This window comes from Lycorma delicatula, chromosome 3, assembly GCF_047948215.1.
Source record: "Lycorma delicatula isolate Av1 chromosome 3, ASM4794821v1, whole genome shotgun sequence".
Taxonomy (NCBI): Eukaryota; Metazoa; Arthropoda; class Insecta; order Hemiptera; family Fulgoridae; genus Lycorma; species Lycorma delicatula.
In genome coordinates this window covers 204170851-204315029 of record NC_134457.1, presented here as the reverse complement: position 1 = coordinate 204315029, position 144179 = coordinate 204170851, and the positions used below count along the sequence as shown (strand labels likewise).

General features: G+C 28.8%; 1 protein-coding gene across 2 annotated transcripts; it reads right to left on the bottom strand.

Moving 5' to 3' along the window:
* Positions 1-48289: 48289 nt before the first annotated feature.
* On the bottom strand, positions 48290-117875 carry LOC142322380 (growth arrest-specific protein 1-like). 2 transcript variants are annotated; one of them, XM_075361398.1, is made up of 5 exons: positions 117814-117875; positions 104284-104355; positions 59040-59294; positions 56095-56588; positions 48290-50760 (listed from the first exon to the last, which is right to left on the bottom strand). In XM_075361398.1, the coding sequence occupies exons 3-4, from the start codon at positions 59289-59291 to the stop codon at positions 56100-56102; spliced, it is 741 nt and encodes a 246-aa protein (XP_075217513.1). In that variant the 5' UTR covers positions 59292-59294; positions 104284-104355; positions 117814-117875; the 3' UTR covers positions 48290-50760; positions 56095-56099. The 2 variants fall into 2 exon arrangements, with proteins under 2 accessions (XP_075217513.1, XP_075217514.1); XM_075361399.1 differs by having other exon boundaries at positions 117694-117847.
* Positions 117876-144179: the final 26304 nt, after the last annotated feature.

Here is a 144179-nt window from a genome sequence, read left to right as displayed (position 1 = left end):
ATATCACTTCATCTACATAATCAGTAATTTTACAATTATATACCGTCTTAATTCTCTTCTTTTTTTTTTTTTTGAAGAACAAAAAAATATATATGTGTACAAATTCATTTCGACGTAATTTTGGTCGACGTAAAAGTGGCATACCGAGTTAAAATTTACTTCAATTATGATACCTAAACATTCTACAGTAATAGAGCTGCTCTATTACTATACTCTTATATAACCGAAAAAAAATCGGCATAATTAACTTTTCAAATAAGATAAATAATATTTTGTGTAACATTAAAAGGTAAACAATACATCAGGCTAGAATTTTTTTTTAAATATATAATTTTATTACTCCTACCTCAAATTTTGTTTGTAACTTGTAAAAAAAATCAGTATAATTTTATAAGTTAAATTTCCATTCGAAAGGGTCATTAAAGGACCCGAAAACTACATATTTCTTTAATATTAATCGTGGTATATGGAATATTCTCTTAGAACAAGTAGATCAATTAATTTGAAGTTTTTTAAACGTCCCCATATCTGCAGCTAAACTTTACAATAAAGATATGTAAAATAAGTGTTATAGTAGACGTTTTTTTCTATGAAATTACTTCTGAATTATTAAATTATCAATAATAAATATTATTTAAATAAATTTACAAAGGTTTAGATATAAATTTTGATTTATTCTGCATTCGTAAATAGAGACTTTACTTGAACAGTTTTTTTTTTTAAAGGATAGCTTAATATTGCCAAAACGAAAAAAAATTTCGTTGTTAGTTTCAATGATAATGCTCCTCTAATGTGAGAAATCTGATCGTTTTAGATTGAGCCCCAACCTAATAAATTTTATAAGTTGAATTTGTTTATTGAATTCCTAAATTATAAGTCGCTATTCCTTCTGGAATTTTCCTATTATTTCTTTTTATTTTTTGATGATTTACTTTAGATTATCTTTTTTAATATTTCTTACTTATAATCTCTTCTCATCATACTAAAAACCCGAGTTCCAGAAAAATTATTTCTCATGTTTAAAAAGAAACTTTACATTTAATATTAAATGTTCATTCTTCATTATCTATCTCAAAATCTGTGATTTTTTTAATGTATTCCACCTCTAAATAAATTATTTAAACGTTAGTTTACTTTTTATTTTTTTCCATATCTAAATTTTTAAATAAATTACAATTTGCCACAACCCGAAAAAGTAGCGTGATTTAAATTCATAATCATATAAGATGTATTGCTTTAGTACTTATGTTTGCTAAAAATTCATTGTTGTTCAAGAATTACAATGAATGAAGCTAAAAAATAATAATAAAAGGAATCGAGTTAAATGGGCTTTTAAATCTTTTAGTCCTTAAAAACTATCAGATTTAAATTATTAATTTCAAATTATTTAGAAAAATATATACTTTTACATTAAAAAATTTTTTTTTCACTTTTCGAGATCTGCTGCTAATGTAAAATTTTTTTTTATTCGGTTGAAAGATAAATAAAGGAAACTCAATTGCCAAAAATAAATCAACTTTGTTCTACATTTATACATATACATTCACCAGTAATTAAAAATAATTTTTATGACTTGCATTACAAAAAAAAATCCCTTTCGGCTCGCCAGAAGGCGGAGCTAAATTTCACCGGTGCTAAGTAAGGGATAAACAAACCCACCGATTTGGTCTAGTGGTGAACGCGTCTTCCCAAATCAGCTGATTTGGAAGTCGAGAGTTCCACTGTTCAAGTCCTAGTAAAGCCAGTTATTTTTACACGGATTTGAATACTAGATCGTGGATATCGGTGTTCTTTGGTGGTTGGGTTTCAATTAACCACACATCTCAGGAATGGTCGAACTGAGAATGTACAAGACTACACTTCATTTACACTCATACATATCATCCTCATTCATCCTCTGAAGAATTATCTAAACGGTAGTTACCGGAGGCTAAACAGGAAAAAGAAAGAAAGTAAGGGATAAACAAGATTTCCACCTTAAAGTTAATTAATTCTTCAAATTTACTCAATACGACCATGATTGCATGTGAAAAATAGTTTCACATGTTTAACATACGACAATCCCCATCTTCTTACAATTCCAGCAATATTTTAGTCATCCGTTTCGGTAAGGGTTGGTCACATCAAAGCTTGTTTCATACAAAAGTTTTAGGTAATGTTTGAAGAACTAACGACCACTTTAAACCGAATCGATACTGTACCTACTAAGGGAGGTATGATTTTTTTGTCTTCGAAACCCTATTTTTTCCACCCCTTGGGCCAATGTTTGGTGATATCAAAACATTTTTCTTAGATAAGTTTTAGGTCCTTATCCAAAAAATAGTAGGAACTTTAAACATCGATATTTTACTTAATAAGAAAGTTATAGTTATATTTTGATTTTTCGAAAAAGCCCTCCCCCTATTTCCACCCCATGGTCCGATTTTTGCCGTACAAACTCGACCGAGGTTTTGAGACGCGTTATTTTTAAGAAGCAATTTGAAAATGATTGGCGTAAAACGGCAGATATCGTGTCCACAAGAAAGTGAAATATATATATATATATATATACTTTTTAGCTGATGGTAGTTTTGGGGTCTGGAGGATGTGAAACGCGAAGATATGTCGAAATTTTCCGGAAGTCGAATCATGGTACCCATTACAATAGGTAGGTTTCTTATGAAATCAACCTAAAAAAAAAATTTATATTTTTAATGAAATGTTTAAAATATATTAATTCAAATAATGCTTTCAAACATTGATACATTTTATTTAATAATTTAGTGATATATAGGTATATATAGATCACATGCTGATAAAGATTACAGACTGGAATTGGGTAACCAGTTACAAACACGAATACTAGCTTTAAACCGTAGTCGGTAGCACCTACGCTGGCGTCGTTATAAATAAAAATAACTCAGGTCTGCATTTTGCAATTATAATTATTTTGCTACATTTTGCAATTATACTTTTTACCCTCTTCTGATGTATAAATTCTAAATTTTTTATTTCATAAAATAGAACAAATAATACCGGGTTTTCAGGAAATTTTAATTTAAAAAATACCTCGAACAAGATGTTATAATGATTTTAAATTAATAGGTGTGCCGGTTGTTGTCAGTTATTTACGCAATGAATATTAGACTACTGAACTACATAAAAGAAAAAACAGTATTTCACGAAGAAAAAATGCAGAAGTTATGACCAGAGAAAGCAACCGATAGTACTTTAGTAATAACAACACGATCAACAGTTGAACAATCAGTCGATTTATGTCAATCTGAGAATGGAAAATAGTAGCTACTGATTTGTAACTTTAATAGGATAGTATAATTTTAAAACAGGTAAGTAAAAGGCCCAAATGACCGTAATTATTTTTCAAAGCCCCCGCTACTACAGTTCGGAGGCTTCGAGAAACGATTACGGTCATTTCTAGGCGTTTTCACTCCTGATAATGTTGTCCAGAAGATGCTACAAGATGAGAGGACTTGGAATTCCATCTCCAGTGTGGTGGGTAGCATTATCTGCTGTAAGAGATCAGAGGCGTAGGACAGTGGAATCACCTGTGCGCGGCACCGGGGCGATAAGAGTGGATGGGGAAGAGATAGCTTGGGCAGGGAGTGAGTTGGGGGCCCCTAAGGGTCGCCGCTGCTGGTGAGGTGCCCAAGACTCCTTAACCCATCTTGAAAAGGTCCTAAACGAGAGAAGGAAACGACAATAGTTGAAAGACAACACAAGGAACCACAAAACAAGCCCGCAGATGAAACAACAAGCCGTGAGTTGTGCTGAAAGGCGGGTATCCGGCTGCTGTTTAAGGGGGGAAGGTATTTTAGCCGATGAAAGCCCGACACTATCGTCTTGCGCGGGTAGACTGTGGCTGGCAGAGCTATTTTTCCTCCTCCTAAGAGAAAAGAAAAAAAGTATATATCTATTTATCAAATATTTTCCATCCGATTTGAATATTCTTCAAGAATATTAATGTACTGAACTTATTACTGTTGACTAAACGTTTAGAAAACTTCGTAATTAGAAACTACTTGTTTAGTGAGTACAAACCACTTGCATTTCTACAATTTTCATAAATATATTATCAAAAGATGTTTTTTAAGTTATAACCTTCTTTGTCAGTGGAAGTAAGAAGTACTCGAAGTATAGTAATTGGTAATCATTTTTGTATTCAAACAACATCAATCTTTACATTATTAACAGAAAAAAATCTGAAAAATATTTTCTGTAAGCGTACTTTCTTAGATTTAAAGGTTTTTTTAATACAAGAATTTATTGCTAAAAATTTTTTTATTACATTTAATGGAATACAATTAATAAAAACTCGAGATCTTTTGTTAAAAAATTGTAAACTTATTATGTTATTAACGTCATTAAGGGTTTAAAAATTCTCCAAGTAAATAACTTCACTGCCGAATGCCCAGTTTAAAATGAATACTTACTGATATCCGAGAAAGTTAAAAGAAATAGATTATTATTATTAAACCAAAACAAGAGTAGCAATAAAAAAAATCTGAGTTTTCTAATGGAAGAGGAAAAACTCACATTATTTAATGAGATAACGGGCTAATCGACTTAATACAAAAAAGGGACTGTATAATGAGCCGATTTATAAGGATAATTAAACTAGTAAATGAATTTTATTATTAAAAAAATTGGGTAAAAAATTCAATTATAAAAGAAATTAAAATCCGTATTCACAAAATATACAGAGTTTTAAAATACATACATATATATGTATATAACGCTGCCTGGGGGCTGCAGCGCCTCCATAACAGCTTATAACCGTAAAACTAAAACACTAATCTAAGAACCTGCTCTGAGATGATATTTATTTTTTATCGCATCTTAACATCATATTCACATCCAACTGTTGATATAAACAACCAAAGAAAAATAAAAACAATCAACAAAAAATGTTCGTACATTGCTTGTTGATTGATTAATTTGTTTATTTTAAAAGTCTATAGATATCTAGCGCAGCTTTCTTAATTCAGGACTAGTAGATAGCTGCGTCACTTGTTCGTATAATGTGTGTAGATTTATGTTACAATAATTTGTCTTTATCTTACGTTAATAGTTAAATTTGGGAGTTATTAAAAGTGAAAACGGATTTGAATGTAAACGAATCAGTCTATCAATAATTGACCAAAAAATACAACATGATCCTTTTTTTGTATTTCATCCTCAGTTCTTTGACAAAGGAATTTCATAAATTTTGGCCAATATTATTCTTCATTTCAAAGTCATGATTGATTTTGAAGAAGAATAATTTTGTTGGTGAAAATGAGAAATTGAATATCAAGAAAGAGTTATTGATACCCAAAAAGTTAAAAACTTATAATGTAAAAGAGTAAACAAACATTCTGTGAATATTAATAAAATTCCTTCCACTATTATAAAAAAAAGTCATAGATACTATTATTGTTCGTATTAGATGTTTAGTTAACGATGCTTTCACTAATGAAATATTTCCCAGTTGTCATAAATTCTGTTTTTATTCTTCTCTCTAAGAATGGTTTGAAACTTAAATTACAGAATTATAGACTAGCAATGTTGTTATCTGTATTTTGTAAAATATTTCAGAAAATTATGAAAAATAGCCTTTAAAATTTCTTGAAAACCATAAGATATAAACCTTCAGCATGGTTTTGGGGAAATATATTTTACTGTTACAGACATTTTCCAGTTTTTTAGAAAATATTTTTAATATCACAGATAACAAAAATATTTCCTTTTCAATTTTTCCGATTTCATTAAGACATTAGATTTAAATCCGTATTTCTTAACTGATAAAAAAATTTGTTATTTTGGTATCAGAGTAGTTATTCCCTACTAATTATCCACACGTTAATAATTGCAAGCAGCCAGATGACTTTTCATCTTTCAATAAGAATACAAATATACAAGTGATAAAATTAAAAATTTTAAAACCCACGAAGCCGTTTTGAAAAAACATATCTACTGTAGCGCTCCTAACCAGCTTATAACCGTAAAACTAATCTAAGAACCTGCTCTGACATGATATTTATGTAATGCAATGAGGTGATATCTATGTAATGCAAAAAAACCGCATCTAAATCGGTCCAGTAGTTTTTGAGGAAAAAGATAATGCACACACACAAACACAACCTCATACCCCAAACGCATCTACCGTCTCCGTGCCACCGTGGGTAAAAATCAAACTCCTTACTTCAAGATGAAGGTTGAAAAAAGTGCCCCAGGAAGTATCCTCAACTCCTTTCTCTTATTTATTATCTGTTTCAAAATCTTGAACCATTCAATATTACCCTCTTTGAAGTTGTCACAACTATCCAAAGAAAGTTACTTAAAAATATTAGAAAATTCTACTTAAAACTTTAACAAATAATTCATTTTGTGAATTATAATTAATTACCTTCAAATAGAAATAAAACTATTGTACAGAGCTTCCCAGAAAACATAACATTACTTACGTTGTAGAATTCCCATTAACCCAAAATTTCAAAAGCTTCTTGATAAAATTAAAGAGAAAGTTAAAAAATATTTTGTAAGACTGAATAAACAAATAAATATAATAAAAGAAACTTTTGCTCAGTTCTGCGCAAGAAAACCGATTTTTTATTATTTTATTTTGTTTCTTTTTGCCCCGCTCACACACATACCCAGTCATCATGCCCCTCAAAGTACGTAATGCTACTTGAATACGCTGAATAATATTGCTAACGATAGATACCGTAGATAAAGAAACGTCGACGTTCCAACTTGCAGCATCATAACCAACCACGCTTCTAACTTTCTCGCCTAAATTTTTTCAACCCTTAAATTTAGCGTAACTGAAGAACAAGTCAACAGATCTTCATCAAATTTCCACATGCACTACTACTTAGTTTACACTACTACAGCATATCAAAATTTCAGTGAAATTGATGTAGTAGTTTTGGAGATTTTCGAACCATAAAATTTTGTACATAGGCCTATAAGGAAATCCTAATTTAAGTAAACGGTATTTTTATTCTCTTCATACCTAAAAAAATAGAGTAAATTCATTTCCACCCCTTTCACACTCGCTATGTGACCAAAATCAATGCTGTACTTTTCTTCAAAAAGTCAGTAAGAACTAAGTTTATCATCACAGTTACAATTATTTGTTTGAAATGTAATATCAATTCTTGGTGGTCCCCCAAAAAATTAGAATGTCTTTTCAAAAGAATTTATTATATATTTACATGTATTTATATTTTAAATTATTAACATGGACTTTAACCACTTATATATTTTCATAATTAGTTACGTCGCTTTTATCAAGTTTATGCTATGGTTTCTTGTGTTCCATTCAGGGAAATGTTTGGTTCGTATTTATCCTTGGAGTAGGATAATTATCCATTCCTCACGTGATTTACATAACGTATTAATTTGTATAGAGCGAATTATATTTGTTATTTATTCTTTTACTGTGAAGACTACAAGTACAACTATTTCTTGTACAAGAAAAGCAGCTGCCAACGAATCGATAAATCTACAATAGATACCTGCGGACTTCCATAATATCTTAGGAATAAATCAATCAAAAATATTAATGCCAATTTTTATTTTATTAACCAAACATTTTGTGCATGATTTGCAGTAGTTGTGTTGATTGAATCCTCCTCTAACAACGGAACCAATTTTTAAAAAAGAATTATGAAAAACTATTTAACTCGCTTATGAAAGAGTGATACTAGGCGTATCATAATTATTTAAAACTAGCATCCCCGTCGCGGCTTTGCCCGCGCTATATGGTTACATGTGATTAATTGTATGTCGACCAATACTTTGTCGTTTTGGACAAATATTATCTAATTCGGACCATAAATACAATTTTTCGAAATATTTCGACCTCAGCGCCACCTAGCGGGTCAAACTAATCCACAAAACCTTCGCAAGCGTGCGCACAACTCCCAAACTTTTAATAAAATCTTGTTATCTTAATTATGAAACCGTATGTAAGTTTGTTAAACACTTTTTTTTTAGACTTTATTCGCAGTCCTTTTTCTGGCCACTTAAGAAAAAGTAACAGAGGTTAAATACTTTTGTCTGCAAGATCTTCATGTTTTTTTTCTTTTTTCTTACGTACTTTTTTACTTGCGAGATCTTCTGGACGAATTTAAAAAATGTAAAATTTTGTAATATGTATCTTGTCCGCACGGGTAATCTTCTGTCTTCTATATATATATAAGGAAGAAAATTTGTTTGTTTCGTAAGTATCTCGACACCGGCGCCATCTAGCATGTATAGTTTATGAAAAATTATCTCTTTTCACGTAACTAATACACATTCTGAATATGAGCCAAATCGGACCATAAAATACGATTTTTCATAATATCTCGATCCCAGCGCCACCTAGCGGGTCCAAACTAATTCAGAAACCTTCGCGGGCGTGCGCGCAACAATTAACCAAAATTTCATCGCAATCGGATCAACGAATTAGGAAGGCATAAGAAACATACAAACATTCATTTCTATATATATATATATAGATAGATAAAATGACTGATGATAGATAACATTTTATCCGATGTAAAAATTAAAATTAATTTGAACTCATCAAATAAAAGAATTTCTTTTTATCGTCGCAAAACCTTTATCATAGTATTTTATACCCTTTAAAACATATTAAAAACATATTTAAAAACATATTAATCTCTATTTCACTGATAAATATCAGCTTACGTGCTGATTTTAGAAATACTTATATATTATAGAACGAAATAAATTATGCAAGAATGTAAGTAAATTATGTCAAAATTAAATTAATGATAAGATTATTTCATTAATCAATATTTTAGCAGCCACAATCGCAACTGCTATTACTGATTTGACAGTCGCTCCCAAAAACGACATAGCTATTCTCAAGAATAACCATCATTCCATGCCAGGCTTACTAGAAAAAGTTAACAGCGAAGAGGTTTACAACAATAAATATAATATTATGAATTTAATAACACATAAATTGATGCACCTTGTTCAAGTTATGTTTTTATATCAGAAGTGCAATAACCGAATGCTTTTAAACGACACGATAAAATACATTAATCACTCCCAAAAATAATGTAAATTATGAATAACAAACATCAATTATCAGGCTTACTAGGAAAAGTGAAAAATTAAATAGTGTTTTTTACTTTCTGTGACGAGCTGAATATATTTTAGCACATCAGAATATCCAGCCCACCAAAACGTAGCTAATATTCAGTCATAGAAATAAACCTAATTCTTTCATTATAAGAACTTGCTGTGTAATAATAAATAAATATCATTATTCTTAGTGAGGCATTATCATTAATTTCTGGAATTTTACTCAGCCATAAACATAATAAATATTGAACTCTGAAAATATTTTAAACCTGTGTAAGATTTAGGAATGAAAATAAACTAAATTAATGAAAGTAAGTTTGTTTGTATATCGCTGAAAGAAAATGTTTTAGAGCAGTTAAAGACGTTCAAGAATTTGTATTGGAAGCTGTAAGATTGAAATAACATTCTTCCTAGAAAAGAAGAAAAAATTTGATTGAGATGCTCAAAAGCCCCAAAAAAATTAAATAAATTATTAGAACCGAGAAAATGAAGATATTTCATTTAAATTACGACCGAAGACAGATTCACGAAAAAAGAATGATACAAATGTTATAGGTATATGTGAATATATGAGGTATTCAAAATAGATTATATAAAATACTGAAGATATTTTAGAGGAACAGTTTAAAATATTTACTTGAAAGAAAATATAAGAGAAATAACAATATGTTATAAAATAAAGAAATGTTCTGTTTCTTTAACGTTGTTTTTTTTTTCATTTTTCAAATTTCAATTTCATGGATATTGTCAAACTCCTTGAATATAGCCAATGGGTAAATCTAGATTAAAAAAATCTAATATTAATGAAGACTGCAGAGATATCCGGGTTTACAAGATCCTACTTTTTGAAATCATACAAATTTCTTCTTTATTTTTCATTTCAAAACGTTATTCTAGGTAAATTTTTTGAAACTTTTTAATAAAAATATTAACTGTAATATGAAAGATTTTATGAAATTTGCTTTTTCTGCTAGTTTTTTTATATTCTACTTATTTTTAAGTAATCTTTTAAAATTAAATTTTTAAATTGTTTTATATTGTGTCGTTAAAACAAACTTTTGTTATAATTTATTACTTTTCTTGCTATGAGAATGTATGACAGGTATTTAAAATAGATTTAAATTAAATTACTGGGGATTTAAAGATTTATATGCTGTATGATAGTTACAATTAATTTCCTCTCAACAGTTCCATAATAAAATTAATAAAAAAAAGAATGAATTATAACTTCACACTTCCCAAACAACAGCATTCAATGCGCAGAAGTGAATTAGTTATATTTAAGTTTTTTTTTAATAATATTTGACGTTAAAATAATGTTAAATTAGGTTAACGTCAGTATTATTAAACAGTTAACAGTTAATAATTTTACTAATAATTTTCATATAACTACGAGCTATTAAGACAGTTAAGTCTTTCATTGCAAATGGAAATAAGTACACCACTACTAAGGTTTAAAATCTTATTCATTAAACTTTACAGAACAAAGAAAAGGTCACATTATACGTTTAACGTATGGACAATTCCTTTAAATTAAATTTCTTAAATTTAGTAGTAAATTTGTTTACTATTAAGTAGTATAATAATAGTTTAAAGTAGTATATTAATAGTAAGTAGCATAACTTTTAGTTTAAACTTAGTAGTCAACAGTATAGTATACTATTAATATTCAGTCATGACTGTATTCTCATTTTAATTTTTGGCTTATTATAATATTTTTAATCTCCTGATGATGATTTGAAAAACCGAAAGATCTTAATATTTTTTGCTGGTAAGGTGGTTAAAAAAATCTTTTAATTATTTTTTATTATCCTTTAAATTACTTCAAGATTTTTAATATGTTAGAGAGATATTGAATAATTGCTATATCTAAAGAAAAATTGCACTTTATAAAAATTTTATAAATGTGTTTTTTAACTTAACCGAAATATAGTAATATCATTAATACGAGGTGCGACAATAAACTAATGAGACTGATTTTTCTTTGCAAGATTTGGCAACCCTGCAGCTTGCGTAGGCACACCATCTTTGACCTTGGTCCATAAGCTATTTCTAATCCAAGCGGCACATTGATGCAACTGCTCAGTCGTGAGTTGTGCTGTAATAATTGAACACGTGTTTGTGTCTCTCGTTACAGAAATGAAACCGCAAAATATTGCGCAACGGTATGCCATTTCTTTTTGCGTTAAATCGGGTGAAAATGCGATGACAACTTACGGTAAGCTTCAGAAGGCTTTTGGAGAGGAGGTTGTATCAAGAGCTCAAGTTTTTCGGTGGCATAAAATTTTTAGTGAAGGCAGAACGAATGTTGAAGATGAAGACCGCAGTGGACGACCATCAACCTCACGGACAGATGTCAACTTCACCAGGGTGCATGAAATCGTACGATCTGATCGAAGATTATCCATGAAAATGATTGCAGAAGAACTCAACATCAATCGAGAAAAGGTTCGTCTAATATTAACTGAAGATCTTGGTATGAGAAAGATTTGTGCAAAAATGGTCCCCAAAAGTCTCACACAACAACAGCGAGAAACACGGAAAAATGTGGCAGCCGATCTGTTAGAGCAAACGGAAATCAATCCAGATTTGTTGAGCCGTGTTATCACTGGTTATGAAGGTTGGTCTTTTCAATACGATCCAGAGACAAAACGCCAAAGTTCGCAATGGTGCTGAAAGGGATCACCCAGACCAAAAAAAGCTCGCATGTCAAAGTCAAAAGTGAAATGCATGCTTGTGTGCTTCTTCGATTCCAAGGGAATTGTTCATAAAGAGTGGGTGCCTCCTGGACAAACAGTTAACCAATATTTCTACAAAGAAATTTTAGAAAGACTTCGTAAACGAGTTCTTCGTGTCCGTGCCAACACTGCTGATAATTGGATTCTGCATCAGGATAATGCGCCATCCCATACTGCTCTGTTAGTACAGCAATTGTTAACCTCAAAACAAATTTCAGTATTACCACAGCCACCTTATTCACCAGATATCGCTCCGTGCGACTTTTTTCTATTTCCAAGAGTCAAAATGGCGGTCAAGGGACACCATTTTCAAACAACACAAGATGTCCAAAGAGCTGTGACGAGGGTCTTAGAGGATATTACAGAAGATGAGTTCCAGAAATGTTACCATCAATGGCAGAAGCGCTGGAATAAGTGTGTGCAATCAGAGGAGATCTACTTTGAAGGAGACAGCACTAAACATGACTAAAACGGTAAGCAATATTTTTTTTACGTCAGTCTCATCACTTTATTGTCGCACCTCGTATACCCAATAACTATTTAGCACAGCTTTTTCTTTACAACAGAAATACTGGGAAAAATTTTACGATTGGATTTTTTTAATTATAATAAAAATTTGTAGTTTAATATTTTTTTTCAGAATGGATTGTTTTAAAACCTTCAATATTGATCTGTATCAACAGTTTATAATTTGTTCGGATTGTACCACGTGGAACGAAATACGGTGAATTGGCAAATACGGAAAATGGAAATACGGTGAATTCTCAAGTGGAATTTTACTTTTTTGTACTTAGTTGGTCATTACGAAATTAATGGTAACTTATATGTTGCTCCTGAGTAAAATTATCTGAGCAATTGTAAGCGGAATGGATGACGGCTTCTGGAAATGTCCTTCAAGCTATCCTCTGGGTAGGATTTCTTGTCTCTTGTTCCAATTCCTCTACGGATAGATTGTCCTTTCTCCCTGTCCAACACTTCTCCATATCTTTGATCGTTTTTCCTCACATTAATATTCGTTTTCCACATTTTAAGTTTTACAAGCATAAATTGGACTCTGCTAAATGTATGCAGATGAAGCGAGCAATTACAGAGTATACTCGGTGTAACGGGATTTTTGAGTGAACTCCCTGTGGACTAATTTGTGGATTGTTTCTGCTCGGTTACTGTATAATATAAACGGCTCAAATGCCTTTCGGATGAGACTGGACCTCCCAATTTCTCATAATATTGTTTTTATTTATCGCCTGAGAAATTTATATTTTTTTAATAAATGAATTTAATAAATAAAAACTAACACAGTTTTCAAATTCTTACCAAAAAGGATAATTACATTCGATCCCAAAAAAACTACATTTCTACAAATTTTAGCTGTTTTAAATTTGGATTTAAAACTTCTTTTCTTCTACATAAGTCGATGATGTGATTGCAATAGTTTCCAATAATTACCGCTGAGATGGAACCTATATATATATATATATCACTTCTTGTTCGTATTCTTTTATGGATAGGTTTCAATTAACCATACGTCTCAGAAATTGTTGACCTGATACTGAACAAGACTACACTTCATTTACATTCATGCATATCGTCATTCATCTTCTGTAGTAATACCTAACGTTGGTTTCACAGATAAACAGAAAAAGAAAGGACATATTTTTATCACGTTTAATTTTATTACGGTTGTATTAACGAGGTGGTCAAATTGCGAATCCCTCCTCTTAAAAAATAGATAATATTTCTTATTTATAATAATCTTACTATTCTTCTCGTGCATGTAATTTCAAAACGCCCTCCCAAGTTGTTATTATCTGAAAAACGTGTTTAAGTATTTACGCAGATTTCATGAGGTGTTTAATACGAAAAAAATAAAAACCGACTATATCTCTGATATCTTATCGTACTTTGTGTTCAGTGAAGTGTTTTCAACACTAACGACTCTGATGCTTATCTATTCTACTGGATAAACAGCTTATGAGCATAAGTGCGTACACCCCTATCGTGCTATAAAATCCATTGTTAAGATAAAATATAGTCAGCATCCGTTTAACGTAGAAAGATTTTAATTACCTGATATAAATTGATCATTAAAATACGTATAAAGTTCATAAATTATTATTTATATTATGATGTTTATCTAGTATTATTAACAGATAATGAACCCATTTTTAAGCTATTTTAGACTTCTTCTCGATTACATTTACAGCTTTATTACAGTTTCTGCAAGAAAAAATAAGAAAATATTTGTTTATGCTTATAAAGAAGTTTTTATCAGCGTCAGATACAATATATAAAAAAAGTTATAGCTTAAAAAAAATGTACTTTCAAAAAACTTTTAAGTATATTTTTAAAATGTTTGTCTTCCATTAATACTCTTTTGTAAAAAAGCAACTTCTTAAAAAGTATTATGCTCTTCATAAATAGGTATCTTTATCATTAGTGAGATGCAAATTTTCTTTCTCATATATGTCGTTTTGTTCTAATAAAATACATTTTTTAATTAATAAAATATCGTGAAATCCGCGTAATATCAATCAAAGAATAAACTTTTATAATTTACAGTTACAAACCTCAAAAAATTACTAAATCCACCTCCTTTTCAGTAAGGTAAGGAAGATATAAATTATACTTATTTTAACCGACAACCCGCATAATTTTTTTTTTTTTGAAATTAATCCTCATTGTTTTACCCAATATATCAGGTAAAATTAAAATATTTTTATTAAATGTGAAGCATAGTAATCGTTGTAATAAGTATAAATTGGTATTAACTCGATTCCATATTTGATCATTATTATTATTCCACAAGAATTTGTTGTAGATCTGATACCTAAAAATATGACAGAAATTACATCCTGTCGATTACTTTTTGGTCAAATTTTGTACTGAATCGGTAGAAGGAATAAAAAACCAGCCGGAAAAGAGTAAAAATTATTAATTATCAAGAAGGAAATGGGAGTTAAGTTTAGATTAGAATAAAAGAGAACAGAAGAATGATACAAGGGACGACCTAGAGCAGATAACCATATATGTTGAGAATTATTGTTATATATACAAAATTAAGCTATACGGCTATTGAAATAAATATTTTTAAAAATAAGAAAGCTCAAAAATTGTAAAAATGTTCCAATAAAAGTATTATTATTATTATTATTATAACATAATAAATGTACTCTATGATAAAAACGAAATACATTATCGATAATATCTAAAAATATATGGCCATTTTGGTTGGTAAACAATAATTATCAGTTGCTACAAAAAAATTAATATAAAAAAAACAAAAAACTTTAAACATATTAAAAAAAAATTAAAAAATTGAAATGCGAATAAAATAATAATAATAAAACAAAACACTACGAAAATATTTATATGTTACTGTATTCATAAAAAAATAAAAATAATTTTAATCAAAACAATTATAATTTGAGTGTTATATTCATGCAGTTAGGTATTTCTTAATTATTTTATCAATGATATTTTTTTCTTTTGGTTATATTATTAAGCAGTTTTTTTTTACTAATTGTTAATATTTACAGATAAGGATTTGGTTGTTAAATAAACAACCGAAATGGCTAATAAATCTTTAATTTTTTTTAATGTTATTAATTTGTTTTCATTCATTATAGTTTATAAATCATTTTTATTTATTTTAAAAATTATAAAATTCATTTTAGCATGACAAAAAGATTTAATTCATCAAAATATGGAAAAATTTTAAATTGAATTAAAACCTCTATTTAATTCCCGAAATACATCACAGTTTTTCTATCTATTGTTATACTTTTATCGTTGGTATTCTTCTTTTTCCTGTTTAACCTCCGGAAACTACCGTTTCAGAGGATGAATGAGGATGATATGTATGAGTGTAAATGAAGTGTTAGTCTTGTACATTCTCAGTTCGACCATTCCTGAGATGTGTGGTTAATTGAAACCCAACCACCAAAGAACACCGGTATCCACGATCTAGTATTCAAATCCATGTAAAAATATCTGGCTTTACTAGGACTTGAACGCTGTAACTTTCGACTTCCAAATCAGCTGATTTGGGAAGACGCGTTAACCACTAGACCAACCCGGTGGATTATCGTTGGTATTACCTATAACAATCCCAACCTAAATTCGGCGTACCATATCACATGATTAACTTGCAATAAGGAGTCAAATTTAGACATTTTCTGATATTCCATGTTTGAATTCTTTACTAAACACTAATTTTGTTAATAAATTATCTGCAAAATTTTTCATTTTCATACTAAAAAATAAGGATTTATTTAAACTTCTTAGTGATCTAAATCATATGCAACATGAATTTAAAATATTACGAATTTTTGCAAATAAAATTGATCAACAAGTTGATCAAAATTATTTTGTAAAGTTCATTTCCCTATTGATGCATTAATTTACTTTCTTTTTTTCTTATTGTATTGCTTCATTTACAATCAGTTTCCTGAACAATGAAACTATAATTAAATTGTATAGTGTAATAATGACGTGGAAGAGAAGTATCCGATACAATAAAAAGTACAACGAATAAAAATATAACTAAGGGTAACAAAGTACAAACTATTAAGAACAAAACAAAGTTAAATGGTAACATTACATAGGCATAGAGAACAATAAAATAAAATGGTTAACAAACAGATCAAGCAATTGAGTATAAAAAAAAATTGTCACAAGTCACATATGAGAAAAAAGAAAACATAACAAATTAACACTGGCCACATATAAGTTCGACAAACAACGTCATATTGGTAGGTCGTGTTTTTAAACGGCTCCGAACGATTATATATTTACGAGTATAATTACGAACGAATATATTTATAATATATTTACTCTTATTTGTACGGTATCAGTATTACTATTTGCGAATTTTGTTCTTTGCTTGTTAGTAAGGGTGAAACTGTTTGTTTGGCCATTATTGTGGGATATTATTTTCTGTGTAATTGGTTGTTTCGAATTTTTGTTGCTTTGATAGTCTTTAGTCTGTCTGGGCTATAAGCTAATTGGGCGGTTTAATTTATTAAGTCACACTTCTTGGTGGCTTTTCTTTTTATTTAGGTGTATTTTGTGATAAAACAAAGTTGGTTTAGCTGTTTTTTTTAAAATTTAATAAAATTCAAATAGATTTGTTAATTAATCAGTTGTGACTTTGTTTACAAAATCACAATGATTGGTTCTTTGTGATTGGTCGTTGTGTTTGGCAGCGGCCGCCACCTTGCAGTTTATACTGCCATCTGATTTATTGGACTTGTTATTGACAGTAAACGATTTTAAATTAATTTAATAGTCTTTGTTTGCTTTTATTCAATTAACATTGAGTATGTCTGATAAAGGGGTTAAGAAGGGTAAGGTCAGGCGGGCAAATGATGATCAGACCGCGGTCAGCGGCCTGATGATACCTCCTCATCAGGAGATGAATGAGCCAAAGGCTGGGATATCGGGTATCTCTATCCGAGTTAAAGATTTAACGCAGGATTTTGTTCAAGCGACAGGAGGTATCCCCACAAATCCGCTTGTGAGGGAATTTAATGAGCAATATGAAACTCTTATGCAGTTCTTAGAGAGTCCTAGGAACAATTTAGCTACGGTGCGCGAAAAGGTTATATCCTCAAAATGAGAGAATTTAAATCAGTTATTTCTGCCATCGTGGAAGGGTATGATAAGTTGGTTGAGAAGCCACCGGAGGTGCGTGAGGTTATTGTAAAGGAAAAGGTTTCTGTTCCAGTTTTGGTACTTCGATGTAAGCCTTATTCTCAAGTATTGAAGGATAAACGGAAGGCCAGTCTGTCTCAAAAGCAGCCTGAGGCTGTTTTCGTTAATTTAAAGTAAAGGGATATCGGCGAAATCTAGCTAGGAAATGGACGAATTTCAGGTAGTCCTTCGGCAGAAGAGGTCGAGCCTGAGAATTCGAAATATGTGTGAGACGAAGAAGGGGCTAGAAGAAGGGGCTTGTCTCTTTGTCGTCGTTACCGACGACAAAGAGACAATTAAAGTTATTTCTGACTCCCTCGAGGATGAGTAAACAACGTGAAAGTCGCGCCTGAAAGGAAGAGGCGTCCTAAGGTCATCGTGTATGATATTGATCGACGTTTATCTGAGAAGAAGGTAATGGCTCTCATACGGGAGCAGAACACTCAGATGGCTGAGGCAACCTTCAAGGCTGATTGTCGATTGTTATTCAAAATGGGTAGGCGCGAGACAAATTGTTATTACGATGTTTTCGAGGTGAGTCCTGAACTATTTAAAGGCTTTGTATCTGAGGGCAGGTTGTTTACTAACTTCTCTTCGTGTAAGGTCAAATAATACGTAGATGTTCAACGTTGTTTCAAGTGCTGCCAGTTTGGAAACACAGCTAAACTGTGTAAATATCTTGCGGATGTGAACGCTAAGTCACTTTTGTGGCATAGCAGCTTCACCGATGATGCGGTGAATTAATTGAGGACTCTTTAGTCCAATACGATCTGCAATTATATAATATACCTGGTGAGTTGTCCACATACGTAGGTAATGCAGACGGGCATCGGCTTTTTGGTGGAACGAACATCGACGTTACCGTTGGTAGGTTAATTCCTGCCAATGTTTGTAACTTGAAGGTGGTTGACGATAGCTCAGGCGATCATCGATTGATTGTGTATGAGATTACTAGTGGTTTGAGTGAGCGCAACCGATGACACGTTCCAGTTCAGCAGGGTCGTTTCCTGCGCAGACATACGGACTGGAAAATGTTTATTGATTTTCTTTCGGCCAGACTTCATGTTTTAATTCGGACTCTGGATGTTCTGGACTTGGAAGACCTGGTAGAAGGTTTGTCAGCGGCTTTCCTTAACGCCGCTGAGTGTTCAGTTTCTCATAGTTCCGGTCGACAGAGACTCCCTCCATGGTGGAGCAGGGAATTGACTAATATGAAACAGGCTGTCTGTCATTCGCGGAGACCATTTCAGCGTGAGAGTGATCCGGAACGGCGGGCGGCCCTTGTTGGCGATATTTCACAAATATTTCGATATTTTCACAAATTTCGAAGAGGAATTCCTGGCGTTCCTTTGTGCATGAACATGGAAACAAGAATCCCTGAGGAGTTGTGTGTAGGGTCTTGGGATACAAACGACGAAAGGACCTTCTTCTGTCCGCTCTCTCATCGGGCTCGGTGTAATTTCAGACACTTCTGAAATTTTGCAAGACTACTGACGATTTACTGCCTGATGATACTGAAGTAGGGAGATCGCATATCATCAGCGGGTAAAGCGTGAGGTTGCTCAGTTTCGCATGGGTGCTGTCTCCTTGAAGATTACTGAGGCCGAGGTGCGTCAAACTATCTGTAGTCTAGGTAAAGGTAAGACTTCTAGCTTTGATGAGATAACGGCGGAGCTTCTTGTTTGCTCGGTAAGGCTAAGTGTGAGAATTATTACATGGGTTTTTAATAAATTCTTGCTTGGATGATACGTCCCGGTGTATTGGAAGAAGGGGATTGTTAAATTATTGTTTAAAGGTGATGATAAGGACCTCGGTGTTAGTTCGTCATATAGGCCCTTGACGTTACTGCCGGATATTGATAAGGTCTTTGAAAAGTTTCTACACCTTCGTATAAATATTCGGTTTAACCGAATAAACAATAAAATTTCAATACAGATAATATTTTTTTAGTATTATTAGTTAAATAACTTAATAAAATGTCCGCTTAAAAACATTATAGTCCAATGGTGCCTAATTTAAATTTCTATGTTCACAGAAAAAAATGCGTAATTAGGTTTTACTAATTACCTTTTCCTTCGCCCTTCCAGCGTGTTTTTGGACAGATTTGGCAATCAAAGAGCGCTTTCTTTCCTCCATCTTCTGATCACTACTGAAAAAACAACTAAACCGCTTTCATATTCCTTCCACCGACTAAACTAGAAAAGGGAACGAACAAGGAACGTTCCATACACACGCGAACTAAAAAAAAACTACCTTCCACCAGTACGCCAGGGTCGACACTGCGAGAGCGACAGTGCTCTCTCTCCCTCGTAGTATCGCATGCAGCATCCTATGTGTGCATAGGCACAACATCCAAACACCACGCTGCTTGAACTGTGAAGCGCACAGTTCTTTACAAAGACTTTTGTATTTTTTTCATAAACTGGAAGATGGTTACTGACATTAAGGATTATATATTGTACAAGTATAAAGAAAGAATTAAAGAAAAAAGAGCTCATTATATTAAATATTATCGATAATATCAAGTGGAAATTGGGGTTGCTGCCGTTCCACAGTGCCTGTACGAGAGTCACCACTGCAATTTTACCATCAAATTTTCACATGCACAATTTCAAACTTCAGCTTCAGATACACTGCTACAGCAGATCTAAATTTCAATGAATTTATTTAGTAATTTTGGAGATTTTATAGCCTCAGATTTTGTACATAGGCGTATATATATATATATTCTTCGAAAAGTCGGTAAAATAAAATTAAATGTTATACAAACCTATTTTTCAGTATCTTCCTTTACAATTTTTTTTTTAATCTGAAACAGGGAATCCACCTTTATTCTCTTTCTTAAAAATATTCTTTCCCGTTTCTTGCTTATATTTATTTTTATACAAATTTGGGCAGAATTAATTTTCCTACAATTTCTTACAATATAAATATTTAAAATAAAACAAAAACAAACTGTTTATCATTCATTTTTATCTGAAATACTATCTTCATTTTCAGGTAAAAATCAGTTTTCTAAATATATTTCTAGTTTTTAATATTAGTTAATAAGTAACGATAAATATTGGCATTTAAACTATTAAAAAAAGTGTTTCCTCTTCGAAATGATACAAACGCATACAAAGTCGTATAGTAATTAATTAATATAGGGTAATAAAGCAAAAGAAAAATTAACTGTAAACGATTAAAATCATATGACACTATAAACTATATATTTTTCTACAGATTATTCATACATCTAAACTCAGAACTTCACAATTCAAATAAACTATTGTAAATTAATCAGAAAGTTCATAAACTTTTATTTGTACTTCAAATTTCTATTTATTTCCGTTTATGTAGTGGCCAGTTAGTAGTAACTAATACTGATAGTATTAGATTAACTAATTACGTTAACCTTTTGCTTCTTGCGCAACGACGCTGAGATCTGTGTACAGTAATAATAATTTATAATTTAATTAATATTTATCAATTTTATTTTGTTTTTGTCGTATTCTAAAAAATCTCGTACCAGCATATTTTTTTTTATATGCATTTCGTAATGGTTAAATTAGTAATTAAATTCCAAACATTGCACACTTCGTTTGGATCATAGTACTTTAAATAAAGTTTTGCGTCCACTTGCATCGTATATCTGAATTGTAAGTTTTTTTTAATAATGAAAATATTTCAATAGGGATTTTCTTTTACAAAGGACGATGAAGAATGAAATTTCCAATAAGAATATTAAAATTAACCGTTAAGTAACGCATCAGTTGATCTCCGCCTTCGTTATTCAACATTTCTTAACGCAACAATGAACCTTATCCTCTTCTACAAGTAAGATAGGTTTTTGTTTTGACCGAGCAAAACGAGCTCCTGTTTTAACTCGATTTTTTTGGCATTTAGTCTATTTGTTTTTGATTTTCTTAAGAAAAAATTAATTTACATTTTTTTTATGAAACTGTTGTAAATTTTTTGCAATTAGGGCGACTTGACATACGTATAAAGATTTTTCATAAAATTTCTTGTTTCAAAATGGCTGCCAGTGCTCCTATAGTCCTTATAGTTTCAAAGATAGCAGCTTAGCGAAAGAGTTGATTAAATTTTAAATATTTAAATACCGTATAAAAACATAAATTTTAAGATATTAACAATATCTTATGTTCATACCAGTTTCAACAATATTCATTTTCATACCAGCTTTTAATAATTTCCTTATTAGCATTGGTTTAATTGGATTAGACATTTTTACCGAAATAAAATGCTAGAATTTAGATTCTTCTGATCATCATTTATATATTAAGCGAAAACAGGGTTAACCCCTAACTATTTTATAAAATTACATTCTTCATTTTAATTTGTATGACAAATAAATTTTTTGTTAAAAATCTTATGTGGACACCACATGACTTCCACGTACGCCTATTAAATTACATATACACTATTTTTTTTTTTTTTAATAAAAAGTACATAAAATTTTATTTCATTAATGATTTCTGATATTTTTTTTATTGTTTTTATTGAATTATTATTTATTGTAAAACTTTTTTGCAATCAGAGGTTAATAATTATTAATAAATCAATATATTTAAATTTAAAAAAATTGAAAAAAAAGGAGTAAAGCCCGATTCGAACCGATGTGCATTCACCTTGTAAAATCCAAATATTTCATTAATTAAAATTTTACTTGGCTATAACTCTGGAACCAATGAAAATAAGTATTATTTATGATATATCGTTGAAAAGGTCTCAATGAGGGCTTATTACTGCAGTTAAGAAAAAGTCCAAAATCAAAACTTTTTGCATTTTGGGCTTTTTTAGACACTTTTGGTTCAGTCGATTGCAATCAAAAGAGGAGGTGCACAACTAGATGTTACAACAATCCTAAATTCAAAATTTCACATCCTACGGCTAATCGTTTTTGAGTTATGAGAGACAAATACGTATGTACAGATGTCACACCGAAACTAGTCAAAATGGATTCAGGGATGATCATAATGGATACTTTCGTTGAAATATAAAAACCGAAATTTTTTCGATCATATTACTTCCTTTACTTCGTAGAAGTAGTAATAAAAAATACTGCCGTGGCTGACCGATCTGAATTTGAAAAAACCTTTTATGATGAAAGACAAGGACGTACCACTCCACCACTGAGATGAGCTTAGTGCCAATCATTGATATAAAAATTGAAAATATATAAATTAAGAAATGATATAGAAATCAATTTAATAAATATAAATCAGTATAATTAAAATCAATTTAAAGCATTTCTATGTCTAATTTAGATATAAATGTAATGAGATGAAATAGTAATTTTGAAGCTTGTAAAAATGTCATTCCTAACCGGGATTTTTTTAATTTATCAACTTTAAGAAATTATTAATTTCTTCTATTACGGTCATGCCCAATTCTCATTTTGTTTCCAGAAATGAAATATACTGTTGCATATCATTACACCAAAGCTACGGAAATTATGTTTGTAAATAACCTTGAAAGTAACACCACTTTTATCATCACAAAGACTGGCAGTATAATTTAATTAATTTCGTAACTTTTAGGGAATCAACCCTGACTTTTATTAGTTAAACCTCAGGAATCTTTCATGAAACCGCTATAAAAAACATTAAAATAGTAAAATATATGAACTGAAAGAATAATTATCTCTTAATAATATTTCATTTTTGTGGAAAAGATCTATGCTAATGGGTCTCGATTCAAATGTGAAAATTAAATAAATTGTGCTTGGTGTGTATGTGCCTTTTATATTTGCTTTGTTGTCTGAATGTACGTGTGTGTGTGAATTCTTACCCTCTCCCCTTTTGAAGTAATGCTTTACCAGCTGTTCTCTGGAAGGGGGGGTCGTCAGGGGTGGAGGTTAGTCGGTATTGCGCAGGAATACATACGCCTTTTTTACTATCTTGCGGAAAAACTTTTTAGCGAGTCCGACACTAAATAAAAGGCTTACCTTTTGCCTAATTTCATTTTATTATATTACAAATTAACAAATTCTTTCCTATTATGAAGCAAAGTGTACATCTTCAAATCAGTAGGATACTTATATACTCTGATATAAATAAACTGCAGTCTTTATATACAAGAGTATTTAAATAAAAGCGTTTCATAAAAACGTGTATAAAATTAACACTTATTCTAAGAATAATTGTTATAATTAAGATAATATAGACTGTTTGTATATTTTACAATGTTGCGATATGTGATTAAGTACAATTTGTTACGATAATAATAATTAGGCTGTAATAATATTTCACTTTATCATTCAATTGATTAATTTTAAGAATTAACTTTTTTTACTAAAATTCCGAGTAAGAACTCAAGTTATTTGTTAAACATAAATATACTTCTGTGAGGTGTAGATAAAATTAAATTGTGTCTAAAAAATAAATGACATTTAGATTTACAATGAATTATCACAATATGGATAACATGTGACAGTTCTGGGTCATAACATCTTTGTGATAAAAGTGTTTTTTTTTTAAATATATACATAAAATGTGTTATTTTCATAGCAGTATTAGTCCAGTATTAGTCCATCAACAGCCGTTAATAAACCAGATTATTAAAATATAATTTAGCTTTTTAGTTGTGAGTTTAAAATCTGTTGAAGTGTTTTTATCGACGTTATAAAGATCATAAACGAGTCGGTTGAATAACGAATGATGAAAAAAACAGTCAGGCTGTAATTGATAGCTAAATTAATCTTAAGTTATTTTAATTAATTTATTTTTTCAGAGTTTTTTATTCATGTAAAAGTTTAATTTAGGTTTTAAAGAAATAGAGTAGCATTTTGTGAAAGCGCTTTTAAAAAAGCAAAGCAAAACATCAGATTGTAAGCAATAAAAAAAACCCAAAACTGTACTTCTATTATCCTCTGCACAAAAAATATTTAGGAATTTATTCGACGTACGATATTTAGTTTTACTTTGAAATTTTTACTTATTTTTAGTTACGAGTTTCAAATCTCTTTCTGAATGGTATTTAGTCGCTGAAGAAATATTCTTGCAGAAATTGAAAATATTTTCCACCAAAAAAAGTTGACTACAAAATTGTTATAATTTTCTAGCACTGACTATTTATTCTTATATAGTGGAAAAATAATGACACAGGAGAAATGTTTAAAAAATTCAAAATTCAATGTTTTTTTTTTCTCCTCCAACCCGAAAATCACCTTCCAAGAAATTTTTTTGATTTGTATTTTTTTACTATGTAGAAAAAACTAAAAAAAATCGACTGAAAAATGTAAAATCAAACAAAAGTTACCTAATATTTATTTTTTTGGGGGGTGAATTATGATGGCATTTTTTGTAATATTATTATTAAAAGTTTAAATAAACCAAAAGGTGATTTTTAATTCCAAAAATCGATATGTTTAAACTTTGATCGGCTACCCTATCCTAATTTGCTCCAAAAGTATTATTTTAGCGGGTGCTTGCATTAATGCTTACGAAGACAAAAAAATCGGTTAAAAAATAAGCAATAAATAAAAATATAATTTTTTTTAAATTTATTAGTAAGGGGAGAATTTGGAAACAATTTTTTTGGCAAGATAAGCTTTATGTATGTATTAAGCTAAATATAAATAGAGTTATGTTCGCAAACGTTTGAGTAAATTGACTCCAAAGAAACTATACTCTCCTCCCGCGAAAATATTTATCCCAAACCTTTACCTAAAAACTAACCCATATACATGAGTCTCTTTACCAAATTTCATAAAAATTGATTTATCCAGTCAAAAGTTATTATTAAACTTCAAATACGCCAGCAAACATACATATGTACGTACAAACATTACCCTCCATTTTTTTCGGGGGTACCTGGTCATGAAACGTTGAGAAATGCAAATAAACTCATACCACATTTTTTGGCATCATAACTCTAGAGCTTAGTTGTTAGGAAAGTAAAAATAACGTTTTTGAAATTTCAAATGAGGGATTAGGACTAGGTAGAGATTCGTTTTAGTAAAGATTTCAGAGACCAAGGATTTAAAAAAATTCATATTTGAGATAATGTTCTAAGTTTTTTTTTTTATTTTAACCGATACTTCCTTTTGATTTAATAGATAATTGTTGGTACCTGAAGGAACGCTAAGTATTTCAGTAATTATTGGTGCAATTGTTTTACATAAATATTTCAGTAAGTATTGTATACTTCTATATAAAATTATATTTGAATTTAAAAAAAAATAACCAATTTTATAAATGAAATTATCTTACATAAATAAAAGGAGTATATATATCTAATATACATCGAGGACTGCCTGCATCTATTTAACCTATCGATATCTAACCAGATTGAGAAAGTGCCAGCAACCTATTTAACAATTAGCTAATTAAAGTTAACATTCACTTTTACTTATTCTATTTTACTGGTAGTTATCGAAAGAACGTTCAGTAACCTTTACATCTAACTACATAATTATAAATAGGTCGAACTAGTTATTAGCATTACATAAAAACTACATTACTTAAGTAAGTTTATTTATAACTAATAGAAAATTGTAAAATAACAAAGTGAAAGAATATAAAAAAGTATTTCTCCGAAGATTATCCCATAAATTTTTATTGCAGAAAAGTACAAAAACTTTACAACCAAAGTAATAAATCGACTTTAGTCTGTATCAGTCTTCGATACTTATAAGTTTTAACTGTGACTAGAATATGTGCAGTATATATATATACTGATGCTGGTGTACTTTGAATTTTTTGTGAAATATTAAATCTTCTTGATCTTGCAATCTAGTTCTGTAAAATAAGCATTACTTTTTACTTTTCTGGCATCATAGCTGTAGAGCTACGCTGCAAGGAAAGTACGGTAATCAGTCAAAAAATCGGGTATGGGTTTTTTGCATTTCTCGACGTTTCATGACCCAGGTATCCCAAAACCAAAAAAAAGTGGAGGGAAAATGTACGAACATTACCACCATTAAGAACGTACAAACGTATGTATGTATATAATTTGTTAATTCAGTCAATATTTAATAAACTTCAAACATGCCAAAGCATGTTTTGGCATGTTTGAAGTTTAATAACTATTGACTGAATTAAAAAATTTTGATGAAATTTGGCTCAGAAACTCGTGTATACGTAGATAATTTGTAGGTAAATGTGTGAAGGTCAATATCTCCGGTGGAGGGCAGGTAGTTTATTTAGGGGTCAATTTTCTCAAAATTTTGAAAACATAACTCTACTTTATATCAAGCTTCGTTCATGTGTACATGCTTACTACTAAAAAAAAAATTTGCCCATAAATTCTCCCCATTCAACACAAAAATAAAAAAGCGAATATTTATTTATTGCATATTTTTTAACCGAAACTTTTTTATTCTTCCTAAGCGTAGTAGTAGTGTAAGTGGCCCAAATAAATAAATAAAATACCTTGGGGCATTATTGGGAGTGGGGGAGCCGATAAAATTTTTAAAATAATCGATTTTTTGAATTTTTAAAGATAATTTAATAATATTTCATCATAGTTCACCTCACCTCCAAAAAATGAAATCTTAGATAGCTTTTTATTGGTTGTAAATTTTCTGAGGATTTTTTGTTTCTTTCATTTAACAAAGTGAATGTAGAAAATCATAGCTTTTCTTGGAAGGTGATTTTGGGAGTTGGGTGCAGAAAAATGTAAAAGAAAATCGATTTCTTTTTTAATTTTTAACCTTTTTCATGTACCATTATTTTTTCACTATATAAGAATAAATAGCTAAGGATAACAACTTTGGTCAGTTTTTTTTTTTTTTTTTTTTTAAAGAAAGATTCAATATTTTTAATAATAAATGTTATTTAATATTCTTTAATTATTGTAAAAAAAACCAAATTCTCTTCTTTTCACTTTACTTCATAACACTGAAGCTTCAAACTCACTAATTTCTTAAACAGGATATAAACACGAACATCTTTACAAGTTTACAACGCTCTACTACTCTAGTTTTCTCTTTCATTTCCTACTTTTACTGAACTTGATTTTTTTAATTCGATTTTATTTAAATATTTTAAATAACGAATTTTAATAAGGAAAAACGTTCATACAAACATACGCGTACGTCCAAAATCACTTTGTTTTCGACTTACGTCTAACGAAAAATTTCACCCGGATTTCATTTCCTTCGGTGAAATGAGGTCATACTGAAATTTTTAAGATATTCTATAAGAGGGGTCAAATTGATGGTCCCTTATAGTTTTTAACCTGAAAAATCGAATAAAACAGATCCCAGAACTGTATATCCTAGTTTTCATGATATTCAACATAAAACAGAAAAATTCTGTTACAAAAACCCCTTTTTAGGTTTGAAGTACAATAACTTTGTTAAATGACCAATTAATGCGTGGATTTTATTACTTAAATTTGTAGAGATTTTATTTTTGAGAAAATGGAAATTGAACATATTCTATTTTAAATTATTTTATTAAAAAATTATTTAAGTACAAAAAAACTTTAATTTACATCTTAAGAAAATTACGGAAAGAAGTCGGTTCTTAAACTATTTACATATGTAAATTACGGAGCTCTATAACTCTGAAAAACCAATTTCGTAAAATATGTGCTAAATTTATTATGAAATTTAGTCTTTTATATTTACTTTCTGGTCGCTTTTGTGATTATTACTTCTGTGAAATCAGCGTTAAAGAAAATATATTACAAGATTAGAATATACTTTAATTATATATATATATATATATAATATACGGCAGGTGGACTAAATAGGCACTTGAATGGATACCTCTAGAATATTTAAACGCCCACGAAAAAACCAAGGGCTCGTTGGATATCAAGTACATTGGACTGATTTGGCAGAAAATCGCACAAGACCGTATTAGTTGAAAATCTCCTGAATAGGTCTTCATCCTGCAGTGGATCGATAATGGCTAAAATGTTCGTGATGATATATATATATATATATATATATATATATATATAGTATATGTTACATATAATAATATCTTTATGATGCAGGGTTGTTTATGAAATAAGAGTTTCTTATGATTTGAAAAAATGAAAGAAGAAGAAAGAAGTTTGCGCCACTCTTGTAAAAAAAAAGGTTTTATATTTATATATATATATATATATATATATATATATATATATATATATATATATATATATAGGTATGTAGACATAACTTAAGGCAGATAAGTTTATTAGTTGAATTATGTGTAGAGGTTTTAAGAACATAAAAGAAAGATTAAAATTACAACATATGAGAGGTTATAATTTATGTACAAACCTCATAATTATGTATTAAATGGTAATGATGTAGGATGCAGCAAATTTATTAAGATATTAGGTTGAACGAAAATAATGAAATACATCAAACCAGTCAGACAACGGGTGACAAAAAAAGAATGTATGTTTTATGATATATATATATATATATATATATATATATATATATATATATATAAAACTTGTACATCCTTCTTTTTACTTCTTTAATAACAGCTGTAAATCTTTTGCAAACCACTATTTGAATAAAAGTAAATTGTTAAATTAATTACGTTCTGATAAAATTTAATTCAGAAACAAAATTGAATGAAAGATTAAAATGAGCCGAACTGGAGTAAATTAATCTTAGTCCTAAATTTAAATTAATGCAAATAAAATCGGTAGTGGAATAATTAAATTGAATTACTGTAATTGAACTCGACTTTAATATTATCCATATTAATATAAATTTCCAGTGATTTTAATTAATTTATTTATATAAAATATCGTTGATCATAAATCAGAAATGAGATTGTTATACAGTTTAATTTCGTTTGTCTGATTAGATTAAGCCAAAACGTAAATTTAATACAAATATATACGTTATTCTTCTGTCTGTATCTATCTACTATCTGTATACAAAAGTACAAAAAAAATGAAAATTATAATTAAAAAAACTGTGAGAATTTAGATCGTAATAATAAAATTTTATACACGTAATCAAACAAAGGATTGACTTTAAACAATCATTAAAATTTATTTTACCGAACGGTACTGATGGAATATTAATTTTACCTTACACATTATTATTATTATAAGCTTTTCTACTTGTATATTTTTTATTCCGCTTTTGTCTTCTATCCTTTGGTAAAAAAAAAATAAAATAATATTTCTGATATCCTAAAAAAATAATAGGAACAAAAAATTCTTAATACATTTCCAATGAAAACGCAGAAATGGGAATTTAAAACATTTGGAAATTCTTTCAACTCAAGCTTATTTTGCGCTCTAACAAAATTAAAAATAAAACTTATGCCTATTTAAGGAATAAGAAGAGGATTCAATCTCTTTTAATTTAAATAAAATAAATAAACAAGACATTTGTTTAAAGTTGAAAAAAAATGATGCAAGAAAAACTTACTTTTCCCATTAAAACTTAATAAATTCACTTGACAATTTAACAAAGACCTAAAACCTTTCTCTTTGAAAGGTAACTAAATTAAATACATAAATAATTAATACATTAAATTCTTAACCAATGTTAACTTTTCCTTTAATTTTATTAAAATTTAGAACGTAAGTACGTTATAATTATATTTATAAATTTAATTTACGAGCGAATATATTTTTAAATTAATTTTATATTGAATAAATAGTTTAATTTAAATGAAAAAAATGTAAGTAATAATAAGAAATTAAAACTGAATGTAAGTAATAAGTAAATAAAATATGCAATAAAAATTTGCTAAAAAATTGACTGAAATGATTAGTGATTGAACATGAGTACCCAATCAGAAATCAAGAAGGTAAAGCTGCTTATCTTTGAACACTATAAAAAAAATTTGTACCGTATAAAATTGTATTGTATTAAAATTGAATTGTATTAAATTTGTACCGTATAAAATATTTTACTTTTCTGCATTTCTCATGAGAGTAACCTATTTATTTGAAGAAAAACTACAGGAATTTCAGCAAATAACAGTTAAAACATATTCTGTACTTCATTTTTTGTGATGGTGCAATTTTATGTTCCATAACTTTGTTAATGGACTTCATTTAAAAAAAAAAACCTTTGCGCAATTCTGCGCAAGAAGACTGATTCTTCATTTCCGACGCCTTCTCTATTTCGCAGTCAGAAAGGCACTGATTTTCAGAGTATAGAACACCATGAAATTCGATTAACCAGTTGACTCTACCCACAAGTAATAAGTTTAAAATCACTCACCACTGTGATTCATTGCATAAGCGCGTATGAAAAATAGACTAATACTAAATCAACATAACTCCAAATTGAGGTTATGTTGCCTGTTGTCGATCTTAAATTGAGCGTAACTGAAGAACGATTCAACCAATATACATCAAATTTTCACATACACAATTTCAAATGTACTACAACATTTCTAAATTTCAATGAAATTAATTTTATATTTTTGGATATTTTTGAGCCACAAAATTGTTATACAAAGGCCCTATATATATATATATATATATATATATATATAAGGAAATTACATTTTAACTGAATGGTATTTTCGTACTCCTCATACCTCAAAACATAAAGAAAATTCTATTTCACCCCCCAATCCTACCGTGTGACCGAAAGTAATACCGACTTCTTTTATCGAAAAGCCAGTAAAAAAATAATCTTTAAGTATTTTAAATATTTTGTAAGTAAAATACGAGTGTATATTTTACATTTTTTGTACTTTCAGTACCGCAGTCACTTAAAAATGTTATTTCTCTTCCTGATAAAGATAGAAAACGTTTTTTGCACTTTACTGAGTATTTTAACTCAATTTTTACAGTATGTACGTTATTTTAATCAAACATAGAAAAAAAATTGAGAATATAAAATTTTTTTTATTATGATTACTAAAAAACACTTTGCCTTCTACTAAAGTAGAAATATAGTCGTTTCACAGTTATGCACAGACAAACAGCTATACAGACAAATTCAAATCTTGTATTGTATTTCAAACTAACTTAAAGCGTCTGTACTTTTTCATGACAGTTGTCGAATGATCAAACATTTGTTTCCTTATTTAACCCTCTAGGATTAATCTCAAGTACAAAAAATTAAAGGACATATAGCTTTAAAAACTTTTGTTGGATAGTTTTATTTGTGGGTTTGGTATGTATAATTTTGATTAAGTGTCATTAATCAAAATTATATCGCTTTTAACATTTCTAATAAATCTTTTTGTGGGAATAATGCTTGCTACTTCTACACATACCTAATTTTAATACAGTACTTATATCCGGGTGAAGCCAGTTTACTTGCTTAAATAAAATACATATTTCATTATGGACATGTTTTATTTATAATACTAAATTCATTCTTGTCAAAATATAAATTAAATTATATTTTTATTTTATTAAAATATAACGTATAATGATAACTGTACTTTTGTATATTATATGATTTTCTTTTGGTTCTTTTCTTGAATATTCCTTTCTCTTTCTTACTTATTGTATAAAAAAATGATTGTTAAAAATATTACCCGGTAGTAAATAATAATATTTTAGGGGGAAAAAAAGGTACTGCTACTTAAATTCTTTCCTAATAAACCTTATAAAGGTTGGTAGGCTTTATACAGAAGTGAAAGTAAAAGTATAAGTAAAAGTAAAGTATACTAACAGTGAAGTTTTAGATGTAGATAAGGCTCTTGAGAAAATACATATGTATTTTTTTTATTTATTATTTTTTTTTTTATTTTGGCAAGAAGATGCTTTTAATGTAAGAATGACGATATTATATCATAAGACCATAATAATATGATCAGTTATAAGCTGTGATGACAACAAAGAAATATTGAAAACGTTTTGTTTACCTTACTCAATATTATTAACATTTCCCCGTTCTATGTTGTTGTAATTATGACTACATAAACTACAAAAACCAATAAAAAGAAGAAATAGCGCATAATACACTTAAAAATAAATAAATTACTAGTCTATTTCACTAATATTTTAATCAGTTTATTACTTATTTGAATCGTTGTTTACATCTAAATAAATAGTTTTTGTATTACATTGATAAGTAAGTAATAATCTAATGTCGAGTTTTTTTTATTAATTTATACCGAACTAAATGTTGATCGTGCTTGATTAATCCGAGTAAAGTTGATATCTAGACGCAGGAATCGCTTAAGATGTACGCTGAACAATCACAAGCAATTACTGTGTTCATTGACCGCAGAACGTGAAGGAAGGTCTGTAATTTCTTGTGTCAAATTTCTGAGAGCGGAGATGATAGAGACATTACCGGGTAATGAGGCAATGCGTCCTCCAACATTGCCCACCCACATTACCAAATACATTCAATTCTTAGATCTCAGACGGACTACTCATCAAAAAACATAAAATTCTAGATTCTAATCCATTAATTAGAGTGAATTATTTTACTTTTGAAATCTTAAAACGTATTCTTTTTTTCAATTTAAACACAAATTTAATTGTCTTAAATATTCTTTCTTAGGAATACTTTAACTTATATCGTATATTCAAATATATAATTTTGAAATAATCATTGAAACAATGTAATCTAATATTCATTAAAATACATGTTCTCTGCGTGCACGCGTACTACGACATCCAAAAATAAAATTACATTCTTCAAAAATTTATCAGTTATTTCCAATATTACCAATTTACTGGTAACGGTTAATTTATAAACGCGATAAAACATTTTAACGTGTAAGTCCTTTGTTAAGAATAGTATCTTCTAATATTGAAGAAATGGGATTTTTATATTGTAATAAAGACTGTAATGGGCTATGACACAGTAGAATTTTGTAATCGAGGAACACTTACGTTTTAGGTAGATTTGATAAGAAAGCTACCTATTGCAATAGGTACCATAATTCTACTTCCGGATAATTTCGACATATCTTCGCGTTTCACATCTCCCAGACCCTAAAATCACCGTCATTTCAAAAGTTTATATTTATATATATATATTTAACTTTCTTGTGGACACAATAACTGCCGTAATTTTGCGCCAATCACTTTCAAATTGATACATAAAATATAATGACCCAAAATCTCGGTCGAGTTCGTTAATGGGGAAAATTGGGCCGTGGGACTGGAAATGAGGGATTTTTTCGAAAAAAAACAAAATATCGCTCGCTATAACTCTCTTATTAAGTAAAATATCAACTTCGTTTAAAGTTCCTACTGATCTTTCAATAAGGGCCTAAAGTTATATAAGTAAAGTCATTTGATATCACCAACCATTTGCCCAGTGAATGGAAAAAATGGGGTTTTGAAGACAAAAAAAATTATATCTCCCTTAATAGACAAGTATCGAATCGGTTTAAAGTGGTCGCTAGTTCTCTAAACGTTAACTAAAACTTTTTTCTGTAACAATTTTTGATATTACCAACCCTTACGGCAAGGGATGACAAAAACAAAAATAAAACAGGAAAAATAGAATATTTTTATAACTTTCTTATTAAGTAAAATATCGAATTCGTTTAAAGTTCCTACTATTCTTTGGATAAGGGCCTAAAACCTATCTAAGTTAAATTCTTTGACATCACCAACCATTACCCAGGGGGTGGAAAAAATGGGGCTTCTAAGGCAAAAAAGATCATACCTCCCTTTTAGGGGCAGTATCGAATCGGTTTAAATTGATCATTAGTCCTCTAAACATTACCTAAAACTTTTGTCTGAAACAATCTTTATATGATCAATCCTTACGGCAAGGGATGACCAAAATGTTGCTGGAATTGTAAAAAGATGGGGGTTGTCGTATGCTACACATGCGAAACTTTTTTCTCATGCAACCTTCTCGTATTGTGTAAATTTGAAGTTTTAATTAACATTAGTTGGAAATCATTTAGCACTTAGCACCGGTGAAATCTACCTCCGCCTTCCGGCGTGCCGAAAGAGATTTTTTTATATAAAGAAGTTAGACTCAGCTTTATTTGATAAGCACCATACCGCACGTACACAGTTTCTGAATAAGAAACAGAACTCTTAACAGATCCATAAAGAACATCTCACCAAACACAGGTACCAGTAGCACAAAGAGACCCCCCTCATAATGTTAGGATTGATCATCCACGACAAAATTTAAGAAGCATCAGGAAGTAAGAGATGAAGGATAAAAAAGTGAATAGTAAATAAAAAAACAATCTACCCGCAGACTGTAGAGTAAGACAAATAATCTCCTCCACAGGATTGTTTCAAGACACCCTTTAATCAATACCATGTACTTATCTCGCACAATTCGTTGAGAAATTAAGGTACAAAGGTACCATGACGGTTAAAGACCCAAGATGATAACTGCACATTACTGATAAACAATATTTGAGCTCTCCTCAGAGTTATGCTGCTCAATGTGTGCTAGATTCCACTATTAATTTTTAGATATGCTTCACTTTATAATCATAAATCATTTCTGCACTTACCTTGTTACATTTAGCACAAATTCCTGACAGAATTTATGTCCATCACCCTATTAAAATTGACATTTTTCTGTAGCTTATCTAAATGATAAAACAACATATATTCTTTTTAACCCAATAATATTTTTAGGTGGAACGTTTAGCTTATTTTCTATTAAATTTTCAGCAAAAAATACAATTTTTTTAAAATATCAAAGATATAATCCATTTTGCAGAAAAAATGTTCCTTCCTGGTTTTTCTTTCCTGGTCTTCCAAAAGTTTTTCATTTTTTCGCTTTGTTTTTGTCTTTCTCTTATGACCAAACGCTGTTGGTATCTTTTTTTACCTTCTCTTGGAAATGTTACACTAAGCTTCAGAAATTTTCATTTTTTTAGGACTTTTTGAACCGCTGAGATTCATTGATTTCCGTTTCCTTATTTTTTGTTATTAATGTGAAGATTTCTTTTGTGAGCCTATAATCATTTATTTTCAAAACATGGCAAAACAATTTGGATCTTCTTTTTCTGATGGAATTAGACATTTTCTCAGTTTTATCGTATTTGTAAAGATCTTTATTACTTTTTCTTATTTAAATTACAGTAATTCTGTAGTTACATTTCTATAATTTCTGAATGGATCTGTAGGTAGGCAGCTCCATCATCATATCATATCATGGATGTAATAGTTTCCAGATCTCCACATCACAATGGGAGAATGCCAGAAATCAAAAAGAGAAGATAGGATCAAGAGAAAATAAAATCGATGTAAGGGTAAAAATCATTATACACTCACTTAGGACGCTGATCGCAATTAACAAATATCGCCTAAAAAATTTCTTCAAATCCTTCGCACAATGGGAACGACTCATTCATTCAGGTAACATGAGATTTTTTTCCAATATGGGATCAGCTCATATATAACACATTAAAGTTTTTATTCCAGTTTACAGCAAATTTCACATAATTACATATTGATATGTATGAAATAAAACCAATCTTTTTGTAGTATATCTATTTTTATGAAAAAACAACAATTCTTGGTAATGATTTGGAGCTATGACACCTATATAAATTGATGATCGTCATGGTATTCATAATGAGTAACAAGCAATAATAAATCATTGGTCAACAACGTGTTGCTTCCCTTCTGGATAATAAAATTTTTATCTCCTGAGCATCAATGGGTATAATAGATTTCCATTGTTTGAAAGGAGCTTTGGAGCAAACTTTTTCTTGAATTCTTTAACACACCTAACTTTTTTTTGAGGGTATATCAGTCGTTTCAGTGATAAGGTGTATTTCATTTTCCTTTATATCCCAGTACCAACCCTTTAATCATAACATACCTCCAATAGTTTGCACCCTCAGTTATTTATTTTATATGTACATTCTATTCTATCCAATTTATAAAGTTTAGAAAGAAATATGTAGGGTCTTTACCTTAAATGCTTTCTTCTAAAACCAAATTCGTTTACCCTGAAAAATGAAATTTAGTACCTGGCTCACTGCCTTCTTTTTTTTTATTATTAGATTCTATCAAACATTATTTCTTCTTCAATTCGTCTAAAAAACCTCTTCATTTCTTATCCTACCAACAAATTAATTTGCAATATTTTGTTACATCCCATTAAACAAGCCTATACATTTTTGTTTTTCTAACTTTTCCCGCTCCATTTTACTTAGATGTAAAAGGCTTCATTACTTATTTTAATACCTAATTTTTCAAAATGTTTAATACCTTAATCTGTGTTGATACTATTAGATCTCTTTTCTATGTAAAGCATCTTCTCACTTCTACTAGTTTGCTTTTGATAGCGTTTTTTTTACTTCTTTAGTCTATTGCAATTTTGCTATTAAATAACAAAATTCTATAGCTGTGCTTCTAAATTTTATAAATTTATATACCTATAATTAGACCTAGAAAAGGCATTCGATAACGTAGACTAGAATAAAATGTTCAGAATTTTTAAACAATTAATTTTTTATTAAATTTCAAGTAGAGAGATAGAAGAACAATTGCTAACATTTACAGGAACCAAACTTCTACAGCAAAAATTTTGAACATAAGAAAGAAGCCGTTTAGTATTACTAAGGATGGATGAAGCAGGAGCGATATGAAATGCCGAATAGCACAGGCGGAACGAGCCTTCAGTCATAAATATAAATTGTTCACATCAAAAATTAATTTAAACGTCATGAAAAGATTTTTGAAAGTATATGTTTGGAGTGTAGCTTTATATGGAAGTGAAACTTGGACGATCGGAGTACCTGAGAAGAAATGATTAGAAACTTTTGAAATGTGGTGCTGTAGGAGAATGTTAAAAATCAGATGGGTGGATAAAGTGACAAATGAAAAGGTATTGCGGCAAATAGATGAAGAAAGAAGCATTTGGAAAAATATAGTTAAAAGAAGAGACAGACTTATAGGCCACACATTAAGGTATCCTGGAATAGTCACTTTAATATTGGAGGAACAGGTAGAAGGGAAGAATTGTGCAGGCAGGCAACGTTTGGAGTATGTAAAACAAATTGTTGGGGATGTAAAATGTAGGAGGTATATTGAAATGAAATACTGGCACTAGAAAAGAAATATATACAATTATGACAAAACTTTGTCATGTCACATAATGTTATTTGAGAAAAAAAATTTATGTGACAGTCACGTAACTTTGGCTAGCTAGACCACATGGATTTCTATTTTGTTTTTATTATTGATTTTAATTTTGACTTTTTATTTTAATTTTATAAAATGACTTCATATATTTTATATAAAGCAATTTTTAATTTTAATTTTAAAAACGTTTTGGATTTAAAAATTTTAGTTTTAATTTCTGTTGTGTTTTTAATTTGATAAAGGATATTTTTAACAATTTTAAATCTTATGTATAGTATAGGATTTTTAACTTCAATTTTAATGTGGGAATTGGTAGGAATGATTTAGTAAATTATATAAAACAACTGATGATGCGAGGGACGCGCGAAAGCGCTCTTGCTTGAATATGGAATAAGGTAGGTGTATTCCTATTTTATTTTATTTTATTATTCTGTACTTAGGTTGATCGGATTAATATAACCTATAATTAAATACATAATATTTATAGAATATATATAATATTAATATACTCGTAAATTAATTTATATAATTTCTCTAAATTCTATATACTATGCTTCTTCACATTAACAGTTAGTTACATTGTCGTTATCCTATATACTCTCACATTTCCTTCCGTTTTATCCTTGTCTACTTTCAGTTTGAGCCAGGTATAATAGCTAAAAATATTATTCATTACTTTTAACTCATTCATAGTTTCAACCAAAATAAAATACCATCAATGAATTTTAACGTTTCCATATTCCTTACTTGGACTTACCCATTATTTTTCTATTAGTTTTTTACAGTTTCTCCTTAACTAAATTTAAAAAATAGATAACAATAATAAATCAATGGAAATTTTTTCTCTCTTTTCTGTACTGCAGCTTGCCTCTCTCCGTTTTCTACTTTTATGCTATCTGATTTTTGTATTAAATATAGTATTCTTTCTCCGAGTTTTAACCTATTTTCTTAATTAAATTTTCTTAAATTCAATCTAATTTGTCAAAAACTGAGAAATTATAAACATATTACTTTTAAAATATGCGGGGAAAATAATACAAAAAAAATTACAAAAATATTTGATTACATATAAAAAATTATTTTTTAATAAAGTTTTTATTTAACTAATATTAATATTAATATTAACAATAATAAAAAAGGAAACAAATTAGAAAACCCCTCTAAAAAGTAAAAAATAAGAATTAAATCAAATTGAGAATTTTAAACAAACAAAATATAATATATTAAGAAATATAAAAATGCACTGAAAATTAAAAAATAAATTATATAAATATCTAATAAATAACCAATAAATAAAAAAATAAATGTAATAATTACTAAATTTTAAAATTAAAAGTAATGAAAATATTTAGTTAAATAAAAGCGTGGCGCAGTTTTTATAATTTATTTAAAACAACAAAACATTTATTTTTACAACAATTAATCTTCATTTTCATTTTCAATAACGACGCGAGGAGGCGGAAAGGTCTACTCGAATCTCTCCAGTTGAGACTGACTAACTACAAGTAACAATTTGGGAGAATGCACCCACTCGCTTTCTTTGTACGTGTTCTCACATAGTAGAAGTTCATCTTTGAATTCTGCTTGTAATCTAAGCCAAATGCACGCACTCTTTCCGCTAAAAGCTTCATTTTAATTAATTATGAATTTTTATTTAATGAATTCATAATTACGATTACAATTATAGTAATAAAAATAATTAATAATTTTTCAGGTTACCGTCAAAATGTAATAACTTTGTGCAAGATTTGTCATCGAAGTTACATACGTGAATCAAATTTCATTGATTTTCATACGATAGTTCATGAAAAATAAAGATTTTCAGCAACATGCATGAATTTAGCGTAGTGGTATGACGTAGGAGGGTGGGGGTTGGTTCATATCCAAATTCTAGTATTGTATTGTCATCGAAGTTACATACGTGTACCAAATTTCATTTATTTTCATACGATACATCAAAAGATATGGCAGTGGCAAGATTTGATTATAACTAAAGCAAGTTAAATAAAAGCTTATAAAAAGATTGATCTATTTAGATAGGGTAGCACCCTTGCCATTCGTTCTGTTTATTTAAGTTTGCAATATAAAATAAATTTTAGTGGAATCAAATGTTCATAGAAAATAATTTTTTTTACTTGTACATTAGGTCAATTATTTTAAAAACTATTATTTCAGTAAGTTTTATTTCATAAAGCTATTTTATTTATTCATACATTACTAGCTATATACATAGCTAGTAATTTATTAATTTTTATGAAAAATAAAGGTGACAGCAAACATTTTTAATTATTCTGCAGAAAAATAAATAGATTTTAAGTAGAATTAACTTTTACTTTGAATTTTTTTCAAATACTTTTTTATTTATTTCTTGCTCATAACATCAATTTATTTATTCCTTAAAACAATCCCCTACATATCATCCTGGTGGCTATGTACTGCTTGTGTCGAAAGATAAACTTTTTTGAAATTTACATTTCTAACATTCCTGTACTTTAGAGATGAGAAATTCTTCAGTAGAGTAAAAACAATTGAATTTTAAATGCCAACCGTTTTATAATTTTTTTTATCTCGCTGATAGTATTATAATTTCTTCATTAACTTCATACCTTTCTAACGATTTAGATTTAATAAGGTATAATTTACACCCAGCAGGACTATTGTCTATTGTATTCAGGCCGCCGCGCCGATTCATTCTGTTATTTTCAAAGGATGGGTGACGACTGAATTCAGACCGTTCCGTCTCCAATCATTTGAAAACCATGAATAGAATCATAGTTTGACACAGCGGCAACAAACTCATGAATTAATGAAAGTACCCACTGATCATACTTTAGCATTTTTTTATCACAGTAAAACTGCCGAAGTAGTTCTTTAGCTTGATAAAAAATAAATTAGTTGAGTTATTAATTTAAAGTCAGAGTTGGCACTGAATTCTCGTCATAAAATAAATGCGTGTAGATAAGAAAAATTTTTTTATATATTTCAATACGATTATCTCGACAATCTACTGCTAGATTAGAATAACAAATTACTGAAAGAAAGCGTACGCAAAAATATCAATATAATTTGATTTAAGCTGGAGGAATGCAGAAGCTGTCAGGTAGAAAAAAATGATAAAACGGTTCAGGAATGAAAGCAAACTTAATCTCTAAACAGTATTCACATGCAGTAATCTCTTGCTTCTCCTTTCAGTGACCTTTCTGACAAAGTAATGATTGTATTTGTGAAACCGCTAGAACATATTCAAGACCCTGCACTTTTTGTGTCAATGGTTGTAGTATAACAAAATCTATTCAATTTTTGATCAGACAGCCTATAGCTGTGACTTGATCCTTATGTTACTTGTAAAAGATAATTTTGTACCTTTATACATATCAGAACGATTTATTATATTCAAATTCAATTTTAAACTTCTCTTCTGACGCATTTATTATTAAGTGTGATAACTTTAACATTTATAGCAGCGTTTTTCAATCTAGGGGTCGCGGTGATGTGAAAGAGAGAGCGATTAGCCTACAACTTTACATATAAACAATAATGAAATAATTTATGAGAAAAAAATCATTCATTATAAAAATTTAACTTACATTTATAAATACACATGTAAAGAAAATATATCAATGAGATAATTTCATTTGTTTTTCATTTAAAAGTTTCTTCATACGCGGATCTATGTTAGAAACACACAATAGCAATTTGTTTTCAAGTGATAAAAGACGAATCCTTTATTCAGGTTTTAGCGCAGTCATTGACAAAAAACCCTTTTCATAGAGGTAAGACGTGGCAAAAGGAATTAATATTTTCAATGCTTCTGTGACTAAATTTTCATATTCACTTTGACAAGCAAGCCTAAACGTATCTAAATCTTCAGATGTGAATTGTAGTTGTAACGTTTTATCGGCAGACTTTTCGATGAGGTGTTCGTGAATCTCAATTGATATCTTAGCAGCTCTAACAACTTTTTCACTAAATGGATTCAGTACCCATCTCTATGAGAAATCATTTTTATCTTCCGGAAAATACTCCGCCAATTGAATTTTTAACTCACGCAAATGCATCTTCATGCTATTCAAACTGTGGAGAATGATGTATTTTTCATCCTCAAAATCAAATAAAGAACTGTGGCTTTCCACTCAATGAGATAAAACTGTAATTTAAGTAACTGTCATTATAAAATCTTGTGTTTTTACTAACCAGTTCATTGGATATAGATAGCTCACTTTGTTTGTATACAAATTTATCCATTTTGCACAAGAATCTAATGGAAAAAAAACAGTTGCACCGTTTTACAGCATACTAAAAAACCGAAACCTCAATTATTATTTTCAATAAACTACACTTTTAAAAATTTAAATAAAGGCACCAGACGCAGGCTTCGCAATCTATACAACTTACGTTCTGCAATCCCTTACGCCTCTTTTATACTATTGAGAGTATTAGTATACTGCCTTAACGTATCATATGCATGTTCGAACATGACGATCTCACAGTTAATATTTATGCTAGTAGACCAAATTAAATTATATGTACGGGCTCTAGCACGTACATATCAAGCTGGAACCTGTAAATTGCTCATCTTTGTGCACTTCATACATGCATTTCATACCCGTTGCTATCAACGCGGGTAAATAGTTTTAGTTTTAACTAGGTTTCACTGGGTTGTGGTTGGGGGGTCCCGAAATATTCATTATATATATATATTTTTTTTAATTTTTGGGAATCGTGGAGGTAAAAAGTTTGAGAATCATTGATCTATAGAAAATCTGACCTGAGACATCATTCGTTCGCAAAATTAGGTAATTATTCTAAAGAATAAAAAGAGCTGAGTAAAATAGGCTATATTGTTGCATATAAAATACAGTATATTACATTGCATTGCATATAATGTTTACCCATTAAAGTACAAGTAATGACCCAACAATTAAACTTTTGCTTTTTTCATCACAGACAATTTTTGTAATGAGTAGTATTTCTATCAGAAAAAGTATATCTGATTAGTGTTGTTTGTATATCGATGCATTTCTAAATGCATGTTGTAACATTACATGTTACACCTGCCAAACTAAGATAGTATAAATTAACACTTCTTCTTTATAAAACAATTTACAATTTCTTGAATATTCCTTTCTATGAGAAATAATTTTATACCACCCTTTTGAAATGTAAACAATATTGCAATGTTAATTTTTTTTATTCTGTGTAATTCATTGTATAAAATAATCACTAAAGTTTTTTTTTTTTGTTCACCTTGATTTTCTTCGCCCCCGGAGCTGGAACAGCATCTAAGCATAACTCAGTTCCGTGGCGGAAGGGTGGGAGGTGCCTTTGCCTCAAACTACCTCGGCAGAACAGGTCTTGTTCAGGTAGCCGGGTCTCGGTCTTGCAGTACATGCCACCACTCTAATGAGAGGATCCCAAAGGGGTCCCCTCACCGGGACTACGGTCTTACATTCCCTCCCCCAGAGGTGCTGCAAAGGAGTCGCCGTCCAATCATTGATGGTGGGACACCGAGCCTCTTGCCAGCAGTCCTTCTGCAGATGACCGGCCTCACCTAAGGTAAAACAGTGGCTATTACGATCTGGCTCGGCACACTAATTAGCCCTGTGGCCTGGCTTCCAGCAGCGAAAACGAAGGTCGTCAAATGAACGTCTCATAACCCTACAAGCCATCCGTTCAATACGGATACGTCCATCAGCCAATAATTTATCCCCAAAGATGGGCGGCACAACCACAGTGACCACTGCATCGCACTATTGGCCGGTCGGATGGACATAACTTCGATCGACACTGACTCCCCCGTGATTTTCTGAAACTCTGTAATGAACTCATCCTGAGTGGTGAGTACATCCATATCCTTAATAAGGATGTGGATCGTCCTACCACCCTTCTCTGTCAGAGCCGTAGTGGTGCCCTCGACCTTTACAGAAATATCCTTGCTTACCCGTTCAGTAGCACCACTATCGTCCCGCACCCGGATGTGGAGGTTCTCATCCTGTCCCTTACGCGCGGTGAGAACCCCTACTTCACCTGGCGATACAGCTCCTTTCACTGAGCAGAGGAGGCAGTGTAAGCTTTCCTCTCCGCTTTGACTACCACTGTCGTATAGTCGGGCCTACCGGCCGTTTCCTGCCAACATCCAAAGTCTGAAAATGTTTTATTTTACGCTAACAGCGGTTTTATATGCGAATAAGCGGTTTAAATTGCAAAGCTTTACTTCTAATAATAAAATTCGCCTATGTACATTATTTTTCTGAAAAATATATGTTAGTTCTTTTAATAGATTCCAAAACCTGTAACTACAATGAGTAATAGAATTAAGCATTTTAATAACATATTATTTTATTAGATATTTTTTTTAATTTCACTCAATATAGAGTTCTACAAAAAACATATTTCTATGTCAATTGATTTTATTACATTTTAATTATACTAACTTCAGTTTTTATTGATCCGTGGTATTTTTTTATTAGATTATAGACTGTAGTATTATGTTTATAGCAACATGGTTATAATAAAAATGTTGGTTCAATCATTAAAATTTGGTTTTCTGTATATTTTGAATTTGCATTGAATTTTTTTATTATGGTAATTTATATTGCATAGATTTTTTTTTAAATTTATATGATAAATTTAAGAATGGGATATTCAGTGTAAAAGATTTTTTCTTCTGTTGTATATATATATATATATATTTTTTTTTTCAATTATAACGTGATAACTTCATCTGTACCATAATTGGATACAATGAAAGATGAGATTAGAATTTCGTACCTAATCAGCGTAAGTAGATAAATTATATTATACATACCTCATTTTAAAACTTCTTAAATCTAGTCCTCTTCAATAACCTTCTAAACAAAATTACCAGAAATCATTACAGATATTAAAAAATATTACCTGGTTTTTAGTTTATTTTCATGACCCTCGCCCATCGAACTATATAACAATAAAATTTACAATATGAAATATTGATCTTCAAAGGTGATGTTTTCTTAAATAAAGCTTTTTTCCGTCAAAGGGTTCAAAATTCTCAGCTGTTTAAAAATAAATATTCTGAATACTATTTTCTCTTTGAATTGTATTATTTTTCCCTGTATAGTTGGGTTAATTAATTCGATTCAATATATTATATGAAAATAACAGCCAAATGAGAAAACACTGTTCTGTACAAAAACCCATTCGGTCATGGGTGTTTTAAATTAATTTAAAATTATCATCAGTTAACTCAAACTGCTATTTTTATAGGATCAGAATGGTTTTCTGTAGTATTTTTTTAAAGTATTTTGAGAAAATTTAACGAAAAGCAGTACTATTTTTGTGTACAGCAACATGTATGTACTTGTGTAAAATATAATTGTATGTACTCATGTACATAAAGGTACGAGTGTAAAAAATTTAGTTCTTTCAGCTTTTGATAAGAGGTTCATCTGAACAATTTATATTTTACACACATGCTTTTACATTATAAAAAATCCTGCGGTAACATCATATTCTAGGAATTTTTTTCCACTTCTGATGAAAAAGCAATTTTTTTCACCCGCATTGATCAATAATCTACTACTCTCAATCGGGGTAAAAATGTCTCGATCTCCTCTTTCATACCCACATTGAAGCATAAAGTCTGGAAGAGGTTTTAAAGCTAATAAATTCGTTGGAATTTTTATTCCGTACTCCAATTTTTCCGTAGGTAGATCTCCCTTTCTGATTTACCATTTTGGGTTCTGTGGTTCATTCTTAGACTTATCTGCATCTTTGCTCCGTTCTGCAATAGTGTATCCTTGCTATGACTGTTGGGATCTGACAGCCTGTGGTCATATTTCGAATATCTATTACTAACCCGGTGGCTTAAATGCCTTTCGATTAACGCCAAATTTGCATCCTGAATTACAAATATTCCAGACCTGTTCGAACTATTATTTTCTTAATATTGAATATAGCACTATTAAGAAAATATTTGCCACACTAAATGGCAAAAAGAGTTAGGGAATTTTGGCTACGTTTGTAATAAAATTGTTTCAAATTGAACAATTTTTTTGTAAACAATCATGTTTTTTATAAATAAACAAATTTGTCAAAGAAATTAATGTTTCAAAAAGTTCTAATAAAAAATAATAATAAATAACAACGAATAATTAGGTTTTCAAGTAAAATATTTTTGTTCTATTTTATCGGTATGAAAAATCAATTTAAAGTAACCTGATCACCTGTAATTATTGGCAAAGTAACGAGTTCAAAAAACCACATTAACAAACATTTTTTATACATGTATTTGTAACTCTTTTATTAATATTTTATGTGTTTGCGCAATTTTAAATGTTTCAAAATAAATGGTTAATTAATCTTTTTTTCTTTTCCTCATTTGACTGATTATCTTTACGAAGGGACTCTGATGAAATAGCTATTTTAAAATATTCTGGAAATTATTGTTCGATTAGGTAAAAGCAACAAAAAGTAATACAGACGTTAACATTTAATAATCAAAAACCAAATAAAAAATACTTTTGTAACGTTATTGAATAGTTTATATTTTATATACATAGATTTAACACGACCGCAATTAGCTGATGGGATTAACGTAAAAATTGTTAATAAAAGTAATAAAATTTCTTATTTATGCAGCTCAAGCGTTTTCGCTTGTAACCATCCTCAGAAGAGATATATTTAAAGTATTAATTTAAAACAGATTTCTGTTGTCATTATCAAAGTTTTATTCTATATTAATCAAGATATTTAACATATATATTTTTTTAAATTATATTTACAAATTAGACTTGAACGTTTAAAAAAATATATACATCCTGACGACCGTTTAAAGTTGTATTTTTTATTTGTTCATAAAAATCTCATTTTTATTATCAATATATAATTATAAACATTTTATATTTTTACTGATAGAAATAAAAAAATATAACGCAATAATTTTCAAGAATCTTAGATGATCCGTTCTAAAAAAAAAGAATAGATACATTTTAAGTTGTAGTTAAAATTCATCATCTGTACAATAGACTTCATTCAAAATAAAAACGAATTTATACAAATAAAGCAAAAACTGAACTGTTATTTAAAAAGGAGGGATAGATAATTTCGAATTGAAAATTACAAACTGCAACATCTGTAAAGCCGAAAACTCATCATACTGCAAAAAGTCTGTTAAGAAATCAGCTGTCACCTTAGGAGGCGAGGAACACAAAATTAGAGGAGTGAATTAATGTTTATCTATTCGCTCATAGTAATTGTAGTAATTACAATTAAAACAATCTACCGTGGGTGGTCCAGGTCAATCTAACAAAGAAAAAATTTATTCTCTACATTTCTTTTATTTATTAAAAAAAAAAGAATCTTTTGTACATTTTAAATTTACATAAATATAAATATTTACATCATCTGATTAAATTATATTATTTTTGGCATATAAATAATATAATATACATAAAGCTTAAATTTATTGTATTTAATTAAGATCTACAATAAATATAACACTGTATTTATAAATTCATACATTTTTTTTCCATTTTTTTCTTCTCTTAATGTTGATTTGTACACTACAATATATTTATTAAATTAGCTGAAATAAATAGTATTTAATTGTATTACATAAATAATATATAAAACCTATTTTTAATTTATTATATATATATATATACGTAAATAATAACATAACAATATAATAATAATAATTTATAACATCATTCAGGAATGCCTACGCCATAACAGCTTTAAAAAAAGCTACTTATTTTTCTTTTTTTTAATGGTTAATTGAATCCTTATATCATATAAAGTAATATTTTCATAAATGTAATTTACTAAAAAATAAATTTATGTTTTAAAAACTTACAGGAAAGCGCTAGAAAATGCTAAAAAATAGATAATAATTTTTTTTTAATTTTAAATTCGTTTTTTTATCAAAATGAGATTTTCTTGATTTTTTTAAACCTATTTTAAAAAGATAAACAGAAATATTTCCATTGAATGAACTAAATTAAAAAGGAAACACTCTGACTTCTTTTTTTGTCATACCTGTGTGGCGAAATGTATGTATAGCAAGTAAACTCATACACACACACAAATGACTAAAAATAACTAGAGATATTATTAGCTTCAAATTGATTTGGGAAGTATTTCTTATCTAATCCTTTCTTTAATTTGTCTGTTTAGCGTCTAGGTTACTGTAAATCATCTACAGAGACCATTAAAAAGAACATACGCATTCCAGTTTGTAAACGACACCATTTTTTTTTTTAATAGAATTTTATTTTTAGTTAGATTTTTCCTTTCAATTAAAGCAATCCTCGTAGAACAGTTCTAAAGTTTACTCATCTATTTTACATTTTTGTCATTTTTTTATATTACAAGTTAGTTATTTAAAAAATATCAGTGTAAGTTTTTAAAAATATAGATTAAAAATACTTTGTTTTCTAGTTACGGGTATCAAAAGATAAAATAAATTATAGATTAAAATAAGAGCAGCGATTCAGATTTTGCAAACATATTTGGCCGTCTTTATAATCTTATGTTAAAGTCAATGACTATTATCAAAAATTTAGAAAATAATTCAGATAAGATGGTCCAGAAATTAAATAATATAAACAAACATATTTTCAATAAAAATTTATGTTTATTACTAAAACAGGTCTTTAAAAATCTCATTTTAATTTTTTATATTGAATAAGTGTAAAAAAAAAAACTTTTAAACACATTTACTTAAAAGTCAAAAAATTACAAAATAATAAATTACCTCAAATTTCCAATATTGATATAAAACTTATGTCAGTAAAGAGACTGAAATAAATGTTAACTACAAAAATAAATAAATTACTTTAGCATGTTAGGCATATATATATATATATATATATATACAGGTCTACTCATATCTTAGTTTCAAATAATAAATTCGTTTTTTTAAATTAAGCTTTTATTTACAACTACTTAACGGTTCGAAAACAAAGTATTTTTTAAATATATATTGTTTCTTTAATTTTATCAGTACAGCCCGTTTCTGAAATGTTTACGTTACTTTGAGATATACTTCGCATGCGCGCACAATTATATCTCTATGTCTGAGTGAGTAAAGCCCACCGGCAGATCTAGTGGTTAACTCGTTATCGCAAATCAGCTGATTTGAGAGTCGAGAGTTCTAAGGTTCAAATCCTAGTAAAGTCACTAAAGACCTAGTAAAGGTTCCTTTTATACGGATTTGAATACTATATCGTGGATACCGGTGTTCTTTGGTGGTTGGGTTTCAATTAACCACACATCTCAGGAATGGTCCTTCTTTTTCTGTTTAGCCTCCGGTTAAACAGAAAAAGAAGAAGTGTTAGTACGAGGGTTCTTTGTGTTTGTGTGTGTGCTGTGAGTTAATTGAATCATAAAGTTAAAAATTGTAGATATTCAATGTTTTCAGTTCTGAGAATTATCAGTTTGCCATAAACCAGTATACTTTGAAAAAAATATGTTTAAATTTCTTAAGCAGAATAATTACAAAGCATGACCTTACAGACCAGTACTGTATACTATATTAAAATTTAAAAATATAAAGATAAAATAATGTAGGTTGACAGAGTAATACCGTTTCAAACTGCCGTCAAACTCCTGCTACATTATAATGAGATATGTAAAGCAAAACGAAAAACATTAAAGTTAAAGAAACTATATCATACTACGAGTATAAACCAGTCCTTCTTTCAGTCAATGATATTTTTAGCATATTTTTACTAATGTCTTCAGTAAAAAACCTGCACCGCTGTACAAAAGTAGTGTCTTTAATCTCTGAGGAGATTTATCGCTACATCACATCGGCCAACCTAAATTAACCATACTGTATTCCTAATTACATAAAAAAACTATCATTAATAATAATTTTATTTCACATCTCATACAAAATTTAAAAAAACGTTTTCATTAATTTCATCTTGAAAAATAATTACTTAAATTAATAAATCAGGAAAAAATAGTTTCGAATATTTTTAAAAAAGCATTATGGCCAGGCAGAGTAATGTTTTATGTGCTTAAGAATATATATATATATTTGTGTGTGCCCGCGTGTGTGTGTTCTTTTTATTTGTTTGAATTAAAAAATAAGATCTCCATCTCAGATTTATAATAATTAGTTTAAGTAAAATAGTTTAAACAAATACCCAATAATATTTTATATTTTCAAACTTTACGAATGTAACCACTTTTTCTATACTAAAATTTGGTTAAAATTTCTATATATTTTTTTTTTTTATTATTTTTTTTATTTTTATTTTAGTTAAGATACATTACAGGTTTCGAAGTTACAGCTTAAACCGTTGTAAAGCTATTTTAATTTCAAATTTATAAATTATAGATCTCCCTTTTGGATCAGAAATTAAAATATATGAACAAAATCTTTGAAGTAGATACAAAATATTGTGGAATGTATGTACTTGAAATTCGAATATTTTTAAATTCGAACAACAAAATTCTGTACGATAATAAACAATATTATGTGAACAAAAAAAAAAGTTTAAGTTCAAACGAACAAAAACTACTTTTGTCCCAGAGAATTCAAAACCAAAAATTAATATTTTCATCTTCAATCAGTTTATTTAAAATCAACCAGAAATCAGAATAGTTTTTATATACATAAAAAAATGATCAAATATTTTTAAGCGTTCCATCATCTTCTGAAATATAGAACACCTTACTGGAATGTTACACCAACTAATATTTTTTATTTCACTACTAAGTTTTTTAATGGCTAACTTTAATGTTCAGAAAAAAATGAAGTCCTGTTTTATTTATTTTCAAACTATCATTCTCTTACTTAAAATATAAAACAATAAAATAAATAAATGTATAAATTATAAGGAACTATTCCTTGTAGAAATAGAATAGATTTAGTTTCTCTTAGAAGTTCTCTTACACCAATCAGTAATTTTATATAAACACATTAATACAATAACAGTAATAGTTCGACTGATTTGTATCTATTCTCGCTTGTGCAACAAATAACGATTCAATTACAACACTGAAGATTAAACATCGAATAAGATTAAATAAATAACATTAATGTCGAGAAAACTGGCCTCTTTCATTCATTACTGTGGTTGAAATTTTTCCTCTCAAATAAGCGAATCTCTTCTTTTTTTAATAATTGAGCACTGACAATTGACCGCTAGTAGGCCTGTAGTTGGTAACTATTTTAGCCGCAGGCAAATAATAAATATTATAATAAGTTATTTAATCGTTAATATATTTCTTTATTTGTTTGGTTCTGATAGGATTTGTTAAACGAATACTGTTTTCGGCATGTTGAGGTAGATCGCTATGAAGTTATATTTTTCCTTACATATAATTCCTGTTAAAAATAAAATTATTAAATTAAAATACATGACAAAAAAAGTTACATTTATGCAAAAAGAAATAAATAATATTTTTTATAAAAGAATCATTACGTTATTCAAATTATACAAAATTTATTTCTAAAGCGTTCAACACATTCTGCTCCTTCTGTTGTTAACTTCTATTCAAAATTGGAAACTTTTTGAATATATTTAAATAAAAAGTTAATAAAAATGCTTTCAGTTTTCAATAAAACTTTAGAATTAGTAGAGCAGGTTGTTGAACGCTTGGATGCGTTCAATATACTGGTGAAGAAAACATCGATTTGAGAGAAATAAAAATTCAAAAAAGGTTTTTGAAAGAATTATTTTTATACTTTAATAAAAGAAAAAATAAGGTACGAATAAATAAAGTTTTTTTTTAACCAGAATTAGTTTGGCTTCTCTAATTTACATTTACTTTTCACATAAAATTTATTCATGAAGTGAATATCTAATTAATAATCATAAAATAAAATAATTTATTAATTATTCCAATTTACTCTTTTGATAGTCATAATCTGCAAAGCACATCAAAGTAAAATAATCATTAAAAAAGTCATAAACGCATTAAAATAATCAAAATGTCGTTTCATATTAGGTAATTGTTTTCTAAATTGAAATTAAATTATATTTAATAAAATTAAGCCTAAACATTACAAAAAATATAACGTCTAGTTATTGAAACCGCTAACTAATTGATTAGCGGTTTCATTAATTCAATAAAACCGGTGTGAAAGTAACAAATTGATTCAATAATCTATTAATTTCTTATATTTTTAATCGCGTAGGAAATAGTGACAAATGAAAAGTGTAATTATATGTTATAGATTAAAATTCTGTCATCCGTAACAGATTTGCTTCAATTCATCCCCAAATTTACCTTAGGTACTGTTGATATGGTTACTATTAATATACCACCTCTTTTAATTCCCCTAAGATTAAGGATGTGTAGATTAAGGATTTGTAGAATATTTGAATAGTACTTAGTTGACTGTTATGTACTATGCAAATATTCAACTTCAAGATAATCAACTGCAGCTTTAGCGTGTGTGCAGGTTCAGTTATAAAGCTGTAGAATGACAGACTCGTTGTTTTACGATTGACTGGACAATTTTTGGATCAGTATGAACATACTATCTCCCACTTAAAAAAAAAAAAATTAATAATATGACTATGGGTGAATATTTTAACTCTCCTGTTCACATTTGAATTATTAGGGCTTAAAATTTATTGTCGAAGAATATAACCTCTTTGCCATTAAAAAAAATGTTTAATATAAAAGAAATATAGGTGTTAATATGGTTTTACTTTCTTCGCTAAATGAAAGATACGATCGAAGGCGGGGGTTGCTCCAATCGTAGCACGCGACGGAATGCTAGAAGAGTGGCAGACAAGATGGGACCAGAGTAGAACGGGAAAATGACATGGCGCCTGATAAGAGACCTGAGGACATGGTATCTGAGGAGACATGGGGAGGTTGATTACTTTCTGACTCAGCTCCTCACGGGCCGTGGTGAATTTGGTGCCTATTTGAACAAATTTAGGCTCAGAACGAACCCAGACTGTTACTACTGCGGCGAGTGTGGACACTGTCCACACAGTGTCACACTGTGTGAGTTTTAAATTAAAACGTGTGATGGACCTAACACATTACATTTGATTGCCCGAGATGGGAGCATGTGAGAGGCGTAGTGAGGAGGGACAACAACTTTTTTTGCAGTCTTACTCCAGAGAATATCATTAACTTTATGTTTGGAAGGGAGCTACAGTAGCAGGAAGTGAGGAGTATGGCCAAGAGTATAATTAGAAAGAAAGAAGAAGAGGCCAGAAAAAGAAAACATGAGATGGAAAAAAACCTGTGACCATTATGATGTTAATGACAATGATGACCTCGAGCGTGGTTCCGCGGTAGGGAAGGGCGGACGAGAAGGGAAGTGGTCTGCTTCGGCGGGTCACCCCTGTTGAGAAGCCCAGGACCCCGGGGAACCGTTGTCCCGATGGGATAGATTCAAGATTTAAAACTACATAAGAATCTAGAGTCTAGAACAATCTATGACTTGAACAATCTATCTATCTTGATCTTGACTTGAGGGAGTACACATATCGGGGCGACCCATGCCAGTAGGTTGGGTTGTGACCAGTTTTTCCTTCCTTTGGTAGAAACACCACTCGGGGCTGTGTTATATCTTATGGACAGGTCCAGCCCCTAGTGGGGAGGAAAAAAGGTTTAGTGGGTAGAACGCAGGTTACATATGCACTTTACAACACCTTGCGGAATCTGTAAGCGAGTCTGACACTTCGTTCGTAACTGGGATTCCTCCGGTCTCGGTAAAAAAAAAAATGAAGACGAACCAAGAATAAAAATCCAACAATTAGAAAAATATGTAAATAAATTGGTTTAAAAATCTCCTTTGAAAAGACAAAATGGTTTTCCAACAGTAAAAGTAATAAAAACAAAATAATCAATGTTTTAGAAAATAATATAATTAAAAGGACAAATAATTAAATATCTATGAGAAATAATAATACCAAATGTTTTGGGAAAAGAAGTAACGCAAACTAGAGTAGAAAAATGCAAGTGGCATTTCATTTAACAAAAAACTTATAGAAAAAAAAATCCCTTTCAAAAAAGGTGAAAAGTAGACATTACAAAAAATACATTTTACCAAAAACCCTATATGGCAGAATGTTTGAAAATTTTTTTTTCAAAAATTAACATAATTAAAACAGAGGACAAAATATTAAGAAAAATTCACGGCCTAAAAATCGTCAATGGAGAATATAGGCTTAAAGCTCAGAAGAAATTTACAGAAATTTGGAAATTATAGAAACTACAATAAGAAAAAGAAGACTTAAATTTTATGGACATCTAAACAGAATGGATGAGAGAACAGACTAACTAAGCGGTTATTTACATATTTAAAAACAGAAAAACAAATATTGCATAATTTAAAGAAGTTGACAAGGATTTAAAAATAATAAATATGCGTGAAAAATAAAACAATTTTGGAAAAGGAGAAAGAAGTCTAAATCTGTGCAACATGATTCAGATGGTCCAATTGAAAGAAAAAAGAAGAAATATAGAAAAGATTGTGAAAAAGAAAAGCAAAAATTAAAAAAATTAAATATTCAGTAAAAGTAATAAAATTAATATTAATACTACAAAAAATTCGATAAATTTCTAAAGATCTAAATTACCTATTAGTTTTTATTTACTTCCATTTCAATCTTTCTCTTTCTTTTCTCTCTTTCTCTTCGGCCACGAAAAATTTTGCGGTCGTCGCCTAATTCAATACTAATAATCGTATAAAAAGAATTTTTTTTTTTTGAAAACAAGTATTTTTCAGGTGACAAAAATTTAAGAACACAATGTTTATGATGTTAAAGAAATGTAAAATTATTTTATGATGCCACAATTAAAATTCTCTTAGTAGAAGACAAAATTTAAGAATCCAGACATTATTGATAGCACCAGAACATAAAGGAATGATTTCTAATAAAAATAGATCAAGCGAATCTTTTCCAATTTTTAAAAATGTAGCATACTGCCTTTAAGATATATCTATGTTTTTAGAGTCCTAAAAGTTTTTTATAAAAGTATGTATAGATTAATGCATTTATATGTCGAGTAATTTAGGTAGGAATTATCAGTCTATGATATTTTTACCAAGATTGGAACTGTATAGAGACATTTTTATTAATTTGTAGCTGCGAAGTTGTACAATTTGTTACCTAATAATATAAAGGAATCAAGAAACTTTAGAGAATACAATGCTGTGTTATTTGTATGGTTACTAGAAATAATGAAATTGAAAATTTATTATTCCAATTTAATTACTGAAATAATTGTAAAAATAAATTATTCTTTTAGCGTTATAATATTTATAAATTATTATTATTATTTTAAGTTTCTGGCGGTGTATCCCAGAATTTCTGTTTCATTTAATAAAATGTTATTGTGATAATAACCCTCCTCACGGATTTATTAACACTTTCACACAAGTTACACCTTTTGTTATATTGCAGAAATTGTTTTATGGATTCTCTTTTTATTAGTAATATTATTAAAAATAAAAGACGTTATTGTATTACTGTTTGTAATTATGTATGAAAGTAAGTAATAAATACATAAAATACTGGAAAAATTTCATAACAATAAGTGCAGCAGTTCTACAGTTGTAAGGAATTAATTATGATTAATCTAAATTAAAATCTTACCTCTAACTTAAGAAACTATTTACCGCTGTACTCGTGAGGAAAAACTGTTTGCTTGGCAATTACTGGGTCAGGATTCACTTTTATTTAAATAATTTAACATTAGAAAAAACTCGTTTTAAACATTCTTATTTTCTTTTTAAATGAAAATTGGGGTTCCCAAGCTCCTTCCAGAAGAAACTTCATCTTTATTTACTGTTTGTGGATTTAATTTGAAAAAAATAACATCTTTAACAACTATATATAAAATAATTTTGAAAATTTTAATCGGGTACATCACTTTCTCTTCTTCTTCAGGAAAACAGTGTTATTGTGATTTGCATTCGAAAAATAAATTTTATAAAACTTTCAAAGGATAAAATGAGGTAAAAGTTATTTTAATCACTTTTCCTTCGAAACTATTTTTATATTTCGACCAAAAATTTCTTCTTCTTTTCAGAGAAAAGGTTTTTAGTAAAACCTTTTCAAGGAATAAATAATAAAAGAGCATTTAAAAAAACTTTCAAACTAATTTATGATTTCAAGCGGTGCTCCTTTTCCCATTTGTAAAAAGCTTTTGTGGTTAGTCGATGAAAAATTTTAACAAAGTACTTTAGAGTGATACAAATTATTTAAAATAAAACGAATACATTTTTTTTTAAATAATTTTTTTGTAACTAAGTTTTCACTATAGGTCCCAGCACTCTGAATGATATATATTTAGCACTGATAAAAATGATATATTTAGAACTGAGTGGTAAATAACTAAGCAAATAATAAAGAGACGATCCAGATTTTGCCGTACTCATCTTCCCTTAAATTTTTAATTCACTGTCTCCTCAAAACCTACCTACTGTCACCTCAGAATTTTATAGCCTAATAAGCTCCGGTATTTGAAACCGTATAACAATTGAAACATTATTTCAGACGTGAGTACAAGCACGTAAACGTATGAAAACATGCAGGAAGATATCTTTTCTAAATAATTTTATGACTGTTCGATTAAAATGCAAACCGTAATATGAAGAACAATTGTAATTCAACTGTTTAAATAAAGACTACAAACTAAATGTGATCGAAATAAATTAAAAATATTATGATGCACAATTAATTACCTTTGTCACGTGGCGAGTGTCCGGCAGGCAAGAAGAGTTATGACAAGGAGAGTAAACGCAGGAAAAATAGAAGAGCTGCCAGCAACAGCGGAAGGATGAAGCTCATTAGAGTCAACATCTCCCGGTAAAGGTGGCATCGGTGGAGTTTCAGGTTCTTTATGAAAACATAATTTAGCCATGTTCGTACGTATCCTAGGACAGTCGTAATCTTCACGACCATCACACCAACACGTATCTAATTTTGCTGCTTTTTGTTGTCTTCGTAAAATAGATATACTGTTCTTACAACGGTAAGAACATTTGCGACCATCAAACATAGAACGACATAGTCTGTGATAGTATTCCAAGGCTGTATAACATTGTGTATCTGCTGCGCAGATTCCTTGGGCGACAACACAAGATACAACTGTTTCGTTATGCGCTCGTTCCACATAAGGTCGACAGACTTCTAACCTTGCTTTGGAATTTGTACAAAACTCATCTTTGCAGTCGCACTAAAAGTAAAAAGAACTCAGTTAAAATTATAATAATTCTTTATCTCATAAAAAACTTAGAATTAGAAATGTAGATAAAGATCGATTAATATTTTTTCCTTTGTAACCTTATCGTAAATAGATTACAAATACATGTTACGAAAAAAGATTTATTAAAATGTATAATTTTTAATTACAAAAAAAAACTGAAGTAATTTCTACAGCTAAAATAAAAGGATCTATACAAATTACTCATGATTTTTAACTTATAATTTTTTTTTTGTAAAAAATGTATTGGAAAAGTTATAAAAAGAAAAGAAAAAAATGGTTTATCGTTTTTTAAGTTAGACAAAGCAAAAAATTAGAAAGATTGTCATACCCCAAAACAAAAAACAAAGTCGTAGAAATGATCTAATAAAACGGATATAAAATCAGAAATAAAACCCAAAAAAGGAAACAGTAGTGAAGTTAAAAAAAATTTTTGATATACAAACATAAAAAAGGAAAATATTAAAAACCCTGTAAAGAAATACTACATAAAAAACACTCCAAGATAGACTAAAAAAAAAAACACATCACATGGAAAAATCCAAAGAAAGAGATAAATTACAAAATAAACCAAAAACAAACATTTACGTAATAAATAAACACACATGATATGAAAATGATTTTAAGGAAATGTAAAAGATTCCCATTCCAAAGAATAAATGAATTTCGGGCAATAAAAATTAAAATACCTAATAAGTGAAAAATAAAGAAAGGGTTAACTGATGGAAACGGAGATAAAGCTGCTGATTTGTTTAAAGTACTTTCCAAACGTTTTTTATTTTAATTTTTTTTTTTAAATAAAAGATAATACTATTCTAACTAATTAAGAACTACCTACTTTAAGTTTAGTAGTACAAAAAAAAAAAAAACAATAAAAGTGTTTTTAATAAAAAAGATTAGAAAAAATATTAAAATGATGCGCTAAAATTTAAAATTATATAACATACAAAAGGAAAAAATATTAATACATTTAATTTATTATTATATTTCTGTCACCATGGGAACTGAAATCGGTTATGGATTTTTCTCGTCAAAGATCTGTTCACTTTAGTTACCATAGTTACTACTATTCTGTCTTTTATAATTTAGTTTTATCAGGTTTATATAAAGCCTGAATACTTAATTGCTATTTATCAGTATTATTCTGATTATGAGGGTAACGAACAATGCGGGGGTTCAGAGGGAAAAGCCCTCTGGCTAGACGAGAATGGCGAGCAAAGCGTACCCTGAGACCCTGGACTCACTTAGGTCGATTTTGTGACCGGGAGGTCTGGCTAGACGGTTGGTTGAGCGTAGCGGGGGCTCCGTCTGGCTAGTAAATAAGTAAATAAATTATTAAGAAGTAATTTCGAATTAAAAAATTGAAAATTCTACATTAAAAATATTGTTATTTTTTCACGCTCAATGAATGTAATTGTTAATGGCCCTAAATAAAAATATATAATTTCTTTATTGTATCTTATATAAAAGTAATGTGTGTGTGTGTGTGTGTGTGTGTGTGTGTGTGTGTGTGTGTGTGTGTGTGTGTGTGTGTGTGTGTGTGTGTGTGTGTGTGTGTGTGTGTGTGTGTGTGTGTGTGTGTGTGAGAGTATGTTTTGAGTTCATTAAATAGTAGTACACCGATGCGAATGCCACGAATAACATTCCCATCAATGGCATCCTGGCCGAGGCGGACTGGAATATGTCAAACGCCGAGATTTCGAGGATGACCTCCAGTACCCATAAGGGCTCTGAACGGAGGGGTGGTGGCGGAGGGTGTCTTCCCCTACGGGGTCAGGATACGTGTGTGTGTGTGTGTGTGTGCAGTAATGTATTGATTTAAGTTTTTAATGTCTATCTTTAATATTACAAATTATGCACTAAAGATCTTCAGCGGGGGAATGCGAACATTTCACATGTACGCATGCTCAGACGAACGCTCTTAGCAACTCAATTGATTTGTACTATATGTTAGTTTTAGAGTAAATTTATAAGCGTGCTTTAATGGGATAATTTTATACCGATAAATATTGATGAGTACTGAAAACATACATACGTATGTAATTTACCTATCCGTAAGATTATTGCCGTTCCCTCTTTTTATATATACTTTATTCTCTAGCAAGGGCTTTAAAAATATTGCCCGTACTACTCATCAGACCCCGAACCATCTCTTCTAAGGCCAAATTTGTTCTTATATTTGATATGAAGGAACGAAAAGTAACATTAAAAAAAATCTATTAGAATGTTGTATTCGATTTGAAAAGCAAAACAGTAACATGAATCCGTTGTTTATTCTTATACAGTAACTAAAGTAGACTTATATAAGTTATAACTTATATAAGTTACTAAAGTTATAAGTTATTAGTTTAAAGTACACCTAAAAATTTTAATTAAGTCTTACAAAACTAAAAGTAAAATCAAAAGTTATTATTACAGTCTTACATTCATTAGTTGTTTTCCTTCATCGGTAGAAGTTAGTGTAATAAGAGCCAGCTGACATGCCTCTGGGCAGTGGGTCACAGGAGGTTCTGCATGAAGTACTGATGAACAATCTAGCATATAATTACGAAGGGCTGTACTACAGCCCACACGATATACACATTTCATACGTGCATCTTCACAGCTGGACGTCGCATCAACTTCCAACTGCACCCCCAAACTCATAGCTGCAGCTATCAGCACAAGGGGCAACATTACCTGAAAAAAATAAATAGAATATACTCGTTAATATTCTGTTTTAAATTATGTAATTACAAAAGAAATAAAGTATATAGATAAGAAATTAAAAACTTTTATGGATTATATAAATGCAGGATGTTATCGATTATAGATCGAACGCAATGATAAATCATTAAACCTTCTAAGAATAAATTCACCTTCTTATTTATTTAAAAATATATTACTTATAATTAATTTACAACAGGTTTAGCAAAGAGGTTGTTACAAGGACTGTCTAAAAGACTTAAGGAATAATATCTTGGTTTTACGCCACTACTTATTAAAATAAATACATTAACTAAAACATTTCAACAACGTCCAAAAGGTTTAATTACTTTCTTTTAAAAACACCTGCCACCCAATAATTATATCTTAATGGATATACTGTTTGTGTTGTTTTAATATCTAAACTATAATTTGGCTATTTACCAAAAAATACATGTCAATTTTATAAAATAATAACATTTCAATAAAGTATTAAAATAAAATTTGTCTCAAACAAGTTTTGAAATGTTCAACAAATCTCAGTATTAACATAATAAATAATTTACGATTTTTTTATCCATGGGCAACGAGAAAATCATTTTTTTTAAATATTAAATTTTAATGACAAACCGAAATATCTTTATTTAATTTTTTTTTGTTTAAAAAAAATTAATAAATTTTTCTAACGTTTTTGCTGCTTATCTTCAGTGACACCGAAGCTGTTTTTTAACTTTAACGTTTTATTTTTTTGACTTAGTTTAAAAGTGAGGTTTAGAAAGACAAATATAGAATATGGACTGTAACTGTATTAAATTCAAATTGTATGTGTCCATTTAATCAACCGTTGTTGAGGTATTTTTTTCTTTTTATTTTATAATATTGAAATGTAATTAAATACATCTTTTGTTCTTTAATTTGTATATGAAATTATATTTTTATTTTTTCGTTGTATCGTTTTCTGCTTGAATCTGCATTCTGTTTGTCCAATGTAGAACATTGTACTATCAACATAGTTTAGTTTACATATTCTAGTGGCATCATATTTGTTTGTAAATTGTGTTTTGTTTGTGATAGTAATTTTTGTTTTACCTGTCGGGAAGGCTATGTACCCTTAGTTTTCAAGCAACTTCTTTTCTTGCCATATATTTGTATAATAAATTTCCTCTTTTGGTTATTGTTTTTTTTTTTTTTTTTTATGTTTAATGTATGTAGTAATTATCCAATGATAGTGTTGTAAATTCATTTGAATGTACGAAATATTTTATAGCGCTGAGTTCTTAAAAAATGAATAATTGATAAGATATAACAAAAAAATATTTCTTAAACACAGAAATCATTAGTTTTAACCTTTACTGATTAGGAAATCTCTGTAATACTATTTTTGTCGGGATAAACTTAAAACTGTGTGATTTTTTTTCCAAGTATCAGGATTACGATGTAGAAAAAAGAATAGGGGAATCATTATTCCTATTTCAATGTTAAGTGTGAGTATATATATATATATATATATATATATATATATATATATATATATATATATATATATATGAATTTTAATTGCGTAGAATACTAACAAACAATAATTCTTTCAAATCATAAAACAGTAGAAGTAGTGTTATTCGAAACACTATATTTCTGTTTTGGCAAAGCTAAGTTTAAAAAAATTCGAGGACGCTGAAAATAAGTTTGTCTATAAATTTAATGACTATAATAAGTTAATGGGTGTTTTTAAGAGGTTTCATTAGAAATATTTTACTATTTGCTTTCCAGTCATACTGATTTTTTTGTGATTTACTCACAGACAATGTATTTTAGATAAGATCTAAGGAAACTAACTTTGTGATAACTTTAGTAAGAAACATTATTTGGAATCTTTATCGAGGATTCCCTTTCTTTAGTAAAAAAGAAAATCCGTTTATTTTAATAAATAAAAATGTTTTCCCAAAGGAAGGTCGATTCAACTATTCTAGTTAATAATAAATTTATTCTCTCAGTTTCGCATTTCGAAGGAAAGAAACTACCGTAAATAACGTATAAAACTCAAAAATTGGTTTTCTTTATTTACGTTAGTCTTTTTCTATAAGTCTATTAATTTATTCTGTATATATTTATCTCATAGTCTATTTCGTAAGTAATTTAACAATTTATAACCACAAAGTATAAAAAGAGACACAAAAAAATTTTTCTTATCCTTTTTTTACCCATACAATAACATTTGAAATTGAATATCTTTTGGATGAAACGTATTTTATCATATTTTAAAGTCAAAACTTTTAATAAAAGCGGTTATTTATCATATTCTCACTATTTTAGTGAAATGTGATAAAATTTTTCCGAAAAATTTATAATCATTCTTAAAAGCAACAAGCATCTCATGTAACGAATATGAATGTTGTGCGATTTCCTACTGCTAACAACTAATCAAATAAATCTTTTTCATATCAGGATGACAAGCCCATCGAAATGTAGGACGATATTTAGACCTACGAGTAATACCATCTCGTTTCTTCACCAAAGGAAATTCCTGCACAATAAACAACATTAATTTCAATGATAGCAGGTTGGTTAATATCTCTTTTACCACGGGTGCTTTAAGTGCCACGTGATCATAAAGAAGTCTGAGAAAAATAGTAAAATAATCAATTAATGTAAGCTTTTCTGACAATAAATAAATACATTAGATTTATGTGTTCTTCTAGATAAAGTAAAATTTCACGAGATAGAATTTAATTAAGAATTACAAATTTTACATTTTTATGGAAGAGAATACTTCTATGTAACAGTGATATAACAAAGCTATTGACAAAAGCTGAAATCAATATATCAAATAAGAAACAAATTTCTGTGTTAAAAATTATTTAATTAAATAATTTTTTATAATCTAAATAAAAGGAATATTTTAATTAAAAATGACAACTCATGGTATGATCACCTGGCTTGAATTTCAATCATAATAATATATTACGTCAATTATTCTTACATTCACAATATAAACGGACGGATAAAAAGTTTTTATTTTCACTTTTTTTAATAGTTCTGCATGTTATAAAAGTAGATTCTCAATATGGAAGTTGTGATAGAACCATTTTGAGTAATTTTTTTCAAATATTAACTTAGATAATATCATAAAAATTTATTCTTGATGTACTACAAAATTCAAAACCTATTCATGATTCAAAATAATAAATTTTTTAATAAAAAAAACTGCAAAAAAAATTATAGGTAGAAGAAATAACTTATTGTTTATTGCAATAGAATACTAATTCATTGAAAACAATTAAAAATCAATACATGACATGTATCATTAATAAAAGGAAATCTGATTACGTAGAATTCCTAATCTGTCTAATTAATTAAAACAAAACTGACATTAGTTTAACCAAAGTAAGGTAATTAATATAAATGTATCGTTTACATGATTGAAATAAATCCTTCTTTATTTGTTTAGTTTACGAAAACTTGCTTGCGGCTTTTAATAAAGACAACGCGTAAACCTATTAATATTCTACCACAACAAATCAGTTGCTACCTTTCTAATAATCCTCATTTCTGTTACAATAAATGTGATAATGAAAATAAATTTCACGTCCTTTTTTTTAAATATTTAAGTTTAAAAATACTGAATATTGTAACTAATTAACATCATTTATACTCACTCTCAAAATCACACCTTCTTCATACACATACACACAACGCTAGATGCATAAAAATAATTATTGATTGCTTAATTTTTCAACATAACTGAAAATTTATTAATACTGGACAACTTTAGTGTCTAGTATCAAGGATATCGTGGTATGACTGAAAACAGAGGCTATAATTTCTAAATATTGATACAAACCTACGTCTAAAACAATGAATAGATATGTAGATTCTAATAAATATCAAATCAATAATTAAATTGTTTCGTGAAATCAGTACATGACAGAAGCTTCCAACATATTTCAGAATTAATGAAGATTATCCATTTCGATAAAGATTATCCATTCGATGTGTGTCAAGGATTTCGGCCAGATGCGTAGATTTCGTTGATAAGTTTTGCATATTTTTTCTTTTGGTCACATAATTAATTACTTAAACTTATAACGGTGTTTTATTTAAGTTAATTTTTCTTATAAAAGATAAAAATTTACACGGCAACATAGGCAATTTGAAGTTATTTTCTTTTGAATGACGGCATCATTATTTAATATTGCATTATCAGAGGCAAAACTTCAAAAAATTGGAAAAAAAATTTCAGGTAAAAAGACCAAAATACTCAACATTCCAAAGAGCCTTAAATTAAACTCAATAGATAATCCAATTTCTTTGAATTCCTTCCCTGACTTTTATCAAGAAAGAATTCTCACGTTTTTCATTTCTTGCAAACCACATTTACTTTTTATACTTTAGGAACTATTTTGATTAACCCTATTTAAAATTGTTTCTTCTTTAATTTATATAAAATATCCTTAGAAAATAATACTGCATAATTTTTCTTTAACATTTAAATTAAATTAAGAATTACTAACCCTAATTTGACAATCTGAAATTTTTCATTTGTTCATTGTTTATTACTGAATTTTTAACATATAATCTTACATCATTCTGATATTCTAAGTATTTCTTTGTTAAAATTCATGAAAATTGGTTAAAACTCTGGGTAAATAGGTAATGCATATTCCCGTATTCTAAAGAGACAGCTCTCACACGGTATCATATCATTTTATGTCTCATAAAGTTTCTAGGCATCAACCTTTTTTTTTAGCTAAATCCAGGTTTATTTTAATAAAAAATTCTGTATTTAATAAAAAATGTGTTTGTTAAGAACATTTTATTTTTTTCGTGAATCCGGCAGTTTTTTTATAGGCTTACCAATAATGTGAGCTTATCTAAATTTGTATAAAATGTTAAATAAAAAAATAAATCTGAATTTTAAAAACATACTAAATAGTAAAAAATAATCATAATTTTTCAAAGATTTATTTCAAAAACAACATATTAATTTTTAATTTAATCTAATTTAATCGACTTAAAAAATTCGTAATTTAAAAAATATTATTTTTTACGTTTTAGTGATTTTTCTAAATCAGTTTTGTTTTTTAAGTTTCTATTTTATCTGAACAAATTTCATAATTTGATACTATTCTCCATTATTATTATACATTACTTCCTCAGTTTTCTATTCATAAATTAGTAACCTTTATCTTCATTTATTTACATTTTTATTTATCTACATATTCTTCCATCCTCCACCAAACGAGTTAAATCTTAATGTACAACTGACAAACCTTAGTTTTTTTTTTAACAAGAGTACATTACAAATTTCTCTCCTCTAATATTTTTAAATAAACTAATTAGTAGTAAATAAAAATATATAAATATAAATTTCCGTTATCAAATTGTTACTTCAATTTACATATATATATTTCATTATATTTATTAGCCTAAGTATTTCTTCTTACTACTACTTTTTATTTATTTCATTCATCTGAAATTAGTTTCCTACTTTTAATTTATCCAGGAAATTTGTATTTCTTTTATTTAAAATGAAGAAATAAAAAAAACAGAATGTTTCTAAGAAAATTATAATATTCTACATTATAAGTTGATTAAAAAAATCAGTCAGCCTATAATAGACATGTGATCCTAGTGAGTATATAAGTAGGCGTATGAATGAATCGAAGGACGTTTTTTATAGTTATACGAATAGCGTGCCCGTGATCATAGCGAGGTTATAGCCATGAGTGGAGTGTGCATGCAGGAAGAGTTAAAAGTTTATGACCAACAAGCACCCTGCATCTAAACGAGTCCATCGCTTTGGAACGCGGGAACCTCTTCATCGTCTCCGGTTCATAACATTCAAGTAACTCATTAATCGAGCGTACCATTTAAAAAAATTATACCCACAATATTATTTTTCTTAATGTTTTATCATTTATTTATGCCAACAACTGCTATTATTTAAAATAATAAAATATAATCAGTCTATTAAATATTTTGCTAATCTTTTTTAAGGAAAGAATAATCTAAAATAGTTGTTTATACTTGCTGGCGTCAGAGCGACTCCACTGAAATTCAAATAACGGAAAGAGTATTATAGTAATTAATTTATTTATCCGTTTCGTCATTATGACATACCAGTGTAATCTGTAATAAGATTACTAAATGAGAATAAACTACAAAAAAACAAAATACAGTATTAAAAATTAAATAAGAAAACTAATATGGAAAATATCCATTTTAATTTCAGATGAAATCACAGTACAACAATCGCATCAGTTGTTGATGAAACTGCTGTTTGATAATAGGTATCCTCGTGTACAAAACGTTAAAAAAACCTCTGCTGTATATAATACAAGCCGAACAACCACGACTGTATCCCCGGGGAATCGTCTTAGTTAAAACTTCAAATAATCTTTCATAAGAAATTGTCTCAAATTTTATTAGCTTTCTCATCTTTAAAATCGTTCAATAAAGTTCATTCACATCGAGCATATTGAAAATTCGTTATTATTTCACATTCACTTCTAAAAATACAAAAAAAACCGCTACGATATAACAAACTTTTCAGATAATCGTAATAAATAAATCATACGATCCCGAAATTGGAGAATACCAAAAAAGCCTTAAAAAAGGACGTTATGAGACGAAAAAATACTCAACTTCCAACTGGTAATGAATTAAAGCACTGGTAAGCATAAAGCACGAAAACAAAGAACTCCACACGACTTTTGTTGACTTTAAAAAGGCGTGTGATTCGATAGACAGAAGGCACGCTTTGATACACAAATAATACGACCAAAAGAAAATAAACCTAATCAGACTGACCCTAACAAACACAAGATCACCAAATAAAATTCACAGATAAATTCAGCAGACTCTTTCAAATCAAGACAGACCTGAGACAAGCAGACGGATTTTCCCCGATCCTATTCAACTGCATCCTAGACAAAGTGGTGAAAACTTTTGGGAAGAAAATTCATCACGCATAAAATTGAGCCTAAAAAGTACAAAATCTACTTCCCACGTCTAGTGTTCGCAGACAATATAGATTTATTAGGCTTTATTAGCCAAAACAAAAGGGGAAGCAATTAATCGATTGAAATATCTCAAAGATATAGCAGAAAAGATAGAAGTACACATATCATTCCAAAAGGAAGAAATAATTTCTAACAGTGTAGCCAGAAACAAAGCAAAAGAAATAGAAATAAAGTACGGCAAAATCAAAAACACAAAAAAGTTCTCGTACCTAGGAGAAAAAATAAGACAATAATCTTGTCAAAACACACTCCAAGATAGAAAGGTGAAGTTGGAAATACTAATGAACACAGTCAGAAACCTGTACAACAAGAAAAACCTTTTAAGAAACCCCAAACTGAAGCACTACACCACAGTCATCAGATCAGTAACACCCTATGGATCAGAAGCACTCTCATTAAATACAAAACCAAAAAATACCGTCAGAATATAGAAAAGAAGATACTAAGAATTATATATGAGCCGTTGAAAACAAAAGAAGGCTATTGAAGAATCCCACACAAAAAATATATGAACACAGAAAATATTTACTTGATTATGATGTACTCCAAAACCAATTACACCTTCACTAATACAATGAAAGAGCTACTAAACAAAAAAAAAAATCACGAATGAATTATGCAGCAATAGACCACAATACAGAAAACATCTGCACAACATCAAAGTCTTTGCAAGCGAAAGAAGACGCCAAGGAGGAGCCCAATGGTTGGATGAGAGAAAAAAGAACCTCTCAGAACAGATGAAAGTCTACTGGCAAAAGAGAAAAATGAAACCCAAAAACCCTCCACTTAATATTTGCGTAGTCCGTCTAGAAGGTTAGATTGAATGATAAAAAAAGTCATATATGCAAAAAAATAAACATTAACATTGAAATCGTAATTCAAAATATATTAAGCAATTTTATTTTTCAGTAGAAAGGGTTACATCAGTTTTTTTTTGCTTTCCATTATCTATCCTTATCTTTCTAATGGCTATGATCTTTCTGATGGTTATATAAAAGTTGCTTTAAAGAAATTACCCAATGTTTTTTTCGTTCAGCATGGTCAAAATTCAAAAAAATGTATACTTCATAAGAAAGTTATTCAAAATTTTATTTTAATTCAAGACCTCCTGAAATCATTTATCCGAGGGCACAAATCACAAAAAAAATTCCATGCAAAACGGAAGGAAGAGTCCAAGTTCAAAATTTTAAAAATAAAATTCTTGTCGTTTTGATATTCATTGCTTATTTTTTTTAAAATACATCCACAGCGACTAAATTTAAAAAAATTATATATATTAAAAGAAAAACGGGTTTAGTTTTTCATTTTATAACATTTTAGTGTTGAAAAGTGTGTCTTCGTCCTAAGCGACTAAAAGCTGAAATTTATATTTTTCAACGGACAGCCAATGGTAAATATTTCAAATTAAGAAGGAGCATAAATTTTAAAATATTTCAATCGCTCATATGTAGTTAAAATAAGTTCATTCTTTAATTTTGGATAAAAAAATAAATTATGTTGATAACAGGTAATCCCATATAAAAAATAATAAAACACAAATCGAGGTAGTCAAAAACTGAAATAAATATACCCCTTGAAGAAAAAGGTTTTTTCCTTTAACTTTGTATCGAACCTAGAGATAAGATAAGTGAATTGTGTCTTGGTAAATATTTACAGAAGTAACTTCAATTAATGACACAAACAGTATATTGATACAGCTTACTTAATAAAATTACTTCATTTACTTATCGATGAAAATTGCTGTAAAATAAATTTTTCTATTAGTGTAGATGTATCGATAAAACTTTAGCATATTTTGATAAACATAAAATAAAATTATATAACATGAAATAAAATTCAATCTATTTCCTAAATGATATTTACAGAAATCATACAATTATCAGTTATACAAAACGATTAATTTTATGATTTTAAATATTACTGTATGAAAACTGGCCCTGTAAAGTACCACATGCTCATGATAAAGCTTCATTGTTCCCCCAGTAATTGAGGTAACTGAATAAATTTACTTGTAAACCATCCTTAATAAACATCAATAAGTAATTTGTTTAATAAAACTTGTTTTAATTGGTAAAATAATCATTAAAATCAACTCAACATTTAAAATATATTTTTTTTTTTAATCAGACCAAAAAAAAAAGGCGTATTATACTTCTTTTCTAAATTTTTCATACTCTACTCAAAACGGTGAAAGAACTGCATTGAATTAAAATATGTTAAATGCTCTTTACAAATGAGGCAAAACTAAAACTAAAAATAAAACTTTCATTACTTTTTCAAATATAAATCATTTCATAGAGAAAAAACAGGGATAAAAGTAATAAAATATTATTAAAAATATAATTTGAAATATTAAACCTATACAGAGGCACGCTCAAAATATGTTACGTGATAGAACGTTTTTGATTACATTGTTTTGTTTTAGCATAAAAAAATTCGAATAGCCTTCATGAAACCGATTACGCTTACATATAATCCAATAAAAATAGGAAAATAAAAAAAACTAATAATCAATCTGCCGATGAAAATTTTCATTTTTAAATTCTTTTTTAAGAATCGATGAATTCAACCATTGGCACTTATACTTTTACTAGTGTAATTGCAAGACAAAAATTACTATCAGTAATTTTTGAAATACTATCCTTTTTGACCAACTTTTAAAAAAACTAATTCTAACTTTCTATTTTCGCAATTCATTAAAAAGATTCCATCTTCAAATTAAAAATACTATTATTTTGAAAAAAGTTGACATTTTAAGTTATATTTGATTTTTCCCCTGTCCATTTACGACAAAAAAACACCAAGTTATTGCTAAAAATTTACCACAAGTTTTATTGGTAATTGAACTTAAGAAATCTAAAATCGAAGTATGTAAAACCGAATGAGATTAAATTATATTTGTTATAAGAAGAAGTATTTATATTTGTAAAGCATTATATTTGTTTGTAGACATGTTTATTTTTGCAAAAGTGGTTTATAATATTTTACGTGGACTATTTAATATGTAAATATTTTTACCATAGAAAATAGATATTTTATTGAAACAAAAATTTAATCTGAAATAAACAATATTGCAGTGTATCATAGTAAAAAACTGTATCATAACAAATGTACTATTTTATTTTTGAATAATTTTATTAAAATTCACAAAATTATCTTCATCAACAATATTCAGGTTATTGAAATAAATTATGAAAAACAGTGTTTATTAAGTAACATTAATTTTATGCTTACTATAGAAAAACTTTAATATTGAATTAAATATTTATATTTATTCAACTCATAGATATAAATAATTAATAAGGATTAATTATTAATAAGAGAGTTAAATAATATTTGTTTTAGCATCTGCTTTGCTCCGAATGGACGGGAGGTAGGGTTTCGATTTCGAAATCAAACTCACTCCGATTTAGAATGATCAAGGGTGGTTTTATTTAATATATCATCTCTCATTTCTATTCATTCCATTTTTACAGTATCAGAAATAGCAAGTTGCAAAAATATTAGTCGACTTTAATTTAACTTTTTTTTTTAATTTTACAAAATATTCACTCAAACTGTATAATTTTTTTCTTAAATATTTGAAAATTACAAAATTTAAAAAAATTATAACTTAAGTGAAAATATAAATAACAATCAGAATTAAGTATGAATTTTGCGGATGAAAATTCCGCATTGCTTCTTAGTTTAAATAATTACTTGCTATTTTTGTAGGATTATTTCAAAAAAAGTTTTTGAAATAACAATAAAATATTTTTTTTTAAATAGAAATTTCAGTTTCATTTTAATGTGATAATGTGATAAGCCCAATGTTTTCCTTTTTTATCCCCAAAACATAAATATATTTTTAGATAAATCGTTCGTATCAAGAAACATAAAATCGTTCGAACGAATGAATCGTTCGTGCGCTGCCCGGCGCACCACTATTGGTCCGCTACGCTCCAATAGCAGCTAAAATAAAAATGGGAGTAGATAAGGCAACCCATGCACCTTCCTTTTTTATGGAGACTGTTAACTACTGTAATATTTTTTTCAATTGCAAAATAAAAAAAAGATTATTAAACAAATACATAAATAAATAATCTGTTATAAACAGATTTGTTCTCAATGATATTTTCTAGTTAAGAACTATCAGAAAGGTCATTTTATTTTTTATTGGGATGCCTTCTAAACTAGCTGCTTTATAAACAAATATTTTCATCAACAAAGATATTATGAATATTTTTGTGGTACGTTAATGGGACGGAACGTAAATAAAAGCTAACCTAAAAAGTTTTTAACTCACTGAATTATTACATAAGGTACTTTATTTTCGAGTGAATAGCGAAAATAGAGTATCAAAATTAGGGTTTTTAATAAGTACTCAAAAACGAGATTATTAGATGCTATTTTAATACACGTCGATGTTATTCAAAATAATGCATCTTAGTTACATTAGTTCCCCAATCCAAAAAAATTATATTAAAGGAAATGTTATTAGCTTTAAAAAGGCCTTTTCGCTTTTTATATAGAACTTTTAGTTTTGGAGATGTCTGTAAAATCCATAATCCAAAAAAACAACAGATTCCATTGATCACTAATTCCTAAACTTATTATTTTTTTTAAAGAATAATTAAAAATGAGTATCTATTTCAATTTTCATTACTTCACCACTTTTCCCTTCTTATTAAAAACATAGAGGCTATTACTGGAATAATAAACATTCGAATTCCACCATTCGAATTCTATATCTTCAGTCATACAAATCACTCCATTCCCTATTACATAAATATTGGGGCATCATTACTTTCAGAAAAAGGAAAATCTGATTATGCTTAATATATCTTTACCTGCTTTACAGCTATTACAAGATTAGATAAAATAATAATCCATATCAATAAGTCATTCTTTTGCCGTGAAACAATACATTTTAAGAAAACATACATCTATATATATATATATATATATATATATATATATATATATATATATCTTTTGTATAATTAACTGAATTAACTGCAACTATAAATCCATGTGCTATTGTTAGATCACTTTTGGTTAGTCTTTTTTTTTTAATATTTCAATTAAGAAATAAACAGTTAAAGTTGCAGTAATTCGAAAGTTTAGCCCAAATTTCTCAGTATTGTATGAAACTATCCATTATTATCAGAATCTTCAATTAAACTTTTCAGTTTAAAAAAATCTAGAAATTTCTATTAAGTATGAAATTCGAATCGTCTGACAATTATTGTAGATATACGGACTAAAAAATTCACAAATGATTTAGAAATGACCACGTAATGACAGAAATCGCTTAGCATGATTAGATATTAAACAATATTTGTCAATATAATGAATTAAATAAAAATACATTAAAATTCTTGAAAATGTTTAATTAATACCATTAGTTTTTTTATATAATTAAATAATTAACTACTAACAGTATCAGTAATTAGTTTATCTACAAAAAGTTACTTAAATCAAGTTCGCGTTTTTAAATTATCAAACCACACCTACAAACTTGTACATGAGTAACCCAACAAATGTATTTCAATCACGCAAATGTTACGTGAGTTAGTGAATACGTGCTTAAATTAAAGTATTTCTAAATATCTACTCAATCAATGTTGTCACGTTTATATTTGAACATAAATTGTTGAAGATAAAAACTGACAAATCATAAATCTTCAAGATTCAAGTTTTTAATATACATAAACAGTGTTTGAAGAATATTCTTTACCGACTTTGTAAAAAAATACAGAATAACCGACCGCACATATTTTTTTTTATATTCAAAGCTTACTTGTCACCAAACACAATGAATTCGATGTTATATTTTTTTGTTTTTGTTATTAAAGTTTCTTTGGTAGAAAAGAGAAAGGGAAAGCTTTTTAAACAAAAATCGCACGGCCTACAATTGAGAATTTTTTTTTTATCGCATCATTGTTTAATACAGGATTATTACAGTATAATGATGCTGTATAACTTGAAATCATTATGTTAATTTAGGATTTAGTAATTTGGTATTTAATGTTTAATTAGTATATAGTTAATTTAGTATTTTTAAGCAAAACTTCAATTAAATTAGTTGAACATTTGCGTTAGTTTCTCTACAGATAAAAAAAAAAACACACATTTTACTTAGTTTTTCTATTATTTTTGCAAAAAATTAAAAATTCTGATGTGGACACCACATGACTTTCTTGTACGCCTATTAAATTACATATACAAAATTTTTAAAATGAAAAATAAATAAAATTCAATTTCATTAATTATTTCTGATATTTTTTTCATATTTTCTCTTTTTATTGTTATTATTGAATTATTATTTATCGTAATTTTTTTTACAATCAGAGGATAACAATTATTAATAAATCAATATATTTAAATTTAAAAAAAGTTAAAAAAAACGATATGAAGTCTGATTCGAGCCGACTTGCCTTTCCCGGGTAAAATCCAAATATTTCATTAATTAAAATTTAATTTGTCATAACTCTGGAACCAACGAAAATATGTACCATTTATGATATAACGTTGAAAAGATCTTAATGAGAGTTTATTACTGCAGTTAAATAAAAAGTCCAAAATCTAAATTCTTTTGGATTTTGGGCTTTTTTGGACACTTTTGATTCAGTCGATTGCAATCAAAAGGGAAGGTGCACAACAGTCCTAAATCCAAAATTTCAACATTCTACGGCTAATCGTTTTTTAATTATGCGAGATACGTACGTACAGACGTCACGCCGAAACTAGTCAAAATGGATTCAAGGATGGTCAAAATGGATATTTCAGTTGAAATCTGAAAATCAAAATTTTTCGCGATCACAATACTTCCTTTATTTCGTACAAGGAAGTAAAAATGTAATGCGTATTCTTGTATTCTACTTAACTTGAACTCAAGATTACAAGTAATTTTTACTTCCTTCATACATCAAATTTTTGGGCATTTATCAACAGGTTGTTCGTGTTTTACGTTTTTTACAATTTAAATTTTTAAATACTATCAAAAAAAATTGATAAGGCTCCAATATTTTTAAATAAAACAAAAGTAGACTATTTAAAGTAGACTATTTTAAAAAATTTAAAAGGCAATTCTTAAATTTTGTTATTTGTATATGGCGGTGCATTAATTTCCTCTGTAGCACTTGTATTTCCAGTTTTAACTATACTTAGGTAAACTTACTACCAAGCAGCTACGTGTTTACGCTTTTTAAACTTCGGCGTATACTTTTTAACGAACTTCAAAAAAGAAAAGAAGAAAATTCTTTGTTCTACATGTTTTCTATATGTAAAAGGTATGTTAAATTCAAACTTTTCACAAAGTACACTGATTTTAGTATTTCATCTTTTACTTTCCCGCCTAGAGCTATAGCATTAGAAGGAAAACTATTGAAATCGGTCCAATTTGGGCAGATGCGGTTTTCACCGAATCTTTACGTTTTGACACCTAAGAAACCCAAAAAAACACAAGAACCGGATGAAAATGTTCGCATGTAAGTGTGTGTGGGTTCGGTGCTTCACAATTTATAACTCCAGAACTACTCGCCCGATTTAGACCAAACTTGGTCAAATTACTTCTATTTATGGAGTACTAAAGCCACTAAATTTTCAACTTAAAAGGTGGTGAGGCTGTAGAGCCAGGTCACCTTCACTGTCTCGTAATTTCGCCTAATTAAGGTCTTATTTTTCTTAGGCACATATGTTAACAATTAAAAAATAATATTTTCCAAAAATATTTTTGCAAAATCGCACCCCCACCCCGAAAAATTTTCTAAATAAACTAATGGCTAAGTGGTTATAGTGCGTCATTAATACCTCCTCTCACCACAAGGAGCGCTAGTGTAGTACTGCCGTACAGCTGCTGTCGTCGTCTCTCTCTTTTTTCTGTTTAGCCTCCGGAACCACCGTAATGTATTACTTCAGAGAATGAATTAGGATGATATGTAAATGAAGTGTAGTCTTGTAGTGTCTCAGGTCGACCATTCCTGAGACGTATGGTTAATTGAAACCCAACCACCAAAGAACGCCGGTATCCACGGTCTAATATTCAAATTCGTATAAAAGTAACTGCTTTACTAAGATTTGAACTTTAGTAAAGGTTCGAAATCAGCTGATTTGCGATGACGAGTTCACCACTAGACCAACGCGGTGGGATTGCTGTAATCTTCTGCTGTGTTGTAACGTCACAGCTGAGCGGTGGAATTAAATAAATGAATAATATTTAAAATGGAAAAAGTATTTAAAGTGGCCGCTAGAACCACCACACCCACTTAAATGAAATGCGTTATGCGCCTGCTCTAGTTATAATCATTGAATCAAATAAGCAAAAAATATTATATTTAATTAAAATGAAAAATATTTTAAATTAAGTTGTGTGTGTAAGCCGCGCATCACAAAAAAGACGCGTGACGGTAAAATACTACAACTGTATTGTTAATTTTTTTTTATTCTACCAAGTAAGTTTTGTATGCTCGCCTCTCTATGGAGCTTTTTTTCTAAATAATCTGAGTGAAAAGTTTCTAAAACGAAAAAATTACATTTGCCTACAGTGTATGAATAATTTGATGCTAAAATTTATATTTTTTATCGCCCTCTCTTAATATTAAGTTGTTACCGTGTAATGTTTACAGCCTGAAATATTCCAATATTTAAAGTAATTTCAAGAGAGAATTCAATAAAATTATTTGTAAAACTTAAGAAAATATACATTATTCCTGCATTCTAGAGAATCTTAGCTCAAGCTCAATATAACAATCTCTTCACTTCATTTCTTTGCATTTATTTTCTTCTTTTTATCAAGATATAGGATTCTCACAGTAGCGTTTCTTACCAACGTTTTGATTCTATCTAAGAGTTTTTATAGATCTATAAATAATATAATTTAAAAAATAACAAATCGTAAAATACTTTTTTCAGTTCTTCTTTAAATTTCAAATGTTTTTAAACAGGTGTCAAATTAAGTTGTTGGTAGTTGTTTTTAATCTCTTTCCGATGTCAAAAAGATGAGGAGAAACTTAAATTTAAAAATGTATTATTAGGTAGATTTCATAAAAAAGCTACCTATTGTAATGGGTACCATGATGTGACTTCAAGAAAATTTGTTAAAAAAAATTTAACTTCGCGTTTCACATCCGCCAGACCCCAAGACCACCGTCAGTTCAAAAGTTTATATATATATATATATATATATTTCACTTTCTTGTGGACACGATAACTGCTGTAATTTTCCACCAATCATTTTTAGATTGATACATAAAATATAGCGACTCAAAATCTCAATCGAATTTATCAATGGGCAAAATCAAACTATGGGGATGGAAATGGAGGGGTTTTTCGAAAAAACAAAATATCACTATAACTCTTATTAAGTAAAATATCGAATTCGTTTAAAATTCCTACTATTCTTTGGATGAAGGCCTAAAACTTATATAGGTAAAGTTTTTTGATATCACCAACCACTGGTCCAGGGGGTGGAAATAATGGAGTTTCGAAGACAAAAAACATCATTCCTTCCTTAATAGGCACAGTATCGAATCGGTTTAAATGGTAATTAGTCCTGTAAACATTACGTAAAACTTTCGTCTGAAACAATTTTTAATATGACCAAAACCAAAAAAAAAACCTGTAAAAACAAAATATCGCTATAACTTTCGTATTAAGTAAAATATCGAATTCGTTTAAAGTTCCTACTATTCATTGAATAACGGCCAAGGAGTGGAAAAAATGGGGTTTCAAGGACACAGAAATCATAGCTCCCTTAATAGGCGCAGAAATTATAAGGAAGTCTTGATAAATTTACCAATAGCTTGTAGTGTAATGAGAAAACGTAGTGTCTGTAAAACATGGAAAGTAATGTTTGATACGAGCTCGTACAATCCGAGTTCGCTCCGATAACATCTACCGCCGCCTTCCGGAGTGCGTAGAGGGATTTTTTTTTATTTAGTTTTATTTTTAGTGGGATTAATTTTTGTTAGCCTGAACTTTTTAAAGAAAAAACATTACTGTTTTTTTAATATTTGAAAAAAAATTTACACATATGTGTGTTTTTTTTCAATAACGAACCAAAGTTTGTTAAAAAATATTTAACCAAAAAACAAATCGTTTTTGATGGAAATATTATTTATCGATTTTTTCTTCTTATTCAGTTTTCTTTAAAAGTGTAGGTACATTTCTGTCCCGCATTATTTATCTTCATGATATACTTCATTTATTTAGGTCACGTATTCTATTTTATATTATAATATTCCCACAATAATAATAGTCCACAATAACGACCGTGAACTTTTAGTACAGGTACAGTCCATTAATCTCCTTGTTTATGGACAATTTTCAACATAAACTTACATTTTCATAAATTTTAAGTACGAATAACCGAAACTCTTGTTTACTAACTAACATAAATCTAACCCTGCATGCACATACTCTCTTATAATATTATATGTTAGTTCCTCTTCCTTTGTCTGTACCAAAGGGACTTCCCTAACAACACAGAAAATTGAAATTTATCAGACAAATTGCCCTTTGCTGAAACCTTTATTAAAATGTAAACGTAAAAAACGAATACATTAAAGGTATTTGAAGAACTCTTATTTAAAATATATTTAAACGTAAAAAATATTTTTTAAGCCATCAGAATAAAATAGTTTTAGTGACTGAAAATAAAAGTATGGTAAGATAATCGTTATAAATACACTTAGTAGAGTTCAACAAATACCATAAGAAATAATACACAAATTTGGTCCTTTAATTTAAAGAAGTGCATAATTAAAAGAAGTGCATAATTTTTTTTTCAAATATTTAAAATGAAACACTAACTTTGGCTTAACACTGTTGGCTTAAAACAATTTAAAAATGAACTGTACTAAAAAAAAAAAAAATAAATAAAAAATTATACCTTTTAAATCTTTCTATAAGTTTTATCTTTTTTATACTGAAACCAAATTAAAAACAACTCAATTTGACACGTTCTTAAAAAAATTGAAATTTAAAGAATTGAAAAATATATATTTTATTTTTTCAGTTAAAATATGTAAAGACCTATAAAAACAATTAAATAATAAGAAACGTATGAGAAATTGATTTCTATATTTTATCCGAAAAGAAAAAAGTTCTTGAACTTAAATAAAAGGTTTAAAAAAAATCATAAGATTTTTCAGTGAAACCTGAAAGTAAAGTTTTGAAAATTTTTAAATATTTAAAATGAAGTTAATTACATGTTCGATATGAAGTACTAAAATCTACTAAGGAACTCATTTTTAATTCCTTTAAATAGATAAGAAGAAATAATTTAATAAAATTTTAAAAAATTATATAAATTAAAAATTTAGATTTGTTTACTTAATCGAGTATATGCATCTTTTTTTGGCCTCAATATTCTTTGTACCTTAGAAAAGTTATCTAAAATTACAAAATTTTGTATTATAGCATCTTTACGTAACAATCTTCACTTTTAATTACAGTGATTTATTATTATATTTATTTATTTTATCTTTTAACTAGTTAAAAGATGACATGTCAATGGGGTACTACAAAAAGGGAATTTTTTTATCTTAAATTCATAGTTATTTTTCTGCTAGCCAATAAGTCATAAAATACCTTTGGATAACGTACTTTTGGAATATTTTTAAAAAAATAATAAACGTTTCCTCGCCACCAGAAATTTTATACTTATAAATGTCCTTACTAATGAATGAATCAATTTATTAATTTGAAATTTTTCTTTGTAAATGTATCGTTATTATCAAAGTGAAAACAACTTTTCAAATATTATCAAAGAATCATATGATAAATAAAAAATAAAATCTCCTCAAAAAATAAAATATTTTTGTTGTTTTTACCGTTACAACCTATAAAAATGAAAACTCTTTTATTATACTTTTCTTAATAAAAATATTTTTCAACATTTATATCAAAGATTCATTTTTATTTTATTTTTTTATAAAATATTGAAGATGAAATAAATTTGAATATGAGGTGTTTTTTTAAATTACGTTTTATGAAATCCTGAGATTAAGTTTCTAATCTGTAATAAATCTTTAGCTCTTTATTAATTAAACAATCATGTTTTCATTGCAATTTATTAGTTAAGAATATAACGTTTTATTAGTAAAGATGTAAGACTAATAAATGTATTTATTATTTCAACATTTGTTAGCTTCATTATATATTTCTATGATTTAAAAAAATATATATATTTAAAAAATGTTTTAATACTTATTTTAGAATATATTTTTTTAGAAAACACCAACTTTCCAGGATATCATGAAGACATTACATGAAAACTAATTTTATTATCCTTTAAATATAAAACAAAAAACTAAGTAACGTTACGTATATGACATATCGTGAGAATTATCTAAGTAGCTTTATAGAAAAATTATTAACAAATGACCCTTTTATCAATGAAATTGAACTTAGGAAACATTTTAATTGGTTAGATTAACAGACGGATAACGAGTCATTATAGAATAAATTATTGTTTATACAATAAGTAATTACAATAAATAAAGAATTACTAGTAGCAAATGGAAACGTAAAAAAAATAAAAAAATTCGTGATTTCATTTAATTCACAGAATAGAATTGATAAGAAAGTAGTTTAACGTATGAAATTTTATAATCCTTTTTTTAATCAAGGAAAAGGAAATAACTTTAAAAATTCCAAACAATAGAGAAGAATTAATTTAAAAGGTTTTAAAATTAAAATAATAAACAATAAAAATCATTGAGAATGACGCAGAATTAAATCAAAAATGTGTTAAAAAATGTAAAATAATAAAAAAATAACTTATTTAAAATTATATTTTATTAAAAAAATTTAATTAACTTTAATTATTTAGTATTTTTTTTAGAATAAATGAAATTAAGTAAACCATTATTTATTCGGTTTTAACTAATTAACAATAGTAAAAAAAATGTTGTAATTTACAAAAAAAATAACCCTTTTCTCCAGTATCGTTAAAACATGTAAAACATTTTAATTTAACACCTATGGTATATAATAATATAAGACACAGTATAATTTTAAAGATCTTTAATGTTTCCGGGTAACAGTAACTGCTGATAAGCTAGGATAGGCTTGTAATAAGCTAGAAAATTTAATAAATTTAACCGAATTAAGATGAAAAATAAAAATTGTCTTCACTTTATTTACATAAATTTAATATGATTAAATAAAATTTCATTTCTTTCGCTAGTACTTTTTTTAGTGGAAAAATCTCTCAATTATTCTTAAAAATTTTTTTATTCTATTTTCATAAAACCTCTCTTCCTTAATAAGGTGAGAAGGGGCCAAACCGATATTTCTACACAATAATTTTTGTAGCAGATTTACTTATAATTACTACAGAAATAATAAATAAGTTAAATTATGTAAAAAAAAAAAAAAAAAAAATGGTATATTCCATTTATTTAACGTCCTTTTAAAAGCAAGATATTTTTACAAATATTTTTGAATTTAAATATTGGATGAATTATAATTTAATTTATCTTTATGACAGAATTGTAGTATCCCAGTGTTTATCCAGAAGGTTTCGGGTTTGAATTCCAGTAAGGTATAACATTCTTCATTCACTAAAACGTTTCATATTTGATTCAAAAAGTAGGGCATTCAGTAGTAAAATATCGGATAAATTTTAGCGGTAAAAAAACTAAAATTGAGAAAGACTTTATCTTAAATGTTATATTGTTATAAAAATTGGATGACTAATCATGAAAATGAATATTTAATCAAGTTCTATAAGGAATGATAGTAATGGAAATACGATTTAAAATAATTATTTTTAAAATTGAAATGAAAAAACTTCTAAATAATGGACTTTAAAAAAGCAAGTGTTACTTCATAATTTCTAATCTCTTATAGCAAATGCGATCTAATGAGCAATTTAAATAATGTCTAACTTATTTTGATCTAAGAAGTAAAAAGTTAATGAGATAAAATATAAATTTAAGGTATTTTTAAGGTATTTGTTGTTTTTCTTTAGTTAAATATTAAATAATTGTTATATCTCAGAAATTATTAATCTAGAACACGCTGCTTGTTCTTCTTTTTTCTTAAAAAAAAAAAAAAAAAAATGTTTAAAAATATTAAAGAATAGTTTGTGTTTTACCTCTATATTTTCGAAGACGCAACACGAAAAGTGGAAAGTTTGTTTTTTTAATCTCTCTAGTAATGTTACATGATTACAAGTTTTTAAAATTTCTGGTATAGTGAATTATTTGAAAAGAAGAAACAAATCATGATATATTGAATCATTTATAAGTTAATATCTTATGACCATACATCTAAAATAAAATGATTTTTACAACCTAACCTGAACGAACCATTATACTTATATAAAAACAGAATGAAAGTTTTTCAAAACAACAGTCTGTTCGCTCTCTTGCTGAGAGCAAAACATCTGGCACACGTTGAATGCATTGCAAAGGAAGGTAGGAAAACGAAGAATATAAGGTAATCAAAAGTATGGTTATGAATGTTAAAGGTTTTTGTAAGAATTGCCAGAAGCAAACAGTACGTAACACCTTTGTTGTCTATCTATCTTGTCTGTGTATTTTATATATAGTGATGATTAAATCCATTTACATTTTTTATATATAAACTACAAAAAATGAATGGTTTTTGTGATTCTAAGAAAGAAGATTTTCTTTAATCAATTTTTCAAACGAATCAAAATTCTCCATCTTTATGTCGATAACACTTAAATTTGTTTACATCAAAAATTAATTTAAATGTCAGGAAAAGATTTTTGAAAGTATATGTTTGGAGTGTCGCTTTATATGGAATTGAAACTTGGACAATCAGAGTATCTGAGAAGAAAAGATTAGAAGCTTTTGAAATGTGGTGCTATAGGAGAATGTTAAAAATCAGATGGGTGGATAAAGTGACAAATGAAGAGGTATTGCGACAAATAGATGAAGAAAGAAGTATTTGGAAAAATATAGTTAAAAGAAGAGACAGACTTATAGGCCACATACTAAGGCATCCTGGAATAGTCGCTTTAATATTGGAAGGACAGGTAAAAGGAAAAAATTGTGTAGGCAGGCCACGTTTGGATGTAAAACAAATTGTTAGGGATGTAGGATGTAGAGGGTATACTGAAATGAAACGACTAGCACTAGATAGGGAATCTTGGAGAGCTGCATCAAACCAGTCAAATGACTGAAGACAAAAAAAAAACACTTAAACTGATAATTCTTGTTAAACTCTTACATAATAACAAAATCAACTCTTCCTTTATAAAAAATTAAGAGAAAATTTACAGTCAACATAAATTTTGAATGGCTTTCTACAAAACTACTTCTTTCTACAAATTATTTGTCCTTTCAATTAAAAAAAAAAATTTAAATCAACCACTTCACCGTTTTTAAGCTACACTGGCACATTTTAAACTAATTTTACGTGTTATATTTTTCCTAATTGAGTAAGAGATACTAAGGAATTATCTCCATTGCATACTCTCCATTAATGGAAAATCAGTCGAACATAGATTAAAATCGAAAATGGACAAAAAAAGGGACATGGGTAAGAAGGTTAACTAACTACACCTCCTAACAAACTGACGTTTCTTCTTCTACTTCTAGAACGTCTCAGTGTCATAAAAAATCATAAGATGTAGAATAGAATAAAATAGAATGACGAAAGCTAAATCCACGACTGGTAAACGGATTCCCTTAAATCACCAAGTTATATCCTGTTAGATTCGTTTTAGTGCTGGCATATTTATTAATAACTAGCCTACACAGCAATCACTTAAAATTAATAGGGCATTTTTATCAACCCATAAAAAATGTTAAGATTTGTTTTATCAAGATAAAACATTACAGCAATATATATATATATATGTGTGTGTGTGTGTGTGTGTGTGTGTGTGTGTGTGTGTGTGTGTGTGTGTGTGTGTGTGTGTGTGTGTGTGTGTGTGTGTGTGTGTGTGTGTGTATGTGCGTGTTCGTGCGCGCAAGCGCGTCTTCAGAATGGCAATTTAGTACCATTATAATAATGAAATTTATTTTAGGTAACTTAGTTTTTTATTAATATGTGTTTAATCAAGAAATACATCGTAAACAAAAAATAACAACATAAGTTTTTGAGTCTTTACGCTAAGTAAATCAATAGCAAAACAAAAAAAGACACGACAAGCAATTTATGTAAAACATTTTTTCTTGAATGATTTAAGAATTTTTATAATTTTTTTTATAACAAGTCTATCTATATCACATATGAATGCCCTAATACGTATGTCCTATCTATGATAATACAACACTTTTAGATTTCTCTCCAAAAAAATTCTTCAATTTTTATATTTAATTTTTTGCACGGTACAAAGTCGACAACTAAATGTTAAAAATTGAGAAATTTATTTTATTTATATATTTTTATTAATTTATTATTTAATGAATTTCTATTATTAAGGCATACCTTCTACTATACAACTTTTATTATAAATTTTATAATAATTAAGAGATAAATTTCTTCATCCACATAACGACATTTATTTTTCTCTTTGAGATCTCTTTAGTCACTTCTGTCCTATTACAAGAAAACAAAACCTTCAACGCCCACTAAAAACTAACTACTGAATTATTTTTTCTTAGGCCTCCCTCTTTCTAAGTTAATCTACTACTTATACCAGTGATTCCAAAACTATGCGCCGCGGCGCCCCGGAGAGCCGCGGTCTCTTCACAGGGGCGCCACGAAATATTGTAAAAACTTCATAATTAATTGAACCAAAACATTTATAATAATTAATTTAATGTTAATAAAGTAAAAAAATAATGAATATACACGAGTTTTATTTATTTTTATGTATTACTTACGAGTAGTCATACTTTGACTTAGGGTAAGGCGCCATGGATAATTTTTAATTGAAAAAGAGCGCCGCGACTCGGAAAAGTTTGGGAACTACTGATTTATACGGTTAATTTAAGTTTTTATAAGTCTTTTTAATATGAGTGATAGCGAGTGGTAGCGTCTCAACCTTTCATCCGGAGGTCCCGGGTTCAAATCCCGGTCAGACATGGCATTTTCACACACGCTACAAATCATTCATCTTATCCTCTGAAGCAATGCCTAACGGTGGTCCCAGAGGTTAAAAAAAGGAGTCTTTTTAATTTAATTTAACTGATAACAGATTTGTTAATTTTATCACTCATTTCTGTGAAAGCACATATTATCAAACTCCTTTTACAGACCTAACCGATTTAGAACAAGAGGTAAACGAGAAAACACTTTGAATGCTTTCTCTGAAAATAATGATGTTAAGATCATATTACCAACCACTGTCACAAAGAGATACAACAGATAATAAGGATTGAATATCGGCTGTATTTTGATGGAACTGGCATGCTTCAGTATTCAGAATATCAGGCTAAATGATAAGAAAGCAATAAAAAAAAAAACCAAATTAATTTCTCGGTAATTTTTTGGTTTCTCGATTATGAAATTATGGATTTTAAAATCTCTCTGAAACCTCATCAAAAGTAAATATACTTTAGATTTTGTTTTTTGGTTAGATTATCGAAAAAAAATTAAAAGAATAAAAGAATAAAAATATTTTTTGATTAATATTTTAATAAGTCTAGTCATTAAATTTTTATCTATTGATAAAATAATACTCAACAACGAGATTTGAAATATTGCAATCAAGTGGTGCATTTATGCATTTAGTTTGCATTTTTATCTACTCGGCATTTTACACGTGTCTTTATAATTAGAGAGTTTTCTTACGTAATTATTTTTATTTTATACACTCCTGATAAATACTGATAGAATACATTCTATTGTGTCATTATCATATAAAATTATATAATCTGAGAGAACCTATTACGGTGGATTAAAAGAACAATCACAAATTTCTAGTCATACTCTACTTTACAAACATTCATTTAAAATCACTTAAATTTACAAAATAATAATTCATAAACCCTTACTTTACCTTTATTAAACATTCCAATGAATATTTGGGTCCCAAATAAGTTTTTATTCAAATGAAAACCGTCTAATAACGTAATTGCACCTAAAAGCGTAATGTAGAAGAAAATATACATAACAATAAAAATCTTCTAAACGAATAATAAATAATCATAAAAATTTATTATCGAATACAAGAAAGTAGACTTTTAATTCTTAAAGATTGGCGTTATCAAGCCGTAATATCTTTAAAAATCTTTGAATAGGACTCTTACAAACTGATTTCGAAGTAACTTATTAAAAGAAATCTTTGAGTGCAGGTAAAAGTTATCCTGAAGAATCTACTTAAACCCACCGGGTTGGTCGTGAACGCGTCTTCCCAAATCAGCTGATTTGGAAGTCGAAAGTTCCAGCGTTCAAATCCTAGTAAAGCCAGTTACTTTTACACGGATTTGAATATTAGATCGTGGATAACGGTGTTCTTTGGCGGATGGGTTTCAATTAACCACACATCTCAGGAATGGTCGAACTGAGAATGTACAAGACTACACTTCATTTACACTCATTCATATCATCCTCATTCATCCTCTGAAGTATTATCTGAACGGTAGTTACTGGAGGCTAAACAGGAAAACGAAAGTTGAAAAAGTCGAAAATTTACCTAAATTTATCCTATATGACAAGGTAATGATTTTTTTGTTTAGTATAATCTTATATCTAACACTTTTTGTTATTTACTTAATACAATATTAGCTTAATAAAAGCCCATTTAACTGTTATAAATTTAACATTTCATATTTACCCGACTGTACTAGAAAGAGAGTGACGTATTTGTATCTACACATAAAATACATCAATTTTCAAGAAAAAGGTATCAAGTGATTTTTTTAATATTAGATACAATTTTTAAAAAATCTTCAAAAGAATGCAGAGATTCTCAATTTGACTTTATGTAACATTTTTTTTTTATAAGATGTAAATTTTCTAAGATCTTTCTTACATCAATTTTGATCATTTTCTTCATTTTTTTACTGAGAAAAAAATCCCATCCTCTGGTGATCCCCAGTAAAATTCTTTTTAGATAGACTTTTTTTTAAATAAACAATTACACGGTTTACGATTTAAATATATTTTTTTATTTGTTTTTTTATTAATATTACTTAGTTTTGCATTATTATAGCAGGGTTGCGGTATATATCATTTGAAATTATTTTATATTCGAAATATTTTCGCGAAAACTTTAAGATAATTACTTCGAAAATTCGAACTGAAAAATATCTAATTTTGCACCTCAGATACCCTTAACGCTCGCTCGTATTTAGTCGACGTTAACGTCCTTTTTTGAATTTTGAATCTCTTTTTGAATTTTTATCATGAAATTGGTTTCTTTCCCTTTGTGTTTCTTGCAAGTACTTTCTATTCTTACGATTTTCATGATAAAATAACCTTAAGACAAGTGATAAAATAACGTTTTTAAAAACCCACGAAGCCGTTTTGAAGAAACATATCTACTGGCGGCTTATAACCATAAGAACCTGCTCTACGGTGATACTTATATAATTCAGAAAACCGCATCAAAATCGGCCCAGCCGTTTTAGAGAAACACATCTACTGGAGCGCCCCCTAATGATCTATAAGCGTAAAACATGTCTAAGAATCTGCTCTGAAGTGATACCTATGTAATACTTATAACCGCATTGAAATCGGTCCAGTAGTTTTTGAGGAAATGGAAACAGACATACACACCCACACACAACCTCTTACCTCAAACGCATATACTGTATGAGTAAAAATAATAAAATCGTTTTTAAAAAATTCGCTAAACTAAAAAAAGTTAATTTTTATTTTAGGCCAAGTAATTTACCAATTCAGTTATTACAAAATGTCATGCCAGCAGGGATTCGAATCTGGGACACCCGAATGAAATACCCAGACCTCCGCCACGGAGATCGGAGGATTATTTATTTATTATTATTATTGATTTTAAGTTTATCTTACTTTATTTGTAAACTTTTAAATATTTTTTTTTTTGGAAAATCAAATCATGTAAAGCTATCAAGAGTTTTGCTGGAAAAAAACATTTTTAATACAATAAAGTGGATTTTTTTAGTAATATTATTTATTTATCCATTTATAAGGTACATTCAACAATCTGATGCCCATTAATAGTTACTGATGGATGTAAAAGAGTTTTTTAGTGTGTAAAAAATGATCGGGACTCGAACCCGAAACCTATGATGAAATATAAAAACTCTACCACTCCCCTAACCATTCAAAACAAATCTGTATAAAACTTAAAATGTATGGAACGGAACGCAAGAATGGCGGGAGTTTCAATATTTCTCCATACAGATCGGAGAGCCTGGACAATGTCCCTTGCTGCTGTATCTTTCTGTTATCAGGCGGGTTTCATGGATTATTGAGTGGCGGATATAAATTTTAAGTTTTATTTATGAACGGATTTGGTAATTTGCGTTCCTATCCGTATGGACCAGCGTGAAATTTATTTACTGGGTCTGACCGTGGGAGACTAAGCTTTTGAGCATCGTATTCCCGGCATGATTTCCCTTCAGTCCGTCCGCTAAAGTCCTTTCGGTACTAGCACATTATGGGCTAGCAGGAATACGCCTACCGGGACCCTACTCATTTGGAGGGAGCAATGCGCCTCCTTCTCCAGAGGGAGTCGCATGTGCTGACTGAATTAAATTGTGGTCTCTTCGTGGGACGGTGTGAGGTGTTGTATAGGCTTTAATAGTTTTGACAAAATTTAATTGTGAAAACGGTCAATTTCGCGGCCGGAATTTAAGGGTTACGCGATATAGAGGCTCCTAAGCGTGGTTTGTCATTTTTTGACTCTCGTACCGCCTCTTCACAGTAGTTCCTTTAATACGGCATGAGGCCGTTTTCTTAAACGCTGTGGAGTAGGGTCCTCTCGGCACATGTCCCGAAGATGGCCGTGTTCGGACACGGCCGCTCTCCCGAACAGTCTGCGTGCCTGCGCCACCCCCACCTCGGTATGTAGTCCCGCATAGTAGCGAAGAGTGACGTCTCTGACGAACCATGGTTCAAATATCGTCCGCAACGCTATGTTTTGGACGGCTTCTAATTTCTTTTGAAGCGTGGAGTTCAACAAAGCTTCCCATGCCGAGTAAGCATATGTTAGAAAATCGGCAGGACGTGTAGCCAAAAAATGAGCAGTTTGGTCGTCAGTGGATATGGGCTGGTACTGTTCAGTACAGGGTATTTTGAGGCCTAGACGGCCTTTGCCATTTGGGTCACTTATTTAACATGTTCTCCTGAGGTAAGCCGTTTATCCAGGACTACTTCCAGATACTTGACTGCTTTCCCAAAGGGGATTTCTCTCCTGAGATTGCCAGCTGCCTGGTTGGAGCACGTGTCTTGTAAGTGAACATCACTGCCACCGATTTTTCACTGTTGACCTTGATTCTCCACATATCGATTCACGGCTCTACTAGATCCAATTGCCTTCAGAGTCTCTCAATCGCGAAATCTACACTTCTGAATTCATAATAATATGCCGTGTCGTCTGCGCATAGAGCTGTTTTGACTCCTTCCGACAGCGATATATCGTCGACGTAGGCCCTGTATAAGAACGGCGAAAGCACTGCTCCTTGGAGCACTCCAGCAGCTATATCTCTGGTGGAGGATATTGTTCCCCCTAGGCGTACATTAAAATGTATATAATTTAGTAATTATAATCGTTAAAATAGAAATATTAATGAAAAAAAAAAAATTGTAATTAATTAAAAGTTAATCCGGCGAGATAATTTAAAATTAAATTAAGATTCCGAATTAAAAAAAAAATTGTTTTAATTAATATTTTAATTTTAAAATAAATCAGTAGGTACTGTTTTAAGATCATCAATTTTACAATTCTTTTAATTTGATTTATAAGGAAGAAGTTAAACAACTTATTTTTATCTATGATCGACATTTTGCAAACGTAAAATTCTAATTTTTTTAACGTAAAGTTAATCATACTACACAGCCATGTATAGTTACTGAATTGCATAAGTTTAAATAACGACAATATTAAAATATTATTAAATACTAAAAAAAAATAAATAAATTTAAAAAAAATATTAAAAAATTAGGAAGAAGAACCATTAGTCTCAATAGCCAGTCTTGTGAATTATCTTAGTAGAAACTGATATAGTTTAATTATTTAAACAGATTAATTCTATACGTATAACTTACGTATACTAAATGAATTTATGTGAACTCCATTAGAATACTAAAAATTATTGTACCCGATCTTCTGAACATCTTTTATTTAGTTATCTTACTGGAAGTCTTGATGTAAGTGTGGATTTCCATGTGTTAGTAAATTTAGATAAAATTTTAAACAATAATATTTTTTAAAATTCTTTTATTATAGGACTGTTTTATGTTGAGATCTTTCTTTCTAAATGACTAATGTAGTTAATATGAGTTTACAATTCTTTTTAATCAATTTAAACTGAAATTTTTGAATTTTATTGACATATTAGCATTTTCTGTAACGTAAATTTATATGATATTCATTCATATAAATCTAAAAAGACTTTTGTTTGGGGTCAATTTGTAAATAACAGTTTTATAATAAAATGTTATAATTTGTAAAATTCCTACATTTATTTTCGGTCTTTAAATCCTACCATCAGAAATCATACAGTTTTCCCCGTAGTTTTTTAAACTGATTTTATTTAAATTTTTTATTTAATGGTTGACGTAGTTTAGTAAAGATGATTGCTCTGGAGTTGTTTTATTGAATGGGTAACCGACTTTTTTCACTCATTTAAATCGTACAAATTCTTTTTTTAATCAATTAGTACAAGTTTATACTTTTTTTAATCCATCAGTTTAATAGTTAACTAGATAAAAAATCTTACTGAGACGAGTTTGGAAGAACTGTGGAGGTTTTATTTGAGTAGGTGGGATCAAAGGTGGACAATTCGCTAAGTAAACACTTAGCTGTCTCTCTAATACTAATCATAACCTTATGTTTGTTTACTAAGCTTCATTCTTCTATTTGCCTTGTATACCTTTTTCCTTCTTAAGATGTATGTATATACACTTCCCCCTTTCATAAAGAAGAACAAACAAATAAACGGATGAAAGAGTAAGCAAACAAATAACGAAACTAAAACTAATGAAGGATTTGTAAATAAGCTACTGCACTTATCAGACACTTTATAGCTTTTACTTTTTTTTTTTTAATTCATTTCATTTCCCACCTTACGTCTATTTGTCTTTCGTCACTACGGCATTAATCTTTTAATTGGTGAGATACAGTTTCTTCACGTTCATCTGTTCTTTTAACGTCATCAACATTTATCATCCACTCATATTTTTAACTTATCCTTCTTCATCTGTAACAGGATGATAAAACAAATACTTTTACTGATTTACAACACGTTATGTACAAGATTTACCTTTTGTATTAACCTCCTATATATTATTTATAGATGCCTTAATCTGAAATATACTTTTTTCGAAAAAAAACCTTACCCTATAGAAATTGGAAACGAATATAGATGCTTAATTTACTTTATCATTATTATAATCACTACTACACATGATCGACTCATCGCTTAAGTTATTTTTTACAAATCAAAACGAATAATTATCAGCCTCAGACAGATTGCTATTTGGAGTATCGGATAGACAAGTCATCCCAGAACTGTACATGTCATGCGTAAAATATATCAAATATCTAAAATAATTTCGAAGCCCAATCCATTATTTTTAAATCGTTTAAGATCAATAATGACTTCATAGGAATTGACTCGTTATAAATTTTCTTGACCCTACACGGTTTTTTTTTCTTGGAATTAAATCTGGAACTTTGGATACAGCAGACAAGCACGTGACCGTTTGTCTCAGCAAATTAGTCAAAATTTGGTGACTACATAGTCGGGCCTGGTAACCCTAGTCTGAGAGTTAGAAGCAGGCATTAGTAGATAAGATCCAGCCGGCTTATAAAAGGACACTCCTCCGGATTAGGTTATGCTTCACTGTGGAATCCAATTCGGGCAAGAGGGAAAAAAAATTCGTCAAAATAACTTTTGAAACCAAAATATATGTATATATTTAAGAACTTGTTTTGTTTTTTTTTTTTTTTGTTTTTATTATAAAATAATACTCTTATGTAATTCTACCACTGTTATTATGAAGAAAACGTGAATCAGTTAATTGAATCAAGAGGCAGTATTAATTATAGTAATAAGTTATTATACTGTTCTACCTTTATCAAATTATAAATGTTTTTATTTTTATCTAAATTATTATTTATAATTTGTTCTTTGTACGTCACTAATTTAAAAGACTCAACCTAAATTTCTATGTTGATGAAAAATATGATAACTGCCCACCTGTCCATTATCATTAAACGTGCAACTTATTTCGTTAGTTTATGAATTTATTATATTTTTTGTAATTTTGCAACGTTGGTATTTCTAATGATCTGAATACCGGTCAAACATTTGCAGCCTACTTTACTGTTTTATATAATATCGATAAATCGCTGATAATTACAGTACTCATCCTATGGCCAATTAGATCGGCAACTTTGATAAGCAACAACTGAAGAAATGGTAAAAAAAGGCCGACATTAAAGTCACTGAACTTTCTCGCCTAGTATAAAGTTAAAAACTCAACTTCTATCGCAGTGTAAATGTTTAAAATTATTATTCTTTAACCGTTTAATTTCATTATTACTTACCGTACTTATTTTCTTATTAAGGAAAAAATCTAGATTAATTTGTTGAGTATAAATTCGCACAAATTCAATCCTCTTTTTACTCGACTAACCATAAAGGAATATAATGTATTTTGGGAAAATGTATGTATGTATGTCTGTTCCACCGTAGCAGCTTAAAGGCTGAACAGATTTAGATGTTTGACCCAGCATTGGAATCCTTACGTTACCGGGAGTGTCATAGGCTATATATATAGTAGTGGAGATTTGTCGATTGAAGCACAAACTTTAATGAATTGAATTAATGAACTGTGAACTATGAGCCTCTATCACTGTGTGAGCTGGGTTTGAACTGAATAATTCGAATCAATCGAATGAATAATATAACAAAAATAATAGAATTAAATTTACGTTAAATAAAATAAAATAATATTAAATAAATTTAAAAAATTTCTCTTTAATAATGGGCTTTCCGTGGGGACTGCTTGTGAGGCTAGAGTGGTGATGTGATGCTAAATCATCATCATCAACTGGTAACAAACGGGGTGCTCCTGGGGCGCTGTTTTGGGTGATCCAATGGGGTTCTCTTACAATATATATGCAAAAAATTGTCCGATTTTCAAAATCAAACGGTGTATTTGTTAGTAAATTGAAATAACTATTGCATGCGTCAGGTATAATCTCGATCTAACAGATCATGGTTATTCGGAAATGTTATTATATCTTCCCGACCAATCTTCCAATTTTAAAAATTCAAACGGGTATTTTCTAGTATAATCCAAAATCAGGATGGGATCAAATCAGAACAAAAATTAATTGATATACTCATAAATTGACCTTATTTACACGATGGCCAAAAAGGAGTGTAATGTATGTAGGGTTTATATATGTATGTTTGTTTCATCATGGCAGCACAACGGCTGAACCCATTTAGACGTATGACCCCGCCTTGTAAACCTTACGTCACCGGTAGTCATATACATACAAATATATGTAAATACGTAATATAAATATATATACTATACCAATATGTGGGTATGTAAATAGATGTTTAAATAAATTTAAAAAATTATACTTTGAAATACTATGTACAAAATTTTCACCCTCAAGCTTTTAATTACCCTACATTAAAGAACAATTTTTTTTTTTTTGGCAGTCATATTTTTTAATATCTATATTTTATACAATACACTGTGCTACGATATTTTGAAATATAGATAAAAACAATTTTTTTTTTAAATTAATTTACCTATTTCTGAAATTGAAATTGAAAAATTCTCCTATTCTAATAACGTCTGATAAACAAAATGAAAAAAATTCAAGACGGTAGACTGAAACAGAAAAAAATTTAAAATTTAAGGGAGATTTAATTTTAATCTCGCAAAAAAAAAATTATAGAAACCGTAATAAATTTTAGAACACGTTAGAGGTCTCAGATTTAAATTTCGATTGAGCTTATAGGTAATCTTTAATATATTAAAAAAATTTCATATTCACGCTCCGGTGAATCGCACGGTTTATCTGGTGAATTGATCAACTACATTAAAAATATATAAATCATACTATAAGACAAGAATAGATCACCGTATTCTACTTTCAGAATAGAATTTAAAATAAAAATGGCATTTAATTCAAACGATTTCATTATTATGATTTTTCTGTCGCATTATATTTTAAACATATTTACATTCCCTTTTACAATATTGTTCCCCCACAGTTTTATAGTTTAATTTGTTATACCAGAATTCTGGATGATGTTTAATTAAAATAATAACATATTACTGTGGTGTACTGATAAATCCCCCTGTAATGTATGTGTATGTATTTCCGAAAAATAATCGTAAAATAATTCAATTTATAAATATAATAGACTTTTGATCGCAGTGTCTATACAATTAAATAACGAAGAATAGTTAAACTAAACTTCGCGCGCCAGAAAAGATCGTAAATTTCGTCATAATAGGATGAATTCAACCCTCATTGATGGCCTTCTTGCAGGAGCAAGCCGTGTCTATTCACGGCCACTCCTGCTAGGGGACCATCTGTTCACTGTTCCTTAGGTCTACAGCGTTGCCATATCTTTAACTAAGCTTCCTCTTCCTAAGAGATCTTTTATTAAATTAAAAGGTTTTATCAACAACACTGTTCGTAGAATAATAGACAGTACAATATAGTATTATATTACAAAATAAAAGAGAAAACTGTGCGTGTACGATTCAAAAAATAATCATTAAGAAAATATTTATATTAAATGAAATAGAATTTCACAAAAAATGATTTTATTTAATAATTAATTCAATGAGCTATTTATAAAATCAAATAAAAAGCAAAGTTTAGAAAATTTTAACAAGCATTAATAGAAACTTGATAAGCCTAAATACTTACCGATTTACAAAAAAAAAAATTAATAATTTTAAGAAATATTCACAACTTTTTTTATACTTATTTCCTCAAAATTTTTCTTTACACTAACCGAATATAAAAATTTTAACACTGCCCCCTAATCGGAAAACCATTTATTAATAAACGCCCAAAATGGGCAAGAAATATGAGAAAATATGTTATTAATCAAGCAAGACATATTCAATTATTTTAAGTCGAATCTGGTTAAAAAGAAGCCAAAAGGATACTTTAGTTTTCTTCTTTTTTTTAAGAAAATTTAATTCATGAAATGAAACAGCATAAATTATCAAAAACTGATCACGGAAAAATAAGACCACCCTAGAGTTTTTCGTTATTAGTTTCAAACTCTTCAGAAAATCTTGTAGGAACCGAATTAGGAAAATTAAAAATTAAAGGAGAATACTATTTAAAAATATTTAAATTTTGATTTTTTAAATTTCATACCAGATAAGAATTAATCGTAATATGCCTCCGACTTCAAAAAGTGTAAATTTAAACATAAATTTGTGAAAAAACATTAATTTTTAGTTATTTAATTTTTTTTTTAATTTCGTTTACATTTTTTAATGAGTTTTTGTTTTTAACAAAAACATTACTTAAAATAACATTTATCGTATAAAAAAAAACAATTTAGAACAAATGCAAAAACATTTATTAGAACTAGTTTTTTCCTGATTATAAAAACTGGGTTCTAATAAAGTTATAAAAATAAAAAAGACTGCAGATATTATAGATAAAATAACAAGTAAAAAATACAGTGAATATGAAGAGATGCTACCCAGCGTGAGTTGAAACTCTTTGAAATGCAAGAATATGAATTATTTTTTTAAAGAAGTTTTTCAATTAATTTACTTATATATCATAATGATAATAATACCAATTAGCCAAAAATAATATGAATCATCCAACAACAAAAAAGAGTTTTTTCTGATTTTTTTTTTTAATAAAAATTATAAATTCGAAAAATTTCGAACAATGGTTTGGAAATGTTTTAAAATTTATAACAGGTAAATCAAGACATACTCCCATAATTTAATAAAGATGTAAATGCATGTGTATTTACAAGGAAGTATAAATCGTTCTTCCACATACAACTGAATTAGTAGCAGCGATGAATAAGTCAACGCTCCAAGCATGAATTAAACGAGTTAATTGCTACGTATGAAAACAAAAATTACTTCATTAATTTGTTAAGTAACAAAGTAAGTAAGTAATAATGATTAAACAACATTAAATATTAATTTCATTATATTTTATTTGCTGTAAGTAGAAATACTGTAATCAAAACACCGTGAAACGTTACGGTCTCTTAGCCACAAGAAAATTCATTAAATGCTGGTTAATTAATTTTAATAACTTAATAAACATTAAAATAACAAAATAGTTTGCGTTCGTACTAGTAGCATGTTTTAATTAGCATTAATAAATAACATTACCTACTGCTATAAATTGAAGGACAGAATAATTTAAACATATATTGTTAAAAGCTTCTGAAGACCCATTTATCCAACTTGTTTAATACATATTAATACATTCATATTATTTTATTAATGACCATTTTCTATTAAAAAAAATTATAATAAATGTGCATTAACAGAACATTTAAATGATTCTAATAAGAAGATGTATAACGTGTAAAAGATGAATAAACTTTAAGGAATTTTAATCGCATATTTAATAAGACTGATTTATACGGGTTCATACATGCTTGTTAACAACTAATTTATTATATTCACACACATTTTATAAATAAAAACAAAGAAAGTTTAATTTTAATTTGTGATGACAATTAACATAATATTTAACTACTAATGAAATTAAAAAAAAATTAAAAAAATTAACTTTTTATATAGTCTAAGTATTTTAAGATTTTTAATTTGTATTTTTTAATAACTTATTAATTGTATTTGTTACTCTAATAATAAAATTCTTTTTTTCTTCTTTTAATTTTTTGTTTATTTCCTTAATATATAAAAAAAACTTTGAATTATTAAAAGAAGACAGGATGTAGACCATTACAAGAGAGGGACGGAGCATTGTAGTGCTCTTGATACTTTTTCGTTTCTCCCCGCCCCCAAAAAATGTGCAAGTTTTTCGCCTGGAAATAACTCATAATAGCAAGAAAAATTGATATTAACAATAACCAGGTTGGAGAAATAACTCAACAACCAAATATAACCATCTATGTTACCAATTTTTATAATTATTTATTTATTTTATAAAAATATACTTTTTTCTTTTCTTGTTTAGCCTCCGGGAATTACCGTTCAGATATTAGTTCAGAGAACGAATGAGGATGACAGGTATGAGTGTAAATGAATTAAGTCTTGTACTGCCTCAGTTCGACCATTCCTGAGATGTGTGGTTAATTGAAACCCAACCACCAAAGATCATCGGTATCCACGATCTAGTATTCAAATCTGTATAAAAGTAACTGTCTTTACTAGGACTTGATCGCTGGAACTCTCGACTTCCAAATCAGCTGATTTGGGAAGACTCGTTCACCACTAGAACAACCCGGTGGGTTTATAAATATAATCTAACCAAGCTTAACCTACGCTCGCTTCGCTCGCTAACCTTGATTAATTAACAGTAATGTTTTGAGTATTTTAATAATAAATTCAGTAATTATTGCAATTATTTATTATTTATCAAAGCATTAAAGTAAGTTAAGTTTGATTAGATCATATTTATAATTTTTATCTATAATTATAAGCAACAATGCTTATATATTTAATATGTAAGTATGTAAATATGGAGAATGTTAAAAATGACCGGTATAAAACGGCATGTTAATATGTTACGGGTTATTTTTCCAACTTGGTTATTGTTAATACTATATTTCCTGCAATTTTGAGTTATTTCCAGGTGAAAACTTGCAAACTTCTGGGGGGGGGAGAAAAGAAAAAGTACCGAGCTATTGAATAGAGTTAAATAAAGACAATGCAAGCAGAAAAGTAGCAAAATAAATGTTAATTTAAATATAAAAGGAAGATTTAGAGAAAGGTCACGTAAAAGATGATTAACTTTTGAAAAGGAAGGCTTGTAAAAAAGAATAAGGGTGAAAAAGGTTTTCGAAGAGAAATGGTGGTGAAAGAGAGAGAGAATTATTAAGTATATAAGTCCTAGATCTGCAACCCGACAAAATACCTTTACAATTGGATAAAGGAAAAGGATGGTGATTATATAACCATACAATGTACAAAATAGATGAGTAATTCATCCAAGAAAATCTTTTGCTCTCCAAATCAAGATTTCAAAATACGTAAATTTCCGATAAAACTGCTTGACAACAATGAAAAACCTAGAAAGTTGAATGACTGCGCTCTAAAAGCATATTTTAACAATTATATATCCACAGTTGAAATACGTAAACATTAAAGGGTTATCAATGAGTATTTTTGCAATCAGAATATTTATTTTTTGTTCTAAAGGAGATTGCAGATATAATATTATAAATAAGAATTCTTAAAATAATTTTTTCGTATTTCCATGGGTTATTAATATTAAGACTGGCATTAAAATAACTAATTTCAAAAAATAAGAAGTTATTTAACTTCAATTAACTTTTTCGTGTAAAAAAAAGTAATTGATATACTTTAATTGAATTATAAATAAACAAATGTTAAATATGAATTTTTCGTTCAAAGAGAAGGTAAAATCCTACATAATTTTTAAAACGTATCATAGAAACGTAAATCAATAGATTTAAATTAATTCATCTCCAAGTTTCATTAAAATCGGCTCAGTCATTCAAAGACAATTCATAAACATACATAAATTGGGATAACCGATTAATTTGCCTTCCTTTCGCATGCAACTTATCGTAATTTTTATCTATATTTTAGGAGAGATAAAAGGATCGTCATTGCCACATATGCATTAAATACCACTATTAAACACCATGTTTCGACAACAGACAGTAAAGAAGACGTGTTCTTTGGTAGCTGTCCTCATCAGATCGCACCAACGATATATTGCGTCATAGACAACTATATATATTAAACGGGGATCTAGTGGATTTATCCTGATTTCAGAAAATATGAATTTAGACACCTGCTGCACGGAGGAAGTTTGAGCTTTCCTCTACGTGGAGTTGTATGTCTCGTACTCCGTGTCTTCTGAAGGTTGATAGTCCTTTCTCTATTAATCTACCTTGTTTCCTTTACGTTGATCAATTTTTCTCGTTACCGGTTCAGTAGATGCGAGTCTGAACCTGCTAGATCCTCCATTCTGAAGAGGTCGGGATCTGTACACCCCACTGGTATTTTTTAATCTGAAAACTGCCTGTGGACAGAGTTGAGAGTTTCGTTTTCTGTCTAATGTCTTCAAAATATGCTAACAGGTACAGCTTAGTGTTGGCGCGGCAAGAAGGTTAGTGTTTGTCTACTCACGGGTCGGCAAGCGTTAAAATATGACTAGCCAGATCAGTGATATTCTAACGATAACGATTACTCGGTACTGTATTCTGAGTACCATAATATTTGTTCTAATTAACAAAAAGTTCTGGTCTGATGATTTAGAGAAGTATTAAAAAAAACTGCAGATAAAATCATTACACTAACAAGGAACGCAGCTACATAAAGGTCCTCAGTCAACAAAGCTGCAATAGATTTCCAGAATATCATGCAGAGCAATAAATCAATGAAAAACATTAATTTTTATTTATATATAACATCTAATTTAGATGTTGTGATTTAATTGTTTAAATAATCGAACAATACTATGAAGGAGAATATCCTTGAAAACTGAAGTAATTTAAACTGTACCTAAGTAGCAATTTAATTGTTTTAATTTCATCAAAATTCCACATACACTTATAAAATAAATTACCGGTAAAAAAAATATTAACTATATAAATTTCTTTCTATACAAAAATACGAGCCGTTAATAATAATAAGTATTTCAGTTAATATACCGTTATTATTATCCTATATATGCTATTAAGAATTTGTTAAGACAATACAATGAAACTAAACTTGTTATAAGAGTACATAAGCTACACACATACAGCGTAAAACAAGACTAATTTAATGAATATAATGTATAGAACTTGTTAGTTGCTCCTGTCGTACTGAAAAGTACGACTGGCTGCACTCATATGGTTTCCTTTTAAATTGTTTTAATGAGAATCAAGAAACGCTCAGATTATATTACTTTTAAATGAAGTAGACAAAATAATTTTAATGCGTTTTTTATTTATTCAAGAATATGGAATTTCTACGTTAAAATTTTACACTTAATTAAATATATGTTAATAATTTTTTTTTGTTTCATTATTTCTTAAATTGTTTTTACAAATATTAACACTTTTAAACTGGTTTGTCGTTAAAATATATATATGTATTTTTTCTTATATAAAGCTTTCTTATTTCTTTATGAAATAAAGATTTTCGTAAATTTACAATGAGTATTTAAAAGATTGTTCTGATAGCTTTTTATTATTTCGTTTTTTGAAATTGTTTTTTTGTCAAACACAGACAAGAAACGAATTTTTTCTTCACCAACATTGCAAAAAATATTTTATATTAAATATTTAATTATTTTAGAATTTATTAAATTTATTTGTTAAAATTAACTTAAATTTTAAATATATATCGAAATCCACCGACCTCCGAGGCGGAGTGTTAGCGTATCGGACTTTCATCCGGAGGCCCAGGGTTCGAATCCCCGTCAAACATGGCATTTTCATATGCAACAAAATTCCATTTCTACATCCAGTAACTAACGCATAAGCTTGAAGTTTATCAAGCAAGACAAATTTCTAATACGTTGTAGTTTCATACAGAAGACTTAAAAGGGTTACTTAAACGAATAATTAAATCCTGTATTTAAAAAATTGTTATTTTAATTGTAATTCACCATTGCTTGTAATAATATTGTACTAAGCGTAATGAATAAAAAGTGATTTTATTCTAATATTTAAACTCTTTCAAGTGAAATATTAAGAAAATTGATTAAAAAAATTTATATTACATGCCCTTAAATGAATAAATGAGACTTAAATCCAATTAGAAAAAAATCTTAATTTTATATATATATATATATATATATATATATATATATTTCCATCTTCCAGAGTGCCTTATACTCGAGTGCCTTTCTTATACTCGATTGTAGTCTCTGTAAATGGTTTTTCTTTTCCGTTTAATGAATCTATTTATGTTTATGGAACGTCTTTTTTTCTATAGGCTGCGGCTTTTAAAGATCTACACACATTCTAAATAAAATAATTTTCTTCCTTAATGTAAACTAGACTTAAATAAAAAATAAAAACTATATGTATATTTATAATTTTTATTTTGTTTCTTTAAATGTTGATGTTTTGATGGTCGGTACTAATTAAAATTTAATAAGTTGTAAATTTTGTTTTTATTTGGCGCCACATTCCAAAAGTCAGAATTTGAAAAGAAAAACTTACAAAAGTTACATCATAAATTTTTTTAAAGTTAGAATTTTACAAAACTATTTAGTAAATATATAAGTAATTTAAGATATATAACAAAGAATTATGTAAATTAGTATTAAACAATTTAATATGATATTTAAAGAAATTAAATTATAAAATTGGTAGGGATAATAATTACAAAAAATCTGATGTTGACACCACACGTGGACTTCCTTACACGCTTATTAAATCATATATACACTTTTCTTTAATGAAAAGTACATAAAATTTTATTTCACTAACAACTTTTGATTTATTTTCATTTTTTTATAGTTATTATTAAATTATTATTGCAAAACATTTTTTAATAATGTTTAATAAATATTTAAATTTATTATTAACAAATCAAAATATTTAAATAAAAAAAAAAGGTAAAACAAAATAGGAAATGAAGTCGAATTTGAACCAATGTACCTTCCCCTTGTAAGATCCAAATATTTCATTAATTAAAAGTTTATTTGGATATCTCTGGAACCAAAGAAGTGCCGCTTATTATATACTTGAAAAGCTCTCAGTGCGGGCTTATTACTGCAGTTAAGAAAAACTCCAAAATCCAAATCTTTGGAAATTTTGGACACTTTTGATCAAATCGATTGCAATCAAAAGGGGAGATGCACGACTAGATGTTGCAACAGTCCTAAATCCAAAATTTTAATATTCTATGTTAAAAGTCACCCCAAAACTAGTCAAAATGGATTCAGGGATGGTCAAAATGGACATTTTCTTTGAAATCTAAAAACCGAAATTTTTCGCGATTACTTCCTTTACTTCATAGAAGGAAGTAAAAAAGACAAGATAATATTTTAAAGAATTGATCAATTAATTTTATTTCGTTTTATGGGAGTTTAAATAACAAGTTTAAAAACATATTAGGCGTACGAGTATTAAAGCGCAAGTTTATAATTTTCTAAAAATAAAATTTTTATCTTAACCAAAAATTAAAGCCTGAGATAAGAATTTTCGATTGAAAGAAGAATTTCTGGATAAAACGTTTTTGTAAAAACGGAACTGAGGGCTAAAGTAAATTTAAAGGACGTCTTATTATTTTTAGTTTCTTGTATAACACTGTTATATGAATATATAACCTTGTAAGATGATCAGGAAAAATGTTATGAAATGTCCGTCGTTGCAGTAAATAAAAATATTGACGGAGATTACCTGACAGTTTTTGGAAATTTACGAACTTCAAGCCAACATATCGTATATCACTGTAATGTAAAACTCCTCTATACCTGACTATAAAATAAATAAAAAATTTTACACCTCTGCCTACTCATGTTTACCTGTAGTCACTAAGTTTTACATTTTATTAGCTAAATTAAATTTTAGGATTATCGTCGTATTTCATTTATATATTTATGTCCATAAAATTTGCTAAAATTTAATTTAAAATATTTATCTTTTCAATTATCTTTCTTTTTTTATTTGTATTGTAATTCAATTGTGAATGAAAAGGAATTTTTGCTTTTTTGATAAGTTACTAATATTTCGTGTTTTCCTCTCCGATATCTTTGTAGATCGCGACAACAATACTTTAATAAAGTACGCATTTATTTTTTATCATTAAAATTTTTAATATTACTTATTTAAAACAGTAATAATTTTTTCCAAAATAATAGTGGTGACAGGAAGGAAACCGGTGAAATGAGGCGATCAACAGGTCGTTCCGACCTTGTGTCGCCAGCTGCCACCAGTTGCAACCTCCATCCCTCCGCTGCTATCCCTAATAAACCACCTACAACCCCCACTACCTGAACCGTAGAAATCTACAGTAGAAACTAGATACAACCCTCTTTTTTTAAACCATACAAAATCTGAATTTATTACACCCTAGTAGTCACTTTTTCTTTTTAACATAATAGTATAACAGGTCGCTAAAGTTTTCTGTTAAAAGAAGCCATTCAGTGGTGCATCATTAAGGTGAAACCTTTCATTCAAAAAAACTATATATGTATAGTACATGTAATGTCAGTACATATTTCACGCTCAGTTTTGTAATTTATCACATCGGTCATGAAAACAAACATGTTCGTAAATAAAATAAAAACGCTGCCTCAACATTTCGGATAATATAGTTATTCTAAACAGGACAACTAGTTCTAAAATTGTTTTAAAGCATACCTATTTTACCTGTATTCAGGTACATCGTAACCATCATTATTTTGTTAAAGAAACTTTGCATGAGTAAAAAAAATTACTTTTAAGTAAAATATTTTCCATATTTTATATATAGAAGTCACGTTACCCCAAATTTCAAGTTTCTAAGTTAAAGTAGTTCGTAAATATCGACAATAACTGAAAACTGTTATCCACTACGCGTTTTTTAAAAATATTTATTAAATTAAAACTTTAAAACCCATATATTGTATTTTCCAACAATTAACTATTAAATTACAATAATTTGCTGAAAATTGAAATTCATAATTTAAAATATTTGGTGAAAGAGAGGCAGTTTGATGGAAACGTTTTTTTCGCAAATATTAATTTCTACGAAGTAATAAATAAATAAAGAAAAGAATATATCCCTTTAAAATTTTTACAAAGATAAGGTACCCCTTTTACTTTTTAAGCGAATCACCTTCTCAAAGAATATTATATTCAATAAAATTCAATCCTTTCTTTAAACATAAAATCAATCTGAATTAGTCTGATAATTCGTTAACTTATATTTATTTATTTTTTTTTTTACTTCAAGCTTCAATTTTTTTTTCAAAAGGCTTCCGATAATATTACTTAAATTATTTATTCATATTAATATTTTAATAAATATTATTGTATATTTAGTAAATTATATTCAAATCAATGTTAATCTTTAAAATCATTTCCTAATTATTTATAGAATTTTTTTATTTTATTATACATTGTTCATTCATAAATTTAAATTCATATAGAACAATGAAGTTGTTTAATCTTCTTTTCAACCGTGTTAAATTTATATCCCTAAATGAAACAAAATCAAAGCACGTCACGTTCATCCTTCGTAAGGAACACTGTCCTCCTATTTCTATCTTCAATATTCCGATTCCGAGATCTCAGGACTGAAAATATTGAGTTTTCATCTTGATCGACGACTTACTTCAACAAAACATATCACTTCTAAGCAAAAACAGTTGAATCTCAAGTTTAAACACATGTACTGGCTGGTAGGACATAGATCTCGACTTTCAGCATAAAGTAAATTATTGATTTATAAATCCGTTTTGAACCTGTTTGGACTTACGGGTTTGAATTGCGGGGTACAGCGTGCAACTCCAGTATTGAAATACTTGAATGTTTCCAAACAAAAACACTGCTGAAAGTGCTCAACATATCCTGGTATATAAGTAATAGACTTATATATAATGACCTTAAGTTGCGAACCGTTCGGTAAGAAATCTCTCTGGTCAGCCTACGGTATCAAAGTCGTTTGGATCGGCACCCGAATTATCTGGCGGTTAATTTATTAGATAACACGATCAGTGATTTTTCAAGATTGCTGAGGAACAATATTCTTGGTTTGCCTTGTCGTTTCAATTAGGTGACTTTATGGTCTGGCCGTACGGGGTGCTCATCTATTCCATTATTAAGTCACAAGCCTCTGGGTCTGTGGCAACTCAATATTAATTCAAAGTCGCTGTGTCGTTATAAGAAAAGAAACCCAAAAATTTTACATCCCACTAGAATGAATGTTTAACAATTTTAGAATTTCGACGTGAAGAAAATGGAATCTCTCCCAACCATTTTATTTTATTTTTTGAATAGCCATATTACTTAAGAAATTAAGATGAGTTTTTTAATGCATTTTTTCATGATTTTTCAAGAAATCAATGTAATCATTCCATAATTAGAGAAACAAAAAATATATTACCGAAAAATATTACTCTCCTCTTTATGGTAATTGGTTAATAAACGTGATTTGAGATACGTCAATAAATATAATAAATTAATAAAAGGCAGGCATTATTTTTATCCATTAAAAAAAATTATATTATTTGTGTGCAAGCATTTACCAGATAATTTTATTTTTTAATTTAATTCTAACTGTACGAGCAATAAATTATACAAAAAGTTATTAGTTCCTATTACAATGTGGACTGTTATTATAAAAACATAATTGAGTTTTAAAAATTAAACCGTGTAATACGCAAAACTTTCACTAGTCATGAGTCTGGCTGATTAATAATTAGTAATCAGTACATGCTACGGGCGTATTATTTTTATTATAAGTTATTATTCATTTATTATTTGCCCAGTAATGCAATAGTTGATTACTGATCAGCAAAAATAAATTTACTACAATAAATAGGTACTGTGTTTCTCAGTACTAACTACTTAGCTGAATATTTCATTACATTTAGCAACAAAGTTTAAATTAAGTTCTCGTTATTTTATATCTAACGCTAGAACTATAATTGTGAAAATATGTAAAACTGCGTACATGTCACGCATACTTTTTGAGTAAGCGTATATGTATGAACGTGTACGTATGTAACTTATAACACTTATTTTCAAAATACTTGATAAAAAAGTAATATTTACACTTACCTTAATATAATTCTGATGTTAGAGTTTTCATGTCATGTATGAACACTGATATTTCAAGCTCTTTATTTCAAGCTGAAAAAAAATTACAGTTACAAATTATTTTTAATTTGATAATTATTATAAATATTAATATTTTTAATGACAACGAAAGGATTTTAAGAGAATTTTATTCCATGTCGATAGTGGTTAAATAAAAATGCAAAACGAATTGAAGGAATATCAGTTACATATTAAGTTGTTTAAAAGGTAATCTGGAATATTAAAAAATAGATTGAATAAAAAACGAATATTTATAATTAGTATGGGGATTAAAAACTAAATTTATGGTAGAACAAGAGAAAAAGAAAGCTCCATTAGATAAAGGAGTGAGACAAGGATATAGTCTATCCACCATCTCTTTTTGATTTGAAAATACAAAAAACAATAAAAGAAGTAAAATAAAAATTTCTGACCGAAATAGAATTCAAGGACAAAAAATTAAAATGTTAACATTTAATAAATATTTAAAAATTAAAGTTGTATTCAGATCGATAAAAGGTTGCTGTGCTACATCGCAGAAAAAAATCTAACTGTCTAAACATTTGTCTTAATTAATCTAGGAAAACCGAGCTAGGTGTAAAACTTCAACGTAGCATCTTAAAAAAGACAACCAATTAGAAAATTAGAAAAAAGAAGTGGTTAAATTTCATTGTAATACTTAAAAATAATAAATATGAAATAATAGCAAACATATGTGAAATCATTAAACAAATAAAATTAGTACACAAAACTTAATAAAGTTAATAACAATTATTTAAACGCCTATTATTTATGCACGTTAAACGAAGATAGCAAAAGTCATTGTTTTTTTCTTTAGGGGAGGGATAAACTTATTGAAATAATAATGCTGGTTCTGTAAAAGAAAATCTTTATTTTTAATTTGAAATAAATGATCAGAAGTAATTTATTAATTAAATATTATAATATGTAAGCACCAAAAGGCCCGTTCTATTATGAAAGAAGTGCATCTGAAACTGTACAAAACTACACTTCATTTACATTCATTAAAATCATCTTCATTCATCTGTGAAATAATATCTTACGGTGGTTCCGGAGTCTAAACAGAAAAAGAAAGTATGTACGAAGTATTATTCTTAATTGCATGAAAACAGTTCTAATTTGATATAATTTATTAGTATTTCTTTTTTATAATGGGTGGGAATAACTTTTTCCTTCTTTCAGCATAATCTTCTAATGATGTTCTTTTGGCTTAACAGAGTATGAGCGCGCGGAATAATTATAATAGTAATTCGGTTTCAAACAAAACCAGAGGAAAACAAAGAAAATTAAATATAACAGAACGAAAAGATAAAAGCAAATGCCGGAAATATCAGAAATTTATTATTTAAGTGCCAGAATTAGATTATTTAACTATTAGGAAGAATAGATAAAAATAATATTACAAAATTTTTTCAAGATTTTTAAAAACTTGCTTTACACTTTTTAGTCGTAAATTGATGGACGAAGCAGGAGCGATATAAAATGCCGAATAGCACAAGCTAAACGAGCCTTCAGTAAGAAATATAATTTGTTTACATCAAAAATTAATTTAAATCTCAGGAAAAGATTTTTGAAAGTGTATGTTTGGAGTGTCGCTTTATATGGAAGTGAAACTTGGACAATCGGAGTATCTGAGAAGAAAAGATTAGAAGCTTTTGAAACGTGGTGCTATAGGAGAATGTTAAAAATCAGATGGATGGATAAAGTGACAAATGAAGAGGTATTGCGGCAAATAGATGAAGAAAGAAGCATTTGGAAAAATATAGTTAAAAGAAGAGACAGACTTATAGGCCACATACTAAGGCATCCTGGAATAGTCGCTTTAATATTGGAAGGACAGATAGAAAGAAAAAATTGTGTAGGCAGGCCACGTTTGGAATATGTAAAAAAAATTGTTAGGGATGTAGGATGTAGAGGGTGTACTGAAATGAAACGACTAGCACTAGATAGGGAATCTTGGAGAGCTGCATCAAACCAGTCAAATGACTGAAGACAAAAAAAAAGTCGTAAATTAAACAAATTATTATCATATATTGCATGAGTTTAATTAGTAGGTTAATTTGGATTTAAAACCCCGCATAGCCGTTTTGCAGATATTACAATTTTTTACAACCGCACCCTTAATTTACCCCGTACGGGGGGATGTTTGCAAAAGTAATGGTGGAATATTGTATTGTCACCCGATCTTAGTAACTGTGAAAATTTTCATTAATCGGCAATATCAGGAAGTACGTTAAATTAACGATGCAAGATTTGAGAACAAACATGAAAAAAAAATTGAAAATTGAAAAAAACATTGTTAAAATAAAACAAGTAATAAAGAAAAAAGATTTAAAAACTGGCAAAAGCAACGCTAGAATGATTTAAGAAAATTTTTTTAAAAAAATTATTAAGAGACCACTTCAAGAACTATACTGATAGAGAACAAAATAAAGAGATATACTCTAATGGCAAACTGGAGAAGAAAGTATTTGTGGTGAAACTGTTAAAAAAGAATGGTAATACACTTAGTTCGTTACCCTGGGTTCTCACCGGGTTGGTCTCGTGGTGAACGCGTCTTCACAAATCAGTTGATTTCGAAGTCGAGAGGTCCAACGTTCAAATCCTAGTTAAAGGTTAACTTTTATACGGATTGGAATACAAGATCATGGATATCGTTGTTCTTTGGTGTTCTTTTTTTTTAACCTCCGGGTCCACCGTTAGGTATTGCTTCAGAGGATGAGCTGAATGATTTGTAACGTGTGTGTGAAAATGCCATGCCCGACCGGGATTTGAACCCGGGACTTTGGTGACTGGGTTTCAATTAATCACACATCTCAGGAATGGTCGACCTGAGACTGTACAAGACTACGCTTCATTTACACTCATACATATCATCCTCAATCATCCTTTGAATTAATACCTGACGGTGATTCCCGGAGGCTAAACAGGAAAAAAAGAAAAAAGTTGACTACATTGAAGAGGGAATTTTACAGGGTAAAAAAGTAAAGGAAGACAAATATTAAATTGTATAAACCAAATAATTGAAGATGTAATAGTTAAATTGAAGTTAAAAGATTAGCAAAGAATAAAATGTATTAAACCAGTGAATTGCAAATCAATTTTAACTAAATATTTCATATTCGGTTAACTAAATATTTCACTTTGTTTATTATTACGTAAAATTAGAAGTTAAGTGCCTTCACAAAAAGATACCAATGTTACACACCAGTACGCCAAGCTACGTAATGCAGGTAATATTTATTCCATCTTCAATTTTTTTCATCATAAATGATTATCATTACTCTTAAAGAGAATAACACTGATAAGTGCGTCTTGACCTCGTTTACTGAGAGACTGATAAATATAGTGTAGAGAAAAAGTCTGATGTGGGATTCAATCTCCAATAAAGATCAGATATTTTTTCACCTATTTTATTCCATCATTCTCTGTAAATACATACCAAAATTCAGTTCTGAGGTCATAATAGATTTTTTTCTATTACTACAACAAAAAGCAAGTAAAAGAAAAAACAAATCCTTATTTTATTTGTTTTATAAAGTTAATTGAGGATGTAAATTTTATCTCTTCCTAATTGTAACATCATTAAGTGAAAACAATAATAATTATTCACTATACAACTTTGAGTGAATTGTTTAACTCGTAAGAAAGGAAATAAGTTAAAATATAATCAGCTAAGAGAGTGAATTTTTAGTGCCTTTGACCTATGTATTGGTTAGTGCAAGCAACAATAATGAAACAATGATTTCTTTACATTCATTACAAATGTAAATATTCTAAGATGTTTAACATTTTAAAAAACAAGTTATTACGTGGGTGACAGTCAAAAGAGGTTCAGCCGATAACGTTTTTCAATCTTTTTATTTTCAACTACTTATAATCAAATAAATGTATTAATATATACTACAATAAAAGAAAATACCAAGAAATTTCTTTGTAACTTTAAATTTATATCATATGCTCTAAATTAGTAAAAGAGATTATATAGGGTGCAATAAATAGGCTTATTTATGTTTAAATTAAAAAAAAAATATTTTTTATAACTAATTGTTTTTTAAATAATAAGAATGTTTTTTGTGATTTAATGTGTTGCAGTAAAACCTTGAAATGCCATTAATACAAAAGTTTCTCGGATCAAAAATTAAAAATATCAGCCGATAATGAATTAATCGTTTATTTTCTTATTTTTTCAACAACATCGTGAAAATCTTAAAGATAAACCTAATCTGTATAAAAATATAACATCTGGTTTTAATTTATTACAATATCGCTTGAATGAGGTGTGTAGTGTTGTTGATTTAAGATTAGATTCAAAGAGCAAAAGAACACTTTTAATTGCTCGCATGGAAATAGATTTCCTATCTTTCCGGTTGACAGCGCCGCTAGCAAAGATGGTGACATCTAAGAAGAAAGCTGTCGGTATTTTGCAGTTTGTTAAATGTGGATCTTTAGTTACAGTTTAACATGTGTTCTATAGAAAGTTCAATTACGATCCTACAAGAGACAGTACATTGATGGTGTAATCAGTTTCAAACGCTCGATTGTCTACGTAAATGAAAGAGTACGGGACAAATGACGGGTGGGAAGGAAATGCTGAATGAAATGTATGAATTGCTTTACATTATCTATAGTATATTACTTATCATAATAAAAGTATATATCGTAATAAAATTTTATTAATATACATAAGTAGACCTTAATAAAACTTTCAACTAATGGAAACGTAACTGTTTTTGTCTCTTCCTTATAAAAACAAGTTTCAATTGTTTTTAGGAACTTCAGACGGTATGTAAGTTTTCTTGTATTTTGCTTTAACAAAAAAATAAGTAATTCTAACGTTATAAAAATGAAACTGCAACAACTGGAGTACAATTTTTTTTTTTTATTTGAAAACCTTTAAATTCAATTTCAATTTAATTAGAAGCAAATGATTCACATAATCGTCAGTTAACAGAATTGGATCGTATCAGAAATAAAATTTTCGGCCAAACACTTTATCAAATATAGCCACAGCTACCATAATCTTCATAAAAATTGTAATAATAATTAAAAACCATCATATATCAACAGAGTATAATAAAAAAAATATATCTCTTGTATTTTTCGGTTATTCATCAGGAGAATAAAATATTTAAACTTAGTCTAAATTTATTTTTATTATATTTTATTTATATGAGGTTATTTTTAATATTTATTACAAGAATTTTTATATATATTTCAACGTTCATTTATACACCTATTAAAAAATATTTAACAAAAATTAAAATAATATCTTGAAAATTTATGATAGTTTTGTTGTATCCTGAAGCCGAAGCATGATGGCTGTTTCTTTTATTTATCAAAATACTAACTCAAAGAAAAAACACCGTTCAGAAAAATGATCTAATAATTTGAATAATAAAAAGAAAAAATAGATATTTGCAATTTACAAAACTGGTCTTTCATTACTTGGCGTGTTCTAACGCTTTTAACAATACGATAAAAGCGTTTTACGATAGTTAAATACATAAAAGAGTTAGCTGTTCAAAAATATTTGACGAGAATTAGAAATCAATTAGTTTATATATTATATATAGATAATAGTAAAAAAAATTATTTCTTTAATTTGAAAGTATTTACGAGGATAACTTTCTATTAAGCGATTTAAATTATAATATTGTACAAGCTAAAATAAAAAATTGAATTTCATTTCCTAAATTTATATAAAGGAAATAATTTAAAAACTACCTACACAAAGATGAATCTCATTGATTCTTAACGGGAATTAAATTCATTGAATAAACAACAAACAACCTACACAAATACATAACTTAAAACTCAATTATTATTTACTGGACGCAGTCCAGAATTTCTTTAGCGATCGTAAGGAAAAAAACCGGAAGTCAGACAGCCGTCAGTCAGTCAGTATAGTTCCGTTTAAAAAAACTATTTTCAGAGTGCCGAAAATAAAAAAGTAAAATGTTATTATACCTACAATAATCTTAAAGAAGTTTAACGATCTAAGAAATAGTGAATTTACACTATTGTTTGTACTACGTATTTTAAAATACTAACTAAAAAAGACAGATTTATTTCAGTTTATCTATCGATTTACTATCGGCCATTCATTCAACATTTTTTTTTTAAATTCTTCATTCTTCAATTTATTTTTTATCTAGACAATCATTTAATTATATTATTATTTTTTCAGTGTTTGCAACAGATGATATTTTAAATTTTCACTCTATACCAACCAACCGGTGTGAAGATAATTTTATAACAAGAGTAATATGGCAAGAAGTAATCTTTTGTTATTACTGTGTTATATATTTGACGCGTTTTTCATGATGAATTTTTAGTTTAAAATTCGTTTCATCATAAAGATAAAAATTAAGGATATCATATTTTATTTTACAATCAGTCTTCTGTTAACCTAAACAATTTTATTTTATAACAGAATTTTTTTTTTCAAAAATCTAAAGAAAAAATTCTTTTTGACAACTTTTAAACCTGTTATTTATTAAATTTTTAATTAAAAAATCTTGTTTGTTAAATGAGAACACCAAATAAGACCATTCGTTTGAATTACATTAAATTTTTAATTCATCGGCAAAGATATAACCCGTTAGATCCAATACTGTTTATAAATCAAATAAGTATAACCTGAGAGAATAGAATTAATATTTCAGTTCACTTATGATTGCTTATATACATGTAAAACAGAAAAAATCATGATAATATTATGAATTTTATGTAGAAAAAATTCGTTAGCTGTAATTAAGATGTTTGCTTTAAATCTAACCATTTTATCATTATTAAAAACTTATCCAAAACGCGGTAAAAAGTAAAAATAGTAATTATTATATTTTTCAGTCCTTTTTTTAAATCTCGAATTTTTAGACTCACCAAATTAAAAAAAATACACATGAATTTGACACTGATTTCGTTTTCTGTTTTTAATAAAAATTATTGTAATATAAATTATAATTTACACGTTTAAAGTATATTTTGTGCATAAATTATTAATATTTTATAAAATGAATAAAAAATAAAAAAGTAAAAATTATTTTTATATAAAAAATATTAAAATTAAAAATATAGGAAGCATTGCTGAAATTTCCATGTTTTATAAAAATTGACGTCTATATATATATATACTTATCCATTGTTCAGTTCACCTATTTTAAGAATTATGAAAAATATACTCATAACAAAGAATAGGAAATAAAGATTTATGATATATTGATACCACTAATAGTAAAAAAAAATTAAGAAATCACTATTTGTTATAATTAAAACAAATATTTTACTTAACGATGAAGTTTTACAACATGAAGTTACAATATGAGCAAATAAAGGGTTAGACGGAATTTATCTGGAAATGTTGACTAGGATTTATGCGTAAACCAAATGTAGAACAACTAATTAATGAAAGTTTTCAGGATTATTTTATTTAAAAATTACCTATTATGACTAAGTTATCATTCCTAGAAGAATGAAATAACAATCAATATTAGCACACTCTTTTGATACATCAATGAAGTAACCGCTTAAAAACGAAATGATTTTATACAAATAAGTGAAAAATAATTTATGAAGTAACTTCTTCGGGTATAATCACGAAGCAATGATGTTAATTAGTTTGAGATTAGATTACAAAATCATGAAACTATGTGGAAATGAGACTGGTAATTTGAAGCAAACAGTGGTAATAAAAATGGTTCAGTTTGAATGCAACAAATTTACACAATTTAAGGCTTTGGTAAGCGAAAATCTATTCATATGAAAATTATTTTTTTTTATTTTGAACTGAACATTATACATATTAGATATAACTAAATAATACATATTTTTACCTTTACAATTTCATTAATAATTTAAAAAACTAATAATTTGTAATCAGTTAACAATTTTATAGTTGTTCCCAGTTTCGCTTTACTAAAGTAGTGTGCGGCAATTATAGCCGAGCAGTATAGTAAGGCGTTTGCGATGGGGAGTAGATGTACCGCTGTAAGCAGAGGAAAAATCGCCTTGCTTGAACGGCCCTGCTATACGTAAGCAAAATGCGGTTCTTTCAGGAAAGCTTATTACCTCTTAGCATTTTTGTGTTTCACCTGTCTTATAAAAAAAATAATAATAAATAAATAGAATAGAATAATAATTCTTCTTTATTAAAGGTTAAAATTTTTATGACATTCTTAATATACTATATTCTATAATAAAATTATAAAGTAATAATTAATTTATAGTTATAAAATTATTTTTTATCAGATATTTTTATTATTGAATTACTCTATTTTTAACAGCCTACGTCAATCGGTGCCAAGACATATATCGAGAGTCCTTATATCAATCGATAAAAACCTAAATAAATAAACATGTAGCAGAATATGTAGGAGTTGTAAATTAAACAATTACTGTCAATTTATTTGATATAATAAAAAATTCATTGAATCCATCAATTGTAATATTGACAACCATTATATTCTTCGCTTCATTTTTTCTCACTTTTAACATTTACATAAAACTATGTCAGGTCCAGTTGTGCTAACTGATAAGCTAGTAGTATGAAATAAATACACAAAAAATTTTCAAAAGTGAATAAAAATTGTTTATCCTTCTTTTCACTTAAAAATACGCGAATTATTGTGTCAATAACTCGCGTATTTGATATATATAACCATTTTGAAATATATACAATACAAACACAAACGATAAAATTATTATAATTATTAACGTTAACTTTAAATTATCATACTTTGAGTTTTCTTTTTGCACTTACAGGAAATTTGTAAGGTAAAATAAATTTCATTTAACATCCTATTTAAATGCATAACTCGACAAATAAAAATTTAATTTAATTTTGAAGGTAAATTCTACCGTAAATTCAGTAATAGGAAATATTAAATTTAATAAAAATTTATCTAAAACGTAGAGAACGTTTTTCCTCCTACACTAGCAGGACAGAGATGTAAATATGTCGAATATTTGTTTATATCATAATAGTTCTTAACTTATAGCAACGATTTTCACTAAATAATTATCAATGGTTGAATTCAACTCCACAAGCAATATAACACTTCTAACAGTTCAAACTTTAAACTACTATTTAAAAAATAGTTTGAATACCGTAACGAAACGGTAAAAGAAACAAAACATGGAATAAATATTAAAATAATAATATCGTTTCACTATTAATTTTACATTAAATTATTAATTTTATGGTTTTATTATTAATTTTTTTGTTTAATTTACATTTTAGCATTAAAAAATTGTATTGAATGATAAAAGGAATGAAATTTGCTAAAAAAATTTACGTTGGCTATGTATCATAAAAATAAGAAGTAAAAAAAAAATATTATTTAATATTTCTAATACTTCTACAGCCAATTCTGGGTTAGAGAATTTTTTTTTGTTTTGTTAAATCTTAAGCACCATAATTTTAATAGAGATTACATTATTTTAGTTTGCATTTTCTTTCTTATAATACAACATTTTTATTAAAAAAAGGATACATATATATATATATATATATGTATATATATATATATATATAAATTTTATATAGTTTTATTTTATTTAGTTTAATTTTGTATAATTTTATATACTATATTCAGTTAGTGTATATATATGTATTTTTTCCCCCATCTTTTGTTTATAGTCCCATCAACGATAACAGTCATTAGCGACTTAAACATAGCTAAATGACAATAAATAATTAGACAATAAGCACTAAACATTGGATAATAAACGTCGAAACATCATCACTAGACCATTTTCACTGCGCAGATATTATTCCGTAAGGGATCTCGAGTAAGCAAAACTATCATAGAGAAACCACAACAGCCTTTTGATGGATGTATTTCTTCACGTGTTGAATAAACCCCTCACATATGAACCCAGGTTTAATTGTCATCGAATAGACCCGAACATTGGGTAATCTATGTATAAAGTAGTTTACGTACCATTTTACATCTCACAATTCTACTGAGGAGAGCCAAATAGATGGGCGTGGGTTAACTTTGTGTGCCCGATCCTCAGCCGAGTTAAGATGACTTGATCTATTCTCTTGTTTGGGATAAAATGTTTCTCGAATAAGTTTTCCCGGATGCTATGTAAGACCGTGGAGGACTCAGCAGCCAGAATTTATTCCACTGAGTACATAGTTTGACACGGATTGTTCGTGAAGTCGCTCTCACATGTTATTCTAATCGGAGGCCATTTGTTACCGCTCTCTTGGTAGTCTCATCACCCCGTTCGTTCCCGAGGATGCCGCGATGACCTGGGACCCACACGAATACCATTATCTTTTTTACTCTTAAGAGGGTGTCATAGATTATTTGAACGATGGCTTCAGATCGTCTGCAGCTCAAGCTGTCAAGTACGCTCATAGAATCGGTTGTTATCAGGAAGCTCTGACGTCACTGCGGGTCTCAATAACTATCAAGGCAGAGTAAATCGCGTAGGCCTTCCAAAAGAACACAGAGGAATAGGCACTAACCTTATATATGATCTCGTTATCAGGGAGTACTATTGAACAGCCATACCCTTCGGCCGACAGAGTGTAACAGTTGTACTTCTTAGTCTTCATTCTAACCCACCGGGGCTGGTCCAGTGGTTAACTCGTCTTCGAAAATCAACTGATTTCGAAGTCGAGAGTTCCAAGGTTCAAATCCTAATAAAGGCAGTTACTTTTATACGGATTTGAGTACTAGATCGTGGATATCGGTTTTCTTTGGTGGTTGGGTTTCAATTAACCACACTTCTCTGGAGTGGTCAACCTGAGTTTAAATTTTTTAAACTTCCTTTTCCAGTGCAAAAAACAGATATAAATGATAAATGGGCGTGAATTGAAATAACGATCATTTCCTTCAGTTTTCAATCAAACGCAAAAAAAAACACAATTTATTCTGAATATATTTTTTTAATTCTGAATGAATTTTTAGGGTAAAAAAAAATTATGATTTAGATCGTTGATAATATGATATATCATATAGATAGATAATATGATTTATCTACAGCTAGACGAAATTTTAATAAATTAAAAATTCTGAAATTCCTAAGCATTTCATGCAAAAAACTAGTAAATTATTTCCAAAATAATATGTAACAACATTCGTCGATTCAAACCAGACAATCATTTCACGTTACACAAAATAAAACGTTGATATTTTTACATTTAATAAATTGCTATCTAAAAAAACGTTTAATTTATTTCAAATTAAATCAAAAGATTTCCTTTTTGTAGTATTATTCTCTTTATAAGTTATTTAAGTAACAACTACTATTAGTTAGTGTGCATAAAACTTTGTGTTAAAACTGTGTGCATACTTTTTAATTTAACTGGCATTTAATGTACATTATTACCGTTAAAATTCTTATTTGTCTACCTGTAAAATACCGTATTGTGGACCGATTCTGTTTATTGTCTTCACGTAGTTGCGTCATTATTATTTCATAAAGTAATTATTTTTATTATTAATGAGAACCATCATCATCTTCTTTATTAATAATTTTTTACTTGATGTTATTCTGATTTTTCTACGATATTCCTCGATCAATCTAAACAAATGATGAATCAATTCTTTTTATTTTCCGTGTTAAAAAAGTTTTTTTTATTAATATAGAAATCACACGCCAAACTTTATATAAATAGTATATAAAATGGTAATCTCCAAGAAAAATTTCATTATTTTCTTCCTAAAAAATATTGAGACAATAAAACTTTCTTTAAACCTATACAGACCTATGCATAAAAAAAGGACTGACCGATTTCTATAAATTAAATACATAAATAAAACTCAATCTACTTTCAATTAAAAGAACCCTGTGTCAAACTGTTCAGAATATGATTTAGTCAGCGACTCAAAATGTAACTACGAGTACAAGAAAAATAATGTTTAAACACAAAACACATCTCGTTTTAAGCTTTAATGATCATCTGATAACCTCTTTATCTGAATATCTATTAACCCTAAAAGCAACCTTAAAGTTTAATAAATATAAGATTAAAAGAATCATTGAGATCATTTCCGTTTCTTCAGATTTAAGCGAACATTAAACGAGCAAACATATTTTAATTTTTAACTTGAAAATAATTAAGCCTTTTTTAAGAACTTATTTAATAGAAATAATTCAGATCCTGTTATTATTATCATAGATTAAAATAATTTTAAAATGAAACAATATTCATAATGATATGTAATCAGCAAAATGTTAAATTAAATCTAAAACCACTTCATGTTAACAACTTACATTTTTTACTCCTTTAGATTAGAAAAGAAATAACTATTATTTTATTAAGTATCAAAATGTATTTCAATACATATATTTTACTATAAAATTATACTAATTTTATTTTCTTAATTATTGTAATAAATAATTGTATAATTTATTGATTAATAATTCTACAAATGTCATTTAATTAATTGCACCTTTATTAATAAAATACAAGTTTAAATAATCCAGAGTACGAAATATTAAAGAATAGTAATAGTTGTGTAAATTTAATTTTAATGCTAGTACTCACGATATTTATTAAACAACAAGAAAACAAATTTAAAAAGTACTCTACTAAGTTAATGATAATACTGCTTAGACTAAAATTAATTAAATTCGAAATCTACGATGATAGTTTCATAATAATTAATTAAAACGGATATGAACAAATAACAGCTACTCATAAAAAGCAAAGTCACTCTTATTTTTTTTTATTTACTCATTCTCAGTGTTTGTAAAGGAGAACGTATTTTTCAGTGATAAAAATGTAAAAAACAATTATATGAGATGGTTCTGCATCTGATAATTTTTTTTGAAATAGAAAAGCATAAAAAGAGTAATTCAAGAAATGAAGCTATTTAAATAAATCATAAACTTAAAATGAAGTTTAAAAAGTGTTTATTACTTTATCCTTAAAAATTGAAAACTCGTGTATTTTTTTTTATCAAATTATTAAACTTAAAATATCTGTTGACAACAACAAGAAAAAATAAATATTTATTATTAACAGTAAACGATAAATTATTTTATTTTTTATTGCTGTATATATGAAATTTTTAAATACTTTCATTAAGTTTCAAAAATAAATAAAATATTAATGTTAAATTTTCATAAATTAAAACAGAGTCATTATTATATGATTAAAAGCTATTTTACCTTTAATTAGGTTACCTTACTAAAATAAGTTTAGATAAAAAATATAATTCAACAACTTATAAAAAAAAATTATTTACAAGTTCTAGTTATTTATCGTAAATATCTTATTTAAAAGATTTTTATAATAGTAATAGAATAAATCTTCAGTAATTTCAGTCACACTTAATAAAAATTATATAAAAACAAAAATAATAAAATAAGAAGTTATTTATTATTTTTAAATAGTAAAAAATTTACCTTTTAATGTTGATATCAATACATGAATATATTATAAAATAATATTAACCGATTGATAAATAAAAACTAATCACTTAAAAACAAATATAAATAAAAAGGGTTGTAAAGTAGAAGTAATACCTCAGCGTAGAACAACACGTAACCGAAGCGGGACCAGTTCGGACTCAGATTGAGTTGTGAAAGATGACAGGCGAACGTAGACCCCTCTCTCACCACGAGCCGCCCGACCCACCACCCCCTTCATCATACAAAACTTGCCGCTTAACCGCCCCCCACCAATTCAATGTTGCCACGTTGCTAGTTCAGTTCACTAAACCTGCACCACTTTCAAACATTTCAAAACAAACAAACCGGCAACTTTGCATTAATAACTTAATTAAAACGACTACATGTACTGCCTCTAAGGGTGTACGTGTTATCTATGTATGTGTGTTTGTGTGTGTGAATGCGAGTGTGAATGAGAGAGAGAGAAATATATATGCATTGCATGTAAATATGCACGTGGCTTTTAATATATATTCTTGCAGTAATTATTTATAATCGACTCAAAAAGGTATGCAGTTAAATTTTAAAATTTTATGTTCGTAACAAAAATAAAATAACTTTAAAAAATCCAATAAAACCAACTTTAAAAAGAAAAGACATTTATTTTGTTATCTTTCTTAAAATTACAATTTTTGAAAATCGGATTTAATTTAGAATAAACTGCTACTTAATAAATTAAACGCCGAATTTAAAAAAAGACAAATTGAAAATAATGGTAAAAGAGTAATATTTACTTCCTTCCGTTTTTTGTAGTCAGAGTTTTTTATATAAAAGTTTATTTAATTTTATATTCTCTACATTAATTTGTAGTATTTAAAAAACGTATATATAAGTCTACACAGAATGTGTATGGAAAAAAGTTGTTTGAAAGAAACCTGTTTTCTTGATAAAAGTAAGGCAAAAGATAAAGAGAATGAAATGAGACTACTACCGACAGTGAACTAAGGGTATTTGTAATTTGGAAACATATATTATTATTTATACTTCAAGATTTCAATTCAATTTTATTGAATTCCATTGTAAAGATAATTTAAATATCAAAATGATATCAGATTATTTATCATTACGCTAAACTATCCAGTGTTAAGCAAAGAAAATTAAAAAATATTTTTTAATCGTCTAATAAAACGACTGACCTAATGATTTATCACTTCCAAAATCTTCCAGTTATGGTGTACGGAAAAACTTGCATAAATAGAAGAACAGAAGACTTACAAAACTTAATAGAAAAAAAAACGTTCTGTACAAAATAAAAAGACAATCATCAAAATCGGTGGTATGAAATAATCGTTTTACTTTCCCCGGAATAGAGCTATACTGTATTAAAGGAAAATATGATAAGGGGATAATGTCAAAAAAAAATTTTTGCAAATCTTTACGTTTTAGAATCCAACTAGTTCATTAGACCAAAAAGAAAACATATATATCTACCATGTGTTTTGTATCTACGTATATCTATGTATCTACATAGACATATACAGGGTCATTCACGGAAACCGGATGTTTTTAAAATAATCATAAAAAATTGAATATTTACTTTAAAAAAGTTTTATTGGTACTGAAACACTTGCTAAATCAAAGCATTTGTTACTTACTCATGAACGAAAAATTATGTCCAGCAAGTGATGTCCATTTTGGGCAATTCATTGTTGTAGCCTTTCACGGTAATTGGCCTCAAGTCTTTGCAGCATGTCTACATCAATCTGGGTGACGTGATGACGAATTGCGATCTTTAGGTCCTCCAATGTACGCGGTTTATTGCCGTAAACACGCGATTTCAGAAACCCCCACAGAAAAAAATCACAACTACTCAAGTCGGGGGACCGAGGGGGCCAAGGAATGTTGCCAAATCTGGAAACGATCCGTCCCGGAAACAAGTTACGGAGAACAGCCATCGTTGCTCTCGCTGTGTGCGCTGTAGTTCCATCCTGCTGGAATAACACATTTTGAAAATCGATTCCCCGGATTCGTAACTCAGGGATGAAAAACGTATTCAACATCGCAATGTAACGATCGGCTGTTACAGTTACGGCAGCGTCATTTTCTTCAAAAAAATATGGTCCAATAACACCGACCTTTCCTATTGCACACCAGACGGTCACCTTTGGGCTGTGAAGTGGTCTCTCGTGAAGCCGATGTGGGTTTCTTTCTGCCCAATACCGGCAATTCTGTTTGTTGACGAAACCATTCAGATGAAAATGGGCTTCGTCACTCATTAACAATAACAAATTTTCATTTTCTTCAAAAACGGTAAGCATTTGTCGACAAAATTGTAATCGCTGCGTGAAATATTGCTCGTTTAACTGCTGCACGACGGCTATCTTGTAAGGATGGAAATGCAGGTCTGTATGCAGAATTCGTCTTACCGTACTTGTGCTCATTTGAAGCGCTGCTGAATGGTTCTGAATAGAGCGGCGTGGGCTTCTGACAATGGCTTCCCTTACTCGTTCGATGTTCTCCGGAGTGCTAGTAGTTCGTCGGGGTCCCGGTGGTTTTTCTTCAATATTGAACCGCTTGTTCGAAGGTTGTTTACCCATCGCAATATTGTGTTACGAGAAGGGACACTTGCATTACGATGGATATTAAACTGACGGCGGAAATCTCGCTGAACAGCAGTTACGGATTCGTCATTTCGCACAAAACTGTCATACCCGTACAGGCGTTGGTCTAGCGTCCACGGCTCCATCTCAACGACTAAAATGTAAATGCTATGAACAAAGGAAACGTCAGACACCAGCCACGTGCCCCTACAACCACGAACGCCCGAGTACAACCCACTTCAAAAACATCCGGTTCCCGTGAATGACTCTGTATATGTATCTACTTATGTGTGTCGCACTGCTTTTGGTCTTGGATTAACCAAACCGATTTTTTTCAAATTTGGCACAAAAATTTCTATATATAGGGGGCACTGGTCATATTAATTTTTAAGTAGATTTTATAAGAAAGCTACCTATTGTAATAGGTACCATGATTCGACTATCGGAAAATTTCGACATATTTTCGCGTTTCACATCCGCCAGACCCTAAAATCACCGTCAGTTTAAAAGTTTATAAATAAATTTATTTATATACCTATTTCACTTTCTTGTGGCACGATAACTGCCGTAATTTTGTCCAATCACTTTCAAATTAATACATAAAAAAATATAACGACCCAAAATCTCGGTCAAATTCGTTAATGGCTTAAATCGGACCGTGAGGGTGGAAATGGGAGGACTTTTTCGAAAAAACAAAGTATCACTATAACTTTCTTATTAAGTAAAATATCGAATTCGTTTAAAGTTCCTACTATCCTTTAGATAAGGCCCTAAAACTTACTTACGTAAAGATTTTTGATATCACCAACCATTGAACCATTGGCCCACGGGGTGGAAAAATGGGGTTTCGAAGACAAAAAAAAAATCATACCTCCCTTAATGGGTACAGTACCGAATCGGTTTAAAATGGTTATTAGTCCATCAAACATTACGTAAAACTTTTGTCTGAAACAATTTTTTATATGATCAATCCTTACAGCAAGAGATGACCAAAATGTTACTGGAATTGTAAGAAGATCAGGCTTATCGTATGCTAAATATGTGAAACTTTTTTCACTTGCAATCATTGTCGCATTGAGTAAATTTGAAGTATTTCTTAACTTTAAGGTGGAAATCTTTTTTATCCTCTTATTAAAACTGGTGAAATCTACCTCCGCCTTCCGATATGAAGAAAGGGATTTTTTTTTCAAAATTCGTAAATATGTTAAGTGGGGTGAAAGTGTGGAATATCGCATGAAAATTGATTTCGATTTTCTTAAGAGGCTTCTTAGAGAAAACTTTATTAAAGCAAATTTTTACCTACACTGTATATATAAATAATCCAAAAGAAGAGAAAGTTTCAAAAAATCAACTCCCACCTCTTAAAATCTAAATACATATACATTTTTGTTTTTTGTTCTTCTCCCTCCGGTTTCAATATTTTTCAATAATTTTTTAGAACTTTATACTTCATATATAGAGCTACCAACAAATATTAAAATTTTTAAAAAAGGAAAAAAAAATTTATTCGAAATTTTCTTTTTTTTATTTTAGTCTGTATTGAAGGAGGTGTTAGATTTAAAGAAAACTAATAAATCCTAAGCAAATCAGTTAAGGTTAACCTGTATGTGAATATTTTTAGAACAATTTTTTTTTTAATTTATTACCCACCTCAAAAAATATATATATTCTGTTTTTATTTTTGGGTTTTTTTTTGTCTCTAATTTTTATTATAAAAAAACAAACATTCTTTTGAACTTTATTCATCATTAAAGAGCTATTAAAATTAAAGTAACTTTGGCGCATACATTCTATTCCAGACCCAAAATGAGAAGAGCGTTTGTGCAAGGTATAATTTTCCCGATGTAGCCGGAAAATTGATGAAATACATGGCTAATTTTTATAATCATATGAAGAACTTTTTTTGATATTTCTTTCCCCACCCTATTTTATAAACTCTTAATTCCTTATAAATATTATAATTAAAATACTCTTTGTCCAATTCCTTTATTTTTAGTTTTAAATCCAATGTTATATATTTTTTTTAATTTAGGCATGTCATTTTAATTTAAAAAAATGTTAAGTAGTATTTTCTTTTTTTAATACTGTAAATTTATTAATTTCATACATTTATTAATTTATTTATTATTGTCCTTCATACTTTAACCATTTTCAGTTACGTATTTTATTAAATTAAATTCTTCATTTAACTCGATATTATCTTTTACACAATCCAAAAGAGAAGTAAAAACAAAATAAATTAATTTAAGATAGTCTGCCAGTAGAACGTAATTGCTATATTATTTATTAATTAATATTTTTATATTATGTAAATAAATATTTATAATTGCTTACAAAATAAAATGCTAAATGAATGATTCCTTTTGAAAAATTAACTAAGGAATCTGTCAAAAAAAAATTATATTATTTAGAATGGATTTTCAATACAGTACTTGAATATTACTTTTTTACAAACAATAGCTTAACTAAAAAGCTATCTTGACGACGTTGACAAAAATATTCTTGTTATGGTATGTTACTCCGATATTTTGTCCAAGCAATGTAATTATGATTGTTTTATAAAATTAATTGGAATTCAGGAATTTTAACCTATAATTAAGATAAATGAAGACAGAAAAAGTAAAAGAAGACATAAATAATGGATCTGGAAAATGTTTATAGAAATTTATGTAAGAAATTTAATATTATTACGTTTAAATTCTCTTAGTATTTAAAAAAAAAATTTATTTTATATCAATAATAATAAAAAAAAAGCTTTTATTAAGTCACCGATTCACCTTTTATGTTTTTGTTTAATGCATTTTTTTGTGAATTTACCTTCTTCAGAGCAATCTGTACAATTAAAAGTTTATACTTTTACATTAAAATTATTTATAAAATGTTAACTCTCAGTAGTAAGAGTTAAACGTTTCTAGTTTACTTAACTTTTATTATACTCCTGTAGGTAGTAGCAGCTATCTTTATTTTTATTGTTTTTATTATATTCTTCAGGTAAGTTATTTTTTTAAACTGTTCTGCTCGTTAATAATTTCATTCTAATAGACTATAAATTTATATTTGGACATACGTAAAAGAGTTTTTGTTATTTGTGTACATTTTTCGATTAGTTTTTAAATATTGTTTTATATTACCGAATTTTATTTAAAATATCTATTTTTTATGTTTCTAGAAAAACGATATTTCTATTAAACGATTAATATAGGTAAAACAGACTTAAGCTCGACCATTATCAATTAAAGAATTATACGTCGAAATTACCAAAATAGGAAATTCTTACATTTTTATTTAAACAAAAAATGTTTGTTTTGATCTAGAAACCACATCAAATATTCCACGGAATCCTTTGTATAAGTGTAGGTATCGACTCCTCCAGCAATTCCTGGCATCGCATCAATATGAATTCTCTTCGACCAGTATTTGTGGTAAATAATAAGAAACCTTTTGACTAATACACATATATACAGAGACCCACGAAACTATCCATTATTTGGTTTTGTTAAAAAATATTTATTTAAATCGCAATACAGAAAAGTAAAATACAACGTGTTTATTGTATGCCTGGAGATTATGTTCTGCTTATCACATGTTCAATACGTTCACCATCACGTCTAGCAACTTCTTCAACACGAATTCCTATGTTGTTAATAACTCGACGACACATACCCTCGGTTATCTCGTTCCACGCCTCAACGAACAGCACTCGCAGTTCAATCACTGTACGAGCATGTTTAAGGAAAATCTTTTCCTTTAGAAATCCCTAAAGAAAATAATCACACGGATTCAAATCAGGACTGTTCGGGGGTCAGTTCTGTCCTCACGCAAAACGATTAGGAAATCGGTTTGAAAAGACATTTGAGTTAAAAGTCTCATGCAAATATCTAAAACAACATTAGCTGTATATGGTCTGGCTCCATCCTGCATGAATCACTCGTTTTGTAATTGAAACCCTTTTGCAAGAAGTTGAGGAAAAAAATTATTACGCAGCATGTTTAGATAACGTACCCTGTTCACTGTCTGTTCAAAAAAGAATGGCCCTATTACCCCGTGACTTGAGATAGCGGCCCAAACCGTAATTCTTGGAACGTGATGCACCTTTGTATGAAGAGCATGTGAATTTTCGGAACCCAAAAAACGCACATTTTGTTTATTAACAACCCGTCTAGTTGAAAATGCGCCTCACCTGAAAACCAAACATTGTTCAACAATATATCTTGGTTCACAGCCCGTTCAGCGAATGACATTCTTTGATGTTTGTTGTCAACCGTTAATTTAGCCAAAACTGTTACTTTTTACGGCTACAAATGCAAATCAGTTTTTATAATTTTTTGCACAGATCGTCTAGAAATCCCAAGTTTTGCTGCTGCTTTTCTTGTTGATTTGCCCGAATTCCTCAGTAACGATGCTCTGACAGCTTCGACATTCTGTGGAGAACGAACATCGGCAGGCCGTTCGCGCTTACTCTCAAATACAGAATTATCACTATTGAATTTCTCGTAAAGTCTACGTACTGTTTTAAATGAGGACGACCACCGAGTTTGAAAATGTGCTCGAAACGGTCCTTATGTAAGCACTATACTTTTCGTTTCACTGAAAAACAAAACAGTCTTCAGGCGCTGTTAAACAGTCAGTCTTTCTTTGTCAGCCATCTTGGAACGATACACAAACAGCTCACTCGGAAAGAGAAGAAACAAATATTCATGAACTAAACTGCTGTCATTTCTGCCAACATAAAATACATTAATAATTATTAACCTAAACAATTATTGCCAAAACAAATGTTGGATTATTTTGTGCGCCACTCTGTATATAGAACATTTATGTATACATACACATATTTACATTAGTGGGTAAACAGACTCACTAAACATACGCAAAAAGTTCAGAAATCAACACAGAAATATAAACATAATTTTATCAGAATTTTTGGAACTTTTTTTTTTTTTAAATTCAGTTTTGAAATTTAGAATTTTTAAAAGAATACAGAATAATAATTTTTCCATGATTAACGGGTTTAATCCTGTTCAGCATGTTATTTTTCATTCGCTACAACTTTTAACATTTCATTCCCTCTAGAAGATTTGACCGATCCACCGGGTTGGTCTAGAGGTGAACTCGACATCGCAAAAGCAGCTGAATTTGAAGTTGAGAGTTCTAAGGTTGAAATCCTAGTAAAGGCAGTTACTTTTATACGAATTTGAATACTAGATCGTGGACACCGGTGATCTTTGGTGGTGGGGTTTCAATTAACCACACATTTCCAGAAAGGTCGACCTGAGACTGTACAAGAATACACTTACATACTGTGTTTAAATACACTTACATACTGTGTATAAATTAAAATCTAATAATGTGTTAAACAAAGATGGTACACCAATATATAATACGAAAGGTAAAGTCGATAGATGGGTGGAATATATTGAAGAGTTATACGGAGGAAATGAATTAGAAAATGGTGTTATAGAGGAAGAAGAGGAAGTTGAGCAGGATGAAATGGGAGAAACAATACTGAGATCTGAATTTAAGAGAGCATTAAAAGATTTAAATGGCAGAAAGGCTCCTGGAATAGACAGAATACCTGTAGAATTACTGCGCAGTGCAGGTGAGGAAGCGATTGATAGATTATACAAACTGGTGTGTAATATTTATGAAAAAGGGGAATTTCCGTCAGACTTCAAAAAAAGTGTTATAGTTATGATACCAAAGAAAGCAGGGGCAGATAAATGTGAAGAATATAGAACAATTAGTTTAACTAGTCATGCATCAAAAATCTTAACTAGACTTTTATACAGAAGAATTGAGAGGAGAGTGGAAGAAGTGTTAGGAGAAGACCAATTTGGTTTCAGGAAAAGTATAGGGACAAGGGAAGCAATTTTAGGCCTCAGATTAATAGTAGAAGGAAGATTAAAGAAAAACAAACCGACATACTTGGCGTTTATAGACCTAGAAAAGGCTTTCGATAACGTAGATTGGAATAAAATGTTCAGCATTTTAAAAAAATTAGGGTTCAAATACAGAGATAGAAGAACAATTGCTAACATGTACAGGAACCAAACAGCAACAATAACAATTGAAGAACATAAGAAAGAAGCCCTAATAAGAAAGGGAGTCCGACAAGGATGTTCCCTATCTCCGTTACTTTTTAATCTTTACATGGAACTAGCAGTTAATGATGTTAAAGAACAATTTAGATTCGGAGTAACAGTACAAGGTGAAAAGATAAAGATGCTGATGATATAGTAATTCTAGCCGAGAGTAAAAAGGATTTAGAAGAAACAATGAACGGAATAGATGAAGTCCTACGCAAGAACTATCGCGTGAAAATAAACAAGAACAAAACAAAAGTAATGAAATGTAGTAGAAATAACAAAGATGGACCACTGAATGTGAAAATAGGAGGAGAAAAGATTATGGAGGTAGAAGAATTTTGTTATTTGGGAAGTAAAATTACTAAAGATGGACGAAGCAGGAGCGATATAAAATGCCGAATAGCACAAGCTAAACGAGCCTTCAGTAAGAAATATAATTTGTTTACATCAAAAATTAATTTAAATGTCAGGAAAAGATTTTTGAAAGTGTATGTTTGGAGTGTCGCTTTATATGGAAGTGAAACTTGGACAATCGGAGTATCTGAGAAGAAAAGATTAGAAGCTTTTGAAATGTGGTGCTATAGGAGAATGTTAAAAATCAGATGGGTGGATAAAGTGACAAATGAGGAGGTATTGCGGCAAATAGATGAAGAAAGAAGCATTTGGAAAAATATAGTTAAAAGAAGAGACAGACTTATAGGCCACATACTAAGGCATCCTGGAATAGTCGCTTTAATATTGGAAGGACAAGTAGAAGGGAAAAATTGTGTAGGCAGGCCACGTTTGGAGTATGTAAAACAAATTGTTGGGGATGTAGGATGTAGAGGGTATACTGAAATGAAACGACTAGCACTAGATAGGGAATCTTGGAGAGCTGCATCAAACCAGTCAAATGACTGAAGACAAAAAAAAAACTGTGTTTATTCATTCTCTGAAGTAATAACTTACGGTGGTTCCGGGAGCTAAACAGGAAAAAAGGAAAGAGAGAAGATTGGATCGATGACATCTCTTAATAATATACAAACTTCAAAATATTAATAATCAAAGAATTCAAAAAGTGTCTTTTTTAAATTATACTTATCTAAACAGAACTTCTATTTATATTTAAAATTTTACCTAAAAATAACTATCCGTACGAAACGAAGCTATACACCAGGGAAAGAAATCTATCAATTTAGCGTTTTCATGAAAATGAAAAAATAAATGCAGAGAAACGACGTGAAGTTGCTACCGAACCTGATAAGGCTGTTTGAAACAGATGAATATTTATTTATTATTTTTTATTTTAAGTATTCAAACTAATTTTATTTTTCATTTTCGTGCTTCAATTATTTTGAATATATAAAGTCTGTTGTCATAAGACTGTCTGTATATCGTAACGGTTATCCAATACTAATCAATGACAAAAAAAATATATGCTTTCTACATAGACAACTTACTTTTTCGTTTTAAAAGTCTTCCACTAAAGTTATATGTAAAATGTTTAACACAAGAGTAACTTAACAAAATAAAAATAAAAAATAGTCATCAAGATTGATGAAGAGTAAAACATGTATATACTTTTTTCAAAAAATCCCTATAAATCAAATCGAGAACTTCAAAATTATTAAATAAATAGAAATGTAGGAGGTACTTTTTTAGAATGATCTTAAGTGAAAATTAGCAGTAAAGTGGATGAAAATTTATTAATTACACGAATTATTAATTTTACGACGTTTCGATTTTTTAATTAAATTTTCATCAGGCATATCAATATTTAACGAAAATAAATATTAACCATACTACCCATAATTAATCAATAAACCCATTACAATAATACAACAATCACAAACTGATAAAAATCATACTAATAGTCATATTAATGAAATTTTGTCCACATTCCTCCTAATTTTAACTTAAATAAGTTACTTATATTTATGTGTTGTTCATTTATTACATAACAATGCCACGTCAGGACAACGACTGTCGGGTCCGCTAGTAACTTATAATTTTTCTATTTTTTTATTGTTATTGAATTATTATTTATTTTAAAGATTTTTTTACAATCACGGGTTAATAATTATTAATAAATCAATATATTTAATTTAAAAAAATTTTAAAAAAAGGAGATGAAGTCGGATTTGAACCGATGTGCCCTTTCTCTTGTAAGAACCAAATATTTCATTAATTAAGATTTTGTTTGGCTATAACTCTGGAACCAATGAAAATAAGTACCACATGATATATCGTTGAAAAGCTCTCGATGAGGTTTATTACTGCAGTTAAAAAAAAGTTCAAAATTCAAATTTGTTTAGATTTTGAACCAAATTTTTTTGGGTACTTTTGGCTCAGTCAATTGCAATCAAAACGGAAGCTGCACAACTAGATGTTGCAACAGTCCTAAATCCAAAATTTCAACATCCTAATTTCAAATCGTTTTTGACTTATGCGAGATACATACATACGTACAGACGTCACGCTGAAACTTGTCAAAATGGATTCAGGGATGGTGAAAATGGATATTTCTGATGCGTTTCTGGATAATCTGAAAACCGACATTTTTCGCGATCACAATATAATTCCTTTACTTCCTACAAGGAAGTAAAAATACTACTAGTATTTTATATTATTTGTTAGTAACATATTCGGCTAAAATGGGTCAATCATTTACTACATAAATTTTACTCTAGTAAATTTCTTAAATGATACCTGTCCTTTTTAAAACATCTAATGCTACAAATGAAGTGGACACTTAACGGAATCTATATTTATTTGTAGGATTAAAAATCGATCCATATTAACTCTTATTGAAATAATTCATTTTCGAAATGAAATTAACTTCATAAAAAAAATATATATACACACACACACACACACACACACACAAATAATTTCCTATAGATATTGGGTTGTGAGCATACGTATGTTAAATAAATCGTGTTATAACCACACATTTTAGAGCCATTCATTAAAAACTGTGTAAAGTTTTGTAATCTAAATTACGAATCAAAATAATCGTCTATATTTACAACAAAAAAATTTAACAAAATATATCTTTTTTATTTTACTTTTTTCTATGAAATAACAATTTCTCAACCTATCTAATATGTTTTTTTTGTTTTTTTTTATTATTATTTTAAACCTTTTACTTATTCTCATGTAGGTTCAAGAAAATTTATTGTTGCTTTTATTAAAAAAAGGAAGCATAAAGTTATTTATCAATAAAAAAGAGCAAATAAATAAACAAAATTAAAAAAGAAACTGTATCTTTTATCTAAGAGTATAAATAAAAATAAAATTCATTTTATGTTTTCCTTTAAAATTTACAAAACTAGTGACATTTAAAGAAGAAAAAATAAGTTATCTACGTGACGACTTAATTTATGTCTTTCCCGTATTTTATATATATTGTTTACTGATACAGAAGGGAATTTCTTCGTCTCTTTTTTTATTTTTATTTGAATTAACTTCTACGGAACAAGCACGCTGAGTTTTTCTGTTATGGTAATACATTAATTTAAAATTCTTTTTTCGTTCATTTCACGACTTTGAATTCATTTGAATATTCTGCATCCCTTTTTTTACAAATAAGTCTGATTAGAGAGGATTTACCCACTATTATTTAAATATTGAGATTTAAAGAATATCGTAAATATCATAATGAAGTTTAAATATAATTAATAATACATCTTTATGATACATTAAACTTATCATATTTAGAATTAACGCTAATTCCGTTTGGAATTAATGTCAGGAATATAAAACGTTAATATATCCACTTTTAATTTTATAAATAAAGACTTTCTACTTATGTTTTAAAAATTTGTACAACTATGTAATTAATGAAATTTATTGCAGTTTCTGAGTAAGGCTACAATTCTTTTGACTTAAATTTTAAACAAGACATGGAAACAAAAGTTTCCATGTTTTTCTTCAAAAGTCATCTCAGAATGTTACATCTTACTGACCTATCAGCCACTTACCTGTACGATATAATTAATTTGAAAACCTTCAACTTCAACGTTTAATGTCTATTATTAACGATATCCAAAACCTACCGAATCGACCAATATGAATTTCGTAAATCACATTCTACCATAGGAAAAATTGTCTGAGTTTTTATACATGTAATCAATCAGTTTTCCTTGATTTTTCATAGTTTTTCGGCGTTTTTAGCACGGAAGTTATTTTAAAAACTAAATTTTTTCCTGAAAAATACCTTTTAATTACAAAATCTTTCTTAGAAATAAATATTTCTTTCTCTGAAGATTCTTCCAAATTCAATTATCTTTCTATTCTGTCTGTCAAAGATCTGCTTTAAGTCCTTTTTCTATAATATTTATAACTATTATTTTTTCAAACTTCTTTTGACATAACATATACGCTGTCAGATGATGACGTGATTCTATCCAATCACGAAACATTACCCGTGTTTCATAAAAAGTATAAATGCAGTTAAACTCAATTCAGCAATAGCTTACTGCTTGGAATGTGAGAATTGCCGCAAAAAAATTATATAAGATTATTTTAATCTGTGATTCATCTATTATAACTATTAAAAAAACACAAATCAAATTTACTAATCAATTACAATATAAATTCATTATCGATCGACATCCCGTATGAAAACCTTACTTAATTCATTCTTGAGCTCTGTTAGATCTACCGTATCGCAAATTACACTGGTTGATAGAATTAAATAATTTTTTCTTCTGCATCTAAAACAACTAAGTGGATCAATTGGGACTTACTGGAACCCTGCTCTCGATTAATTTTACATTAAATACTATTCAATCAAAATCTCAAAGTTATAGTAAACACAACGAATTATTTATGATGAATTCAACGTAAGAATAAAAGTGTAAATTTGATATAAAATTACAGAATATAATTTTTACGTTTCGATTATTTCTCACCATCTTTCTTCTCCCCTTCGTCTTAATAACTCATAATTAAAAATATCAACACCATTTATTTCCCAACATCTGAAAAATATTATTCTATTCATGTCAACTGAAATTAAATTATTAAATTCCTATTTTCTGGCAGTTGCAAGTAATAATTATTATTTTTACATTATATATATAATCCTTTAATATATATTTCAATGGAATATCTAATATATTAAAATATTAATATTATTATTATTATTAAAAAAAGTCAGATGTGGGCACCACATGACTTCCTTGTACGCCTATTAAATTACATATACACACTTTTTTTTTTAATGAAAAGTACATAAAATTTTATTTCATTAACTTCTGATTTTTTTTATTATTATTATTGAATTATTTATTGTAAAACTTTTTTTACAATCAGAGGTTAATAATTATTAATAAATTAATGTATTTAAATTAAAAAAAAAGAAGTTAAAAAAAGGAGATGAAGACTGATTCCAGCCGATGTGTCTTTCCCTTGTAAGATCCAAATATTTCATTAATTAAAATTTAATTTGGCTATAACTCTGGAACCAATGAAAATAAATATCACATGATTTATCGCCGAAAAGCTATCAATGAGGACTTATTGCTGCAGTTAAGAAAGAGTCTAAAATTCAAATGTTTTTAGATTTAATCGTTTGGAGCTAATCGTTTCTAGTTATGTGAGATACTTACGTACATACATACATACATAAGTATGTACACATACATACATACGTATGTACACATACATACATACGTATGTACAGATGTCACGTCGAAAATAGTCAAAATGGATTCAGGGATGGTCAAAATGGATATTTCCGTTGAAATCTGAAAAACGAAATTTTTCGCGATCACAATACTTCTTTACTTTTACAAGGAAGTAAAAAACCTCTCTTACTTATCCAGTTATAAATTGATCAACACTCATAATCCTAAACTATTAGTAATTTTTTGTATGCGGTGTATGTGTGTATGTGTGTGTGTGTGTGTGTGTGTGTGTGTGTGTGTGTGTGTGTGTGTGTGTGTGTGTGTGTGTGTGTGTGTGTGTTTATTTTAAGTTAATTTTAAGAAAAATATATTAGTTTAAAATTTTATATTCACTCCTGACTGTTAAACAAAGGTTGTTAACCTTTCACGAGGCAAAAGATCAAGTAGATACACTAGTATGTTTAAATGTAAGTCGTGACAACAAGACCGGAGATAAAGTGAAGATTTAAAATGGACTTAGACAATGACGATCTCACTTAAGTAAGAAGTACTTAATGAAATTCATTTTTATTTTTTTATTTTGTTTGCTAGTTATATCTATTTATATATATATATATATATATATATATATACTCACGTTTTCACGCTTAACTCTTAATCCTACACAATGACCGTTTGATACATTCGCATATGCGTCTCTGTACAGACTCACACAAAATATGCAAATGTATCCTTCCATTAATAAATAAATAAATATATATATGTCATTTATTTTATACGTTAAATGCGTATTAATTTTAATTATAATAATGATATAAATCAGATAGGTGGGATACATTACTCATAATGGTATATGAGAGGTGATGACGCAATGAAAAAGGTGGTCCTAAACTCATTTGAAAGCGTGAAATGTGATCATGTAATTTATATTAATAAGTACTGTATTTAAAATCATATATACTTAGAGATTTAACATTTTTGTAAGTATGGTAACATACCACTATACCAGATTAACTCGTGTATTTTAAGCACCTTAAATATTTGACCGATTTTAGAAAAAAAATATATAATCATTTTAGACAACTATACAAAAAACTACAAGTAAGCTCAAATGGTTTAAAATAGACATAATTCTAATAGTTAAATAAAAATAACCTTGTTCGATCCATTCCATTTTATAAATGTATAGTTCTATTTCTCGCTTTAATGTCTATTGTAACAAAATTTAAAATAAAATTCTGATTGGCTTCTACATTTAAAAAATGTATATTCTAATCCTTATCAGTAGTTTCATTTTGTGTGATATTGGATATCTGTTAGTTGTTGAACATAAGGTAGCATCTTAGCCTTTCATCCGGAAGGTCCCGGGTTCGAGTCTCGGTCAGACATGGAATTTTTCATAAAATTTCTATTCAAAACTCCTACGCACAAGCTTATGAAGGGAATAAATCACCTACAACAAAATATATGAATAAGTAGATCGAAGAACAATAATCTTATAGTTGTGTTTAAAGGTTGTTTTATAAAATTTGGAAAAGGAAATAGCAATCTTATGGCTGGAAGAGATTGGTGGGAATATGTTCGTTACTCAGAAAAACAATAGGATGTTGTCTTTAGAACCAATACTGACAAATGAGGACCGAAAGATGGAATTATCCCCAACTATTAAAGTTAATAAAATTTGTGTCGGAAAAGAGCTTGTAAATTCATTCACGTATAGGAAAATAATCGTTGTGCTGTATCTCCTAAAATATTTACGTGCAAAGATTTATACAGATTAGATCTTTAAGATTTTCTTCGTACATTTTTAATTATTCTTCACCTAAGATCTACAAAACGAAATAACATTTTGATGAAAAAGTAAATTATGTTTGCAGACCACCGAGGAATTGCAAGGACTTATAATTTATCAAATTGGCAAGCTAATCAAAACCCGTTTTTTTTTACCACGAATTACAAATATTAACAAAAATAATTATCTAAAAAAAGTAGTCTAAAACTGCTTGCTTCTCAGACACGTTGAACTGAACGGAAGATAAGATATGTTGACTTATAGAAGAAAAAGTGTTATAAATGGAGGCTAAGAGGTTTGAGAGGGGAAAAATGAAAATAATTTGAAAATTTTGTTCATTTATTTATAGGATTCATTCTTAGACTGATATATATTGGATTAAAATTATTATAATTATTAAAAAAATTCTTCCGCAGTTCTGATCTATTTTTCGTTACTTCATTTGTTTCCTTTTGAAAAAGAACTAACTCATACTAATCTAAAATTTTACAAAAGAAAAACCTTTGATCCATAAAAAAATAGCTGCACGTCAAAAATGCAGTAATTTTTTTTTTTAACTAACAATAAAATAAAAAATTAATAAAAATAACAATATCGCTAACAACAGATTAGATAGGGAATCTTGGCGAGCTGCATCAAACCAGTCAAATGACTGAAGACAAAAAAAAAACAACAGATACCACAGATAAAGAAACGCCAACGCTCCACCTTGCAGCATCATAACGAACCACGTTTCTAACTTTCCCCCCTCAAATTTTTTCGACCGTAAACTAGCGTAACTCGGTACTAGCGTACCGTAAACTAGCATGACAGGAAGGATAAAAAAATTGTATATAATTTTTTTTTGTAGATTTAGAAGAAATTCAATAAAATTTTGTGGTTTTTAGTATCCCTACTTCATTAGGTAACACTATTAATGCATCTGTTAAGGAAGAATTATGCTTTGACTATGAAAAATATCAGATCTGAGGTGCTAGGGCTGCTCAAATTTAATTTGAGACCAATTTTCATCAAATTTTCTCACGCACAACTTCAAATACACTATTACAGCACATCTAGATTTTAATAAAATTGATTTAGTAGCTTTGGAAATTTTTGAGCCAAAAAAATTTAATATATATGAAATATATATACGAGCATATATATATAAAGAAACCACAGTTTAAGTAAAAGGTGTTATTAAATGAAAAGTTCCAATACCTGGAACGTAAAGAAACGATTTAGATGTATGACTCCGCAATAGAATCCTTACGTTACCACGAGTGTCATAGGCTACATAAATAAATATATATATATATGTGTGTGTGTTTAAATAAGGTTTTATATATAAATACTATTTACAAAATTGTCACCCGAGATTAGACTAAACATCACCACAAATTGGCAACAAATGGGGTGCCCCTAGGTCGCTGTTTTGGGACGTACAATGGGATGCTCTTATAATATTTCTACAAACAATCGTCCGATTTTCAAAATTCAAACGGGGTATTTGCTAGTATAATACAAAATGACGATGGAACTAAACCAGAACAAAAATTAACTGATACGCTCAGAAATGGATCTTATTACAAGACTACCCTAAAAGGAGTGTAATGTATGTACGTATGTATGTTTGTCCAACAGTAGCAGCTCATCAGCTGAGCCGATTTAGATGTATGATCCCGTGTTCAAATCGTTACGTTACCGGAAATGTCATAGGCTCTATATATATATATATATATATATTTATATTTATAAACATATGTTTTAATAAATTGAAAAAAAATTACTATACACAAAATTGTCACCCTCACGCTCTTTAATTGTCCTATATTAATAATTATTCTACATTAAAGAGCAAAGTTTTTCTTTTTGGACAGTCGTGTTTTTTAACTTTTAATATTTTTCTCTTGTTTTAAAAATGATATCTAAGCGTCATATTAGTTAATTTGTCATAAGACTGAATTGTTTTATTTCAATCGGATACATCTATATAATACACAATTCCAAGAATAGGTAAGAGTTTAACCTTAAGGAAGCCTGAGCTTATTACCATGTAATTATAAAAATCTGAAGGAAAAAAAACAATTTTTTGCAATGTTGAAGTTGTTTAATGAAAAATCGTTAACTATAAATGTGCTCCAGTCTTGAAGAGCTTCAGATGAATTGTGGATAAGAAGGATAATTATTTTCTGGGGATATTTTGAAGCACTCCTTAAAGTAGATTTTTTTGTTCTTGCTGTTCCTTTGGAGATAAAACCTTCCTTTCGCAGTAACCCTCGCTTGCCTTATTTTTTATACCTTTTTTCTCTGTTTTCTTCGTTTATACGATCCGCAAAAGCATTCATTAATGTGAAACCTTTTCTTATGTTTGAAATTTGTGTCATTTTTATGGGACAGATCTGCTTATAGATTTCAGAAAAAACTTATAAGCCTTGACTAAAGAGGCCAGACAGGGCCCGTACCCCTTCTGACACTTGCAAAATTACAAATATCTCGACATCACATAAACACTTCATCTACGATTAAACCCGATTTAATAGTTGCGCCAATCAACTTAACATCTAGTTCATAGAATATGTTAATAAACTAAACCGTGTTATGTTGTAGTGTGAGATTTATGCATTAATTGGGGTGTACAGAATAACTAAGCCTATACTTACAGTTTATCGTAAGAATGAAACACCGAATTTTCAGTAAGACGTATCTGTAGCGTCATCTACCGTAACACATTATAACTCTTTCTATCTGGTTCTTATGCATGCTTATTAAAATTTATCAGAATTCTACTTAAGTAATAACTTGTAGTAAGTAACCTTCATCTGTTTTCTGAAATAAATATAATTATGACTGAAAAAGCAAAAACATAAATCATACCTAAAAAATGCTGAATAGTAGAATTATAAAGAACTTAGTCCAGACTGTTAACTAATCTATATTTAAAATAAAATCTTTTAAAAGGATTAATTTAAGAATAATTTAATAAACATTATAATTTCTTAGAAATCCGATTATCAATTCCTAAGTAACATATGTGTATTTATCTCTCTCTCTCTCTCTCTCTCTCTCTCTCTCTCTCTTTCTCTCTCTCTCTCTCTCTCACACTCTCTCTCTCTCTCTCTCTTTTATTTATATAAAAATTCAATAAGAATAAAAAAAACTTTTATTAAATACACATAAAATTATATTAAATTAAATGAGGTTAAAAATACCAGTGTACGTAAAAAATATTGTATACAGTTTAAGCGAATTTTAAGATGTGATAATAAAAGCGCGAACTACCTATAGCACAGTGTATATGACCTTTTGAAATAACATTCAAAAAACGAAGGTAGGTATCCTTTCCTAGAATGTTCAGACTTTAAATGCTATCCCGACAAAGGTTGGCGGCTGACAAGTTACTGTGATGAATGACGGTTCACGACCGAGCGGTTTCAAGCTGTTCTTCCTTCCTTTTTATTTTTCTTCTTTCACCCAGTAGTCAACAAAAAAGCGAAAAAAATAAATAAAGATATCATAAACAATTCTACTTTAACCTTCGTACTTGTTAAATTCGTACAGGTCTTCAATGAATCTGGAAATTAAGAAAGATGTCCCTTTTTATTTATTGTAGGATAATATGAACAAATAATCAATATGTTGTATTTAGACCAGTTTAAATGCAGATATTAGAAGTTATATATTATGTCACGTCGCTAACAACCATTTTAACATACACACATTGTTCCTTATTTATAAATAAATATAAAAATTGTATTCGCTATCATATTTTAAATAATTTAGAATAGAAAATTAATTGACTTATGAAAGATTTTACTGGATTTTTTTTTAATTTTCCATAAGTTCAAGGTGTTTTTATATTTATTTTTTAGGTGTTTTTAATTTTATTTTTGGTGAAGTGTATAAATAATAAATAGAATATTAGCAATGAAAAATATTATATTATTTTAATTCTTTTACTGATGTTGATTAATCGTGCAATATGATTTCTAAAATATTTACAAGAAAATAAAGTATACTAAAAAAAATGGTTCTATACTTCTATAAATTTGTCTTAAAAAAAAAATTGAGAACGATAGAAATAAATTAATTACTGATAATATGCAATATTTTTGTTCTTTAAAACAATTTTAAAAATAACAAAAAAAAACTTATAAAATGTTACTTAAGAAAAGAACAAAAGATTAAAAACTAGAACTCATTTTTTCAGATTTTGACCGTTGAAAATGGGCAAAAAATTTCAAACTAGCTACTATAATTTACCAACCATAAATTTAACATCAGCTTCAAAAAAATGAAATTAAACGTGGGACTGATTAATATCATATTTACTTTCCCATTTAGCACTATAGCAAAGGAAAGCACTATAGCACTACATATCTTTAGAAGGAAAAGTATTGTAATCGGTCCAATTTGGGCATATGCGGTTTTCACCGGATCTTTGACACCTAACCCAAAAAACCGGATGGGAAATCTTCAGGATGTTCGTCTTTACGTGTGTGTGTTCAGTAACCCCCTCTAAATCACCTTATATCTCCAGAACTACTCACCAATTTTAACCAAACTAGGTCATATTACTTCTGATCAATATATATAGCCCATTGATGCCATTAAATTTTCAATTTAAAAAGGTCAAAGGAGTGAGGCTGCAGAGCAAGGTCTGCGTCAGTATCTCGAGATTTTGTCTAATTAAGGTCTTATTTTTCTTAAGCGCATTTGTTAATTAAAAAATATCATATTTCCAAAAAACGTTTTTGGAAAATCGCACCCCCACCCCAAAAAAATGCTCTAAATAGACTGGTGGAGTAAACAGGCTAAGTTAGTATACTGCGTCAATAGTATCCCCTCTCATCACAAGGAGCGACAGTGTTGCACTGACGGACAACTGCTGCAGTCGCCTGCTATGTTACGACGTCACAGGTGAGCGGTAGAATTAAATAAATGAATAATATTTAAAGCGTAAAAAAGTATTTAAAGTGGCCGCTAGTACCGCCACATTCGAACCGATGTGCCTTCCCCCTTGTAAGAACCAAATAATTCATTAATTAAAATTTTATTTGTCTAAAACTCTGGAACCAATGAAGATAAGTACCACGTCTGATACATCTTTGAAAAGCTCTCCATGAGGGCTTATTACTGCAGTTAAGAAAAAGTCCAAAATCCAATTTTTTTGGATTTTGGTACGTACAGACGTGACGCCGAAACTAGTCAAAATGGATTCAGGCGTGGTAAAAATTGATATTTCCGTTGAAAGCTGAAATATTTCACGATTACAACAGTTCCTTTACTTCGTACAAGGAAGTAAAAATGAATTAAGAGAACAAATTTTAAAAAAAAATTACAGGCCAGATTGAGAATTTTTTAATTTCTGTTTAAAAAGAACCGTGCAGTTTACGCAAAAAACGGTCAATATATTTTCTAATTTACCAATAATTTATTTTATAATGCATTATAAATCACTTGTGATTTATTTATATTGAATAATCCAAAGGCCACAAAACTGGCACATTAATGAAATATTACTTTAATATATACTAATTTCATATGTTAAACTGCACTAAAAATAAACGCCAAAAACATTTAAAAAATTAATTCTAAACGTGTTATTTAGGCTGTAACATGATCGTCGAGCCGGATCTTTTGCTTCAAAATTCCCTGTAGTATTAAAATATAAAGTCGATAAACCTTTTAATAACTGAACGAAGTTAATTATAAATTTATAGTTTTCATCTAGTATGTATTTTAATCTTGCTTTTTTTGCAATTAATAATGGCATAAATTTTCTTTAAACGATATGCTGTCCCTTCTTTGCTTTTTAAAGAACAGAATATTTTTTATCGTAATTCTATATAAAAAGAAAAAAATACTGAATAGATGTACTGGGAAAAATCTTTAAGACAGGTGAGAGAGTGGTTCTAGTATTAGGGTTCAGGTGCTGACAGGTGAGGGGACTGGGCGAATAGGTAGGTACACTAACAATACGTTCGTTCAACTTGAATAATCCAGACTAATGAAGTCTTTAGTTCATTGTGTCGGCACACCTGCTTGTCAGAGATTGAGGATTTAGTTACAAAAATAGAAAAGTTTGCAAAACCACTAGAATGACATGTACAAAAATGACCTAAATTCTAAAAGTAGTGTCACTTTATATTACGTCTTATCTAGTATCCTTCAAAGAAAACAATTAGTGTATTATTTAAGCTTTCCAATGCAAGACTTATACTTAAAAAATGTAAATTGAAATTTACTACAGTTTTATTTTTGAATTTTGAATTTTTAACACAAACTAACACATCGTAGTCTAAGGCTTAGAAGAAAAACATTTTCTTCCTTGAATTGTAATGTTTTGAAGTAAGCACCAAATTAAAAGCACCCACCAAAAATTTAGTAATCTTTAACAATTTACACTTAGTTTTGCCCCGATTCAAAAAATACAAAAGGAGATTAGAAAATTTCTTGATTTACATTTGTGTCACATATGAAACACCTTGAAAACCACTTTTTAAACACTTTTATTTAAAACCGTATTCTAAATAATCTTGCGAATAAGAAAAAAATGACGCCTACCAACTGTCATTTTATTTTCTTAGAATCGCTAGATATTTAAAAAACACAAGGACGAATCGTTTAATACCTATTTAATTAAAATTTAAACAGCCGTTTTACCCCCTCCTTCCATAGTTAGATAAAAAAATTCTAAACGAGTAATAAAACCGATTTAAAGATTTATTTATTAAAAAAAATTGTTTAGATTTCCAAAATTAAAATTAAAAAAACACGAATTTTTTTCTTATTTCTGCGCTTCCTTGGATCAAACATTGGATTTTGAAAAGCTAAAAAATTCAGCCTTTCAAAATAAATATTACATTTCAATTATTTCCAGTAACTATTAATTTCTTATTATTATTTTAAATAATTTTCTATTTATACACAATCAAACGAAAACGAAAAATACATAGGCTATTTTCTTTTTTTTTACCGCAAATGTTAATTTTTTTTTTTTTTTAATTATAATAAACTACTCTGCATTTTTAGATGAAGAAGACTCAAAGCTGTTTACAGTTGAACTACTTTATAATATGGCAGAAGATGAATTTGACAACGGTGGAAGGGGTCAGATCTGGTGGCCTGGCGCCTAACCGTCCAATGCCGTCCGATGTACAATCTTGACTCTGAAGAGGTGGTAACCGTTAGAATAGTCAATTAAAAAAAAATTAGGTAAACGATGAATATATAATTACCAAATATTATCCAGAAAAAAAAAACAATAAATTCATGTGATTAGGAACTTATCAGTTAGGTTTTTTAATCTATTAATGTAAAAACAACAAGAAAAAATTAATTCAAAATCTAACTTATTTAAATGATATATCCTCTATAATAGATAGGAAAAAATTAATAAGATTTCCTAGGTAGTACGAGTGGAAGTTTGTTGACTTGTTATATTTAATTTCTATTTTAACCTGTAATCGTAAAATTCCCGGATCTGGAACATTTATAACGAACGAACACGATTATTTTAAACAAAATTAAAAGCAAAATATGTTCTTACATAAAAATTCTTTCAAATTGAATTGGTTTCACTTATTTTCTGTAACTCAATTTTTAGCTGACGTTTGAAATCATAGACTACCAGTCTCTATAAGCAATTTTTTTTCTAATGAGTTTTATTTATAATCGGTTTCCTAAAAAAACATTTCGATAGAAACCATAAATAAATCGAATGAGATAAGATAAGCACGAAGACCATCCAATCACCGCTTTCGTTGGGTACAAACAACACAGTATGTATCAAACCTCAGAGACAGCATTACATAACGTAATAACAATAGTACAGTTGATAGTACAAACAAAAAAATAAATGGAATAATAATAAATGATAAATAAGGATAATATACAGGTAAAGTTTAGGAGATATTAAGGAAATAAAACGGTAATAATAAATGAGTCAACAAATAAGATAATTATAAAGATAATAACTGTTGACTACCGATACCGGAATAGTAGCAATATCAATAGATAATATGGTTCTTAGAATCTAGAATAGTAACAATATCAATAGACACATTAATAACAGACGGCAGAAAACCGTAAAATAACGAGCTATTATGACGTATAACTTGTGTTACCATTAATAATTTATCTCGTGATTCTCGTCAATATTCACTCAGGTCCAGCAAATGAAGTCTTTTCAGCCGGTTAACATCCCCATTTTTATCCAACAGATTTATTTTTAAATGGTTATCATGTGTATTTAGCCGTGATGTGTAATTCCTGCTTAATCTCCGTATTTCCTCCTGTACGTGGGAGAGTCGTGAATCTCGTTGTTTGTTGCAAACCACAATGCCTTTGTTATAGTTGTCAATACCATGTTTTGAAATCGTTAGATCACCTTACTCGTTCCCGATAGTTGTATACCGTAAATCCAAATTGGCTTTAGGAACATCTGGAATATCAATAATTTATTTGACGAGACAAGTTAGAACCCCTACCCAGCCGCCACTGCTACCGCATAAACCTCACGTTTAGTTGTTTATTTTTTTCTTTTGTACGATCTCTCCAACTTAAACAACAATTTCGGTGTACACCTAAGTACACTGTGCTCACAGCAGGGATATCGGTATTGTCTAGATGGACTTGAAGGCAATTAAACGTCTCTCTTCATGATGAATGTTACCTAACTGGGTTTACCCTTATCTTCCACCTGCACAGCAATTCATCGATGAAATACAGAATAGATTTTTAGCTTCCCGAAGGCCAGGACCTCATCATTGTCAACCGCCAAGATTGCTGTATCACCCGTAAGGGACGCAACTCTGGCGCAGTCTGGGCTGGGAAAGTACGCAATGAAGATTAAATACAATATCGGATCCAAGACTGAATCTGTGAGGCCCCTGACTTATTGTCGAAGAAGGAGGACAGCTCCTGGTTACACCTTACTTGAGCAAAACGACCATCTAGGTCAGTAATCTTCAACTCGCGACCCGCGGTCCGATATTGGATTAAATATTTGTTGCTCGACTTTTAACTTTAAATTCTATTAATAACAACTGTGAGATTTATCGAGAAGAAATTAACATTATGTTAACATCTTTAAAAAACTAGTTAAGTTAAAAATGATGCTGATCTTATTCTTAAGACGAATATTTACATTGATTACATACATTTATATAAGATGATCACTTTGAAACTTTGTTTTAATGTACAGACGTTACAGTCCATATACCGGGAATTTTCGTTGCGTACAATTGGTAGAACTGATTTACTTGTATCCCCACCACTGCTGACATTCCAATTCTATCGCCTACTTACATTTATTCTTCATCAGTTCAGTTTGCTTTGGTTCGTCTGATGACAATATCAGTGTTACATTTTTTTGTGTCTACATATTGTGTTATGTAATTTATCATTTTCGCAATGGCCGCAAACTCCAACAAAAAATGGAAGGTTTCTAAAGAAAAACGGTTGTTTAATGACGAGGAACAAATGTAAATTTCTTTGTTGGATTAAAAGAAAAACCTGTATTTTTTATATGCAATGAGTCTATTTGTGTGATGAAGGAGTTTAATGTAAAACGTCATTATGAAACTAAGCACGCTTGCAAAATGAACCAATTTCAGGGACAATCTCGTTTAGTTAAAGTGACAGATTTAGAGAAGAGACTGCAGATTCAACAATTTTCATTTAAAAAGCCAAATTTTGAGAGTGAATTAAGTGTTACGGTTAGTTACCTAATATCTGAAAAGTTGTCTCTAAGTCCAAATCCTTCTTTGATGGCGAGTTTGTAATTCAGTGCATGGATTCAACAGCTGAAATTCTATGCCGGTACAGAAATATTTATTTTCGAAAATTAGCTTATCTGGAGTTTCAAGATGGCAAAGGCGGCCAGGTCCTTCCTATACCCAGTATTTAACCGCGAAAGCCCCATCCCATCGGTTGTGTGTTGTCAATACTAACTAACGCGCAGACTCTTTGGGAGGGCCACCGTATCCGAGTAACGGCATCTCAGAGACATGCACCGAGAGGATCCTACCTCACAGGGTGTAAGTAAAAGGCCTCATGCTGTCCTTTACGAACCACTGTGATTGACAGGAAGAGAAATCGGATAACCCAAACCAGGCCGAGAGCCTTTCTATCGAATGATCTGTCCTTTTTTTAGGTGAGGCCCGAGCATGACACCGAGATAAAATACCGGTAATTTGCAATAGTCAAGGTGAGATTGTTAAATCCTTTCGCTTTAAAATGGTGTACGAAATTATCTCCAAAATCACTATTCCGGGAGTCCTGCTGTCGCGGTTTTTTTTAGGTGATGACTAATATGAAAGCACCGGAAGACCCCAGTAGTCAGAAGGTAGGATTTTTAAATCCTTTCTGTTCTAGATGGTGTACAGGAATACCATCGAATGAAGCTACCGGAGGTTTTCAAGTCGGA

Bases quoted from the DNA above. Each gene is read 5' to 3' on its own strand.
- LOC142322380 (XM_075361398.1), bottom strand. From the start codon at position 59,291: ATGTTGCCCCTTGTGCTGATAGCTGCAGCTATGAGTTTGGGGGTGCAG. The intron at 56,589-59,039 runs GTAAGACTGTAA...TTTTACTTTTAG, and splicing joins AAGGAAAACAACTAATGAAT to TGCGACTGCAAAGATGAGTT.